This window comes from Anabrus simplex, chromosome 2 (genome assembly GCF_040414725.1).
Source record: "Anabrus simplex isolate iqAnaSimp1 chromosome 2, ASM4041472v1, whole genome shotgun sequence".
Classification (NCBI taxonomy): domain Eukaryota; kingdom Metazoa; phylum Arthropoda; class Insecta; order Orthoptera; family Tettigoniidae; genus Anabrus; species Anabrus simplex.
This window is the reverse complement of record NC_090266.1, coordinates 320,226,460-320,370,638: the sequence shown is the minus strand read 5'-3', so window position 1 is coordinate 320,370,638 and position 144,179 is coordinate 320,226,460. Positions and strand designations below refer to the sequence as shown.

The 144,179-nt window shown below is 39.4% G+C and overlaps 1 protein-coding gene across 3 annotated transcripts; it reads right to left on the bottom strand.

Moving 5' to 3' along the window:
* Positions 1–24,539: 24,539 nt before the first annotated feature.
* LOC136864097 (alpha-ketoglutarate-dependent dioxygenase alkB homolog 7, mitochondrial) lies at positions 24,540–138,444 on the bottom strand. Of its 3 annotated transcripts, none has more exons than XM_067140670.2 (5): positions 107,152–107,300; positions 99,892–100,076; positions 99,688–99,812; positions 60,833–60,960; positions 24,540–24,768 (listed from the first exon to the last, which is right to left on the bottom strand). In XM_067140670.2, exons 1-5 carry the CDS (start codon positions 107,162–107,164, stop codon positions 24,632–24,634), a joined length of 588 nt encoding a protein of 195 aa, XP_066996771.1. In that variant the 5' UTR covers positions 107,165–107,300; the 3' UTR covers positions 24,540–24,631. The 3 variants fall into 3 exon arrangements, with proteins under 3 accessions (XP_066996771.1, XP_066996769.1, XP_066996770.1); XM_067140668.2 differs by lacking the exon at positions 107,152–107,300 and adding an exon at positions 138,057–138,444 and having other exon boundaries at positions 24,543–24,768; positions 99,892–100,065; XM_067140669.2 differs by lacking the exons at positions 24,540–24,768; positions 107,152–107,300 and adding exons at positions 27,467–27,832; positions 138,057–138,444 and having other exon boundaries at positions 99,892–100,065.
* Between the last annotated feature and the right edge of the window lie 5,735 nt (positions 138,445–144,179).

The following is a 144,179-nucleotide window of genomic DNA, read 5'->3' as shown; positions in this document are numbered from 1 at the left end:
GGTCTAATGAAGGTGTTACAAAAATTCCACCTCCAGTTTTAAACATATTCACCTTATCCTGGCATCTTTTTTGCTTAGCCCTTCTTTTGAAGTTGTCATAAAACATTTTCAATTGTTTCACTGACCTTTTACAAATAAATTCATGAGAATTAAAACAATTTGCAAGGTCTATCCATGCTTTCCCTTTATCACGCAACGTTATGCCAGCGGTTTTCTTGTTTTCGATTGTCTCTTTCCTTTCGGCAACAAGACTCACGAACACATTTTTCTCGTCTTCAGAGAAATTGGATCTTCTCTTCTTTGACGAATTATTATGACAGAAAATTAAATTAAAAACCAAATCTATTTTCAACCACGGCTCAGTACTTCAATTATTAATCGAGAAATGGCAATCAGAACGTACGATAAAACTCGATATAACGCGATATAACGTTGCTTCGAAATGCGAGATCGTGTCAAAATAAACGGAGCGTCTATTCCAGCTCACTAGTGATGATGAAATATAAAAGGTTTTGACGAAGCGTCAAAAAGAAACGAGTCGTCATTTTTGACAGGCGTCAAGCATATTAGGACGAAGGTTGGTGAAACCGGCGGTAACTGCTTCCTAGTACTTCTCATCAGTCGGCCTATGTAATACAGAGTGTCCCAATAAAACACCAACAACGCTTAGTACGTTGTGCGGGAAGGCAAACTGATTGGTTTTCAAGAAGGTACCCATATCCAGAAGGAAGGTAAGAGAAGTAGAGGGACACCAAGGTTACAATGGTTAGACTCAGTTTCTAATGATTTAAAGATAACAGGTATAGAACTAAACACGGCCACAGCACTAGTTACATATAGAGAGTTGTGGCTGCGTTTAGTAATTTCACAAAGGCTTGTAGGCTGCATTGTGAAAGGTATAACAGTCTATAATGAAGATAGAGAGTGAGTCAGCTAAGTTGTTCACCTCAAATACTTTCTGTGTTTAATTCCCAAATTGTATTACGGGGCTCATGAAATGCTATCCTATTCCTCTCAATCACACACATAATTACAGACAAATTGGTAGCAACCCTGTTTTTAAACGGCACTATAGTAACTTTAACCAAAACAACAACTAAGAATTAAGCGACAAGTTCAGTGATGTGATTATTATTTTTCATATCCGACGTGTACTTTTGCAGGTATTAAAAGGAAGATAATGATGCTTGTTGCTTAAAGGGGCCTAACATCTAGGTCATCGGCCCCTAGTGGTACGAAATGAGATGAAATGAAATGACAAGTTAAAACACAAAAACACCCACTGACCACAATTCAAACCGTGAGGATGGATGGATGGATGGACGGACGGACGGACGGACGGATGGATGGATGGATGGATGGATGGATGGATGGATGGATGTGAATTCAAAACGATCATTGGAACCAACCGGCAGTACCTCACATGCACAGCAGCTGGCGTAGAAGAATATTATTACTGACCAAGGGAATGCTTCTAGAGCACAATACTGAACCGATGATACTTGTAGACGAAAGGGGTCCAAAATCCAAGTCAGCAGCTCCTCACAACGGTACTTATCGCTAGGAAAGTAGAACCATGGTATTTATCATGTTGCGGTACTAATCAAGAGTAGCGTAGACTCGTGGTATTCCACATTTTATGGTACTACTGACAAGTAATGAAATTCGCAGATGTATTACAGACCTACGCTGTTTCGCACATTACGGCGCCATTCACGGGCAACGCAAATCTATGGTATTCATCACGTAAGGGTACTAACCACAGTGACTCGTACTATCCCGTGGTGTTCCTCATATAGTGGGTACTAATCACAGGCAAGCCAGAACTATGGGTTCCCTCATCCCATGGTCTCGCTCATATAGTGCCACTCTCGTTTGCTACTAATCACAAACCTATTTGTTACCCAACATAGTGATACTACGCGCAAGTAATAGCGACTCATGGTGTTCCCCGCGTGGTGGTACTAATCACAAGTAGTTTCATGGTTCTAAGTTGATCATCCCTTGGTCGCCCCTTTTAGTCTCCTCTTACGACATGGGTGAATTCTTCGTCTGCGCCCCCACCCACAGGGGGTGGTATTAAAAGGTTTCAAATGTGTAGGCATTAGATATTTTTTTGCTATTTGCTTTACGTCGCACTGACACAGATAGTTCTTATGGCGACGATGGAATAGGAAAGGCCTAGGAGTTGGAAGGAAGCGGCCGTGGCCTTAATTATGGTACAGCCCCGGCATTTGTCTGGTGTAAAAAAGGGAAACCACGGAAAACCATCTTCAAGGCTGCCGACAGTGGGACTCGAACCCACGATCTCCCGATTACTGGATACTGGCCGCACTTAAGCGACTGCAGCTATCGAGCTCGGCCATTAACAAATGGAGATGCGCCACTCGCCTTGACGTTGGCCGCGTAGTTCTCGTGCTTGACTCACGCCTTGTTTGATAAAGGCACATAATTCGCCATTATCTCGATGAGGGCCGGAGAAAAAACAGTATGATGTAGGCCTATAGCATTCCGGAGCTTACATTCCGTTCCATTGTAGTTGAATCAGAAAAAAATCAATAACACAGTGAAATTGTAATAATGTAAGTGCTTCATTGTCCTTGTCATGAGTCAAAGACAAAGTCACCTCCGTACAGGCCACCAAGGCCCTTGGAGGAGTGGGAGGTAAAGGCTTCCACCATTGTTAACTGCGGCACGTGATGGGGTAGTGTGGTTAGCTCTACGCCCGGCCGCCTTTGCCCCCAGGAATTAACCTGGTACTCATTTTTTGTGTAGGTTGAGTGAACCTCAGGGCCATGTGCACCTCCAGAAGTGGAAATCTCGTTTCTTAAATTTTTACGACCTCCTGACGGGGATTCGAACGCACGTCCTTCCGGGCGAACCGAGCACGCCTTTTCCTCCTCGGCCAGGCAGCCCCTCCTCACTAGTAGGCCTACATAATACAGGATGTCCGAATAAAACACCGACAATGCTTAGTATGTTTGCGGGAAGGCAACCTGATCGGTTTTCAACAAGGTACCCATATTTAGAAACACACGGTTTGGACGCTGTAGCGCACCGAATTGTGAGATGGGTGTGCGTTCCACATGTCGTCAATAAACCCAATATGAGTAGCACATGGGGCTCATTACAAAAAGGGTTCGAACTGTGTACCTTCTACGCCATTGCAGAGCCTACATCGGCGGTGCCGAGCCTAACGCACATGACCCAATACGTGCGGTTGACTTTGAAGAATTTCAATCGCTCCGTAGACTCGAGCAACAAGGTCCTCCGCTGACTTTACAGGAGTGTCATACACCATACTCTTCACACTACCCAACAGAAAGTAGTTGAGAGGTGTCAAATCTGGCGACCGTGCTGGTCACGGAACTGGTCCATCTCTACTAATCCATCGATTTGGATATGCGACGTTAAGGTGATTCGGCACATTTACATCCACGTGTGCTGGAGCCCCAGCGTGTTTCGGCCACATTACCTGACGAACATTTAGTGGCACTTCATCCAATATGGTAGGCAAAATATCTCTAATAAATGTGAGGTAGATCTGTCTTGTCATTCTGTTTGGCAGTAGATATGGCCACCAATTATCCCAGCCCAGATGTTAATACCGAACCTGTGTTGGTGAGTCCGAATCACTTGCCCACGCGGAATTTCGTCTGCTCAAACATGCATGTTGTGCAAGTTTAATACGCCGTCTCTAGTAATAGTGCATTCATCCGTGAATAGCACCAAGCTCGGGAAATGGGGCTGGAGTATGCATTGATGTAAATACCACTGGGCAAACTGTACTCGTCGTGGGTAGTCCTCCTCTCGTAATACCTTGACTTTCTGCAGATTGTTTGGTTGGAGCTGCTGTTCATAGATAACACGCTACACAGCACTTAAACCTGTGTGCAATTCATGTGCCACTTGCCGAATGCTGGTGGATGGGTTCTCTTCGAACATTGTCAGCACGTCCTCCTCAAACTGTAGTGTTCGAGCCGAGCGTGGACGAGCCGCATCGCGTTTTGGCACCTAACCGAGGACGAACAGTAGAATGGGGATACTACGTATTCGCAAGTAACGAGCACAAAGTGCTACTACTTTACTGTGCAATGGACACACCTCCGGAAGAAAGTACCTACATGGAACTGTCCGGCTTCTCTTAGTCTTCTCTCGATGGCCGCCGACTTGGAATGATGTGAGGTGCCTCTGTTTGGAAAACGTTCCGCATACAATCTTGCATCAGTTCTACCATTGCAATACGATTTATCGTATGCAACGACCATGTCGGTCATTTCCACAGCTCTGTACTGGTACATATCACACAGCTGTTATCCAGGTTACTGCACTGGCAGACTACAGTACACAAGTAACGTAGTAGGATGCGCACCAAGGAGTGTGCGGAGGAATACAGCGCATACGCAGGAATGATATTAGGCTGAGGTCATCCATCCGCAGTACACAGATGGCTAAAGAGTTGTACACCTTCCGTATTAAGACACTAAATCGGAACAAACTGTCATAACCGTTCTCAGAATTCGACGATCTCCAGCGCCCAATCTGTGCATTTACGGACGAGGGGTCCTTCTTGAAAACCGATCAGTCCACCATCCCGTACAAGACACTAAGCCTTGTCGATCTTTTTGAGGACACTTTGTATAGGAAATTAAATCAACAACTTCAAAATTCAATGAATGACGTGGTCATTGGAAAGAATGGATGCAAATTTAGTGGACATCAGTATTGTTGGGCTCTTTGTTTCTCTCCTTAAAGCAAACATGTAAGATCGATGTACGTTGTCAATAATCAGCGGTCGAGGTGGGAATAAATTACAGTTGGTATGCTAGCATACGCCACTGTTCAGAAAAATGTTCAGGTATTTTTAAGAGCACTGTTTTATTCTGCCTCGTTTCAACTATTTGCATCACGCAGGGAAATGTCCAGTCGTTCAAAAAGTCGTTGAGTGTAGGGTATTATTCCTCTCTCAGGCACATCCACACTTGCATTAAGTCACCTTACATGGTTTACATGTTTCTGAAAAAAAACATATTGAATAAAGCGAGTGAGACGGTTTAACACAAGCGCAGATGTGCTGAGATCGATAAAATACCATGCTCAATCACTTTTTGAGGGACTGCACATTTCCCTGCGTGATGGAAGTGGTTGAAACGAGGCAGAATGAAACAATGCTCCTAAAAATAAAAAATACCCGAACTTTTTGCCTGAACAGTGGTGTATGCTAACGTACCAACTGTAATGTATTCCCATCTCGACCGCTGCCTATTGCTAACGTATATCTATCTTACATGTTTGCTTGAAGGAGGGAACCAAAGAGCCCCAGGGATAGAATATGGAAGTTACCAGCCGCTTGTAACAATAAAATACGTCAAAAGAGAGAAAATGGAGAGTTGGGAGCTAGAAAACGAAAGGTATCGATAAGGAAGCGAAAGGCCGTACAAAGGGGAAAAATGGAAGACAATGTATTCAATTCACGTTTTACAATTTGTGAGTTGTGGAGGGTAAATACCTTCTGAAGTAAGGAATACAGCGTCTTTGAAAGTATTTTTAAAAATTATTATTTATGTTGATATGCTTTTTGACGTCCTAATTTTCTATCTGTCTTTTATACCGGTATGCCATACCAGCCCAATTCGACCACAGCTACAGGTGAATTCTGAACACGTTCTGTTAACACGGACATTTTTGGTGGTAATAAATAGAAAAGGCTCCAGAAACGTGTTCGTGTAGTACTGTTGTTCCTGGAAATGGAAAGTTGATGTTCGTTTTGCACTTTCTCGTTCACTTACAGGCGATTCAAGTTGAAGTCACTAGTTTAGCATGTGCTCAAAAACATCATCATCAACCACAATACACATCTTCAATCGTTTGGTGCGAGAAGCACGCACGGACTGAAGTGTTTCCCTCGATATCATATGGCATACTGCAACGATGCAGTGCTTTACTGTAGATCATCTGGAATCGTTGGGGCTTGCTGATAGACATTGTCATTTTCTATACCCCAGAGAAAAATCTTCATGGGTCTGAGTGGGCGAACGTGATCGCCACCTAATTGTTCATACATGCCCAATCCACCGGTAGGGGAAATATCTTTTAATAGCAAATAATGTTATTTGCTTCAAGTCCCACTAACTACTTTTACGGTTTTCGGAGACCCCGGGGTGCCGGAATATAGTCTCACAGGAGTTCTTTTACGTGCCAGTAAATCTACCAATACGAAGCTGACGTATCTGAGCACCTTCAAATACCACCGGACTCTAGGGTTGGGCACTATGTCCCTGCTTCGGCACACTGTTCCGGTGCACAGTTATGTTCCGCTGTTCTGGAACACCGAGTGTCAATTGTTCCAAAACATTCTCAAGCGAGACGGTGACACTGACTCGCTGCCCCGTCAGAAGCGCCACTATATAGTGTCCTTCGCCTACTAGCTGACTGTGCAGTGGGCGCACGGTACACGGGACTGTAACTGCGCAGTAGAGAGAACTTCGAGAGGCAACATGACATGCTCCGTGCCAGCGGGAATATTTCTGCACCGAACGTGCTGTGTAGTGTGTGCCTGTGTGTAGTTACGGCCATGTCCAGCATAAAGCTGCACGGAACGTGAACGAACAGTCGGAACACTGAAATTCGCGCCCAATAATAACGTTTAAAGGCTGCTTTTAGGTTAAAATTTTTCTGGCCAATATGAAATACACATAACACGGTTAAAATGGCAGTACAGGTGTTTAAAAGTAACTAATTCAAGAATATTTTCACCAGTTGAATGTATCGGTCTGTATTGTAATTAGGGCCAGGATAAAACTTCACGGCACGTGAGAAAGCGGTCGGAACTCTGAATGAAATACGCACACAAAAAATCATATCTAAATTTTCTTTTTAGGGTAAGAATGTTTTCATTCATTCTGAAATACACCTGTCACAATTACACTGGCAGTACATGTGTTTAAAATGTCACAATGTTATTCTCACCAATTAAAAGTATACTCGCACAGTTGAAGAAACATTCGTCAGTACTCTATTCACGTACACAATATACAAGCGGAACACGAAAATAATAATTAACCCATACAAGCGAAACAAGAAGATAAAAATTAAACACTATATACAAAGATTAAAAATGAAACTCTACAAGCAGAACATGAAAATAAAACTTAAACACAATATACACGCAGAACACGAAAATAAAAACTGTGGGATGTTTACAGTAAGTTTGAAATGTCATGTCATTGTGCCGGTTGAAGATCCTTTTGCAGACAAAATAGAACATAAATTGCATTTCACTCTGTCCGGTTTTCTTCTAGTAAAAAGTCCTGAACAGGACTCCGATGCGACATTATGCAAAGTTTACCGCCTTCCGTACGGTTTAATTATTTTCGTGCTCTTATGCTCTCTGCACTTCGCCGTTCATTTCTCTCAGCTTCCATTTACCTTCTTTAATATCTCCAAAATTTCCCTCAACACTTTCTAGGGGATTGACGTTAAAATTAATTTGGACTTTAGGGAAACTTTTAAGCCCACGAAAAGTATAGGTCATCGCTCCGGAATTAAAAATATAACTCGATTTTTATTTTTATACTTTTTATACTTTCGTGGTGTTATGCTCTCTGCACTTCGCCTTTCATTTCTCTCAACTTCCATTTACATTCTTTAATATCTCGAAAATTTCCCGCAGTACTTTCTCGGGGATTGGTGTTAAAAATTAATTTGGACTTTAAGGAAAGTGTTAAGCCTAAGAAAATATATGTCATAGCTTTGGAATTAAAAACATAACCGGATGAAAATATTGTTGTACTTTCGTGGTGTTATGCTCTCTGCACTTCGCCGTTCATTTCTCTCAGCTTCCATTTACCTTCTTTAATATCTCGAAAATTTCCCTCAACACTTTCTCGGGGATTGGCGTTAAAATTAATTTGGCTTTCAGGATACTTTTAAGCCCACGAAAAATATAGGTCATCGCTTTGGAACTAAAGATGTAACTGGATGAAATGATATTTACACTCCAGCACAAGGCAGCACACAGCCGGTATCGACAGTCAGACACAGCCAAGGCCAACTAGTCTATCGGTACAGGTTCGGTACAGGCACATTCCAGCTAACGCGGAGCATGTCATGTTGCCTCTCGAAGTCCTCTTTACTACGCAGTTACAGTCCTGTGTCCTGTGTGCCGACACTCAGTAACAAAACAATGCGCCTTAAGTTCCTAAGGTTGCGGAAAAACTGAATGTTCCGGTCTGCCCAACCCTACCGGACTCAGCCAGCATCGAAACTGCCAAGTTGGGGCCAGAATGCCAGTGCCTCAACCCTCTGAGCCACTCAGCCCGGCTGAAATATCTGTTAAGGGCCTCTCTAACAACAAATGCGTAGTGAGCAGGACACACATTGTGTTGGGACCACATGCAATATATGTGTGTCGAGTGGAATATCTTCGATGAGAACGGAGGATAGTACGTCCAAAAGAAAATCTGCATATCTGTGACCTGTTATTGTACCTTCCATGAAGTATGGACCGATCACCAATTGACCCGGTATCACACACCACATATTAACACTCAACTGCCTCTTGTGTCACACCAGCCTCAGCCAGCTCGGGTTCTCCGTAGTCCAGTAGTGCATGTTCCTCAGGTTTACGTTGCCATGGATGTTAAATGTGACTTCGTCGATGAAAAGGACTCACTGGAGAAATTGTCTATTGTCTCGTACCTGCATAAGAGAAGACCGACAGAATTCCACCCTCCTCTTATAATCACGATCACGCAGTTGCTGGTGAAGTGATATGTGGTACGGATGGTACTTGTGCCACTGCAAAATACGAATTACACTTGGCTGGCTTATTCCTGCGTCGCTCGAAATGTCCCATGTGCTCGTCTGTGGATTGTGCGCAACTGGCACAAGAACGTCTATTGTCGCTGATTCGCATGTTGATTGTTTGTTTCCCTTGCGAGGCATCCAGTTTTCACCAGATAACAAATTCCTACACAATCTCCAAAGGGTAGTTCGTGATGGACGCTCTCGCAACGGATATCTCTCCACGTATAACGTTACCGCTAACGTCATATTTCTTTTACATTCGCCATAAATAAGAAGCATGCCAAATTTTTCCACGTTGCTGTTGTATATTTCCCTCCACTTCAGCAGTGGTCTACTCGGAACGTAATCGTACAATAGTGGCACGTGTGGAATGCAATCTCTTACGTCCGTACGCATTTCCCCCATTCCACCTCGTCCTGTACCCTAGAGGAAATATCTGAAACCACCTTACTGCATAGGATAAGTAATAAGTACAGTATTCTTTCAGAACTGGCAAACCTGAGAAAATTTAATTAATTTACAAATTCAAATTTAAAATCAAACAAAATTCGCCCATTTAGTTCATTGTGAACGTCTCTTCTAAATTTACTCTTACGAGTGTGGCTGACCATCAAACATTTGAACAATGCCCAATATATTATGTAAGGAATATGTTCGGTATGTGTGTTTATCAACAAAGCGTGTGTCATGCAGGAGGACTATACGCTGGACATCACAGCGACAGGCGCATCGCTTTCTGTCTAATACCCACATACAAAAAACTTTAATATCCCCAAACGTACTCGTCTGATTTGCAAAACAAGCACATCACTGAATTTGTCGCTCGAGTCTTAATTGTTCTATTAGGTGAAATTAGTGTAGTTTCGTTTTTAAAAAGTTGCTACCGGTTTCTCGGTAATTACGTATGTGATAAAGAGGAATAAGACAGTACTTTATGATCACCTTAATACAATTTAAAAATTTGAAAACAGAATATCTAAATCATTAACGGATCAGGAGATAATTAAATTGGACAACTTAGCTGAAACACACTGCATATGTTATTTATACTATTCCGAATTAGAAAATTATCTAAATATAAAATTATAAGCATTTAGATTGCGTTAGTGTGTAGAATATATGCTTTAACAACAACAATAATAATAATGTTATTGATTTACGGTATGTACATAAAATAATTTTACGATTTGAGTCACCGGAGTACGGAAAATTGTGTCTTGCAGGATTTCCTTTACATGCAGGTGAATACTGACATAGTTTACTAATCCCGGCCAAAGCAAGTGGAGTTTTAAAAATAAAAAATCACGTTCCTGTGGTCCGGATTCCATGAAAAACTCGAGTCCCACTGGCTATGGTCATGATATCAACAGTCGCATAAAACTACAAGCTTGCTTGCTTGCTCTCTACAATAAATTGAATATAATATAAATTCTATATGTTTGTATCTAAATGGAAATTCAGCTTTTTTTAAATGACACACAACACCTATAAATAATACACTTGTAATGGCATTCAGCTGAAGTCTTGGTTTACTTTGTAGCAGGTAAAATACTTCAGCAGAAATTTTTCAGATGAATCTCAAACTGTAAATGCATAAATGTACTGTATAGCGCTTAATGAAATCCTTGTTTCCAAAAAAATGCTGTAAACTCATTGCTTTTCTTAAAAAAATTACTTATTATGCTCCTAGAATTGGCAATGTCATGGAGAATAAAGGTGATAGGCAGAAATGCACCAACTACAGAAGTATAACTCTGCTGTCACATGGCCTAAACATCTACGAATCCATCCTTGAGAACAGGATTAGAAAATATGTTGAACCTACACTTGAGGATGAACAACATGGATTTAGACCTCATAGATCAACTATAGACCTCATTTTTGCCACCAGAATGCTCTATGAGAAGTATTGGGAGAAAGGTGAAACACTTATAACAGTTTTTCTGGACATCGAGAAAGCATATGACCATGTACCATGCAGGCATATTATGGGAATGTTTGAGACATAAAAAAGTGCCCGATGACATCATAGCACGATTGCAACGATTATATGATGAAACCAAGTGTTGTGTCCAGGTCCAGGATGGAAGGTCAGGTTGGTTTGAAACGAAGAGTGTAGTCCAGCAAGGAAGTTATCTTTCACCACTTCTCTTCATAATCATAATGGATGAAGTTTTAAAAGCGGTTAAGAGAAAGGATCCAACAACTAATGCCCTGATTTTTGCTGATGATGTAATGGTATGGGGAGAGACAGAAGCGGAAGTAGAAACTAGACTAGATCTCTGGCATGAAGCTTTTACAACCTTTGGTCTCAAAATCAGCAAAACGAAGAGAGTTGGCTTGGTGATGAGTAGAAACTCTCCAACTGTCCATCTAAGAATTGGAGATGAGGAGATAGACCTTGTAGACAACTTCCAGTATTTAGGTAATGTTCTGTCATCAGACAATACCATACATCATGAGATTAGTAACAGAATACAGAAAGCTTCCAAATTCTATCACACTGTACCTCAAATACTTTGGGATGAAACATTTCCGTTAGTTTCCAAGATCAGCTTGTACAAAATGTATCTAGTACCTATACTGACCCTGGAAGTAGCAAAACTTACTGGACCAACAAAGAGTCGTCTTCAGCCAACAGAAATGAAGTTTCTCCGTTCTTGCCTACAAAAAACAAAAATGAATAAAATAAGGAATGTGGATATCCGACGACAGCTTGGATTGGAAAGAAGCTTGCTGGAGACTCTAGAAGTGAAGAGATTGCAATGGTGTGGTCATATGAAAAGAATGAACCCTCACAGGACTCCTCGAACATACTTTGACCACAATGTTCCTGGGAAGAGACCAAGAGGAAGACCTCGTGATGTTTGGGAAAAGCAGATAATGAAGGGCCTTGAAATTAGAGATGCGAACTGGTGCCGCATATATGAGCAGCATCTGTGGATGGATAGAACAAACTGGAGGAGGCTCGTACACAACCGCACCCGGCTTGCTGGAGCGAAGAAATTATGATGATGATGGAGAATAATAATATACCGTAATCTCAATAAATAACAATAATAGTAATGTTACTTGCTTTACGTCCCACCAACTACTTTTACGGTTTTCGTAGATGCCGAAGTGCCGGAATTTAGTCCCACAGGAGATATTTTACGTCCCAGTAAATCTACCGACACAATGTTGATATATTTGAGCACCTCCAAATACAACCAGACTGAGCCAGGATCAAACCTGCCAAGTTGGGGTCAGAGGCCAGAGCCTCAACCGTCTGAGCTACTCAGCCCGGCTCTAAATAAAGTTTGTTGCGGCCTCATAACCCTGAAATCCACCAAAATACTGTATGTACACTACTTATGTAATACAGCAGGGTATTACAAACAAACTGGTTCGAATTTATTGCAGCTAAATTTAATTTAATTTCCAATTTCCTATAATTTATGCATGAATTTCAGATTTTGTTTCCAAAGTGCATTCATTCGCTTTGTTACAATTCTCAGTAAACTCAAATCATAACACATTTTTGTAATTACTATAAATGTGGCACATTGATCAATTATATACAATAACCAGTGTCCAATGTTCTCACTTAAGCGCTATGGCGACCACGCATGTCCGCTGCAGTGTTGCCAATGTAGCTTTTTCCCCAGTAAGTCTAGCTTACTTACTCCAATGTTTAGCAACAAAAAACAAACAATATTCCAACTTAGCAGGATTTGAGCTTTTTAAAATCATTTTGAGAGGCTACTATGTCAATCCACATCAACACAATGATGTTATGATAACTGAATATCATGTATATCATGACATGGCTTTCTAATTCCCCCAGTTATAAAAGAAACCTTACTATCTCTCTCCTTCTTTCTTGTATAATGTGGGAATAGTACAGCGTAACTGGCTGCCATCACTGTACTACATTCGAATGTGCCTTTATAATGTAAGATCAAGACACATGGCAGGGATTTCCCTTCCTTCAGTTTTATTTTTGATGACCTTGGTTAATTTCAAAATATATGACTTACTTATTTACAATTATTTTTAAAAATCCAGTATTACGAATTGAAGGACTCCCACGAAAAACGTTGTATAATCCATTTTAGTAATTTTTACTGGACATGCTAAAAACTAAATTATTCACCCAGTCACATTTCTGGATGATTTATTGAATCATTTACAATTACTGGTGAATAAAAACGTTAGGAGTGTGCCACTCAATTATTTTTCAAGTATTATGCGGTTACAGTGTATGTCCAATCGAGCAAAAACTTTGGATATCCATACTGTAACCATTTCGGTAACTGACAGAGAAATCAAGGCGTTTTCCAGCGTTGTTTGGTCGTATGAGAAGTTGTGTTGCATCCGATTGCGCAAAACGCTCGACTTGGTGGCCTCGTCTCAAGTACTTTGTGGCTTGAAAATCCCCGATGGGATAAAGCTAGCTCAGGAAAGAACAAAGAAGGAAGACAATATTCTAATCGCCCCGCCCAGCCGAAATACAGTAGTGCCAACTTGCTAATTTGATTTAAGACAGTATACTTCACGATGACTGCATTAATTAATGCGTCAAAGATCGCAAAGTCATGCGTGATCATTTTATACATCTGATGTTATAAAGGATTATTCAAATTCAGTAATATTCAAATTGCGACGCAGAGGATAAGGTACGGGTCAGTGGAGTAGCACCGCTAGCTACGGACCCGAAACAAGAAAAGGAAATCCCAGAAGACGCGTCCCTACTTTAACAAAGAAATTAATATACTTTAATATACACTGACTGACAGAGCAAATGCGACACCAAGAAGGAGTGGTCAGAACTTTATGCCAATTGCAGGGTAGACTGACGTCACTGAGGTATGCTCATGATGTGAAATGCGCCGCTGTGCTGCGCACGTAGCGAACGATAAATGGGACACGGCGTTGGCGAATGGCCCACTTTGTACCGTGATTTCTCAGCCGACAGTCATTTTAGAACGTGTTGTCGTGTGCCACAGGACACGTGTATAGCTAAGAATGCCAGATCGCCTTCAAGGGAGGCATTTCCAGCAGACAGACGACTTTACGAGGGGTATGGTGATCGGGCTGAGAAGGGCAGGTTGGTCGCTTCGTCAAATCGCAGCCGATACCCATAGGGATGTGTCCACGGTGCAGCGCCTGTGGCGAAGATGGTTGGCGCAGAGACATGTGGCACGTGCGAGGGGTCCAGGCGCAGCCCGAGTGACGTCAGCACGCGAGGATCGGCGCATCCGCCGCCAAGCGGTGGCAGCCCCGCACGCCACGTCAACCGCCATTCTTCAACATGTGCAAGACACCCTGGCTGTTCCAATATCGACCAGAACAATTTCCCGTCGATTGGTTGAAGGAGGCCTGCACTCCCGGCGTCCGCTCAGAAGACTACCATTGACTTCACAGCATAGACGTGCACGCCTGGCATGGTGCCGGGCTAGAGCGACTTGGATGAGGGAATGGCGGAACGTCGTGTTCTCCGATGAGTCACGCTTCTGTTCTGTCAGTGATAGTCACCGCAGACGAGTGTGGCGTCGGCGTGGAGAAAGGTCAAATCCGGCAGTAATTGTGGAGCGCCCTACCGCTAGACAACGCGGCATCATGGTTTCGGGCGCTATTGCGTATGATTCCACGTCACCTCTAGTGCGTATTCAAGGCACGTTAAATGCCCACCGCTACGTGCAGCATGTGCTGCGGCCGGTGGCACTCCCGTACCTTCAGGGCTGCCCAATGCTCTGTTTCAGCAGGATAATGCCCGCCCACACACTGCTCGCATCTCCCAACAGGCTCTACGAGGTGTACAGATGCTTCCGTGGCCAGCGTACTCTCCGGATCTCTCACCAATCGAACACGTGTGGGATCTCATTGGACGCCGTTTGCAAACTCTGCCCCAGCCTCGTACGGACGACCAACTGTGGCAAATGGTTGACAGAGAATGGAGAACCATCCCTCAGGATACCATCCGCACTCTTACTGACTCTGTACCTCGACGTGTTTCTGCGTGCATCGCCGCTCGCGGTGGTCCTACATCCTACTGAGTCGATGCCGTGCGCATTGTGTAACCTGCATATCGGTTTGAAATAAACATCAATTATTCGTCCGTGCCGTCTCTGTTTTTCCCCAACTTTCATCCCTTTCGAACCACTCCTTCTTGGTGTTGCATTTGCTCTGTCAGTCAGTGTATTAATACTTTCAGCATGTGGTAATCTGTCATGGAATTATAAGCTACATGTTTTGATCACATCACCAATGTCAGAAGACCATTAGAACACCAGACATGGAAATTAGAGTGGGGACTACTGAACCCTCGCATACCTAGTTGGGGGTAGTTTACTTAAGGAATCGTCCCGTAGCAGGAGCGGAGATTTGTTAACGAGTGTTCGAGGGAAGCAGACGTTCGACCGTGTCGCGAGTCTGCAGATACATACTACTTTTGTACGAGAGTAATGAGTTGTGTCGCGAGATAGTAAGAAGAAACAATTTGTATCTGAGATATATTGTGTGTGCATCAGTGGCGTGCGGTGGTTTTGAAAAGTGGGTATGCTGTCCAAAGTAGGACGTACCAATTACCGGTCGTAGGAAGTATAATTTAGCGTACATCATTATATAAAGGAGTGTAACCAAGCTGTAACCATACCGTATAGACTTACCTATGCGTAATCTCATGAAAATTGAAGGACTTCTAACCAGAACGTACGGTATCATGTCAAATCCTTTGGCTTTTCAGGAAACACAAAATAACTAGCGACATCAAATCTATAGTTTAAAAAAGTCGATATAACATTTAAAGCTTCAATTAACTTATTGAGATGTATAGAAATAGTTTATTTATTCCCAATAACAGTGCATAATCCGTAAAAAAGTAAGACATGCGTGTCGTTGTTGCGTTTTTGTCTAAAAATTGTTATTTTATTCAGTTTCTTACATCAAAGTGCATAGATTAGAACAAATCACGTCTATTTCATGTATCACCCCTCACTATTCAGTTAAAAAACTCTTTGATCTTTTATGTATGTATCAGAAAACTCTCTGTCCTGTTACAATTTTCACCCTTCAGCATAGAAGCCAACTGGAAATACCTCTGACACTAATGCATCAGCGTCATGCATATTACATTGCACATAGGCCTATCAAAAATGATAGTAACTTATTTGCTACGTTTTTGTGAGAATTTCTTCTATTGTCCACTGTATGCTTTACTACTAATAAATCTTTGCATTAAGTCCCTCCACGAGATTTTTGTTTGCCTTGAGTCTACTTGAAGGTGAAATCTGTTCGTCTCTCTTGTTTTGTGCATGCTGTGATGACATTATCATAAAATATGTATGTGCTTTTCAGTTGTAGCAGAACTTCCTTTTCTATGGACAGAACTGCCAAGCCTGAAAGCCGCTCTTGACCCTGTGTTGACCTCTGATAAGTCTTAATCCCCCTGAGAGCTGAAAACGATCTTTCAACTGACGCTGTTGAGCTTGGAACAGTTACTATAAGTACATCCAATTTGTACACTTCAGGCAGGGCTGTATCTAATTGTTTGCTTTCCAGGGAACACACTAACTGATGAGGGTGTTGACCATAAAGTTCATCAAACGAATACAGCACGGTAAGTTCATTCTTCAAACGGATAAAATCAAACAAGTCTTTACAGTATAGTTTAAGACTTTCAAAAGCAGAATGAGGAAAAGTAGCTTTGTACGCTACATACTTCAGAGGATACAACAAGGAAGCAAACTGTAATTGGTTTAATGACCCAAATCATTCGTCTAATTGTACAATAATGTTGTCAAAATAGAGTGGTAAAGTCATTTCCTTGATATTATTGGATCTTCTTCCCGACATTGTCGTTTAGTTGGTAGAGAGTCTTCGACACCATGATGGACGAGAATCTCGGCTCAAATTACGTCGTACTTATTCCTGAGGTTTAGTATCTCGCTTTTGATTTCCTGAACTTTCTGGTAGCAATATAGGATGTATAAATGCATGGACTGAAGGATATTGAAAAGGATATCAGTGAAGGTAGAAATGTTGCTAAAAATCAGTAACAAAAAGGAAGTTGCAGTGCTGGTTAGAAATTTCATGAAACCTTGTGTCGCTACTACTGTTTCACTGTCCCAGTTTGAGCTTTCATCTAAAACATACCGAAAGAATTCAAGGAATGAAGTGTGATGTTCTTTCACTGTGTGAACAAGACGAGATGAAAAATTCCACCGTGTTGGAGCATTTCTAGGCACTCTCTTTGAGGTTAATTCTTGAAGTTCACGAGATCGTTTAGAGGACTTGTGAAACAATGATCCTAATCCCGTTAATGTCTGAAAAAATATTCTACATTCCTTGATACAGGAAACTGACTATGACAAAATCAGATTAAGCTTGTGACTAAAGCAATAGATAAATATGGCCTTCGGAAAGAGTTCTTGTACTTTGGTTCTTAGTCCACTTGTGTGGCCGGCCATCACAGCTCCTCCGTCGGACGTTTGTGCAACCAACCTGTAGTTTAAGTCAAAGTCAGTAACAATGTTTTTCACATGTTCAAGCAAGCCACTGGCCGTTCGATCTGCGCTGATTTCAGTGAAAGAAATGAACTTTTCGTGAACTTTGCCACTTTCAGAATCAACGCATCTCAGAGTGGTTGATAGTTGAGACAAATTCATAATGTCTGAAGTCTCGTCAAGAAGAAGGGCAACAAAAATAGCGTGTTTTATTTCTGGCTTCACTTTTTCCAAAACTACATCACTGCCCTTATTAAGTCATTTTGTATCCTGTTTGAAGTTACGCGAAACACGGTCGATGTTTCTAGGTGTGTACTTAACGTCGCATCGTAAGTTCAAAGCACCCAAATATGCTCCCCTGCTCAAAGAAGTTTCACCCTCAGAATGTCCTCGGAATGGTAATATGTTAGTAGCTAAAAAGACGCACAACGTCAATCAACCGCTTGAGCACCTCTCCGTTTTTCCGAACGGTCTCAATATATTTTATAGTACTTGCACGCAATTGAACATCAAGCTGAATATCAATTCTAGATTTTCCAAACGTTCTCAGCTGCAATAGTGTAGACATGTGTGACTGCGATTTCTAATGCCTTTGAATGGCATTGTGCAAGTTACTCAGGTTATCATAACCAGTGTCAGCCCAAACAGTTCGGTCTCTTGCAAAGAGTAAACATGGCCAGCAAAACAGTTTATTAAATTTGGAACTTCCAGCAATTCATTCTGTTTTACTGTACTGTGAAGTTTGGAAATGACGAACGTACCCTTGACTTTTGTTTTTATGGGTCCCTTTAAGGTTGGGCATATCTGGAGAAGGTTTTCCAGATTGAACAATTTCTAGTTTCTTACATAAGCTCCTAAAACGAAACGGTTTGTCCAACAGTTGTTCAGTCACACAAATAGTCAGCCATCGCGAATATTACGATAGTTGAAACTAATAAGAAATTACAGTATATTTCACTAAATACTTCTACGTAAATACACAATTACGCACTCACAACACAGCACTGTCCACGTTGCATGTTATTATTATGAATATCATTAGAACGTACGCCCCTACAAACACGCCACATGGTCCACAACAACGCTGGTACCTACTAGTAGGCAAGTTTTTCTCACACTGTTACATTTAAGAAAAAAACTAATTTACTATTCTAAAACGAACTGGATATTCGTACTTTTAAAACGTTCTTCACTGTTGTCAGTTATCACTCGGAAGAGCTGTTTCAGCAATAAGCCAAATCACAATAAATAAACACATCATAAAACTGCACAAAGATGCTTCACACTGCTACACTATGCGATCAAGCCGGGCAGCATTGAGTTGTCGGCTTACCAAGCTCACTTACTGGCGCGGTTACTACGCATGAACACAAGGCTGGGCGAGCCAAGCCGTAGGTGTGTCGCGTACCCTCGCTAATGCAGAAATTCTTACTGCAGAATACACTTACTGCATAGTGCAGAAAACCATTCTGCAGAAATTGTGTTTGCTCTTATTTTAAAAATAGTACAGTATTGCCAACTGACAAGATAAAATTAATTGTTTCACTTACAGTTGTATTACTGCTTACTTTGCTTCTCAAGTCCAACGGGTAAGCCCGGCTTAGCCTGCATACCCACAATGCACGCTACTGGTGTGCATAGTATTCGCGAACGGTGAGTGTGGAAATCCCGGTGGTGATTTGAAAACAGTGTGTTAAATAAAGCAGTCATAAAAAGATTGCATTTCAGTATTACCCATAGAGGCTGTGTTTCGCGATGTTAAACGCGAGATAGAGAGATTCCTATAAACAGTGTTGGAGAGATAGATAGTTCTCTATACACAGTTTTGTTAGGTAGATCTGTATAAACAGTGTCAGAGGAATAATTTACTAGGTTCCGATAAACAGTACTGGAGAAATAGACACATTTCTACAAATAGTGTCGGAGAAATAATTGGATTGTTATAAGCAGTACAAGAGAAATGACTTATGTTCTATAAGCAATGTTGGAGAAAAATTTAATAAATTCAAATGTTAACTGTGCAGATGACGAAGGAAGACGCGGTTAATGGACCATTTGTTTGAACTAGCCAGCTCCAGTGGATACCAACTCAAGACCATGGATTTGCAGACGGGTGTCGGAAGAGGAAACGTCGAACCTCTGATCCGCGCTATTAACATGCAGTCCTAAACCATCCAACAGAGGCCTCATCGAGGCTCGAACCATGAACAACCTAATATTACGATATGTACACTGATTTGAAATATTATGTAGTGTTATAAATGCGGGATTTGATTTTTTGTAAAAAAAATGTAAATAATGCAGGATAGAATTGCAACATATATATATGGATGTTTGAAACTAGGGAGCTACTTTGAGTTGGTCATTGTATTTCATGTGTACAAATAATTTAGATAGGGAAGAAATTTGAGAGCATGATGTTATTTTAGGTTCTACGTAATTCCATTTGATAGTAATGCATGAGCACTGGTTAAGGAGTAAGACTTCCTTAAGTTTTACAGTGCTTTATGTAATGAGGGAAAGTTGTTATTTTGAGATCTCAACAGGTTTTCTTTTCTCTTCTCTGTATTTAGGGCATTTTACGTCAAGTCCGTAATGCATGAAGACAGGATCATCTATATGCCTACGCTGACAGTCGTGTAAATTCGTGGGATAGCAAAGCACTCTTATTTTGAACCAATTTTGCATGTTCGTAGAGTATAATTGGCTGTATGAACACTGTGTGATGGGGCGCCCGCATGGGGGGGGGGGGCACTTGTCCCCTGGAATTCTGAAAAGGTTGAAGTTCAATTGTTTAATATCATGCCAGATTATTTCATAAACTGAACTTACTGACAGTCATCTAGCATCTGTTATAACCGGAAATTTCTGTAAACAATTTAATGTTGTTGATGTCATATTGGTTTTTATATTCAAGAAAATTGTTAATGTCCCCCCCCCTGGAAAAGATCCTGCGGGCGCCAATGCTGTGTGATGTGAGACATGCCTGGGGCTCGATTACATGTATCCCCAAATTCAATCAAAATCAATCAATACTGATCTGCATTTAGGGCAGTCGCCCAGGTGGCAGATTCCATATCTGTTGTTTTCCTAGCCTATTCTTAAATGATTTCAATGAGACTGGAAATGTATTGAACATCTCCCTTGGTATGTTATTCCAATCCCTAACTCCCCTTCCTATAAATGAATATTTGCCCAAATTTCTCTCTTGAATTCCAACTTTACCTTCATATTGTGATCCTTCCTACTTTTAAAGACGCTACTCAAACGTATTCGTCTACTAATGTCAATCCACGCCATATCTCTGCTGATAGCTCGGAACATACCATTTAGTCGAGAAGCTCGTCTTCTTTCTCCCAATTTTTCCCAGCCCAAACTTTGCAACATTTTTGTAACGCCACTCTTTTGTCGGAAATCACACAGAACAAATCAAGCTGCTTTTCTTTGGATTTTTTCCAGCTTTTGAATCTCGTAATCCTGGGGAGTGTCCCATACACTGGAACCATACTCTAGTTGTGGTCTTACCAGAGACTTATATGCTCTCTCCTTTACATCCTTACTACAACTCCTAAACACCCTCAAAACCATGTGCAGAGATCTGTATCCTTTATTTACAATCCCATTTATGCGATTACCCCAATGAAGATCTTTCCTTATATTAACACCCAAATACAATGATCCCCAAAAGGAACTTTCATCCCATCAACGCAGTAATTACAATTGGGAGGACTTTTCCTGTTTGAGAACCTCAAAATCTGACTTTCAACCACGTTTATCATCATATTATTGCCTACTGTCCATCTCACAACCTTATCGAGGTCATTTTGCAGTTTCTCACAATCTTGTAACTTATTACTCTACACAGAATAACATCATCCGCAAAAAGCCTTACCTCTGATTCCCCTCCTTTACTCATATCATTTATATATAAGAAAACATAAAGGTCCAATAATACTGCCTTGAGGAATTCCCCCTGTTAATTATTACAGGGTCAGATAAAGCTTCGACTATTCTAATTCTCTGAGTTCTATTTTCTAGAAATATAGCAACCCGTTCAGCCAGTTTTTTGTCTAGTCCAATTGCACTCATTTTTGCCAGTAGTCTCCCATGACCCCCCCCCCCTATTAAATGCTTTAGACAGATCAATCGCGATACAGTCCATTTGACCTCCTGAATCCAAGATATCTGCTATATCTTGCTGGAATCCTACAAGTTGAGCTTCAGTGGAATAATCTTTTCTAAAACCGAACTGCCTTTTATCGAACCAGTTATTAATTTCGCAAACATGTCTAATATAATCCGAAAGAATGCCTTCTCAAAGCTTACATGCAATGCATGTCAAACTTACTGGCCTGTAATTTTCAGCTTTATGTCTATCACCCTTTCCTTTATACACAGGGGCTACTATAGCAACTCTCCATTCATTTGGTATAGCTCTTTCAACCACACAATAATCAAGTAAGTATTTCAGATATGGTACTATATCCCAACCCATTGTCTTTAGTACATCTCCAGAAATCTTATGAATTCCAGCCACTTTTCTATCTTTCAACTTTTGTATCTTATTGTAAATATCATTGTTAGATAGGGAATTTTCTTCTAGAGGATAATCATTTCGTATACCATTAATAATAGCCACCTTAAGAATCTTAATGATGTGTTGTTTATAGGTCAGACGAAAACCTTGTGTTTATTTTCTGTGCGTTCGGTAAGTTTTGATTACGGGTCCCTCACGATTAAAGCCTGTGGATTGTAAGGATAAATGAAGGTTTAACTTGATGAAAGGTAAGCGTATGAGTAAGGTACGTACGAATAACTGCATCAATTTTGTGGGGTTCGAACCGACTATCTCCAGATTACTGGATACTGGCCGCACTTAAGCGACTGCAGCTATCGAGCTCAGCAAGAAGCTTTAGAATGCTGTCGTTTTAAACAGGGGTTTGTGTTTATATATATATATAATTATTTTTTTTTGCTATTTGCTTTACGTCGCACCGACACAGATAGGTCTTATGGCGACGATGGGACAGGAACTTCCTAGGAATGGGAAGGAAGCGACCGCGACCCTAATTAAGAGTTTGTGTTTAAAAGAAATGTGTGGTTCGTTTTACAAGGAGCGAGGTTCTCCGAGTGACAGATGAAATATGCTGGGAGGGAGACCTCTCCGCTCGTTTCGTTTTAGGACAAGCTCCACAGAAAGAAACAAAGATGACAAATCTTACCGTGAAAAATAAGGAGCCCGTAGTTCACAGAATGAGATCTGTATTTGTATTCCCAATTAAATAATGTTCGATTCGGTAGGGGAATGAGATTTATGTGCACGCCAGATTAAAATATAGTTTGTTGTTCTATAAATGACTAGGTAGGGATTTCAGTGACCCGATCCTGGTGACGTGCAGAAGAGTATCGGTTCGAGTCCCCCTCGTCACACAGTTTTATATGAAATACAGCATCTACATTATTGTTTCCAGAGGAGTTGTGTATTGTGTACACACGTTTATTTTACGATATTATTTAATAAATATTTTATTCTTGTGTGTGTGTGTGTGTCATACTTTGAAAGCGGTTTCTGTCCCGTTATTTGGGCTCTTCTGCGCGATGTGGGTTCGAAAGCCGGACCCAACATTTGTTTATTTTTGTGTTGTCTATTGTGTCTTGTCCATATGTATTTGCATTATATGGCAATATTTAGGATTTTTAACATTTCGTTAGGCGACCACTCAATGTTGGTTCCAGAATTCGAGAGTAGAGAATATTTTCTTCCAATGTAGAAGAAATAGGTTAACGATAAATCATCGCATTTACAAATAAATACATCTATTACGGAATATTTCAAATTAGTGTTCTAGGAGTCGGTGTGCTTACCGTACGGTCCAGAAATAATAGGAAGATCATTCATCAAACCTGGATTGGAAAAATTGAGCGTAGTCATACCTCCGATTTTGTAGGTATTTTCGCCGACATGTATAGGATTATTATATTCAGGGTTACTATTTTGTGCGTGATTCACCGAGAGTGATTAAATATGTTCAAATATATATATATTTGCTATTCTCATTTGCGGTAGTCTTCATAGCATCCTTATTTCCCCCCCGTTCTGATATGCCTATAAGTTAGTATTAGAATTTTATTCTTGCCGCGAACGCGGCACGGCTCCGTGAGGCCGGATATTGTAACTACAGGAACGGAGGGGTGTGCGGCCGACCCTGGCACGCAGTGGCGGTTCGTGCATGAAGGGCTTTTGGGCGCCGCCCCGCCGCCTTTACTAAAACATGTAACATAATTTCACTCCGTAGCTGATTATATAAAGAGATGGACAATGTAGCAAAGTCTAACTTATGGTAGTGTGTTATTCAGTTATACAATGTTATCTTTATTGTTTTGGCTGTAAACGTTTCGCTTTTTTATTTTCAAGCACGATGTTTTCTCTTTAGTCCAGCACAATGTTTTCTCTTTAGACATTAGGCGGTCGGGTGCTGGCAGGAGAGCCCTCAGTAAGCTCCTAGAGTTTAACAAAGGTGAGGGGTGCGGGAGGAGCCTTGGAAGACGATAAGGGCTTGTCAGGGGAAGGAAGAGTGCAGGCGGGGTGTATGCTTAGAGCATTTAATACTTGGTCTGTCCGGCAGAGCCCGTAGCAACGTCGCCAACCACTTTACAATGTACCTAGGCCTTTTTTCACACATCTTACGTTAACTGTTGTTAGAGGTTAATTCTAAAACTGTTTACAAAACAATGGATTCCATTAGACTGGCTATTTAAACAATTCAGTTCTAAAAATAATCTAAAATAAAGATTTAAAATCTAATCATAAGGTGACGGCACTATTTGTACATTGATCACATTGCTTTGAGATTTGAGGAAGCCGAAAGGAATTCTGGCGTGCATTGTTTATTTGTTCTCGTGAATGTCATTGTCGTTTGTGATCAGTGAAACAGTGAAACAGGAGTAGCCGTGATTGCAGTAGCTGTTAGCCGGCTAATGTGTGTGTGTTTAACTGCCATTGTAGTGTAGTGTTACTGTGCAAGTGTTCAGTAGATAAAACTACGGTACCATAATAGTTTAAATAACATTGTAAATTCTACCTTCAGTTTTAAGTGTCGTTTTAATATCTTCATTCGTGTGTTTAGTACTTACCTGCCCATTTGAAAACTAAATGTTACAGTCTTAATTTAGGAAGACAAGGAAGATGAATTCTGTAAATAGTATTTTAAGTAGTGACGGAAATTTAAGTTTTGAACATAGGATAGAATTAAAGAAATTAGGGCCTCCTCGACCGAATTTAAATATTGCACAAGAACAGAAGGGTTACAAGAACAAAAATGCATATACTAGGAAATTCAGTCCGTCACTTTATAAGCAGGCTGATTGGCTGTGCGGATGTGAGATAAGGAATGCGTTCTTCTGTTACTCTTGTTCAGCAATGAATGTCGTTGACGTTCCATGGACATCAGCCGGGGTATCAGACATAAAACACCTAGGTGAAAAAGTGAAAAAGCATAAAATGAGCGAGAAACATATAAACGCTGGTATTGAATTTGCTATGCTTGGTAGAGTAGATATTCGATGCCAATTAGACAGTGCATACAGACTTAAAATTAAACAATCAAATGAACAGGTTTCAAAGAATCGATACATTCTTAGTAAATTAATTGATGCTATTAAGTTCTGTGGGAAGTTTGAACTAGCGCTTAGGGGCCACGATGAGACATACACGTCTGATAACCCAGGCATTTTTCGAGGTTTAGTCAATTTAATGTCAGAGCTAGACAGCACACTGAAAGAACATATCGAAAGAGCAAATAACAGAGTATTTGTTGGGTTATCTAATACCATACAGAACGAGCTTCTGAATTCAATCTATGCCGTGTGCCATCAAATGATTTCGGAAGAAATCTCTCAAACAAATTTTGTGGCAATTCAAGTTGATGAAACCACCCATTGTTCCACCTTATCTCAACTCGTTTTTGTTGTACGATACGAGCTGGGTAGCAAAATAAATGAAAGATTCATAAGTTTTGTGTCGCCTGATAATCACTCAGCAGAAGGCATTACCTCTGCAGTATTCCAGGAGTTGGAATAACTTAAGCTGGACCAAACTCCGGACAAAGTCATTGCGCAGACGTACGACGGCCATTCAGTAATGAGTGGAAGGCAGACTGGCGTTCAAGCAAGGGTCAAGGTCGTTTACAAAAACGCTCACTTTGTGCACTGCTACGCGCATCAATTAAATTTAATTGTTGAGCGATGTGCTACTCAGAATAAGCAGGTCAGGATCTTTTTTAGTAATTTAGAAGGGTTTTCATCATTTTTTTCAAAATCTGCGAAACGAACTGCTGTTTTGGACGAAGTGGTAAAAAGGCGCATCCCAAAAAATGCCGCCACAAGGTCGAACTTCAAGGCACGATGTGTAAGTACGGTTTTTATGTACAGAAATGAAATATCGGAGTGTCTCGAGAAGATCGCCGATGACAATAATGACTATTCGACAGTGAGAAAAGCTGTAGGCCTAAGGAATCTACTGAAGGATCCCGGTTTTCTATTCTGGCTAGAGTTATTCGCTAAAGTTATGCCTCACTGTGACTTTCTATTCAACGAGCTTCAGCACCGCGAAATTGATAGTATAAAAGCTCAAGAAAGTATATCTGATTTCAAGTTATCGGTGCAACGAGTCAGAAACTCTCTCGATTACGACCATCACTGGCTTAATGGCACAGACACCACCAATGGAAATCCAGCAGGCTCAAGTCAGAAACGCGCACGGTTTGAAGATAATAGAAAGATTGCAGCGAGAGAGGTGTGCGATGTTATTTTATCCGGGATAGAGGACCGTTTTTTGTTCAGTGACCATCTGTCTGTTGCCAAACTTTTCCAGCCTAGTTTATTTCCGAGGTATAGGATACTGTTCCCGCAAATTGAATTTGAAATTGCTGCTAGATTATTTCCTATTAACCAAATTGAACTAAGGCATGAACTCTCAGTTTTATACGGCAGAAGTGATTTTGCTAACGCTTCAGGTGCCCTAACTCTTCTGACATGCATTTGTGATAACAACCTGGAAGTACTTCTTCCCGAGTCAATTAAGTTATTACGAATTATTTGTACAATTCCCATGACAACGTCAGAAAATGAAAGGTGCTTCTCTACGCTGAAAAGGATTAAGTCGTTCACTAGGAATACCATGGAGGAAGACCGACTTAACGCGCTTGCTATGTGCTCCATCGAGAAACAGCTGTTGACAGTTCCTAACTTCAACGAACGTGTCATCAACCACTTCGCAGAGCAGAAGGAGAGGAGAATGGATTTTGTATACAAGCAAGTCAGCTAAGGTATCGTTACCTACTTTCTTGTATTATTTTCATGTATATCTTCATCCCGTCATTATCATCATCATCAAAGTACGAACTGTATACTTATGATAACAATTGACTGACATTTCGTAATCTACTAGAATTGTTTTTCGGATACAGTTGTTGAGTTTTCTTGTTAGTGGTGTTCGCTTAGATGTCTTCACACTTCACTTCACTTCACTTCACTTCCCTACATGTGTTGTAATATATTAGCCTATGTTTTTTTTGAACCTCAATCTGAGAAGTATATCGAGTCATGAATTTAGTGGTTTTGTGAACATAAGTATATGTTTATTGTCGATGATTTAAGGATATGTAGATTGTAATGCTTCCGGATTTGCGATGCTTTAAGTTTCTACATTTTTCCGCTTCACGATATTATCTGATTTTCGCTACGTGATCGTTCTGCCTCGGAAGAAGATACATACAGTATAGACAGTGTCATCGGATTATTATTATATTTCATCTACAATTATCGTGGTGCTGGACAGTGAAAACTGGGTCGTTGGAGGGGGGAGGGGGGAGGAGATGACGGCACAGCCCTGCCAGAGTAAAATGTCACGAACCGCCACTGCTGGCACGATCTGAAGGGCATTTGTTCACCCTTCAGTTTGGTATTACATATATATATATATATATATATAATTTTTTTCCAGATGAGGTGGCATTTGATACTTGACCAAAAGGGTCCCATACGCTATAGGAATATGGCGTACGGTCCCAATACATCAGTACTTTATTCCCTTATTCACAGCGTAAATTGCAGTAGAAGTCTCTGAACTGAGGTTCAAGCAATTCACACATGCTTAGTAAGTCCCTTTTCTTCTCTTTCTTAATCGGCAAAGGCTCCTGGTACACAAGGGTAAGGCTTGAAAATGGGACCGTAATACATTTTTCGTTCGCCTGTCTTTTCACACGTTGCCGCTTATACGGTACCCTACAATTGGGGGTGGACTTTTTGGAATAGTCTGTACATTGCAGCAACATTCAAGTCTGAACTAAGGCATGTTTTAGAGTTGTCTTTCCCGCTACAGTGACTTTCTTGGAAGTGGAAACTGTTGAAATGATCACGCACAGACTGTCTTCATCCGGAAAAGATTCGGTCTGTTTTTATGGGAACCCCAGCCATCCTTGAAGTCTGTTCTCCATTTTTAATCTGTACTCTAAGATCTGCACTCTTCTTTGTGTAATCTGAAACATATAACGAAATGATTTTTGGCAGACATGAAGAAGCTTCCCATTCACTGGAATATAGTACCTGAACGAACACGATTTACGTAAAACAGCCGCTTCAACTCGATGATGTTTAGGTTATGTCCATGAAATGAAAATCCACAGCCTGTTTCCAATCATTCGACGGGGTCAGGGATGGAATGAATGAAGGCCCCATCTAGCGGCGAGGATAGGAATTTTGCCGGCTGCCGCAGCCTGTCGCACTCCTCTGAGGTAATGATTAATAAATGACAGATGAAATGAAATATTGGAGTGTGTTGCTGGAATGAAACATGACAGGGAAAGCCGGAGTACCCGGAGAAAAACCTGTCCCGCCTCCGCTTCGTCCAGCACAAAACTCACATAGGTTATGTCCATATTTGAGGTTAAAAACTTAGACGGCCCATTGTAATTTAAAGCATAAAAATCACTGAATACATCAATCTTTATGTCCATGTAAGTTTTCTACAGTCACTTTGAAGATATGTAAAACACGGTCCTAAACAGAAAGAGAAACATACAGTCAGTCACTTTGTAAACATCCTGTATCTCAAATATCCGACTAAAAGTTTAGTACACACAACACATGAAATGCCACACTGAAAGCAACATACCTAACTTAACCTACACTATATGTGATATCCAACATTATTCTTTGCACCTTACTTGGAGGATATTTTCCAGGTTTTATCACACCTTTCCTTGTATACTCTTTACCACTATTCCTTTGACATTTTCTCGCATTATCCTTCCACTTGGTAATATTAATAGACCGTTTTCTGTCCATACTAACTCGTAATAACTGAGAAACAGACGGTAAACAGAATTCTTCCTCTGCCATGCTGAATGGAGGTACAACGTTTTTCCACGGAGCTCGTATTTCAAAGCTGGTTACCATGAATTCTAACTGCAGTAGCAACTCATTTACTCCTTTGTCTTATGAGGCATTGGATATCCAATGTTATTCAACCTAAAACTCAATTTCGTTAAAATTGGATTATCCAACGTTTTTCGGGGGTCTCCTTCAATTATGTTGCTTGGCAAAATGCAATGAATAAATTTCAATTAGAGGTTTAGTAAACTTCAATTTTGCAAATGGTGTTTTGTATTTACATAGAGTACTGAGAAAACTTTTCATGCAATCGTTATGAATTGTTGTCCATCCTTTCATGAAATATATTTCTTCTTTTATTTTCATACCAGTCTGACAAGATTAATTCAGCATACAAACTTAAATATTGTGCACGGCTTGTGGTTTGCTAATTACACAGAACAAAAACCAATTTAATTCCCTAGATGGTAAGCAGCGCAGTAAGTATTTGGTTTTTTTTACTTTTTCTAGTTCTGATTTTGCTTTTACTAGCTTGCTTTGTATGTTGACGTAGCTTATTAAATGAAAATAGGGTTTGCAACACTGGTCCTCTGGCTTCAATTCTAGCAGCACATTGGCAACTCCATATTATTCTGTGCTCAATGGATTGGATACTTCTCAACGTTGCACTGAAATTTAGGCATACATAGTTTGTATCACACCAAAAAATAAGCAAAGTACGATCAACATCAGAAACTAATTTACCTTCAACAAAGGATCATTAGATGACAATATGGATTGTCATTTATGCAATGCTCAATTTTGTATTTCACATGGAGAATTAATTATTTAAACCATAATGGTCAACTATCATACATTAATTTATTTAAACATGTTGTTCCACCTTGTCAGTACTATTATTAACAGTTTATTGTCATTAAAAGCTGTACATGGAGGTCGGTCAGATCTAGTCAACCATATACGGACGAAGAAACATTAAAGTGCTCTTCAGAATAAAGCCTTCAAGCGGTAGAGTACCCAAGTAATTCTTTCACTGCGAAGACTGAAAGTGGATTAGGTAAACAGTTACCACTTGCAGCACAGGATGCAATCTTCGCTTCTCATACAGCTGTGCAGTGGGTTTTTTTATCATGTGTAAATATCAATTGGAAATACATAAATGTTTTGTCATACAGGTGATGTCCAATTTTGTTTGGTTTTTACCTGAACTAACTTTTAATTTGAAATGTCTCAAAAATATTATCTGTAGCAATAAGTATAACAAGAGCTCCATATATTTTTAGAATTAAACTGGAGCTTCAGTTGTATTTATTTCGACAATTTAGTGAATAAATACAAAGTGAAATACGTCATGCTAATAAAAGTGCATAAATATAAAACAAATCAAATATATTAAATCCTCGTTAAGACGTTTCTGCAGGGGACAACATAAATGAACGTGTTAAACGAGAAAACGTACTATTGAAATAAGAATAAAAACTATCCAACAGGCATATGGAAACACTACTGTAGATACGATTTTTTCCGACATGAAGGCATTTTACGTTATGTATCCGCGGGTACAGTGAAAACTTTATCAATGCTAAAGACGAGAGGAAAGTATTAAAAGGTGTGAAAAACACGAGAGAACATGAAAACCTTTTTCTACTGGGGCTTAAGTGCACTGAACGGTGTGAAAAACACCAAACAACAAATATGAAAACATATGCAGGGGGCCAATAAAAATACCCAAGTATTATTGCAGATCACACTCTTTCTAAAACAAATGTTACTAGAAACCTTTTATTTCGGAACAGTGGATTATAAAACATTACTTTCTGATCACGCTCTTAGACTATGAATTGGAGGTTATATTCGGCCATGTGTGACTGCGACACAACAGAATGACTCTGGCCGTCATTTTGAAAACTTCGACCAAGTCGAAACGATTGAGTCGAAACTCGAAGGTGCGAGTTCAACATTCGCGACCTCTGCCGTTGCCTACGAGATATACAAGATTGGGAAGTGTGCGCTAAATCTGAGCATAAAAACCGTCCCCAACCAGGTTCGCAGTACTGCCGCCAGATGTCTCGACATCGTGCTATAGTTTGCATTTGATGTAGTGCATTAACATATGGAGAAAAGTGTTTAATACGTTTACGTATAGATTTCACTTATTGTTAGTGTTCAAATGAACTCAAAGTAGATTTCATATACACTATAAACTATGGTACCGGTACATCGTACTGTAAGTCTAATTCGTCAAAGAAAGGAGAACATTGGAGTTTTCAATCGTTTCCCGCCGATCCAGTTTTAAAGGAGAAGTGGAGAATTGCTATATCCAGACAGGGGGGCAAATTAGGTTCCGTTTGGTCGCCTGGGACGTCATCCAGAGTCTGTAATTTACATTTTAAATATTGAGACTTCAGTTTATGGGCTACAGATTCATTAGATCACTTCACTACCCCCGACTTCCGCATCAAAAGACACTTAAGAATTATGTCGGCTTTTCGAATGGAGAAACTGGAATAACATCCCTCATTAACGAAAGGCGCCATTACGAAGCCATGAATTAGACGTGCGTGGAGGAAACGTTAGGATCCCTTATCATAGATGAAATGGCTATCAAGCCCAGAGTACACTATAATCGTAATCTTGAGCAGTAACGGTTTTGGAATTACTTGATGAGACGCTCGAATGTAAGCTAACTAATCAATTTGCGATTATTGTATTGTTTTTCATATGTAGCCTACTATTTTTAATAGGCCTAAGATATCTGCAAGTTTTATATTGTCTTAGACGCTATTGATATTAAGAATGACACCATGCCTTTTCAGGGAAACCCGTCGCTCTGGAGTTATCTTCCTTGGCCATGATAGGTGGTTATCTTGTTTGAGTTGCGGAAGAATATTCCAATTGTGAATCATTCTTGGGACAGATATCCTCGGCTACTACTGACAGTCCGCTGTTGTGCCTCATTAAGATGAAAGATCGTGGAGCATTACGCTACCCCTCAAGAGAATTTGTTTACTTTCTGCAAAATATGTTGAATTTTACACGTCACTCCTTACGCTATCTGGGCAATACGATTTTGTAACGTTTTTGTTGTTCCAAAGTTCATTGAGGAATTATTCAAATGCGACGGGTGTGATCAGTGATCACTGACTGTAACTCTCATTTCCAAACTTTTAAAACCAATACACGACAATGAAGCTCATAATATAAAAAAATGCTCTTGACTTGGAAAAGAACTTCAGGCAGTGGTTTATACTGGTATCAAGACGTGGGCTACCATTACACTTAGGTTAACCCCTTTTCGATGGTTGGTTTAGTGAACGTCAAGCCTCCAGCGTTTTGAGCTGCAGCCAATAGCCAACTGAAAAGCTTGCTGTGTTGCCAAGGCTTCTTCACAAGCTACTGCCCAGGTTTCAGCTACTGCCAATACTCAACCCCTGATCGGTGGAGATGGTAGCCTAAGGTTTAGCAAATTAAAGTCCAGGTTTGTGGCTAAATGAATAGAATGCTTGCTTTCGGTCCGATGGCCCCGGTTCAATTTTCAGAATCAACCCTCTCATACTGTTTCGGGACTGGGTGTTTATGACGTCTTCGCCATTCATTTTATCTACATTAGGCCACCACCAAACCTATACAGATGCCATGCAGCATTAGTATTATTATAATAATATTATTATTAAATAATTAAATAAAAATGTTGAATTTCACAGTGGCTGTACCCGTCGTTCACTGGTTAATTAGCTTCCTCGGGGGATCAGTGGTGGTGTCCGACCCATGATTACGTGTCCGATTCCACCCAACAAAAGAGAACACTAGACTTGAAAGATTGCATTTCATTTTAACATATCTAATAATAAAAAGAAAACTATATTGCTCCTATAAGAGCAGGCCTGCAATGTCTTCCTACAAGGATGTAGAAATAAACGGAATTGAAATACCAGCACTGTGTCATGTATATAATTAAGCGACAAGTATGAGGTGTGGAAGTATATACGTTGAGTAACGCATGGTTGACAGACGTGGCGATCTAAAGGACCGAAGCCTAGCAAACCTATCCCCCCGGGCTCCGCTCCAACCCTATATACAGCAGCAAGCCGCGCGGGTTGAGTCGAGGGGAGAAGGACGAGAGTCTGGGTTGCAATATCAATCTCCGATGCCTTGCTCTCAGAAATACGTGCAACGTTTTCTCTCACTGCTTTCAAGTTTTGGAACAATGTGTCAGATGCTTACATTATAACGTGCTTTAGACTTCCATCATTCTCAATTGAGGTTTGGGCTTCACTGATAGCCTTGGTAGCCCTCAGTATACGCCACTGATTTCAGGACAAAGCATTTAAGTTGAAAAATCTTAAAAGTTTGAGTGATACGAGCAGTGATCATAAGTCATTTGCATGTATTGCTTTTATTATTTATTGCACTTGACTTCGCCTAAAATAATTCTAAGCATCACTTAAATATGCTTTACTTTACATCCAATAACTCTAAATCACATTCAGGTGGCCCTAACTTCATTATTTGTAATTTTTTTTACGTCTTTTAAAACAAACATGTACTATTAATTGAATGTATTTCGCGCGAACAGCATAGCACAATGTCGAGACCTCTTGCGGACGTTCGTAAAACTACTTGCGACCCGCATTTCTATCGGTCCACTTCCCGGCCTTGTATATCACGTAGGCAACGCCTCTGCGCACTTAAGGACGCGGATGCCAGTCCATTTTCTGAAATATATATATATTTTGCTAGTGGCTTTACGTCGCACCGACACATATAGGTCTTATGGCGACGATGGGATAGGAAAGGCCTAGAAGTTGGAAGGAAGCGGCCGTGGCCTTAAGGTACAGCCCCAGCATTTGCCTGGTGTGAAAATGGGAAACCACGGAAAACCATCTTCAGGGCTGCCGACAGTGGGATTCGAACCCACTATCAAATAGGCAATTATACTCCAAATAGTCACAAACCCCTGAAATAGGCATTTATAGGCACAATAAAACTAACTAAATTTAACTTAAAGGAACCTGAAACGGATTTATGTCTCAAAAGCCTACGTTTCTGAGCACATGAATAAAATGGGCAAATTCCCGTCTCTAGTAATCACTATTGCGTGTTTCTGTGGTGGTTGATAGTGTAGTGTGTTGTCTGTTGTTGGAACAAGCACAAACCGCCAGTCCCCGAGTCAGAAGAATACAAGCATAAATAGGCTCACTTTTTCCGTAATCACGCAACTGTGGCGACGGCTCTTACCCGAGTTGTAAATCACGTTTCTTTCACAAGGGATGGCAAATAACATTTTTACGGCTAGCAAAAATGTGATCGTACTCGTAGTAAGCGGTAATAGCGCAAATTCGTGATGCGATATGTCCTATGGTCCTAATCCTGATATAGGCTACCGTATCACGCGACAAACATTCGCAACACTTCACTCTACCACTCAACACAAAATAAATATCTAACTTCTGAATGGAATGCGAAATACAAGCACAAATAGACTCACGTTGTTATTCAGCAATCTTGCTGCTAAGTGGCAAGCAAAACTGAACATTCCTGAGGCTAACAGCTTGCTCCCCGAACGTGCAACTTATCCTGTGAAGTTCAGAGATTTTAAGGCCTTTTTCCGTAACCACGCAACTGTGGCGTCGGATCTTACCCGAGTTGGAAATCACGTTTGTTTCACAAGGGATGACAAATACAATTTTCAGGGGTAGGAAAAATGTGATCGTACTAAGCGGTAATAGCGAAACTTCGTGACGTGATAAGTGAGGTATTTTTATATAGATTTAATATGATGAGAATCGGGACTTCGAATTTATGACGTGCTAAGCGGGAAAACGTGTTGAGGCCATGGTCGCTTCCTTCCCACACCTACATTTATCCTATCACATTGTCACTATATGACCTATCTGTGTCAGGGCAACCAGTGCGACATGAAGCAAATTGCTGTTAAAGGGTAGGCTAGATGACAATATGAAGATAAAGTTGGAATTCAAGAGGACAATTTGGGGCAAACATTCGTTTACTGGGAGAGGAGTTACAAATTGGAATAATGTACCCAAGGAGAAGTTCAGTAAATTTACAAATTCTTTGCAATTATTTAAGAAAAGCCTAGGTAAACAGCATATAGGGAATCTGCCACCTAGCAAGTACCTTCAATTTCTCCTTACTTCCACAAACATTTCACACCCTATTTCTTTCTAAGCTGCACCTCCTTTTTAGTCTCTTTACTTCTCTGTTATAGCGGGTCTTTACCATTCCTTACCACCTTTAAAGGTACATCCCTGTTTTTACATTTGGTTAAGAAGGAAGCCATACTTTCTAGTGTCGAATCAGTTAAAAGTTACATTTGTTTTCACATTCCTCAACAATTGCTTTAAACCCATTCCACAGTTTGAAGCCTGAAAACCATGGGAAACTACACCTATAACTCACGAGGACATACAGCTCTCTTTATTTTATTGAATGATGTACTCATGGTGGTTTCCTCCCAGGTGAAACACTCCCCTATTCGGATCTCTTTTTTTTTTTTTTTTTTTTTTTTGCTAGGGGCTTTACGTCACACCGACACAGATAGGTCTTATGGCGACGATGGGATAGGAAAGGCCTAGGAGTTGGAAGGAAGCGGCCGTGGCCTTAATTAAGGTACAGCCCCAGCATTTGCCTGGTGTGAAAATGGGAAACCACGGAAAACCATCTTCAGGGCTGCCGATAATGGGATTCGAACCTGCTATCTCCCGGATGCAAGCTCACAGCCGCGCGCCTCTACGCGCACGGCCAACTCGCCCGGTATTCGGATCTCTAGGTGGGGACTAAACTAGAAGGGGCAATCATCATCAGGAATATGACTAGTGGTATTATGCGAGTGATATGTGACAAGTGGACGAGAAAAAAAAAAAAATACCTCTACCACTATAAGGTGTGCCTCATATATAGGACTCATGTTTGTAAAGGACATGTGAAAAGAATGCATACATGTGAGAAGTGTTATAAGAAATAAACTGACAAGAGGGTTCATCTTTTCAATACAATATATCAAGTAAATTATATTAGATCAGTCTTGGGACTAGTTTTAGCCTCTTAGTGGCCACCTTCAGCCAAATAAAAATTAAACAGATTATGTGATAACTAAAACATATGTATACAAGACAAATTTATAGCCTAGCTCATAATTAAGTGCCAAACAGTTCTCGAAAATGCACAAGACAATTAACTGTGCAGATCTAAAGAAATTTGTGATAAGTGATACTACTTAATTATTGATAGCTTATGTCATTTTATACTGTAATGAAAGTGTGTTGTGCAGTGTGTGCTTGTGAATAGCATTGAGCCAGATGAACATAAGTCAGCCATCAGTTGCGGCAACATAGTGATATAATTAAAGTTCCTTTTATTACCGGTGAGCCTCCGTGGCTCAGGCGGCAGCGCGCTGGCCTCTCACCACTGGGTTCCATGGTTCAAATCCCGCTCACTCCATGTGAGATTTGTGCTTGATAAAGTGGAGGCGGGACAGGTTTTTCTCTGGGTACTCCGGTTTTCCCTGTCATCATCTTTCATTCCATCATCACTCTCCACTATCACTTCATTTCATCTGTCAAACATTAATCATTGCCCCAGAGGAGTGCGACAGGCCTCGGCAGCCGGCACAATTCCTATCCTCACCGCAGGATGGGGGCTTCATTCGTTCCATCCCTGACCCGGTCACTGACTGGAAAACAGACTGTAGGTTTTCATTCATTTATTACCGGTATTGGTTAATTAAACGATTTGGCTCATATAATGTAAGTTTAGTTTGTTGTTGTTTATTTAAACTATGATTTAGCTCATAAATATTTACCTTGGTAACATAAAAGCAGCTATTCCTTATGTGTACAAAGTATGCCGAGAGCCTACTCGTGTTATGAAAAATGGCGCACCCACCCGAGAGTTAACATGGCTTAGGTAGGTTGATACTGCTACAAGCATAAAAACCATGGAAAACTACAGCCATAACTCATGAGGACATACAGCTCTCTCTACATTATTGAATGATGTACTCGTGGTGTTTTCCTCCCAGATGAAATACTCCCCTATTTGGATCTCTGGGTGGGGACTAAACTAGAAGGGGCAATCATCATCAGGAATATGAATACTGACATTATGTGAGTTGGAGCATGGAATATTAGAAGTTTGAAAGAAAAGGAATAGGATAGACTAAAGTCAGATGTAGTTGGTATGAGTGGAATACATTGGCAGAAAGAACAGGATTTCTGGTCAGGTGACTGCAAGATTATCAATGCTTTATCATTCATCTTCTAGGATTTGGGAGTACTGCGCTAATGAACGCAACATGAGTAACCAAGAGGTGGTAATCAATACACCTTCAGGCTTCAATCTAAGTATTTGCCACCATTCCTCTCCAGGCATTGTATATAAATCTTTCTTGAACTCTGCTACATCCATCTACACTATAATTCATGCTAAGGAAATGAAGGAAATAAAGTTTATACAGCAGCCAAGATCAGAGATACAGCTATTTTTTGTGTCCATCCTCAGGTAGGAGTGCTCTCAGTATTCAGATGAATTAGTAGAACTAATTTTTCCTTAAAAAACATCACATCATACGTTGAGATATACCAATTCAAGCATAGCAAGTACCAACTGGATGGCATTAGGCAGGAAGGAACCAACCCTAAAATTATTTACAAAATATGTTGCTGGCATTTTTGAGTGTGGTTTGCCACTGCCTATTTTCAGCATATGGAATGAAATGAAAATCCTGAGCCTCTTTCCAGTCATTTGACCGGGTCAGGAATGGAATGAATTAAGCCCCCCATCTAGCGGCGAAGATAGCAATTGTGCCAGCTGCTGAAACCTGTCGCACTCCTCTGGTGCAATGATTAATGACTGACAGATGAAATGAAATGATAATGGAGTGTGTTGCTGGAATTTCAGCATATGGAACCAGTCCTAAATCTATTCATTATTAAATAACATTCTCGTCAGAAAATGTTCTCGATATGAAATGATTACATTTCCGTTTCATGAAAAAGGAATCAGCTTTATAGAAAATGGACACCTTTATTTTCAACCACTTGCCATTGGTTCTTTTATATGATCTATCTTTATCCATTTAACTTCAGTAGAAAAGAGATTGGTTTAACTTTGACTTCAGCTTTCTGAGAATGTACTCCATGATAATCGATTCTTTTCTGATTAACGCCGTCCAAATGAAGGGTATTTCCATCATACAACTAATATGAATAATGAATACTAGCGAAGTGCGTATTACAGAACCAAACAGTTTTCCTCTGTGGGACTCATGGCTCAGAACAAGCAATAAATGAAGGAAATAAAGTTTATACAGCAGTCAAGATCAGAGATACAGCCAATTTTTGTGTCCATCCTCAGGAAGGAGTGCTCTCAGTATTCAGATGAATTAGTAGAATTAATTTTTCCTTAAAAAACATCACATCATACTTTGAGATATACCACTTCATAGCAGCGAGGAGATATAGCATGAGTATCAATGATATAGTTGCAAGAGGTGACATTACAGGGTGCTCCCTCAGTTCTCATACTTCACTAACTCATAATTCAACAATGATTGTCAATTGAACACACTTTCTTTCCATTCTGGTTTCCAGGTTATTACTCCTCTTGCCTACTTACGGATCTCCCAGGGGAGTGAAACCTCCTATATGCATTTTGGAAACAAACAAGAACTTCTTAAGCATCACACAAGATGCACGAAGGCTAGGGAGAAGCACACATTGTATTAATGATGAAAGCATTCTGTAATAATTGCCTCCATCATGTATGTGCCAAATGTACACATTTTCTGAAGTCAACTTATATACAGAGCATTTCAGGAAGAATAGTAAATACTTCAAGAGGCAATAGTTATTGAGTATTCCAAGAACAAAAGGTCATATAAACATGTGTCCAATCTACATATGTGGAATTATAACAATGTTATGCATGAGAATATTAAACAAATTATATACACAAATAATGATGTATTTATTGATGCAAAAACTCTACATAATAAGCAACAGTTCAACACAAATAACTTATTCATGCATTCATAACTGTCTGGGCAATAGTGGTTGTACATGGTAAGAGGTAATTTCGGTGTTTTATGAAGGCAGAATTATGCATAATGCCAACAATTAATTTGTCCCTAATGTTTATTATTATTTATTTAGATGGAGAAAGGGCAAGCCCCACATACACGGAAGTTCCTCCACCTCCACATATGTACATGAACTCTACTGAATATGTACAGTGGAACCTCGATTATCCGTTCCCGGAAAATACGTTTTCCCGGAATATGCGTTCAAATTACGTGGTCCCGCGAGCATCGTAATTAAATCACGTTGTAAAAGTCCCGCATTATCCGTTCCTCGAAGAAACGCTTTCCCGGATCAACCGTCTAGAAATTCCAGTCCCATCAATGCTAAATCCTCGATCAATCGTTTTTTAATAAACTGTATCTCACGAAAGGACGGCTATGGCATATTTATGGATCTTGGCGTTAACGCCCCGTCACTGCGATAATTAAAGCAACTACTGTACCGGTACTAGAAAAGCGATCGGCGGTGAACTTGCATAAGAGACCATCTTAGCATCGCATTCGGGTGGTATTGTTTAGAGAATCTCGGAAAATCATAAAGCAGAGGGTGCCCACAACATTTGCAAGGAGACACGGCGCATTTCGACAGCTCTGCTTGAAGACGGAACAAGTTTCGTCATATGTTCGCACTTATAAAACGTCCATATTATGTCCAGGGTTAGATGTTTATATTTTTACATTTTTTCGATCATACTGCCGAAGAGGTTTTCGGCACTTTGCTCAGGGCACTGCAGAGTAACTGGGCTTTCACGCAGGAATCGAAACTGCTCCTTCTTAATACAAATTCAGTACCTTTTGATATTATCGTACATGATATGTTAGCGAGACCAAAACAGATGTTGCACCGTACATAAAATAAAAATAAAATAAAAAAATAAAAAAAGACATGGGAGGTCTTGGGATAGCCTATTACTGTTTAGGTCCTGATGTAAGACTGGGAATGTTACGTTTTCGAGTTAAAATACCAAAAACTGCAGTCGTTTTATTTGCGCACGTTACATTTTAAATGGTTGGTATCATTTCAAACTCGTATTGACATGTGCAGCGAGCGCGCTTTCCAGATGACCTCAAGGTCATGAATAACCGTAATTTCTGAAGTTTTTACATTTCTTTTATCTTTCCCATTTGATTGGATTTGTGACGCGCAGAATTGAATATAATGCATTCGAGAACTTTTAAGAATCGATACTTACATTCGAAACCATGCTTTCGAGTTCAACATAACCTTTAAAAGTCGATGTAGGCCTAATTTGCGCGGTACGAGATTTCCAGAAACTGACTACGAACAGTATATCGGAGACCAAATTACAATGAAAGATTAAGAAATGAACGGATTTCGCCATCATTTTGGGTGCTTTTATATCTAATGTGCTTTATTTTATTAGATGAGAGAATTAAAAACTACCTGTGGTCGATTGTCGTTTGGCTTGGCGTTATTAGATTTTTCGAAGTTTGGCTAGCCTAATCAAAGTTGCTGAACTTAAAGAAGTTTTCACGGGAAACTGACGAAGATTCCCCTGTAAAATTGAATATAAAGTACCGAGATTTTGAACTCGCGTACCGGTAATTAATGCGGTTTCGCGGTCTAACATGCCCGCCTCTTATCCAGAGGACCCGGGTTCGATTGCGACCAGGTCAGGCAATTTTACCTGGATATAAGTCTGGTTCCAGGTCCATTCAGCCTACGTGAATACCTTTAATTGTGGAGCTATCTAATGGTGAGATGGCGACCCCGATCTACAGAGCCAGGAATATTTGCCGAGAGGATTCGTCGCACTGACCATGCGCCCCTCGTAATCTGCAGGCCTTCGAGCTGAGCAGTGGTCGCTTGGCAGGCAAAGTCCCACTGGGGCTGTAGTTTGGTTTGGTTTAGTGGTTTTTGTAAGATTATAATTATACATATTTAATTTTTGTGATGTTTAGCCAAATTGTTGATGGTTTTCATTCATTCCCGGATTTTCCGTTTTCCCGTGTTGTACGTTTTATTTTCATGGTCCCTCGAAAAACGGAGAATAGAGGTTTCACTGTACATACAAATTTATGTAGACAATTTTAAATTTACATATTTACACTACAAACACTGTACCCTTAGAATAATAATTATCTTGATTTATCCTGAAGATATTAGAGTAAGAACACCCAGCCATTTATACTCTCACTCAGACCCCTGTATACACACTCATTCACAACCACTCCCACACGCGCACGCATACACATTCGCCCACATACCGTACACCTGTACTTGCACCCATCCTTCTTGCAATTCTAATTTATACAAGTTATATACATCACATATAGGTTTATATTTACATATACATTTTCTTTACTTCGCGGAGGAAGTGAGGAAAAGGAAGTAGCTTTACCTCAGATGGTATAAGGTTCCAGGTACGAGCAGCCCTTGAGTAAAACCCATTTAAATATGAGGTTGTTCTAGCGAAGGGAGGGACAAGAGTAACTCCTTGGCCTCTTTTAACAGAGCGGTAATTGAGCTGCAGGCGGTGGAAAGGGGAGAGGGGTGTGTGATCTGTCAGGGATTTCCTAAGGAAGGCTACATCTATTTGTGTACATAACGAGTTCACTGGTGGCAATGACATGGCTGTGTTTAAGGGGATGTGTTTGTTAATTAAACGTTCTGCTCGTCGCTGGATACCTTCTTGTTTCCTCATATTTTCCGTTGTAGTTGGATGCCAGGAAGGAAGGCCATATAATAGTACGGGCCACACATGGGGAAATATAAGCCGTTCGTAGGGCTTTACTTCTTCCTCCCGACAGACATCTACGGACGAAACCTAGCGCCCGGTATGCCTTACACCTCACTTCCTCCGCGTGTTTATTCCATTTCAGATTGTCCGTAATGTGAATACCGAGCAGTCTGATGGAGTTAGAAGTCGGCAGTTGGATTCCACATAGAGTAGGTTGGTTCTGGAGTGGTTGTTTAGCTCTCCTTAGTCTTATATATTTACACTTCTTAATATTTATATACAATCTATCTACCTCACACCACAGAGCTATACTATACAGATCCGATTGGAATTGTACAATATCATCACTGTTTTTCATGGCTCTGTAAATGACTGTGTCAGCGGAATACTGCGCCATGGTCGAATTTACACAATCTGGTAATTACAAGTAATGAAAATCATTTTATTTTCCGTATTGAAAGAATCTCAATAATAATATAAGAGAATTTATTGGACTCCAACCTATTCAATACATTACAGGATGTTAACATTTTTAGTTAAACATCGTGAAAATGGAGACATGTTTCGCCCTCCATGTGGGGCATCATCAGTCATATCAAAGCACCTCAAAATTAAACCAGACGTCTGGTTGGAAATTATGAACATAATATGTAAGAAAGAATACATTAAAAAACACGTACAAGGTCCTATCCTAAACGAAATAACAATAGACTAGTTACACATAGTAAAATACGCTAGTGGTTTCTTAATATTAAAATGAGGCCATCATATGCACAGTATAAAAATGAAAGTAATCAAAGTCTATATGACATTGAGTTCGATGGTAGTTCTACGTAGTATATACAAATGTTGGCAAAATAAAACACCAATTTATAATTACAGTACAACTTATTTATAATTGTTAAAATTGATGAGGTAAAACATTCCAATTTGTCTATTTGTAATTTGGCTCCAACCAAAATAATTCGCCCTAGGATTCATGAGGTAGTCAACTCCGTTGGTCATTCTCTATATGAATGGAGTGCACAGTGCAAGTGAACAGCTTTTGTTGATTAGAAAATGAGGCTGTGCTAAGACAGAGTTAAAACAACACCGGCTTCAAATGAAGATAGTTAAAAACATCATTAGGTTCTTCCTAGTTGACTAAAGGTTTGCGTATATTTTGTTGTTGAAGTGTGGGAAAGTCAGTTGTTGGTTGAATGGGCAACGGTCGAAAATGTTGTGCAGTGCAATCGGTGTTTGAGCTGTCCTACATGTGAGGGAAATCTGAAAATGGAGGATTTGACTTAATTAGTTAAGTGAAATGACGGAAAAAGAGAAAAAAAAGGGGGAAATCATTGAGAAATGAAAGATGTGAAAGTTAAAACTTACCTTGAAAGCCGTTAAGCTGTTACCTAATTGCTAGGAGGTTTGTGGAGCACTGGCTGTCGCGAATGTCCTGCTCCTCGTGTTGTACGTGTGACGTCTTAGAGGAGGGGAGTGGATTTGAGAAGGCGGGGCTGTGGGTATGTGATTGGCGCTTGGGGAGGAGTTGTGTGTATTGGAGAGAGAATAGGGGCGTGATGAGTTAAGCGGCTTAGTGGGGGGTGCTTGGAGAGCTTGTTTTGAGGACGTTAACAAGTCTTTTGTCTTTCAGATTTAAGCTATTGAGCGAAAATATTAATTGTTCGTAAAGAGGGCTTCTGCTGCCTATTGGATCATTTAAATATTTATTCTTATTATATTTTTGGTTCAAAAAGTGTATAAATTTTCGAACTCTGTCATGAGCCTGCCTTTATCTAGTCTTTTTAAAATTTGGAGATCCTGTTCGATTGTGGTAAAACTACGTCCGGTGTCTTTCATATGGATGCTCATGACTGAGTGTTTATTGTGCTTTTGGGCATTGAAATGTTCTGCATATCTAATTGCAAAGCTTCTACCAGTTTGACCGATATATGAACTGTTACATTCAGCACGTTTCAGTCTATAAATGCCAGAGCCCGAAAATTTATTGTTGTCCGAGTTTATCTTATTGTGGTTGTTAAATAGCTTTTGATTAGAATTATGGGTCTTATAGACTATCCTAATATCATGTTTTTTTAAAGGGGTAGCGATCTGATGTATAATGGGGTTAATGTAGGTGAAAGATGCATATTTAGGCTTATTAATTTTTATTGGGGAGAGGTTCGTGGCCAATTTCAGTTTCACTTTATTGATTATTTTCTGTATGATTGAGGGATTGTATCCATTGAAAACAGCTATTTCTTTTATGGTACTTATTTCTTTTTTTAAATTGACGGTTGACATGGGAATTTTTAACGCTCTGTACACTACACTGTAAAACGAGGCTTGTTTGTGCGATTGTGGGTGAAGAGAATTTTGTTTTATGGTTGTGGGAGTGAATGAAGGTTTTCTGTGAATCTGGAAATCGAAATTGTTTAAGTTCCTGGTGATTGTAATGTCTAAAAAATTGATGAAATTATTGTCCTCATCTTCTTTAGTAAACTTGATGCAATTATCAACGCTGTGTAAGTAAGTTAGTATGTCTTCACTATTGTTGCAGCTTTTGTCTATTATTGCTAGTGTGTCATCGACATAGCGTAGCCAAAGACACAAACCATTAATGCTGTTTGTTATTTTACTATTTTCGAGGTTGTCCATATAAATTTCGGCGAGTATTCCCGAAATGGGATCACCCATGGCTAGACCTTCTTGTTTGTATATTTTATTATTGAACGTAAAATAAGTGTTATGAAGGACGAAAGTTAGTAATTTTAAGCATTCTTCTATTTCTAACTGACTTAAGGTGTTGTGTTTAGAAAGATTAGTTCGTATGATTTCGATAGTTTTTTTATCGGGAATGTTCGAGAACATATTGGTAATGTCAAATGAGCACATTATGTGGTTAGGCTGCAAATTAAATTTGTTTAAAGTTTCGCATAATTCTATTGAGTTTTTAATAGGGTGTTTATTGTGAAATGTGAAGTGTTTCTTAAGGAATTTTTGGAGGAACTGAGAAGTTTTGTACGTTGGGCTGTTTCGGCTATTTATGATGGGTCGAATGGGAACGTCATTTTTATGTATTTTTGGCAGTTATCTGACGGTGGGTAATTTGGGATTCATGTTGATGAGTTTTTGATGTTCGTGTTTATTAAATAAAAAAGGTGAATTTTTTAGGAGTGTTTTTAAATTACGCTGAGTTTTTAAGATAGGATCTTTTGAAATTATTGAGTAAGAATTATTGGAAAAGAAATCCTCCGTTTTTTGGATGTAGTCGTGTTTATTCATTAGGACTACGGTATTGCCTTTGTCGGCTTTCGTTACTATAACATTATTGGTGTCTACCTTATTTCTTAATTCGTGGGTTTGTTTGAGAACGGTGAAATTATTGATGTTGGAAACTTCTTTTACAAGGGTGGGTAATTTCTTTTTTAACTCATATCTCACGTCATTTTGTCTGTCGAAAGGAATTTGTTTATTTATGTTGGATTCAACTTCGGCTATTGTGGTAATTATGTCCTCGGCTTTATTTGGACTAGGCCAATTATATTTTAGGCCTTGGTCAAAGAAATTGATTTCATTATCCAAAAATGTGGTGTTAGATAAATTGATAGTGGTTGGAGTGTTTTTCCATGAGGGGGTGAAAGTATCTCTATTTTTGTTTTGGTTTATGGATTTAGGTTTCTCTTCCAATAGACATGTCAACTTGTGGTCTAAGGTTTTTTGTCTTTTGTCTAATATGTTCTGCAATTTACGTGCAATGTGTATTTGGTACGAGCTCTATTCGAGAGGTGATAATGATTGAGCAGTGATCAAATGTTCCCGGCAAAGCTGCAGGTTTAGTAGGGTTTTGTTCTATACATTAGTTTAATTTCATTTCTAAGCCAGATGGTGTTGACTTTATTTTGGACGTCTTTAGATTTGAGTGTTGGAATGAAAGATAAAAGACTTGTTAACGTCCTCAAAACAAGCTCTCCAAGCACCCCCACTAAGCCGCTCAACTCATCACGCCCCTATTCTCCCAATCACATACCCACAGCCCCGCCTTCTCAAATCCACTCCACTCCTCTAAGACGTCACACGTACAACACGAGGAGCAGGACATTAGGGACAGCCAGTCCTTCACAAACCTCCTAGCAATTAGGTAACAGCTTAACAGCTTTCAAGGTAAGTTTTAACTTTCACATCTTTCATTTCTCAATGATTTACCGCCTTTTTTTTTTTCTCTTTTTCCGTCATTTCACTTAACTAATTAAGACAAATCCTCCATTTTCAGATTTCCCTCACATGTAGCACAGCTCAAACACCGATTGCACTGCACAACATTTTCGACCGTTGCCCATTCAACCAACAACTGACTTTCCCACACTTCAACAACAAAATATACGCAAACCTTTAGTCAACTAGGAAGAACCTAATGAGGTTTTTAACTATCTTCATTTGAAGCCGGTGTTGTTTTAACTCTGTCTTAGTACAGCCTCACTTTATAATCAACCAAAGCTGTTCACTTGCACTGTGCACTCCATTCATATAGAGAGTGACCAACGGAGTTGACTACCTCATGAAACCTAGGGCAAATTATTTTGGTTGGAGCCAAATTACAAATAGACAAATTGGAATGTTTTACCTCATCAATTTTAACAATTATAAATAAGTGTACAGTAATTATAAATTGTGTTTTATTTTGCCAACATTTGTATATACTACGTAGAACTACCATCGAACTCAATATCATATAGACTTTGATTACTTTCATTTTTATACTGTGCATATGATGGCCTCATTTTAATATTAAGAAACCACTAGCGTATTTTACTATGTGTAACTAGTCTATTGTTATTTTGTTTAGGATAGGACCTTGTACGTGTTTTTTAATGTATTCTTTCTTACATATTATGTTCAAAATTTCCAACCAGACGTTTGGTTTAATTTTGAGGTGCTTTGATATGACTGATGATGCCCCACATGGAGGGCAAAACATGTCTCCATTTTAACAATGTTTAACTAAAAATGTTAACATCCTGTAATGTATTGAATAGGTTGGAGTCCAATAAATTCTCTTATATTATTATTGAGATTCTTTCAATACGGAAAATAAAATGATTTTCATTACATGTAATGATAAAGCCAACCAGGCTAATAAAAATAAAAACAGATATCAAAACCTCAAAATCAAATTTGGTAAAATTTCAAAAGATATTTTATTCTTAAAAGAATGTTTAAGAATAGGTCTGGTGCCGAATTTCTTAAAATCAACTCAAAGGAAAAACATTCCAACACTCAAATCTAAAGCCGTCCAAAATAAAGTCAACAAAATCTGGCTTAGAAATGAAATTAAACTAATGTATAGATAAAAATCCCTACTAAACCTGCAGCTTTACTGGGAACATTTGATCACTGCTCAATCATTATCACCTCTCGAATGGAGCTCATACCAAAGACACATTGCACATAAATTGCAGAACATATTAGACAAAAAACAAAATACCTTAGACCACAAGTTGACATGTCTATTAGAAGAGAAACCTAAATCCATAAACCAAAACAAAAAATAGAGAAACTATCACCCCCTCATGGAAAAACACTCCAACCACTATCAATTTATCTAACACCACATTTTCGGATAATGAAATCAATTTCTTTGACCAAGGCCTAAAATATAATTGGCCTAGTCCAAATAAAGCCGAGGACATAATTACCACAATAGCCGAAGTTGAATCCAACATAAATAAACAAATTCCTTTCGACAGACAAAATGACGTGAGATATGAGATAAAAAAGAAATTACCCACCCTTGTAAAAGAAGTTTCCAACATCAATAATTTCACCGTTCTCAAACAAACCCACGAATTAAGAAATAAGGTAGACACCAATAATGTTACAGTAACGAAAGCCGACAAAGGCAATACCGTAGTCCTAATGAATAGACACGACTACATCCAAAAAACGGAGGATTTCTTTTCCGATAATTCTTACTCAATAATTTCAAAAGATCCTATCTTAAAAACTCAGCGTAATTTAACAACACTCCTACAAAATTCACCTTTTTAATTTAATGAACACGAACATCAAAAACTCATCAACATGAATCCCAAATTACCCACCGTCAGATAACTGCCAAAAATACATAAAAATGACGTTCCCATTCGACCCATCATAAATAGCCGAAACAGCCCAACGTACAAAACTTCTCAGTTCCTCCAAAAATTCCTTAAGAAACACTTCACATTTCACAATAAACACCCTATTAAAAACTCAATAGAATTATGCGAAACTTTAAACAAATTTAATTTGCAGCCTAACCACATAATGTGCTCATTTGACATTACCAATATGTTCTCGAACATTCCCGATAAAAAAACTATCGAAATCATACGAACTAATCTTTCTAAACACAGCACCTTAAGTCAGTTAGAAATAGAAGAATGCTTAAAATTACTAACTTTCGTCCTTCATAACACTTATTTTACGTTCAATAATAAAATATACAAACAAGAAGGTCTAGCCATGGGTGATCCCATTTCGGGAATACTCGCTGAAATTTATATGGACAACCTCGAAAATAGTAAAATAACAAACAGCATTAATGGTTTGTGTCTTTGGCTACGCTATGTCGATGATACATTAGCAATAATAGACAAAAGCTGCAACAATAGTGAAGACATACTAACTTACTTAAACAGCGTTGATAAATGCATCAAGTTTACTAAAGAAGATGAGGACAATAATTTCATCAATTTTTTTAGACATTACAATCACCAGGACCTTAAACAATTTCGATTTCCAGATTCACAGAAAACCTTCATTCACTCCCACAACCATAAAACAAAATTCTCTTCACCCACAATCGCACAAACAAGCCTCGTTTTACAGTTTAGTGTACAGAGCGTTAAAAATTCCCATGTCAACCGTCAATTTAAAAAAAGAAATAAGTACCATAAAAGAAATAGCTGTTTTCAATGGATACAATCCCTCAATCATACAGAAAATAATCAATAAAGTGAAACTGAAATTGGCCACGAACCTCTCCCCAATAAAAATTAATAAGCCTAAATATGCATCTTTCACCTACATTAACCCCCATTATACATCAAATCGCTACCCCTTTAAAAAAACATGATATTAGGATAGCCTATAAGACCCATAATTCTAATCAAAAGCTATTTTTCAACCACAATAAGATAAACTCGGACAACAATAAATTTTCGGGCTCTGGCATTTATAGACTGAAATGTGCTGAATGTAACAATTCATGTATCGGTCAAACTGGTAGAAGCTTTGCAATTAGATATGCAGAACATTTCAATGCCCAAAAGCACAATAAACACTCAGCCATGAGCATCGATATGAAAGACACTGGACATAGTTTTACCACAATCGAACAGGATCTCCAAATTTTAAAAAGACTAGATAAAGGCAGGCTCATGACAGAGTTCGAAAATTTATACATTTTTTTTTTTGGACCAAAAATATAATACGAATAAAAATTTAAATGATCCAATAGACAACAGAAGCCCTCTTTACGAACAATTAATATTTTCGCTCAATAGTTTAAATCTGAAAGACAAAGGACTTGTTAACGTCCTCAAAACAAGCTCTCCAAGCACCCCCACTAAGCCGCTCAACTCATCACGCCCCTATTCTCCCTCCAATACACACAACTCCTCCCCAAGCGCCAATCACATACCCACAGCCCCCGCCTTCTCAAATCCACTCCCCTCCTCTAAAGACGTCACACGTACAACACGAGGAGCAGGACATTAGCGACAGCCAGTGCTCCACAAACCTCCTAGCAATTAGGTAACAGCTTAACAGCTTTCAAGGTAAGTTTTGACTTTCACATCTTTCATTTCTCAATGATTTCCCCCTTTTTTTTTCTCTTTTTCTGTCATTTCACTTAACTAATTAAGACAAATCCTCCATTTTCAGATTTCCCTCACATGTAGGACAGCTCAAACACCGATTGCACAGCACAACATTTTCGACCGTTGCCCATTCAACCAACAACTGACTTTCCCAAACTTCAACAACAAAATATACGCAAACCTTTAGTCAACTAGGAAGAACCTAATGATGTTTTTAACTATCTTCATTTGAAGCCAGTGTTGTTTTAACTCTGTCTTCGCACAGCCTCATTTTATAAACAACAAAAGCTGTTCACTTGCACTGTGCACTCCATTCATATAGAGTGACCAACGGAGTTGCCTACCTCATGAATCCTAGGGCGAATTATTTTGGTTGGAGCCAAATTACAAACAGACAAATTGGAATGTTTTACCTCATCAATTTTAACAATTATAAATAAGTGTACAGTAATCATAAATTGTGTTTTATTTTGCCAACATTTGTATATACTACGTAGAACTACCATCGAACTCAATATCATATAGACTTTGATTACTTTCATTTTTATACTGTGCATATGATGGCCTCATTTTAATATTAAGAAACCACTAGCGTATTTAACTATGTGTAACTAGTCTATTGTTATTTCGTTTAGGATAGGACCTTGTACGTGTTTTTTAATGTATTCTTTCTTACGTATTATGTTCATAATTTCCAACCAGACATCTGGTTAGTTTTGAGGTGCTTTGTGAGGCGAATGGAGGAGGATAGGTTACCTAGGAGAATAATGGACTCTGTTATGGAGGGTAAGAGAAGTAGAGGGAGACCAAGACTACGATGGTTAGACTCGGTTTCTAAGGATTTAAAGATAAGAGGTATAGAACTAAATGAAGCCACAACACTAGTTGCAAATCGAGGATTGTGGCGACGTTTAGTAAATTCTCAGAGGCTTGCAGACTGAACGGTGAAAGGCATAACAGTCTATAATGATAATGTATGTATGTATGTATGTATGTATGTATGTATGTATGTATGTATGCATGCATGTTGATATGACTGATGATGCCCCACATGGAGGGCGAAACATGTCTCCATTTTAACGATGTTTAACTAAAAATGTTAACATCCTGTAATGTATTGAATAGGTTGGAGTCCAATAAATTCTCTTATATTATTATTGACAATCTGTTAAGTCGAGAGCATAAATCGTGTACAGGAGGGGCCATATCACAATGCCCTGAATTACTCCAGAAGTAATTGTGGTTTGGTCTGATTTGGCTCCTCCGTTCACAACACATTGCGTTCGACCCACCAAAAATGACCTCAACCATGACAGCAGTTTACCCTGAATGCCGTAGTTGCTGAGTTTTAACAGAAGTCTTTGATGTGACACCTGGTCAAAAGCTTTGCTCCAGTCCAGAGTCACACAGTCTATTTGTGAGACATCAGTCTGCTCCAAAGAGAACTGCCAGTCATCAATGACTTTTGTTAGAAGTGTTGGGCAGGATTTTCCCGGAATGAAGCCATGCTGGTTTGAGTTTAGCAGGTTTCTCTCCTTGAGAAAATCCAACATACATTTAGCAACTAGACGTTCCATACATTTACAGACCCCTGATGTTATAGAAACTGGGCGGTAATCATCTACGTTTTCCTTATCTCCATCTTTGAAAACTGGCATTACGTTGGCTTCTTTCCACTCCAAACGTACAGACCCGGTATTAATGGAATAGTTGAAGAGAGCGCAAAGCGAGGGCGCCAAGGCGACTGCACAATTCTTGAGAATTCTTGCTGGCACTCGGTCCGGCCCGGTCGCGGCATGAGGTTTTGTTTTCAGAAGGCTCTCCTTTACTTCATTCGTTGAGAAATACAGGTTGGTTAGAGGGAAGAGAGGGGTATATGTTGTCCTTGAATATAGCATGTTCTCTTCCTCAGTAGGTACGGAGAAGTTACTTTTAAATTTCCTGTTGAAGGCGTCTGCAATTTCTTGTGGTGTGGAGACTGCCGTACCGTTATGTTTAAATACAGATGGAGCTCTGTTGCAACCTTTACTTCTGAGAAGAGCCCAGAGTTCCTTGGAGTTGGTGTTGAGACTGTGGATGTAAGAATCGTAGGAATCTCTGATAGATTGTTTAGCCTTGTTCCTAGCCAGCCTGTATTTCTCCCACACATAATCGTTTGGATTTCTTTTCCATTTCTGGTACAGGCGGTCCCTTCTTCGAATTTCTCGCACTATCTCCTTGGTAATCCATGGAGATTTTCGTCTGCTGGTTATATTTACTGTTGGTGTGGTTTCTTCTACGCATTGAAAGAAAATTTTCTTCCAGTCGTTCCATATCTTGTTTATGTCAGTACTGCTGGCGAAATCTGAGGTGAGAACGGGGAGGCGGTTGGATAGTAAAGTGGATAGATCGTTCCAGTTTGTTCGGGAAAAATTATAAACTGTTCTGGTATGGAGTTTGGGGGATGGTTTTATATGGGTCAGTGTTGCGAGAATTGCCTGATGGTCACAGAATCCAGGAATAGTATTAAGAGATTGGACGGACTGTGGTATATTACTTAAGGAAAAGATCAAGGGTTGAGCGTGTTGTTTGCGTAATACGCGTGGCTTCGAACATTAATTGATGAAGGAATAAATCATAGAAAGCGGAAAGGAATTTATTGGCGAGGGGGTTATTTGGAATGTTTACATTTTCTCTGTAGATTTTGCTTTTTGTCCAAAAAAAAAAACAAATTTATTAAGGTCTGTGGACCATGGTAGCATCAATAAATCATTTTTGTGTAACTTATTTTATACTTCGGCTAAGGTTGTTCCTCTGCATACCATACAAACAGCTGTAATATATACAGGGTGTCCCACCCAACTCTGCGACTCCAAATATCTCCGAAATGAAACAAAATATGAAAATTCCAATTGGCCAGGAACATACCCATGTCAAGGGCTCACACAATGAGAGAAGGCACGCGCAATCCACAAAGGCAAACAAGTAACACCTCCAACAACAAGTTGTGCTTTAAAAAGTGGAACATGTATGTTTATTCTAGCAAAATGACAACTGGAACTACAACTAGTGATAACACACTTGGTTCCGCTTTTCTAAACACACTTACTAGTGGCCTATAGCCCTCAGAAACTTCATTGTTGTGCAGTACATCTGGCACGGAAAATGCACCCACAAATCACCAGTAGCGTCTTGTCCGATGAACAGATGTTTGAAGTGCCCTTCGTTTGCATCAATACACTTTTGGAATCTGGTAACAAGAGAGTGTTGCACGGATTGCAGTGTTTGTACAGATATTGCCGCACACGCCGCAGTAATACTATGTTGCATATCCTCTACTGTCGTTGGCGGTTTTTGATACACGCTATTTTTCACTGTGCCCCAGAGAAAGAAGTCTAATGGCGTCAAGTCTGGGGACGAAGGTGGCCATCACACAGGACCTCCCCGTCCTATCCACCTATTTGAAAACGTCTCATCCACAACGTCTCTGGAAACTCGTGCAGAATGTGCGGGACACTCATCATGCTGGAACTAGGCTACATTGATAGATGCGATTCCAATCCCACATCCTCCATGAGGAGGGGTAGTGTGTGTTGCAGAAATGATGAATGTCGCTGTCCGTTTAATGTTCCCTGATAAAAATAGGGACCTAAAATACGGTTACCAATGATACCGCACCAAACATTGACACTCCACTGCCGTTGATGAGCAACTTGGCGAATCCAGTGGGGATTTTACTCGGACCAATAGTGCATGTTCCGCAGATTCACACGACCATGATTTGTAAATGAAGCTTCGTCCATAAACAACATATTACATAGGAATGCTGGATTACCTTGCAACTGCTGAAGTGCAAAACGACAGAATACAATGCGGGATTCAAAGTCCGTCCCGTACAGTTCCTGGTGCAGTGAGATATGGAACGGATGAAACCGATGCCTTTGCAAAATTCTGCTCACACTACTGCGGCTTATTCCAGAACCTTGTGCAATCCATCGGACACTCACCCGAGGATTGTGCGCTACAGCAGCCAGAACAGCAATTTCGTTTCCAGTGCCAGTCGCTGTCTTTGTACGTTGTCGCTTTGTGGGAGCCCAGCTTCCTGTTTCCCCGAGTTTCATGCCGATGTTCGCAATGGTACAAGGCAAAGGACACCGTCGATCTTGGTGGCGTTCAGCGTACAATGCCACAGCTGCAGTTGCATTTCTGCGACATTCGCCATAAATTAAAATAATATCCAGGTATTCTTCGTTACTGAAGGCCGGCATATTGACTAGATGACGGCAATTGTTACACACCACACGAAAACATGGTTTAATGTGTCAATATGGAAAGCAATATCCAAAACGTACGTGAATTACGGTACAGTATGACAGCAGACCAGACCAGGAGACACTAGTACACTGAAGCTAAAACGTGCCGAGCTGATATCGGTTTGTTTACAGCAGGCTACAGGCCAGTGCAAGCAACCCCTGCTCTGAGCACAGAAGTACGTGCGTTGCAGTACGTCATAAACGGTGGCGCCATTGCCATCCTCTAACAGCTATGTATTTCAGAACGTATGAGGTTTAGAAACGTGAAACCAAGAGTGTTATCACCAATTGCAGCTCTAGTTTTCATTTTGCTACAACAAGCATACATGTCCTATTTAAAAAATGCAACTTGGGGTTGGAAGTGCTACTTGTTCACCTTTATGGATTGTGCACACCTTCTCATTGTGTGAGCCCGACATGGGTAGTTCCTGGCCAATTGGAATTTTCATATTTTGTTTCATTTTGGGGATATTTGTGCTGATGCGGTGGGTTGATGTATGTATCAATGCTAACAGAGGCCATTTTGAACATTTTGTGTAAGAAAGCATTTCATATGTTATTCTGGTAGGTTCTGTTCCTGTGTGTTTCACATGATTAATGTACTCATCATACATTTATTGAACAATGAACATAGCAGCAGGCTTTTGCCCAAATACATGTTCACCATACCCATAAAAACCAAGTATACTATTCCTCCTACCATCTCCTGCTAAATGTGATTACTAATTTACATCTAACCCAATACATATAAGACTAATGAAAAAGAGAAATGTTTCGCTCCTATTCGGAGACCTTGGCAGAACAGCAACATTGATTAACGAAAGAAAAAAAAAATTAATAATGCCTTTCGGCAATAAAAAACAGTAAAATAAATAAAACACGTCGGCACTCTGAGGGGGTACATGACCTGCCCCCATCCTTAGTGTCAGCAACACACGTCTATTCACTTCCTCCTCACATGCAGACATCTTAGCAAGCAGGCACTGTCCTTGAACCCTGTTCCATATGGTTGGACCTGCATGCTTGCTCTTAGTCATCCTTTATTGTTCCACTAGCAAGTTACCCGTGCTTCGCTACGGTATTATACTGAAATTTATAATTGAATGCTTATTGTTTTAGATATATAATCCGCCGAAATTCGCGATCTGACCCGTTTTCTGCGAGAATCCGCGAAAATTCGCGATCTGACTCGTTTTCTAATAGATTACGGCAAGTTTCCTCCCATTTTTCAATCTTTCTTTCCAGCAAACGATTTCGTACTTTCCGGGCTAGGTCCAGGTATTCCACCCAGTTAGTTGGGCCCCTAAATCTTTGCCATTTTTTCCTATAAGCATTTTTAATATGGATCAAATCCTTCAGGGGATCTGTCGTGGTGTCGTCTTGGGTGCCTTGGAGGTAGCCCACTGAAACCGCGGCCGGACTGCATTCTTAGTCATTAGCCGTCCAGGACCCGTTTCCAGCGTGGTCCGCACATGTGACGACGGTCCAGAACATTATTATTATTATTATTATTATTATTATTATTATTATTATTATATGTTCTGGACCCCACAGCAATATGCAAGACCGCTACTTGGCGGTAAATTACATCTGCTGCCATTGTCATTGTTGACAATGTGACCAGCACCATTGTCGCGCGTAGGCAAGTGTGCGGGATTTCTGGCGATACGAATGACATACCTCCGTGTATTAGTGACCTTATTATAGAGGTGAACAATTTGACGGTCAATACCATTCCTATCGTTTATTTCAAATGTGTTTAAATTTTTATTTATATGCCAGGAGAATCTACTCTAATCTAAGAACGTTCTCCGAAGGAAAATATGGCTGTTGAAAAAGAACCCAGGAAAGATTAAAAATGATCGGTTTATGATCAGAATAAGTACATCGAAAGTCAACAGCCTGTTTCCTATCATTCGACAGGATCAGGGATGGAATGAATAAAGCCCCATCTAGCGGCGACAATATGAATTGTGCCGGCTGCCGAAGCTCCCCTCTGGGGCAATGATCGATGAGTGACAAATGAAATGAAATATTGGACAGTGTTGCTGGAATGAATGATGACAGGGAAAGCCGGAGTATCCGGAGAAAAACCTGTCCCACCGCCATTTTGTCCAGCACGAATGTCACATGGAGTGACCGGGATTTGAAACACGGAACCCAGCTGTGAGAGGCCGGCGCGCTGCCGACTGAGCAACGAAGGCTCCTTATAGGTACATTACGAACAGTAAAATCAATTGGTCTCACCTCCTTTTACACCCCACCGCCGTTAAGTTTATTTACCCCCAGCCCCCCAAAAATTAAAAGAAGGTGTGTTTCTTTTTGTTTAAAGGAGATTCCAAATACCAATGTTCACGTTTATTACCTTCAGTTTTGAGATATAAGTAACCCCTTAAAAATAATTCACTTTAACTTCCCTTCACACTCCCCCCCCCCTCACAAAGTGATATTAAGGCAAAAAATACTTGTTCCTTTAATAGTAAAGGATCTTCTAAATACCAATTATCACCACTCTAACCTCTTTAGTTTTTGATTTATGTGTCCTCATGAAAGGAATTCAGCTCCTTTTCACTCCCGCCCCCCGCCAAGATTGTCCCCCCAAAACGCGCTTTTCTTTGTGTTTAAATGAGATAAAAATACCAATTTTCACGTCTGTAACAACTTTAGTTTTTATTAGATGTATGTATTCTCATACAATTAAGTCAATTATTTTTTTCAATCCTTTAACCCCCCAAACCCCCTTCATTGGATTTTAAGAGAATACGTTTAAAGCAGATTCCAAAAATCAAATTTCACGTGTGTAACATCCTCATTTTTGAGATATCAGTAGCCTAATTAAAAGAATTCAACACCATTTTCAGTCACTTTTACCCCTCCCCCACACTTCCCAAGTGGTATTTCCGAAAACTAAAAATACACGTTTCTTTATTTTTAATAGAATTAAAAAATTACCATTTTTCACTTCTGTAACATGTTAAGTTTTTTGAGATATACTGTAGAAATTCTCATTTTAAAATTTCACCCCTTTTTAGTTCCCCTTAAGTGGAGTTTCCAAAGACAAATCACCTATGTTTCTTTACACTTACAGGAGATTCCAAATACCCACTTTTTACGTCTGTAACATTTTACGCTTCTCAGATATTCTGTAGACATAGTCTTTCAAAAAATTAACCCCAATTTGCCACTCCTGTTTAACCGCCATTAATTGCATTTTCCAAAAGCAAAAATATACGTGTTTCTTTATTTTTAAAGGAGATCCCATTTACAAATTTTCAGTTCTGTAATATCTTCAGTTTCTGAGATATATGTATCCTCATTAAAGGCATTCAACCCATTATTCACCCTTTTACACCCCTCCTATTGGGATTTAGAGAAAACAAAGAAATACGTGTTCCTTTATTTTTAAGGGAGATTCTAAACACCAATTTTTACATCCGTAAACGTTTAAAGTTTTAAGATGTAGACACACTCATTTTAAAAATTCACCCCCCTTTTCACCCCCCCATTATTTGGATTTTCCAAAAACGAAAAAATACCTGTTTCTTTATTTTTAAAATAGATCCCAAATACCAATTTTCAGGTCTGTAATATCTTCAGGTTCTGAAATATAAGTAGCCTCATTAAAGGCATTCAACCTCTTTTTCACCTTTTTCCATCCTTCCTATTAGGATTTTCCGAAAACAAAAATACGTGTTTCTTTATTTTTAAAGGAGATTCTAAATACCAAATTTTACATCTATAAACTTTAAAAGTTTTGAGATATAAATACACTCATTTTAAAAATTTCATCCCCCTTTTCACACCCCATTATTTGGATTTTCCCAAAACGAAAAAATACATGTTTCTTTATTTTTAAAGTGGATCCCAAATACCTATTTTCAGGTCTGTAATATATTCAGTTTCTAAGATATAAGTATTCTCTTTAAAGGCATTCAACCCAATTTTCACCCCCTTTTCACCCCTCCTATTGGGATTTTCCGAAAACAAAAACTACGTGTTCCTTGATTTATAATGAAGATTCTAAATACCAATTTTTACATCTCTAAACTTTAAAACTTTTGAGATATAGATGCACTCATTCTAAAAATTCACCCCCCTTTTCACCTTCGCATTAATTGGATTTTCCAAAAACAAAAAAATATGTGTTACTTTATTTTTGAAAGCGATCAAAAGTACCAATTTTGAGGTCTGTAATATCTTCAGTTTCTGAGATATAAGTACTCTCTTTAAAGGCATTCAACCCATTTTTCACCCCTTTTTACCCCTCCTATTGGGATTTTCAGAAAACAAAAAAATACGTGTTCCTTTATTTTTAATGAAGATTCTAAATACCAATTTTTACATCTCTAAACTTTAAAACTTTTGAGATATAGATGCACTCATTTTAAAAATTCACCCCCCTTTCACCCTCGCATTAAATGGATTTTCCAAAAACAAAAAAAATATGTGTTTCTTTATTTTTGACAGCGATCGAAAGTACCAATTTTGAGGTCTGTAATATCTTCAGTTTCTGAGATATAAGTAGCGGTATCCTGATTAAAGGCATTCAACCCCTTCTTCAACCTTTTTCACCGCTCCTATTGGGATTGTCTGGAAACAAAAAAATACGTGTTTCCTTATTTTTAAAGAAGATTCTAAATACCAATTTTCACATCTGTGAACTTTTAAAGTTTTGAGATATAGACACACTCATTTTAAAATTTTACCCCCCTTTTCACCCCCTTAGCGACGGAATATCCAAAAATCCTCTCTTAGCGAGCACCTACATGACCATATGAATATATCCACAAAATTTCATTTCTTTATGTCCAGTAGTTTTGGCTCGGCGATGATGAATCAGTCAGTCAGTCAGTCAGTCAGTCAGTCAGGACAAGCTACTTTATATATATATAGATTCCGCTGTACACACACAACTTTAGTCTGCTGAGTTATACACTATAACTTCTTCCAACTCGAAATCTCCCAAAACCCTGACTCATTATTTAAGAGCAGCATTTAAATCACACTCGCTAAGTCTTCTTTTAACATTTTTTTTTCTCTTTAAGATGTTTGACCAATTCGTTCTTCTATTTTGTCCACACATAACTTTTTAACAGCACATAAATATTTATTTAAGTTACCGGCCCTGGTCCATTCATTCGCTACCCATTTAATAATTTTCCGTTCATCCCCCTGCTTGAGTAGGGCTTGTTCCTCTGGATTCAATAATTTCCTTCTCACTTTTTCTAAAGCAACACATTCTTTCACCAAGTGCAAGTCATTGGACACTTTCTCACATAATCAACACCATGACTTATCTGCCCTTCTGGTCCATTCCTTATTCTTATACAGCCCCATTAACCACCTTAACATAGGTGCCTCTTCTCTCTGCTCTGTTTTACAACGATAATGCTTAATCTTGCAACTTTAGCGACTTCATTGTACAGACTAAGGGAACACTTCTCCCTACCTTCCTCTATCAGGTGCTGCCTTTGAATGTCTCTACCTCTCCCTACTATCTATCTCAGTCTACTGTTCTCCTTCCCGTACCACACTATCTTCCAAATATACCCCATACCAATCCTATCCAAATATGCTTTAACTTTCGTAAGCCAACACCCCTTATACATATGCTTCGACTGTTGAAGATACGCTGCTTGCAAAACAACAACCCCTGCTCCTGTTTTAAGTCTCATCCAATATTTTAGTACTCTTAACACAATCTGCTTCAATACACTCCCCACACATTAGTAATGCACCGGCATTAGCCGTGCATTGTGGTAATTGCATTATTATTTTGCTGAATCTGGATATAATGTTTCAAAATGTCTTTTTTATCCTCTAAACCCCATAGTTCCACCCCGTACAGCACTCTGCCCAGCACCAGCATTTTTAAAACCAGTCTCTGCAAGCTGTAATTTATAGCAGGGAATTTTGATTCTAGGATGTTGACCACCTAAAGTGCTGTGGCCCCCTTCCATTTGGCCATCTCAATTTGGTTGTCCCAGCCTCCTCTCCTGTTTATAATTACTCCCAAATATTCTAGTTTGCTTACCTCTTCAATCTTCACTCCCTGTACCACCCACATCCTTTCATTCTTCCTTCTCCTAATTTTACTTTCTACCATCACCTTTGACTTACTTCCATTAAATTTCAGGGACCATTTTCCTTGCAATCTCCTCAACCATGTTGAGGCTTTTCTGTAAACCTCCCCCTGTCAGGGCTAGAAGGATCACATCATCGGCAAATATTAAGCCTGGTACCTCTAGCCCATTTACCTCTGGCACTGCCCAGTTATTCACATGATTAATGTACTATGTTGAGTTGTAGAAAATATGAGTTCTAAGATGGAAATGAAGTGTTTCCAGATCCATCTAACACTTTTTCTTCTTTTACGTGTGAAGAATGTGTCCTGAAAGTTTGGCAGTATACAAGAAGTATCAGATCTTCAATGTCGCTGTTGATCAACAGATTCAAATCTTGCTCCAAGACTATGAAAGATTTCTAATCTCTAGAGGTAGTGTCTGTTTCAAAATGTAATTTTAAGCAAAATCTGCACTAGTTTCCAAAATGTAGCGTTATATCCAACAAACAAGGCTTCAATGAATTTATTGCAACTGCTGTTGTATTTATTATTTTGTTTTTTACAGCATGAAGTATGGACACCAAGATAAAACTGTGAAAACTGCAGAATTGGGTCTAAGTAGAAATCCTAATATTTCCAGTAGCAATGAAACTCACAGTAAAATAACATAACAATGATGGTCCCTAATAATAACTAAGGAAAACAGGTAACACAAAGCATATCTTAGACAAGTGATATGACATGTACATAAAACATTTCAGACTAAATTTAATTATTAGCAAGTGTGTCACTTTTCCTTGATATTTAGAAATTTCATGATCCGTATTGAAGAGGGATTACAATGATTGAAATGAGTAAGGGTCCTCCTATTCAGTACAAAGACATTTATTAATGTGAATTGATCACATGTCGTTCACAAGAGGTACTAGTTTCAGCACTTAACTCATGCCATCATCAGCCACCGAGTCAATTTTAATCATTGTGTCAGGTTTTCCCACAATTAAAATGACTTGGTTTAAACAAAACCTTTACATAACTCTGGGAACCTTATTCACATTGATGATACTTGTGTCTATACACTTGTCCATGAACATACGAAATCAAAACCAAAATCTAAAATTCACATTCCATTTTCAGTATTCTTACTCTGTTCTCCAGAAGGTTCATTCCGACAAATAACAGACACTCTTCGACCTTTGTGAATGATCCCATCTCTGAACTTGGAACAGTCATTGGGCAAGATCTCATGTGTAAAATCAAATCTGGCAATGCCTCTGAAAACGGAAAAATAATTAATATAAGTATAAAATACAAATTACATAATTACTGTACTAGAATTTTGTAATGTAAACATTTTTTCTCAAAATCTTGAAAACAGGAAAAACAAAAGAAAAAAATGATTCAATGGATTAAAGAAACATGCCAGTTCCTTCACTTCCAAACATAGTGTTGATGTTCTATTCAAAGTTACTTGTGAAGATCAGTCAAAAGAAGATTCTATATGTAATGCTAACAAACCACTCATGACAACAGTAAAAATCCTAGGCGTTACGTTAGTTAATTATATGCCAAGGACAACGCACGTTATGAAGATCACCCAGAAAACATTCCCCGCAATGCACGTGCTGCGCGAGTACACAGTAAACACCTGTTTCCTGAAAAACATTTTAAAATGCTGGCAGAAGCTTTCGTTTTCCCTCATTTTGACTATTGACTACTGACTTGGGCGCAAGTTATTGAGCAGATTGCAATGTGGTAAAAATGCATGTGTGAGATACGTCTGTAACCTATGGTACTATGACCATGTAACTCCTTCATAAAACCATCTATCTTGGCCCCAACTAGAAATCCGTCGCACTGTGCATACCCTATGCCATCTCCACGAAGTCCTTTGTTCTTCATAGCCATATTACATGACTTCATATTTCAAATACTCGCATCCTATCACAGTCTTAACACTAGATCTACTAATAATTCCAGCCTTGCTTTATCTACACATAGAACTGCCATTTTCGATCATTTATTCACAGTACTTGCCTGCCGTGAGTGGAGCCTCCTTTCTGAAAGTATCAAAGCGATAAGTGCTATTTGGACATTTAAAGAAGCTCTTTGGAGACATTTTATGCACCAATAAGGATCCTATGTAAACTTGATGCTGTTACAACCATTCTATTGTCACGGATGCCCTGGTAGAAGATTAATTTAAAATTCTTAATCCCTTTTATCAAATGTTATTAAATTTCATGCTCTAAGTATTTTTACATAAAGGATATTAGTTTCAAGCGATTTTTCCTCTTTCGCGAGCCAGCCCAGGGGTAACGTATGTGCCTCTTACCCAGAGGCCCCACATTCGACACCCAGCCAGGTCACGGATTTTTACCAGCATCTGAGGGCTGGTTCAAAGTCTACTCAGCCTACGTGATTACAACTGAGGAGCTATTCAATGGTGAGATAGCAGCCCCAGTCCAGAAAGCCAAGAATAACTGCCAAGAGGATTTTTTTGTACTGACCGCACGACACCTCATAATTTGCAGGCCTTCATGAGGTTTGCCTTGGTTTACCCCTTTCAAGACTGTTGTTATTATCCATATGTTAATACTCAGTCATCATACTGTACATATATTTAATTATTCCAATGTAATATGACTCAATAGTGGAAGATGATATAACGTTAGAGGTGGAAATCATCTTCTTCTTCTTTGCGTGCTTGTCCGACTCGGATACTGGCGATCAACATTGCTGTTCTGGCTTTATCCATTGCAATTCGGAACAATTCTGCAGATGTTTTGTTGAACTAGGTTTTAAGGTTGTCGAGCCAGGAAATTCTTCTTCGCCCAGATCTCTTTTCCTTCTATTTGACCTTGCAGGATAAGTTGAAGCAGTTCATATATTTTCTGATTCCTCATGATGTGTCCAAAATATTGTAGTTTACGACACTTGATGGTGTTGATCAGCTCTGGTCTCTTGTTAGCTCAGCGTAACCTCAACGTTTGTAACTTTCCGAGTCCATGATATTCTCAAAATTCTTCTGTATAGCCAGAGTTCAAATGCTTTCAGTCTAGCAGCGGTGGCTTTTGCAAGGGTCCATGTTTCCACACCATAAAAGGAACTGAAAACACATAGCACCTAAGGAGCCACATTTTGGTATCCATCGTAAGGTCGTGATTCTTGAGGGTTGAGCTCACTGGGTTGAAAACACTCCTCACTTTTCCAATGCGACACTTTATATCTTGCAAATTGTCCCATGTTCGTTAATTACCAGTCCACAAAATGAAAATGGGGAAGGCACCAGGGAAGGATGAAATTTGTGTGGAAATGCAGTTTGCTTTATGTTGCACTGAGAGATAGTTTTTATGGCGACAATGGGATAGGAAAGGTTTGGGAGTGGGAAGGAAACGGCCATGGCCCTAATTAAGGTACAGCCCCAGCATTTGCCTGGTGTGAAAATGGGAAAACACGGAAAACAATCTTCAGAGCTGCCGACAGTAGGGTTCGAACACACTATCTGCCGAATGTAAGCTCACAGCTGCGCGCCCCTAACTGCACGGCCAACTCATTTAGTCCTGTTGGAGCATGGTGTACAGATTGTTAAAGTGCAAATGGAAGCAGAAACATGCCAGGAGACTGAGGAAAGGGAATAATACCAGTCTTTAAGAAGGGAGAGAAAAAAGTATGTGGTAACTATAGAGGAATCACACTCTTATCACAAGTGGCAAAAGATATTGGAAAGGGTATTAGAGAGGAGAATGAGAAGAAAGGTAGGAGAGTTACAAGAGGAACAGTATGGCTTTAGAAGTGGAAGATCTACAGTGGACCCAATCTTCAGCATGAGACAATTAATGGAAAAGAATTGGGAATATGGAAAGGATCTGGTCATGACATTCATAGATAGGTATATGACAGTGTTCTCAGGGTGATGGTCAAAAAGAGACTGGCTACACAAACTGTACAAATGGTGCATGCAATATACAACTGTGTCAGCAGCATACAGACTCGAAATGGAAATAGAAATGGTTTAGAAATGACACTGGACTAAGACAGGGGAGTGTGCTGTCATCTCTTTTGTTTCTAATGGTTATGGATGAAATTGTAAAAGAGACAAGGGAAGCATATGGGAATAGGGAGAAGGAAGTTTTTAATATTTGCAGATGATAATGTCGTCTGGGGTCTCCCACAAGTCCAATCTCTCGCCCATGTCATGGGAGATGGGCAACGACATGAAGTAGGGAATTGCCTGTGGGGGTGATGTACAGCAGAGACTTTGTGTGCACCGTGACCGCTATGGTAGTTATGAAAGCCCTACAGGAATCCTGAAAAGTGATGGCTAATGGGGCTCTGGTGAAGTCATGACAGGCCCAGCAAGCCGGTGATGGATTAAAAGTCGCTTTCAAGAAAAGGAACATTAAGTCGGACAGATCCATCAGAAGACTACCTTCGCGAGACAATGGACTACAATTTGGAACACCGGACATTACAACACTAAGGCCCGGTTTCATCAACACATGTTAGTACTTAATAAGGTGTTAAATCATTTTAATATACGATTGAAGAAAATTTGCGTTTTATCAACAACTGTTAACATTAACAAATGTTAAACAGCGTATTAAAGTTAACATCAGCCATTTCCAATGTTAAATGGCTAACATTAGCAGTTAGCAACCTGTTCCAAAATGGCTGCTGTGAATCTCGCTTTCGATGCGGAATTGCTCTATTTAGATCTTTTACAAAACAATCCTGATCGAAGAAGAGTTCAGCGACGTAATGACTTTTGAAAATTTGACGGATGCGGAATTTCTTCATAGATACAGGTTATCGAAAATAGTCGTTGCCAAGGTTGTTGACGAAATTCGAGTGAGGTTAGAATATCCTACGAAGAGAAACTTAACCTCTTTCTCCAATGTTGCAGGTACTGATAATATTACGATTTTTTGCTACTGGTTATTTTCACATAATGGTCGGAGACAATGCTGGAATTTCTAAAGCCACTGTTAGTAGAGTTGTTTGACGAGTGTCTGCAGCAATAGCATCCATGAGGAAGAGGCATATAACATGACATTCCCTTCAGTAGAAGAGCGTCAGCAAATTATCCGCGACTTCTATGAAATAAGCCATTTTCCTAGTGTTTGTTCTAGGTGCAATAGATTACACACATGTAAGAATCCACTCACCTGGAGGCAATTGGGCCGAAATATATCGTAATCGGAAGGGATATTTCTCTGTTAATGTTCAGGTGATTAATGAGCCTAACCTCCAAATCAGGGATATACTTGCTAGGTGGTCTGGTTCTGCACACGACAATACAATATTTAATAACTCCCATATCGGAGCACAGTTTGAAGTTGGACAATTAACGAAGAGATTTTGTTAGGTGACAGTGGATAGCCGCTAAAAAATGTATGTGTTAACCCCATTGAAACCATCGCGGACTTTCTCCCATGCCTCATCCTTTTGTTTTATCGTCAAGCCATCCGTGCGCTTGCACTCAATAACTTATATACATTTACTAACCAATTCAATTAACAACTCTTTTTCGAAGGAGGAAAAATTAGAACTACGATTCCGTTTCACTTCTCGCACCATATTTTACAGCTGTCCGCAAACTAAAGCGCATCGGAGCGCGCTGCTTAACAGCATGTTCGTACCAGTTCGCAATATTGGGAGAGTTAACACTCGATTAGTTAACATTTCACAAGAAAAGTTTGATGAAACGCAAGAAACCTAGCAAGATGTTAAAATTTTTAACTCCGTATTAACTAACTACTCGTTAGTATATATATTACATGTGTTGATGAAACCGGGCCTAACAAACATACATATATTATCATTATAGACTGTTATGCCTTTCAGCGTTCAGTCTGCCTCTCAGAATTTACCAACAGCCGCCACAATCCTCTATTTGCAACTAGTGCTGTGACTTCATTTAGTTCTATACCTCTTATCTTTAAATCATTAGAAACTGAGCCTAACCATCATCGTCTTGGTCTCCCTCTACTTCTCTTGCTCTCCATAACAGAGTCCATTATTCTTCTGGTAACCTATCCTCCTCCATTCGCCTCACATGACCCCACCACCGAAGCCGGTTTATGCGTACAGCTTCATCAAACGAGTTCATTCCTAACTTACCCTTTATCTCCTCATTCCGAGTACCCTCCTGCTATTGTTCCCACTTGTTTGTACCAGCAATCATTCTCGCTACTTTCATATCTGTTACTTCTACCTTATGAATAACATATCCTGAGTCCACCCAGCTTTCGCTCCAGTAAAGCAAAGTTGGTCTGAAAACAGACCGATGTAAAGATAGTTTCGTCCGGGAGCTGACTACCTTCTTACAGAATACTGTTGATTGCAACTGCGAACTCACTGCATTAGCTTTACTACACCGTGATTCTATCTCACTTACTATATTACCATCCTGGGAGAACACACAACCTTAATACTTGAAATTATCTGCCTGTTCCAGCTTAGTATCACCAATCTGACATTCATATATGTTGAATTTCGTACCTACTGACATCAATTTAGTCTTCAAGAGGCTAATTTTCATACCATACTCACTGCACCTATTTCCAAGTTCCAAGATATTAGACTGCAGGCTTTCGGCACAATCTGCCATTAAAATCAAGTCGTCAGCATAGGCTAGACTGCTTACTACATTTCCACCTAACTGAATCCCTCCCTGCCACTTTATACCTTCCAGCAGATGATCCATGTAAACTACGAGCAGCAAAGGTGAAAGATTACAGCCTTGTCTAACCTCTGTAAGTACCATGAACCAAGAACTCATTCTACCATCAATTCTCACTGAAGCCCAAGTGTCAACATAAATGCCTTTGATTGATTTTAATAATCTACCTTTAATTCCATAGTCCCCCAGTATAGTGAACATCTTTTCCCTCAGTAGCCTGTCAAATGCTTTCTCTAGATCTACAAAACAAAACACAACTGCCTATTCCTCTCATAGCATTTTTCAATTACCTGGCGCGTACTGAAAATCTGATCCTGACAGCCCCTCTGTGATCTGAAACCACACTGGTTTTCATCCAACTTCTTCTCAACCACTGATCGCACCCTCCCTTCCAAGATGCCAGTGAATACTTTGCCTGGTGTACTAATCAATGAGATACCTCGATAGTTGTTGCAATTCTTCCTGTTCCCTTGCTTGTAGATAGGTGCAATTACTGCTTTTGTCCAATACGAAGGTACCCTACCAACACTCAATGCTGATCTTACTACTCTATGAAGCCATTTCATCTCTGCCTTCCCACTATACTTCACCATTTCAGGTCTAATTTCATCTATTCCTGCTGCTTTATGACAATGGAGTTTATTTACCAACCTTTCACTTCCTCACGTGTAATTTCACCAACATCATTTTCCTCCTCCCCATGAACTAGGCTGTTCGCAACACCACCAGGGAGATTTCCTTTTATGTTGAGATGATGTTCACTAACAAACTAAGTGGAGGAAATTGTAGACGTGATTGAGGAAAGGAAATCAGATATACTGGGTTTGTCAGAGACAAGGCGGAAAGGAGAAGGTAAGTAAGAACTGACGAATGGTTTCCAGCTTTACTTGAGTGGAAAGGAAGAAGGAATGGATAGTGGAGTGTGATAAGTTGTGAGAAAGGGACTGAAAGTAGAAGTAAAGGAATAAGTGACCAAATTATGAAAATAGAAATATTTGTAAAAGGAAAGAGTTTGGAAGTACTTCATGTGTTTGTCCCTCATGTAGCCTGCACTCAGCAAGACAAGGAATATTTTGAGGATCAGTTGCAGAAACAGCTAATTGGCCAGCACATTATAGTCGTGGGAGATTTAAATGCCCACATAGGTACGGACAGGAGAGAATGTGCTGGGACCAGAAGGTTTGGGAAAAAGGAATGAGGAAGGGAAAAAAAAAAAATGCCTGAGTTTTGCAAGATGATGGTTGGAAACTCATGGTTAAAGAAGAAGGAGAGCTGCAAGATAACACTGTATAGCAGGGATTGGTCACTGAAATCAGTTGTGGACTATATGCTCTTTGACTGTGAGATGAAGAGGAGCAACATATATGCGAAGGTAATACCATCAGTAGTGTTAGAAAGTGACCACCGGCTGCTGGTAATAAAGCTCCAAATAGTGAAAGAAAGAAAAATTACAGAAGACCAGGAAAGGAAATAAAAGTATGGAAAATGAAAGAGAAGAAAACCAAGGAAGAGTACCAGAAACTAATAAAGAAGAAATTACCAACATATGAATTAAGGAAAAGAGTGGAGGAATGCGAAAGATTCAAAAGCACATTGGTAAAAGTTGAGCAAACAACATGTGGAAGGACCTGCGGAAGGAAGAAATGGAAGGAGACACCATGGTGGAACGACAAAGTGAAACTAATAAATCAAGGTAAAACTTATAAATCAAGAAAGTGAAAGGAGCAATAGGGAAGAAAAACAACGCCTTTTTGGTGTGATTCCAATAAAGAACACCAGAGACAAGAGAAGACTATTCGAACAAATGGATGGAAGCCAAAAGTGTGGTTACAGAGGAGAGGAATAAGTGGATGGAGAAGTGGACACAGATGATGGAGGAAGATAGCAAAGGCAATTGGAAAGTATTGTATGGAATGGTGAGAAACAAAAGGAAGGGTAGGCAGAGTAACGTGGGAAAAAAAAGCGATAAAAACTGTAATATAATGGAGGAAAAAGAGGAAATTAAACTAATCTGGAAGGAATATTTTAATGACCTCCTGAATGTGGCTGAATCAAGTGAAGAAGAAGATCGTGTAGAGGAAATTGATGACAGGTGTGAGGAGAAAATGGAGGAGTTAACCTGAGTAGAAATGGAGGAAGCTATGAAGAGGATGAAACTGGGAGAAGCACCAGCAGTGGATGAGATAAGTGTTGAGATGATAAGAGTTGCAGGGGTTGTGGGTACACACTGGCTATACAGGATGATGCGGGTAGTGTGGAATGTGAAAAAAGTACCAGAAGACTGGAAGAAGTGTGTGATGGTACCCACCTTTAACAAAAGAGACAGAAGAAAAATGTCAGAATGACCGTGGTATAATCCTGATCTGTCACTGTGCCAAGATCTATGGAAAAGTACCAGAAAAGCGGATAAGTAAGTCAGTGGAAAAAGAATCCAGAGAAAAACAGTACGACTTTAGACAGGGAAGGTCAACTATTGACTTCATGTTTGCAGTAAGGCAGGTACAAGAGCAGCACTATGAGTATGGGGAAGATTTGGTGATGGCCTTCATGGACGTAGAGAAGGAATATGACCGTGTCTGTAGAAACAAGATCTGGGAAGCTATGAGAACAAGCGCAGTAAATGAGCAGACAGTGACAAGAATGAGAAATATGTATGATGGAAGTGAAAGTTGTGTCCAAGTCTGAACTGGAAGAACTGGATAGTTTCAGTTAACAAATGGTGTAAAGCAAGGAAGTACCCTCTCACATTTTTATTTTTTATAAGATGCTTTATATTGCACCGACACAGATAAGTCTTATGGCGATGATGGGACAGTAAAGAGCTAGGAGTGTGAAGAAAGTGGCGATGGCCTCAATTAAGGTGTGCTGGTGTGAAAATGGGAAACCACGGAAAACCATTTTCAGGGCTGCCGGCAGTAGGGTTCGAAACCACTATGGGGAAAGAGTGAGAGTGAAGTGTAGGAACAGCTAAATGCATGGGAGGAAGATGTTTTATCTTATGGAATCAAGTTCTGGTAAAAACACAAAACTAGAACCAAACATACAATGGCATGACATTAGAAGGGGGGCAGTTGAAAAGAGCTGAAAGCTTTAAAAACTGGTACTTGGGAAGAGTAATTTAAGAAAATGGAGGAAACAGGATGGAAATCAGTGAAAGAGGAAGATGTGCAAATGGATTCTTTAAGAACATGGGAGGACTGTTACGGAACAGGGATGTACCACAGAGATGTAAAGGAATATTTTTTTACAAGTTGCTTTACGTCGCACCGACACAGATAGGCCTTATGTCGGCGATGGGACAGGAAGGGGCTGTAAGTGGGAAGGAAGCGGCCGTGGCCTTAATTAACGTACAGCCTCAGCATTTGCCTGGTGTGAAAATGGGAAACCACGGAAAACCATCTTCAGGGCTGCCGACAGTGGGGTTCAAACCGACTATCTCCCGAATACTGGATACTGTCCGCACTTAAGCAACTGCAGCTATCGAGCTCGGTGTAAAGGAATTATGTACAAGATTTATTTTGTGCCGATTTTGATGTATGGATCGGAAACATGGGTGATAAAAGTAGAATACAAGCAGTGGAAATGAAGTTTCAAAGGTGTCAAGTAGGTTTAACGAGAATGAACAGAGCAAGAAATGAGAGTTCAGGAAATGGTAAATGAGGTACCCCTACAGGAAAAGATAGAAAAATCACGGTTGTAGTGGTATGGACATGATAACAGAATGAGTGAAGAGAGAATACCAATGATGATGTTAGAAATAGAGCTGAAGGGAAGGAGACCTAGAGGAAGACCGAGGGACAGATGGCTGAAAGGTGTAAAGAAGAGCATCGAGGCAAGAGGGAACTGGACGACAGTGACAGAAGAGAGGTGGTGGATGGACAGAAAACAATGGAGAGGCTTATGTTCCAAGCAGACAGAAAATGATGGAGAGGCTTATGTTTCAAAAAGACCCAGCCTATGGTTAGAAACTGCTCCAGATGATGATGATGATGATGATGATTATTGTGGTTTGGGGAATGAAAAGCAAAGAAGTACAAGAACAAGCTGATGCACTGAATGAGAAAACTGAAAAGTATGGTATGTAAATCAGCGCAGAGAACCTTAAGACTATGGCCATATCAAGAGGAGAAAGACAAAGGAAAGGCATTGTGAAAATTGGTGGTCAAAGCCTTGAAAGTTTCAAATACAGTCAAATCTTGTTAATTTGTTTCTGCAGGGGACAAGGAAAAAGAATGTGTTAAGCGAGAAAATAAACGAATAAAAACTACCCAACAGGGTGTGTATTACACCTGTTAGTACACTTGTTATTTTGTAAGTGCCAGCAGAAAAGGTTTTCATATTTGTTCTCTCATATGTTTTCACACCTTTTAATACTTTCCTCTCATCTTTAGAAACTGTAGATATAATTTGTACTGTACCTGCGGATACATGACGTAAAATGCCATGTTAGATATGATTTTTTCCAACCTTTTCTGCTGGCACTTACAAAATAACAAGTGTACTGAAAGGTGTAATGAACACTCATAATATGCACGTCTGGGAATCAGCAAATTCCCACGAGATTGCAAAGTTGCAACGTAACCCCCCCGTAAACTTAATTTTTTTGGTGCCAAATCCCAGCGGAAAGTTTGTGGGTCTTTTTTTTACGCTGAAACAACTGTGACTGGTGTTTCTTATCTTGATGTGATTGAATAATGGCTCTTTCCTCAATTACAAGAATAGGAACCAGAGAACTTCATTTGGCAGCAAGATAGTGCGCCACCTCATTGGCAAAACTCAGCACGCGACTGGTTAAACGACATTGTACCCAACCACTGGATTGGCCATAAGGAGCAGGATGAGAGAGCTTGTTTCGCATGGCCTCGACATTCTCCCGATTTGATGCCATGTGACTATCGCGATGCATTTAAGCATCGCTTTTTCCACAGACTAGATTTTTATGAGTGTTTTAGCTTGTATTGAAGCATGTATTATACTTTAATGAGGAACCCAAGTTATTAAGACATGTCACCAAAGATTCTGGATTTTATGATACTCTAGTAAATTAAGTTTGAGTTTATGAAATAATTGTTTAATAGTTCTTGAGTCATTGTTTACAAACGTAACCATTCTTCGAGATTCAGATTTGGTTGATACAGTCACCTGTTCAATATCAAATCGACGAGATCTTTGAATCTTTATAGACTGTTATCCTTAAAGGATAAAAACTTTTTTACCAAATCTCATTACAAAGAAACTTACAAATTTAGTTCTTAAGATTGAATTTCACCTACTGTATTTCAAAGATGTTAAACATGCCACTTGTTTTAAGTATTTTAGAATAACTCATTCTACCACAATTTTAATGTATATCTCCTACTAAGCCTATGTTACTAAGACATGATCTAGGTTTATGTATTTTATGATATTCTAATAGAGTAGATTTAAGTTTCTGAAAAAATGTTTCAATAGTTCTGGAGTCATTGTTTTCGAACATAACCATTCTTCGAGATTCAGATCTGGCTGATGAAGCTCTGTAAGAGAGCGAAACATGTCCCACAAATAACTTGTCAATTAATGAAGATATTTTTAATGTGACAACATTATAATATACTGAACAGGTGGATTAGAATAAAAACTTTGTTATTACAAATACTTCTACAGTTCAACACTAACATTTTTATGTCATCCCTACTTGACTTCCAGATCTCTGTACCCTTATCACCGCTCCCTAGACAACCCCGTTTCGCTGAATGTACCCCCTATTACCCTTCCAAACAAATTTCCTAACTTATATGTACCACTGTGATTTAAGTGAAGGCCATCTGAGCGCAGATCCCTATCTCCTACCCACCCATTAGGATCTAGAAATTTCACTCCCAGTTTCCCACATACCCACTCCATAGTCTCATTTAAATCCCCAATCACCATCCAGTCAGTATCCCTCCTACACAGAATTCCACTGATAACAATCTCCGCTTCCCTAAACTTCACCTGTGCTGCATTTACTAGATCCCACACATCCCCAACTATGTTGGTACTTATATCAGCTTGCCTTACACTGTTGGTACCAACGTGAAACACTACCACCTTCTCCTTCCCCTCCTCCCTCTCTTCTACTTTCCTCAACATCTGCCTCAACCTAATTCCTGGACAACACTCTACTCTGGTTCCCTTTCCTTCACACACTTTCCCCACATGTCTAACGATGGAATCCCCATGACCAGAGCCTCAACCCTACCTAACTCCTTTGATCCCCTCCCCTCCTGGTCAGCCCTATCTTTCCTGATAGCTGCAGAAGTTACTTCCTACTCCCTTTTCTCCTTCCCATGACCTTGTCCCCCCTGTCTTTTCCTATCCTCTACTCTACATTTCCCTTCCTCCTATTTCCACACATCTCAGCAACAGTTCCCTGCTCTCATCTTTCCTCTGTTGCTCTACCTGGAGTGGCTCGTACCGATTTCGCACAGACACCTGTCCTGAATTCTGATCCTGAATAGAGCCCTTTCCTCTGTCTATCAGATGTTCTGCTTCAATTCTTCATGAAAGCCCTTGAAATTGTTGATCTGTATCACGTTCGATCTGAGATGTCTTCCTGCCAAGACTAATCCTGCTGAAGTCTTTTCTGACTACCTGAAACCACCTACGTCTATTGTCCACTAATTTTAAGATCTGCTTTGTTAGCCACTTTTCATATGTTCTGAATAGACGTCATTAGAACTTAAGTCTTTCTTTTCTTACAGACTATCAGTTGTTCCGGCTATAATTCTTCACTTCCTCTTAATATGGTGCAGAATTATGTGAAATGTAGCAGATTTCTTATTCAGCATGTTGGCAAAGCTGATCTTAACCCCATCTTGCCAACTGTCCAATACCACAGGTACATATAGCCTTATCAAGATACTTCTCCACATAAATGCAATTGAAATTAAGTTAAAGTAACAAAAGCGACAAACCACAGAGGTGCGAATTTAAAATTAAAAAAAATACATATTGTTTCTAAAGAAAGGCAAGGGGATGAACTCTACATAGGGTCAATGCAGAACATGGTTCAGGCAGTATTGTTTGAGCATAAAACTGAAAACAATTTTTCACATATTTTACGTTAGGTTATGTATTTAGGTTTAATCATGTTTATTTAGTTCATGTATTATATTTAAAGTTAAAAACTTCATGGTTGGTCCACACTGAAATGAGAATCACAATAAGATAAGGTAAAATTAAGGGTTCCACATTTTCAATACAATACAATACAATACAATACAATTAATTATACTTTAAAAGTTTGTGGTTCATGTTTGTGGGTTACTGTAGTCACGTTCTAGTTCGTGAACCATGGGCAATGGCTGAGTGGCCTAGTAAGTGGTCCTGAGATTCGGGATACCAGTTGCTATGGAATGGGAGTGGGCATCTCGGACATATTCTGAGTCATGGCCCTCCTTGTGCTCAGGCGGCTAGGACTATACAATTCACCGGTGGTCCATAACCCGTTAGAGGAGAGATCCTCACTTGGACTATGTGCAAGTAGGGCAGAACCCTGCTGGTCCATAACCCGTTAGAGGAGAGATCCTCACTTGGACTATGTGCAAGTGAGGAGAGATCCTCACTTGGACTATGTGCAAGTAGGGTAGCATCCTGCTTCATGAATTTACTGAGCTCAGAACATTTTAAGCAAGCCTCGGACCTATGGGAGTAACGGAGTCCTACTCCCATTTGACAGGCGAGGGACTCCTTGGAAACAACTTGGCGAACGAAATGGAATTCGATGGGGAGCTATCAATGTTAATGGGGCTTATGGAAGAAAGAAGGTAGAACTGGCTGAGTCAGCAAAGAGGATGCATCTGGATGTGCTAGGAGTAAGTGATATTCGGGTAAGGGGGGATAATGTGGAAGAGATCGGAGATTATAAAGTGTACTTGACGGGTGTTAGAAAGGGAAGGGCAGAGTCTGGGGTAGGGCTCTTTATCAGGAATACAATTGCACGCAACTTAGTTTCTGTTAGGCAGCGAATGATGTGGGTAGCTTTATCAGTTGGAGGAATTAGGACAAGAATTGTGTCCATGTATTCACCATGTGAGGGTGCAGATGAGGATGAAGTTGACAAGTTTTATGAAGCATTGAGTAACATCGTGGTCAGGGTCAACAGCAAGGATAGAATAGCGCTAATGGGCGATTTCAATGCGAGAGTTGGGAATACAACTGAAGGGTACGAAAGGGTGATTGGTAAATGTGGGGAAGATATGGAAGCTAAGGGGAATGGGAAGCGTTTGATGGATTTCTGTGCTAGTATGGGCTTAGCAGTTACGAATACAATCTTCAAGCATAAGGCTATTCACCGCTACACATGGGAGGCTAGGGGTACCAGATCCATAATAGACTATATCTTAACAGACTTTGAATTCAGGAAATCTGTTAGGAATGTATGAGTTTTTCGCAGATTTTTCGATGATACAGACCACTATCTTATCTGTAGTGAACTAAGTATCTCTAGGCCTAGGGTAGAGAAAGTGAAATCTGTCTGCAAACAAATAAGGGTAGAAAATCTCCAGGACGAGGAAATTAGACAGAAGTACATGGATATGATTAGTGAGAAGTTTTGAACAGTAGAGAGTAAGCTGGTTCAGGATATAGAAAGTGAATGGGTGGCATACAGGGATGCTGCAGTAGAAACAGCAAAGGAATGCCTACTAACAACTGTGTGTTAAGATGGGAAAAGGCGAACATCTTGGTGGAATGATGAAGTGGGAGCAGACTGTAAATGTAAAAAGAAGGCTTATCAGAAATGGCTCAAAACAAGGGCCGAGGCAGACAGGGATTTGTACGTAGATGAAAGAAACAGAGCGAAACAAATAGTGGTTGAATCCAAAAAGAAGTCATGGGAAAATTTTGGTAATAACCTGGAAAGGCTAGGTCAAGCAGCAGGGAAACCTTTCTGGACAGTAATAAAGAATCTTAGGAAGGGAGGGAAAAAGGAAATGAACAGTGTTTTGAGTTATTCAGGTGAACTCATAATAGATCCCAGGGAATCACTGGAGAGGTGGAGGCAATATTTTGAACATCTTCTCAATGTAAAAGGAAATCATCCTGGTGGTGTTGCAAACAGCCAAGCTCATGGAGAGGAGGAAAATGATGATGGTGAAATTATGCTTGAGGAAGTGGAAAGAATGGTAAATAAACTCCGTTGTCATAAGGCAGCAGGAATAGATGAAATTAGACCTGAAATGGTGAAGTATAGTGGGAAGGAAGGGATGAAATGGCTTCATAGAGTAGTAAAATTAGCGTGGAGTGTTGGTAAGGTACCTTCAGATTCGACAAAAGCAGTATCTATAAGCAAGGGAACAGGAAGGATTGCAACAACTATCGAGGTATCTCATTGATTAGTATACCAGGCAAAGTATTCACTGGCATCTTGGAAGGGAGGGTGCGATCAGTTGTTGAGAGGAAATTGGATGAAAACCAGTGTGGTTTCAGACCACAGAGAGGCTATCAGGATCAGATTTTCACTATGCGCCAGGTACTTGAAAAATTCTACGAGAGGAATAGGCAGTTGTGTTTATGTTTCGTAGATCTAGAGAAAGCATATGACAGGGTACTGAGGGAAAAGATGTTCACTATACTGGGGGACTACGGAATTAAAGGCAGATTATTAAAATCAATCAAAGGCATTTATGTTGACAACTGGGCTTCAGTGAGAATTGATGGTAGAATGAGTTCTTGGTTCAGGGTACTTTCAGGGGTTAAACAAGGCTGTAATCTTTCACCTTTGCTGTGCGTAGTTTACATGGATCATCTGCTGAAAGGTATAAAATGGCAGGGAGGGATTCAGTTAGGTGGAAATGTAGTAAGCAGTTTGGCCTATGCTGACGACTTGGTCTAAATGGCAGACTGTGCCGAAAGCCTGCTGTCTAATATCTTGGAACTTGAAAATAGGTGCAATGAGTATGGTATGAAAATTAGCCTCTCGAAGACTAAATTGATGTCAGTAGGTAAGAAATTCAACAGAATTGAATGTCAGATTGGTGATACAACACTAGAACAGGTCAATAATTTCAAGTATTTAGGCTGTGTGTTCTCCCAGGATGGTAATATAGTTAGACCGAATCAAGGTGTAGTAAAGCTAATGCAGTGAGCTCGCAGTAGCGATCAGCAGTATTCTGTAAGAAGGAAGTCAGCTCCCAGACAATACTCTTTACATCGGACTGTTTTCAGACCAACTTTGCTTTACAGGAGCGAAAGCTGGGTGGACTCAGGATATCTTATTCATAAGTTAGAAGTAAAAGACATGAAAGTAACAAGAATGATTGCTGGTACAAACAGGTGGGAACAATGGCAGGAGGTACTCGGAATGAGGAGATAAATGCTAATTCAGGAATGAACTCGATGGATGAAGCTGTACGCATAAACCGGCTTCGGTGGTGGGGTCATGTGAGGCGAATGGAGGAGGATAGGTTACCTAGGAGAATAATTTACTCTGCTATGGAGGGTAAGAGAAGTAGAGGGAGACCAAGGCAATGATGGTTAGACTTGCTTTCTAACGATTTAAAGATAAGAGGTATAGAACTAAATGAGGCCACAACACTAGTAGCAAATCGAGGATTGTGGCGACGTTTAGTAAATTCTGAGAGGCTTGCAGACTGAACGCTTAAAGGCATAACAGTCTATAATGATAATGACTGTGTGTATGCAATGTATTACAACATGTTTAAAATGGTTCCGGTTTTGACACTATGTTTATGTCGTCATCAGCCGATCATTTTCCTCTCCACACATCAGGCTCCACGGCACGCTGAGCAAGGTTGTTTACGCTCCACATCGAACTGAGAAGCCTAGGTCTTATAAAGAAAAAAGGGCCTTCACCTTTATAACTTTCCACTGCTCGACGTACCGCAACACTTAAAACTTTAAAGTCGCTGTTATACATCAAATGTATTTAAAAGTTGTTTCTCTATTTAGAGATCCATTTTACTCTGTCACAACAAGACAACAACTTCAAGATTTTAATGTGTATAATCAAGATTTTAAACACATACCCAATAAAGACTCAACATTAAAGCTTGGTTTCCTCTTCACATCGAGATTAATCAAGACTATCATGTCTTAAATATGTTACAACAATCTGGTTATTTTACTCAAGACTGTCAACAAAATTCTATACTTTATCTTTTTGCAATATTTTAATGTTCATTTTCAAGCATCATCGTAACAATTGATGCAAAGTATAATAGAACTATTATTCACAGAATTAACTGACAACATATGTACATTGAACTCAGACATTTTAATGACATTGTATAATTTTAATGTAACGAATCTGTATTACGAAATATTTTAATATCCAATTCATGTATCTAACCATATATCATAATGTATGTTTTTATACTGTACATATAGCTCATAACACTAGTTTTATTACTTTACAGAATGGAATTGTTCAAGGACTCGACAATTAATGCATACTTATTTAAGGCTGATGATGACCCCAAGTAGGGTCAAAACTAGTACCCGGTAATTGCTTTATGATGTAAATATATGCATTGCAAGTACTGTAATGTAAAATATTGAATAGGTGGAATAAAACAATTTTTGTGAAATCAAATTAGATGTAATCTCGGTTCAATACGGAACCGAAAATGAGATTTATAACCTTTGACGTTACAACAAGAATCGTCTTTTTAAACTAATGTGGATTTTTCGTCAAGGACTATCTTACTTTTAAGTGTTACACTTGTCATATGTGTGAATACTGTCTCGTATATTTTGTTCTTTTGCTCTTTTTAATGATCAGCTGATGATGACACAAACATAGTGTCGAAACCGGTACCATATTAAACATGCTGTGATACATTGCACCATATAATTGTATTGTAGTGAAAAGGTGGAACCTTTAAATTGACCTTATCTTATTGTAGTCATTTATTATAGGCAAGGTTATGTTTACTGCTTATAAATAAACTTTCATTTGTTCAAAGTCATTAATTGGATGAGCTGAAATTATGATATAAGGTGTGCCTTGAGTATTGAATTTGTCTGAAAGACGAGCTGTTAGTGTATTTACTGATGTCCTCGATTATGAACGAATATGGAAAACTGTTGGAAAATGACAGTGCTGTAACCTAAAATTACAGTTATGTTAATGGTGATGAAGGTAAAGATCAACAATTAACTGAAAGCAGTGATGACACTTCAAATCCAAAGAGAGAAAACTGATGCAGCCAAAGAGAATATGAACTTTCACCTGTAAACAAAGTTCAAAGTGTCAAGTGCAGATATTATGTTTGATGATAAAACAGTAGACACTATGTTTTATGATTATAACGTCTGAGATTATAACAAATAAATATGAGAAGCTGATGAAGAGATACATCAAATTAAAACTAATACTTAAGTCATGCTGAAGTACGCAGCAAAGAAAAGACAAGATTTAATTGCTTTCAAAGGAAACCGCACACACTACAAATAAATGTTGTTAACATACAACGGCCAATTTCAGCTAGCCACGAGATCTGAAGTATAGTGTACAATACAGGTATTTACAACACTGAGCAATTGAAGCGGCAAGGAATATCAGGCATTTAAACTTCAAGCTTCATAAATTTTACTGATAATCTGAAAAGACACTTTGGAATAATGTCTCAACACACAATTATTCTACAAACAAAGAAAGATGATCAAGAAGGAAAAGAAATAAAAAAAAGAGCAGAAGCATTCATTACGGAAGTTAATGAACATATTGAAAACATATAGTTATAATTTTGTGTGGCTATTAATAGCCTAGCACAGTCCTTGTAAGGCAGACCCTCCGACGAGGGTGGGCGGCACCTGCCATGTATGGGAAACTCATGTTCAGCGAACGGATTTATATGTACTAATAATTATTGAAATATGTACATATATATTTAGTTATTTTTATTGAAATATGGAATTATATATTGTACCGAGAACGCCGCTACGAGAGAAGTCCGAAGTATGTATGTTGAACTTCGCACGAGGAGGAAGGTAGGCAGCCTGCCGAACGCAGTGACGTACCCAGCGAGTGACGTGGCTGCCGTAAGCCAGCTATTCGTGCCATATATGGTAATGTTCCAGCTCACCCTCAAAAGAACATTTTGAGCTACTTTATCGCTATTTTGACACTGCCATCTTAAAAACCTTTTTCAAGAAAATCCACCGAGTATTATAGAAGTTATAAGGGTAGATAGTACCCGAGTTCTAGACACTTCCATGCGAACGTGTATAAGAGGAGGACCGCCCGACCTACGAATTCAGTGTTTGTCACTCCGCCGTCTCTGTGACACGGGTGACAGGAGAAGTATTGTGTGTGTCGAACTTCTGGTTGACAGTCTGCGAAATCCAAGTATTGGAACTTCGGTATTTTCTCTAAGTGTTGTGTCGGGACTTTATCATACTCTTGAAGTGCCTGATTGGGACTTTGTTATTTTCTACGAGCATCGTTTTGGAACTTTGTCATATTGACACATTGGAACTTTGTTATTTTTCGTGTGTCGTGATTGGACTTTGATATTTTCTTAAAGTGCCATATAGGAACTTCGTTATTTTTCTGAAGCGTTTCATTGGAACCTTGCTATTTTCACCAAGTGTCGCGATAAGACTTTATTATTTTCTTAAGGTGACATATTGGAACATTGTCATCGGAACTTTATTTTCTTCGGGTGTCGTGTTGGGACTTTAATATTTTGACACCACGGAACTTTATTTTCTTCGAGTGTCGTGTTGGGACTTTAATATTTTGACATATCGGAACTTTGTTATTTCTACACATTGGAACGTTGTTATTTTTTTGAAGAGCCACATAGGGACTTACTTATTTGATGACGATTGAAAGGACTTTGAATTTTCACGAGTGTTGTGTACCGCATTGAACTTACGTTTCGAACTTATTCGAACTTGTATTTTTTGAATCAATTTCTGGAACATTGAAATTTTCCGAGCGTGTAGGATGAACTTGTGCCCTACCAACATAAACTTTCGTGTGAACGATATGACTTGTTTTCTCAAGTGCGTCATTGAATTTACGCCTTGTAAAGAATATGAAACTTAGGGGACGTTCAACATTACGTCTAATTGTGAAATATGCAATACTTTCCAAGTGCTGCACAGGGACTTATGTTTTGATTCTTAAGAGACTGTGACAATTCAGAATACGCATATCGCGTTCCCAGAAAGCCTAGAACTTTCCAGTATTTTGAGTGATCCATAATTTATGAAGTCAGACTTTTTCTTTCAAATATTATTTTCTTTAATGGCTATTCACTTCGCCTATTGACGGAACAGAACAGTTTCCGAGTGCTACTTATTCAGTTCAATGCCAATATGTTTTAAATCTTCAGAACTATGCGTTTAGGACTGCAGTGACAGTAATCCTCTAGAACATTCTGACTTACAGTGAGCTTGCATTATGAACTTGCATTTCTACCAGTACTTGTTCTTCGAGTAATTATTCCAGAACGTTTTTATTTAATATCTAGAGTGCAGTAATCATAATTAAAAGGTCATATCTGTTCAGACAGTGCCATGAATGTGTGGAGTGCCGTGCAGGAAATTCAAGTGTGAATTACGTCTCGATTCCAGAACCTCGAGACATTCCAGAACTCCTCATCCGAGCAGGTGTGGTCCCTGCCCAGTCGATGTCCAGCGCCATCCCAGGACTTGGAGGTACCAACCAGCCACGACACTTCCACGCTGCTGTACGAAGGTGATATGAACTTGCTTTTGATGATCAATAAACTCAATTTATCAAAAGAATCTCAAAAATTGATAACTATACCTCTCTCTGTACCAGCTCCAATGATAAAGCCACTCCCTAGGTTAAGAATCATGCTCGTTAATCTAATATCAAGCGCCTTAAAGATATGAACACATTTTTACGGGTACAATATGGACTTAAAATTACACATATAACATTAATTCCTATTTAACCCCTTACTGCATGACTTTTTTTTTTCTTCCTGAAAAAATTCCTACTGCTTAAACATAGTGTCCTGACTTACGGAAAAATAGTTTTAAAAATCTTAACTTCATTTGGCAGATCTTTGTTGTTGGTTTATGGTTTGTGCCATATATGGGACAGCATGCAATAAAGGTTATCATTCGATGGTATCAGTGGTAACTTGGAAACAGAAAATAGCATACCGGTATATTCAGAGAGGGTTATACATATCCAGTTAAAAGTACTACACTTAGAAGTTTAATCTATGAAAATCACAAAAGGTTTCAGAAATTACACTAATTTAACAAGTCCTCACAAACCATGGGGCAATAATAGTGAGTTCTTATAACACTTGTACACAAATAGAGCTAGTTCTTACAACATGACACTAATCTAGCTAGTCCTCATGAAACTTCATGAAGCAGTTCTGCATTGCACTTCTGACAGGTTACAAAAGATTTTCCTGGGTACTTGCAACGACCACGTTTTTCCAGCCAGATTGGTATGTGATTTACTCCGTCCTGTCATACAACGCGCTGTAGGACTTCTGTTGCAGATCCCCTCTTCGTTTTAATATCCAGTTGTTTTTGGACTTTGTTGCTTGACCTACCTCATTTTCTTGATACCGTTTTCCCTGCTCTACAGAGGGCATTCGCAACAGCTACCTTAAAATCAACCAGGGGCATGTAGTAGGAGTTATTTCTTCTCCAGAGCAACCAGCTATTTACACAAACTGAGTCTATGAATTGAAAGAATATCTTCAGATACCACTTCTTTGAACTGATTTGAATCCTGTAATATGTCATATATCTTTCCTTCTATACGTAATGCACTAACATCATCTGATAGATCAGGGTCGTCACTAATATTCCCGTCGGGTATAATTAGTATGCGAGTTGAAGAGGCACAAAACTTTCCTACATCCATTGCAGTAAACCAACTGAAAGGAAAGAGACTGGACTGTTATACTTCCAGTAGCAAGAAATAGGTTATGTCACAACTGCATGTTGTGCCATATCTGTCACAAACCTAATTTGAAAGATTATAATTACTCCAGTAGACAAATGCTCAAATTTACCTCTTTACACAGCTGTCCTGACATATCAATGCTTCCACAGTAATTTTATAAAAAACACAAATCGAACTATTACTGTAAAAAATACAACTCTCTTGTGGTCAGATATCTAGTCCAACTGCTTACAACACAAACAAGGAAAGAATATCAAATAGTTCCTCAATCCCTCAGCAGATGGCACATACTGCTTGCATCCAGTTATTGTTGATAGTGTACCATATCTGTCATTCTATGCAGTAATGAAATAAACACTTCAATATAGGCTGTATAAAAATAAAACCGGTGTGTGCCATATCTGTCACAGCATGCAGTAAGGAGTTAATATCAAAGTTCACAGAAGCTACAACAAAGTAGATCTACATGCAATACTAGCAAGATACCATTACTTTGCTACGGTATTATAATGAAAATTGTAATTGAATGTTTAACTTTTTATACATAATCCGCCAAAATTCGAGATCTGACTCGTTTTCTGAGAGAATCCGCCAAAATTCGTGATCTGACTCCTTTTCTGAGAGATTAAGGCAAAGTTTCTCCCATGTTCAATCTTTCTTTCCAGCAATCGATTTTGTACTTCCCGGGATAGGTCCAGGTATTCCACCCGGTCAGTTGGGTCCCTAAATCTTTGCCATCTTTTCCTATAAGCATTTTTAATATGGATCAAATCCTTGAGGAGATCCGGCATGGTGTCGTCTTGGGAGACTTGGCTGCACTGAACCCGCGGCCGGACTGCAATCGTAGTCATTACCTGGCCAAGAACCGTTTCCAGCGGGGTCCGCACATTTTGACAACGGTCCAGAAAATTATTATTATTATTATTATTCTTTCTTAATCTGTTTACCCTCCAGGGTTGGTTTTTCCCTCGGACTCAGAGAGGGATCCCACCTCTACCGCCTCAAGGGCAATGTCCTGGAGCTTCAGACTCTGGGTCTGGGGATACAACTGGGGAGGATGACCAGTACCTCGTCCAGGCGGCCTCACCTGCTATGCTCAACAGGGGCCTTGCAGGGGGATGGGAAGATTGAAAGCGATAGCCAAGGAAGAGGGAAGGAAGCGGCCGTGGCCTTAAGATAGGTACCATCCCAGCATTTGCATGGAGAAGTGGAAAACCACTTCAAGGATGGCTGAGGTGGGAATCAAACCCACCTCTACTCAGTTGACCTTCCGAGGCTGAGTGGACCACGTTCCAGCCCTCGCACCACTTCTAAAATTTTGTGGCAGAGCCGGAAATCGAATCCGGGCCTCCGGGGGTGGCAGCTAATCACACTAACCACTAAACCACACAGGCGGACATTATTATTATTATTATTATTATTATTATTATTATTATTATTGATGTTCTGGACCCCACAACAAGATGCAAGTCTGCTACTTGGCAGTAAATGACATCTGCTGCCATTGTCACTGCTGACATTGTGACCAGCACCATCGTCGCACATAGGCAGGTACGCGAGATTTCTGGCGGCACGAATGATATACTTCTGAGCATTACTGACATCATTATAGACCTGAACATTTACATGGTCAATATCATTCCTATTGTTTATTTCAAATGTGTTTACATTTTTATTTATATGCCAGGAGAAACTACTCTAATCTAACTTTAAGTCCTCCAACGGAAAAGATGGTTCTTGAAAACGAACCCAGGAAAGATTAAAAATGATCGGTTTATGATCAGAATAAGTACATTATGAACAGTAAAATAAATTGGTCTCAACTCCTTTTTCACCCCAACGCCGTTAAGTTGATTTAACCCCACCCCGCAAAAAAAAAGGAAGGCGTGTATCTTTACGTTTGTGCCGGCCTCGTGGTGTAGGGGTAGCGTGCCTGCCTCTTACCCGGAGGCCCCGGGTTCGATTCACGGCCAGGTCAGGGATTTTTACCTGGACCTGAGGGCTGGTTCGAGGTCCACTCAGCCTTCGTGATTAGAATTGAGGAGCTATCTGACTGTGAGATAGCTGCCCCGGTCTAGAAAGCCAAGAATAACGGCCGAGAGGATTCATCGTGCTTACCACACAACACCTCGTAATCTGCAGGCTTTCAAGTTGAGCAGCGGTCGCTAGGTAGGCCAAGGCCCTTCAAGGGCTGTACTGCCATGGTTTTTTTTTTAATCTTTACGTTTAAAGGAGATTCTAAATACCAATGTTCACGTCTGTTACCGTCAGTTCTGAGATAAGAGTATCCCCATAAAAGTAATTCACTTATTTCACTTCCTTTCACACTCCCCCCCTCCTTACGTGAATTTTCCGGCAAAATATACTTGTTTCTTTAATAGTAAATGATCTAAATACCAATTATCACGACTCTAACATCTTCAGTTTATAAGATATGTGGTCTCATAAAAGGATTTCAACTCCTTTTCACCCCCGCTCCCCAAGATGATTTCCCCCCCAAAAACGCTTTTTTCTTTGTTTTTTAAAGCAGATCCAAATACCAATTCTCGCGTATGTAACAACTTTAGTTTTTATTAGATGTAAGTGTCCTCATACAATTAATTCAATTAATTCTTCAATTCTTTCACCTCCCCCCCTTCATTAGATTTTCGAAGAATATGTGTTCCTTTAATTTTAAAGCAGAATCCAAATAATAATTTTCAAGTCTGCAAAATCTTTCGTTTTTGAGATAATAGTATCATCATGCAAATAATTCAACTATTTTTTCAATTTCCTTCCCCCTTTAGGTGGATTTCCGAAAATAAAAAAAACGTATTTTTATTTTTAAAGGAGATTCCAAATACCAAATTTCACGTCTGTAACACCTGTAACGTCTGTAACACCTGTAACGTCTGTAACTTTTGAGATATCAGTATCCTAATTAAAAGAATCCAACCCCAATATCAGTCACTTTTACGCCTCCAACCAAGTGTTTTTTTAAGAAAACAAAAAATACGTTTATTTTGAATAGAGATAAAGATATTATTTCCACTTCAGTAACATGTTAAGTTTTTGAGATATACTGTAGAAATGCTCATTTTAAAATTTCACCCCCTTTTTAGTTCCCCTTAAGTGGAGTTTCCAGAAACAAATCACCTATGTTTCTTTACTTTTACAGGAGATTCCAATTACCAATATGTACGTCTGTAACATTTTACGTTTCTGAGATATACTGTAGATTTCGTCTTTCTAAAAATTCACCCCAATTTGTCACTCCTGTTTAACCCCATTAATTGGATTTTCCAAAAGAAAAAACTGCATGTTTCTTTATTTTCAAAGGAGATCCCAAATACCACTTTTCAGGTCTGTAATATATTCTGTTTCTGAGATATAAATATCCTCATTTGAGTCATTCAACTCATTTTTCACCCTTTTTCACCCCTCCTATTATGATTTTCCAAAAATAAAAAACGTTTCTTTATTATTAAAGGGGATTCTAAATATTAATTTTTACGTTGTAAACTTTAAAAGGTTTGAGATATAGATACACTCATTTTAAAATTCACCCCCCTTTTCACCCCCGCCCATTAATTGGATTTTCCATAAACAAAAGTATGTGTTTATTATTAAAGAGATCACAAATACCAAATTTCAGGTCTGTAATATCTTCAGTTTCTAAGATATAAGTATCCTCATTAAAGGCATTCAAAGCCATTTTTCACCCTTTTTCACCCTTCCTATTGGGATTTTCCCAAAACAGAAAATACGTGTTTGTTTATTTTTGAAGGAGTTTCTAAATACCAATTCCTACATCCGTAAATTATAAACGTTTTGAGATATAGATACACTCATTTTATAAATTCACCCCGCTTTTCACCCCCCCCCCGCCGCCAATTGGATTTTCCAAAAGATAATACACGTTTATTTTTAAAGGAAATCCCAAATATCAGTTTTCAGGTCTGCAATATCTTCAGATTCCGAGATATAAGTGTCCTCATTAAAGGCATTCAACCCATTTTTCACCCCTTCAATTGTGATTTTCCGAAAACAAAACATACGTGTTAATTTTCAAAGAAGATCCCAAATACCAATTTTCAGGTCAGTAATATCTTCTGTTTCTGAAATACAAGTAACCTCATTAAATTCATTCAACCGCTTTTTCACCCTTCCAATTGGGATTTTTGAAAACAAAAAATGTGTGTTTCTTTATTTTTAAAGGAGATTCTAAATACCAATCCTTACATCTCTAAACTTTAAAAGTTTTGAGATATAGATACACTTTTTTTATAAATTCACCCCCCCCCCCCATTATTTGGATTTTCCGAAAGCAAAAAAGTACATGTTTGTTTATTTATAAAGAAGATCCTAAATACCAATTCTCAGGTCCGTAATATCTTCAGTTTCTGAGATATAAGTGTCCTCATTAAAGGCATTCAACCCCCTTTTCACCCCTTTACACCTCCTATCGGGATTTTCCAAAAACAAAAAAATACGTCCCTTTATTCTTAAAGGAGATTCTAAATACCAATTTTTACATCTGTAAACTTTTAAAGTATTGAGATATAGATACACTCATTTGAAAAATTCACCCCCCTTAATTTGATTTTCTAAGAACAAAAAAATACACGTTTATTTTTAAAGGATATCCAAAATACCAATTTTCAGGTCTGTAATGTCTTCAGTTTCTGAGATATGTATCCTCATTAAAGTTATTCAAGCATTATTTTCACCCTTTTTCACCCCTGCTATTGGGATTTTATGAAAACAAAAAAAAAAAATATGTGTTTCCTTATTTTTAAGGGAGATTCTAAATACCAATTTTTTCATCTGTGAACTTTTAAAGTTTTGAGATATAGATACACTCATTTTAAAATTTCACCCCCCTTTTCACCCACTTAGCGACGGAATATACAAAAATCCTCCCTTAGCGAGCACCTACATTGTACTATAAATGTATCCTCAAAATTTCATTTCAATATGTCCAGTAGTTTTGGCACGGCGATGATGAATCAGTCAGTCAGTCAGTCAGTCAGTCAGTCAGTCAGTCAGTACATGTTACTTTATATATATAGATAATGTTGCATTTCTCATTTTAATATATTTGAAGAACACACAATCTTTTATTCCCTGTTACAAAAACAATGGATTACAAAATGTTCTTGTAAGTGCTGGAAAGTGAATCTTCTCCTATTATCTCTCAGGACAGTTTATATTGATTAAACTGCGTTCAACATCGGAAGAGGTAATGGGGGCATAATTCAACTTCACAATATCTGCTGGGGTTAAATAAAATGTTAATTTTACACTTAAATCTCCACACAGCATTGCTGCAACCTTCGTCATTTCTTCATATCAAGGATTCTTTGAAAGTACAGTGGCCACCTTCATGTTTGCTACAACTGCAACTTTACCTGTACCACGATTTAGTCGTTCCACAGTTTTATTCACAATTTCACAACTTTCAAAAAGTGAGAGATGCAAGTTTTGGAACCTTTTCAGTGTTTTTGTGATGCATGAAAAATTATGCTGAATGTAACAAAAGTCATTTCTCACACTTGTATCGCAGACAACTGTTTTTGGGGATTAAATTGAGGCTGCATCTTCAGAGTTCATGGCATGCAGAACGTTCTTAATACAGTCTATATGTTGTTGTTTGAGTCATCAGTCCATAGACTGGTTTGATGCAGCCCTCCATGCCACCCTATCCTGTGCTAACCTTTTCATTTCTACGTAACTACTGCATCCTACATCTGCTCTAATCTGCTTGTCATATTCAAACCTTGGGCTACCCCTACTGCTCTTACCACCTACAATTCCTGCAACAAGTCCTGGATGTCTTAAGATGTGTCCTATCACTCTATCTCTTCTTCTCGTCAAATTTAGCCAAATCGATCTCCTTTCACCAATTCGATTCAGTATCTCTTCATTCATGATTCGATCTATCCATCTCACCTTCAGCATTCTTCTGTAGCACCACATTTCAAAAGCTTCTATTCTCTTTCTTTCTGAGCTAGTTATTGTCCATGTTTCACTTCCATACAATGCCACGCTCCACACGAAAGTCTTCAAAAACATCTTTCTAATGCCTATATCAATGTTTGAAGTGAGCAAATTTCTTTTCTTAAGAAAGCTCTTCCTTGCTTGTGCTAGTCTGCATTTTATGTCCTTCTTACTTCTGCCATCGTTTGCTATTTTACTACCCAGTAACAATATTCATCTACTTCCTTTAAGACTTCATTTCCTAACCTAATATTTCCTGCATCACCTGCCTTCGTTCGACTGCACTCCATTACTTTTGTTTTGGACTTATTTATTTTCATCTTGTACTCCTTACCCAAGACTTCGTCCATACCATTCGGCAGCTTCTCGAGATCATCTGCAGTCTCAGATAAAATAACAATATCATCGGCAAATCTCAAGGTTTGGATTTCCTCTCCTTGGATTGTGATTCCCTTTCCAAATTCCTCATTGATTTCCTTTACTGCCTGTTCTATGTAAACATTGAAGAGGAGGGGGGACAAACTGCAGCCTTGCCTCACTCCTTTCTGGATTGCTGCTTCTTTTTCAAAGCCTCGATTCTTATCACTGCAGACAGATTTTTATACAGATAGTAGATAATTCTTCGTTCTCGGTATCTGATCCCAATCACCTTCAGAATCGTAAATAGCTTGGTCCAATCAACATTATCGAATGCCTTTTCTAGATCTACGAATGCCATGTACGTGGGCTTGTCCTTCTTGATTCAATCCTCTAAGATCAGACGTAAAGTCAGGATTGCTTCACGTGTTCCTACATTTTTTCTGAAGCCAAACTGATCTTCTCCCACCTCAGCTTCAACTTGTTTTTCCATTCTTCTGTAAATAATACGTGTTAAAATTTTGCAGGCATGAGATACCAAACTAATGGTGCAGTTGTTTTCACACCTGTCAGCACCGGCTTTCTGGGGAATAGGTAAAACAACATTATGCCGAAAATCGGATGGGACTTCTCCTGTCTCATACATCTTACACACTAAATGGAATAACCTTGCCATGCTGCATTCTTCTAAGGCAGTCAGTAATTCAGAAGGAATGTCATCAATTCCAGGTGCCTTGTTCCTATTTAGGTCTCTCACAGCTCTGTCAAACTCTGACCTCAAAATTGGATCTCCCATTTCATCAGCGTCAACAGCCTCTTCTTGTTCCAGAACCAAATTATCTACATCTTTACCTTGATACAACTGTTGGATATGTTCTTGCCATCTTTCTGCTTTGTCTTCTTTCCCTAGAAGTGGCTTTCCATCTGAGCTCTTATTATTCATACACCTAGATTTCCTTTCTCCAAAGGTTTCCTTGATTTTCCTGTATGCAGCATCTACCTTTCCCAGGACCATACAACCTTCGACATCCTTGCACTTCTCCTTCAGCCATTCTTCCTTAGCTACCTTGCACTTTCTATCCACTTGATTCTTTAATCGCCTGTATTCTTTTCTGCCCTCTTCATTTCTAACATTCTTGTATTTTCGTTGTTCATCAATCAGGTCTAGTATCTCCTGAGTTATCCACTGATTTTTACTTGATCTTTTCTTCTTTCCTAAAAACTCTTCAGCAGCCCTACTGACTTCATTTTTCATGACTATCCACTCTTCCTCTATTGTTTCCTTCAGCCTTTTCATTTAGCCCTTGTATCACATGTTCCTTGAAACAATCCCTCACACTCTTTTCTTTCAATTTGTCTAGATCCCATCTTTTTGCATTCTTTCCTTTCTTCAATTTCTTCAACTTCAGATGGCATTTCATGACCAACAAGTTGTGGTCAGAGTCCACGTCTGCTCCTGGGAAAGTTTTGCAATCCAACACCTGGTTTCTGAATCTCTACCTAATCATAATGAAGTCTATTTGATATCTTCCAGTGTCTCCAGGTCTCGTCCACGTATACAGCCGTCGTTTGTGGTATTTGAACCAAGTATTGGCAAGGACTAAATTAGGATCAGTGCAGAATTCAACCAGCCGAGTTCCTCTTTCGTTCCTTTGTCCCAATCCGAATTCTCCTACTGTATTACTTTCCCCTCCTTGGCCTACCACTGCATTCCAGTCTCCCATCACAATTACATTCTCGTCACCTTTTACATATTGTACTAATTCTTCTATCTCTTCATATATTCTTTCAATTTCCTCGTCATCCGCTGAACTAGTAGGCATATAGAACTGCACTATTGTGGTGGGCATTGGTTTGGTGTCTCAATAATTTTTTCACTATGCTGGTCGTAGTAGCTTACCCGCTGCCCTATTTTCTTATTCATTATTAAACCAACTCCTGCATTTCCCTTGTTTGATTTCGTGTTGATAATTCGGTAGTCACCTGACCAAAAATCCTGTTCTTGCCAACGTACTTCCCTTATACCAACTACATCCAACTTTAGTCCATCCATCTCCCTTTTCAGATTCTCTAACCTACCACAACGATTCAAACTTCTAACATTCCACGCTCCGACTCGCAGAATGTCAGCATCCATCTTCCTGACGATTGCCCCCTCTCGTGTAATCCTCACCCGGAGATCTGAATGGGGGACTAGTTTACCTCCGGAATATTTTACCCGGGAGGAAGCCATCATCAGTATATCATTCATACAGAGAGAGCTGCATATCCTCGGGAGTTAGTTACGGCTGTAGTTTCCCGTTGCTTTCAGCCGTGTAGCAGTATCAACACAGCTAAGCAATGTTGAGTATTATTACAAGGCCATATCAGTCAATCATCCAGACTGCCGCCCTTGCAACTTCCGAAAAGCTGTTACCCCCCTTTCGATGAACCATTCGTTAGTCTGGTCTCTCAACAGATACCCATCCGATATGGTTGCACCTGTGGCTCGGCTATCTGCGTCATTGGGACACGCAAGCCTCCCCACCGCGGCAAGGTCACATGGTTCATAGAGGAGGACAGTCTATATATTCAACATAATATTCAACCGCTTGCCACCACATACCCCACCTAGTTAGAATCGGCTTAGGCGGCAATGGAATCTCTGGGTACATTTCTTTCAAAAGATGAACTCTTCTATGGGCTTTGAGAAAAAAAATTTTCACTGAAGAAATCAATAAATCTACTTTGGGGTAACTACCACTTCTGCCACACGATGAAAGGCATGTGCTATACATGTTAAATGAGTCATCTTAGGATATACAACACATACTGCTTCTCCGGCTTTTATCATATAAAGTGCGGCATCGCTAATAAAAAGTAACACTTTATTATACTTATACCCATAGCCTCATTGAACAGTTTTGCTACAGTTTTGTTATCGCACTTTTCTAGAACATCACAGTGTAAGAGAATCCGTCTACAACAATCTTCGCTTAACAAACCAATGATTACGTTGCCAATTAGCCTGCTTTCTGTGTTGTCTCATCAATGGAAACCCAAATTGGACCGTCTTTAATCTCTTGCCTTATCTTCCGAACAGTTTCATCGTATATGGCTGAACAGTACGTTTTTCTGAACGTTGACTCATCCGGGATGGATCATTTAGTATATTTCTCGAGGAATTCCCTGAAGCACTGATTATTCAGTTTGAAGAGAGGTATGTCAGCAGAGATGAGAGCACAGCAGAGATGAGAGCACGACAGAGATCGGTGTTGAACTCGGACGTTACACTGGAAGTTGCTGGTTGTGTCAGAAACAACTGTCTCTGCTTGGAATCTCGTTGTTTGTTAGCCTGGTGTTTAATGGTTGAAACGTGCTGTTGCACAAGGAACCTTTGAGTAGATGTCACTGTACAATGACAGAAATTACAAAAAATATCTTATTGTCAGTTGATACACCATCTTCTTTAAATTCTGATACGTAACTTTTCAATTTTAAACTGGTTGACTGAGCTACTTTAGGCATATTGTAACAACGTTAATGTCTTCAATGAATATCAATATACAACTAAACACACTGAACGTACAAGAACGCTATGATCCGTCTCACTGCTAATTCAAACTGTGAATGACTGGTAGTGAACTACATGGAGTTATTAAGCAATCAAAGGGAATGCCCAAATTACGAACTAATCCGGAAACCACTAGCACAATGTCGATGAATGAGATTTCCCTAGTTATGAAATTATGGCACAGACACAGTCGATGTTATATAATGCAGCTTATCAGTGCTGCAAGTGTGATTCAGATAGTCACGGTACTGACCGGCTGATCTCCACCACTTCCCACCTCAACCTCTCTCACTCTTCGCACTGCTTATCAGTTTATTTTATCAGCCCAGATGTGGACAGGTGTGATAATGTCCTGCACACCAGTAAAATATTAATTTTTCAAATATAGATTTTTAATTTATTTCTCCATTATTGAGAGGACTGCTAATTTAATATAATTTAATACTTCTTAGCCGAAATATGGACTATATTGATTTTAATGACGAAGAATATGGAACATATGTGCTAAACTCCAAAATAGGGAAAAATATGGAAAATGAATACTCCATTTTTCAACTCCACACGACATGATTCGTAAAGATAATGCAAAATATAATTCACTAGCTGATGTACCCGTGCTTCGCTATGGAATTCTACATTGTATACAGAATTGTAAGTTAGGTTGAGTACACGTTGTGAGCAAGACTGTATTAAATTGCATAGCTCTTAACGTTGCCCTGGAAACGCGACAGAGAAATCACCAAACGTCTTTTCTCATATGAAGACTGCGTTAGGGAATTTTCATTGTAATCGTAGGCCTGCTTGCCTACCATCAGTCACAATCAGGTTGGGAATTGCATTATAATGGTAGACACTCACTCTCCAACTGCCTTTTACATCCTCAGAAAGACTGTCTTAGTGGTTTTCCCAACTGAAATGAACATAGGTCAATACAATGACGTCAGTAGGAATGGCGCGAGTAATAGCAATGATCTGTCAGATGAAATACTCGATCAAATGAAAAACCACACACTTTCTCACTTTTAACGGACAGTACTACGCTGCCGATCTAAGAGTCCAAAGTTCCAGAACTGGAATGACCAGACCGCAGACAGCCGTGATCCGTGAACACCCTTAGTCATTTTTCGTAGGGGTGGGTGTGTGTGTGTGTGTTTGAATAGTAGAGAGTCCCAGCGCAAAAGCTATGCCCTTTTACTAACCTGTTTCCTAGGAGTACCCAATGAGTCGGAAAAATCTCAATTCACTACACTGGCGGCGGAAAAATCTATCTGATGCAATTTTTCCTCCAAGCCAGAGGGGAAACCCCCTCTTCACTGCTAATTTTGAATAAAATGGATGTAGAATTTAATAAAAGTGAAGAGGAAGAAGCTCTTTTTAAGAAACGGCTCTTTTCAGGGTTGAATTGAGTTATTTAGTGAATTGTGGTGCTGTAATTTGGAATATGCCTAAATTGTAATTCTAGACCAGGTCATACTACTACTACTACTACTACTAAGTGAGCCTCTGCCTTAAGAGTGCACACTGCTCATTCAAAACAGCGCATTAGAGTAGGGCTGGAATAGCTGGAATACTATGATGAACCAGTGAGTTACGTACTAACAGTACGATATCAGATCACCACAAACAATGGTCAATGTAATGTTATTTTTGATCAATGTTATGCGCTTTCAATATTGTAGGCCTTCATATTTACTTTTATTCCGACTCTGAAATACCACTCTTATCATAGTACGGTAAAATTTATTAAAACATAAATGATCGGAAATTGTATTCTCTATAAATTTGTTATGTAGTACGTTTCAATAGGACCAATAACGTAGGTATTTAAAAATTAAATTTTAGGCACCTTCCGCTAAACTACAATTTCATACAGGGCGAATAAAATTGTTTATAACTTAGACTGTAGTTTCTTATTCACCGACTCTACATACCGACTTTCATTAAATTCTGTTAAACCATTTTCTCGTGGCTCGGTGTTGATATGGACTTGGCGACAAAAATACAAATTCATGAATATCTGTGTTATCAAAGCCGGTACGGTAACAATGTATGACATAAATGATCGGAAATTTAATTCTATATAACTTTAGTTATGTAGTATTTATCGATAGGACCACTAATAATATAAATATTTTAGAATTTAAATTTAGGCCTTCCCCTAAACTACTATTTCACTCGGCACGAGTAAAATGATTTATAGCCTAGATTGTAGTGGCTCATACCCCAACTTCACATACTGATTTTCATTAAATTCTCTTCAGCCGTTTTCTCGTGATGCATGTACATACATACATACATACATACATACATACATACATACATACATACATACATACACAGACAGACAGAAATTACAGAAAAGTAAAAAGTGCATTTCCTTGTTACTATGGTCATGACCAATACAGAAATACCATTCTTTTCAAATTCTGAGCAATGTAAGACAAAACTCTTATTTTATATATATAGATTTTAGCTTCCTAAAGGGATAGAGTATTTACACATAAATCAGTTCCCTGCTCATGTTATTATAGTGGAGGATAGTGCTGTGTGTGGTATGTGTTGCACGGATGTCGGAGACAGCACAAACACATGTCCCTAAGCCACAGGAATTAATCATTTAAGGTTAAAATTGCCGACCAGCCGGGAATTGAACCCGGGGCCCTCTGAACCGAAGGCAACTACGCTGACCATTCAGCCAAGGAGCCAGACAACATACTGAAGTTTAAAATATTCAGACAGGATGCATCTAGAACTGTGATCAGAATCAGTTTAACTATGGGATTTCATGCAAAATAACACTGTCCAAAAAGGGAGACAATGATTCCAAAGGGATGATTCAACCACTTGATAGCAAAACATACCGCTTCACAATAAATATTAAAATGTCAATGGATGATTGTTTAGCAAACAAACTTTGTACCATATATGCTTCCAAGGACAAAATTGAAAATTAAGCATAATGTGGCAAGAGAAAATGAACAAGTGTCCATCAAACAATTTTGTGGGAGTGAGTGTGGGAGGGAAGATGACAAAAAAGACGTTTCTTGTGTCAGTTTTGAATATACATCTGACAAATTACTCTTAATTTGTGATTTCTGGTTTGCACACTAAGACAAAAAACTTACTTCAGGAGGCCTTCAGGAAGATAATTTAAAAATTATTCCACTAAAAACTATGAAATATGTTCCACCCCTACATATTTACTACTTTCGGACAATGTAAAGTTGATACAAGGAAGGTGATAAGACTACATAAAAGTGCATTCCAACATACCCCAGCCAAAACTACATGACAATATTCATTCTGAAAATGCATTTCTTGATCAAAGAAATCAACTATCTGCAGAGACCTACAGATCGATACTTCATTACACATGGCAGAAAAGCTTATTATCATAATCGTAAACTTGTGCAGAAGTTCAAAAGTATCACTGACATACCTTTCAACACTAATGTTTTTTGCGAGTCTGCATTCTGTTAGAGTACTAATGTTGCATTTATTAAGTGTGAATTCTGCGGTAATTTCATGGCTTTGATCATTTTACAGAACATGCATTAATTTTAGGCACTTGCACATCCTGACCATTCATAATGGAATTAGACAAGCCAACAGACCAGTGTACATAATTCTTTTCTTGCAGATCTCTTCAAAAGCTTAATACTGGCCCTTGTCACCAGAGACCTCTACTGGTCAACTGTGGAGTTTTACTGAAAAAACAAGCACTCAAAAAGTATATAAATGACTTGTAACTGAAGTTTGCTGCAGGTTCATCTAAATCATCAGTGTATTCATTTTAAAATTTTAATTATCATATCATGTCGTCTATCTTGTACCATTAGGGGCTGATGACCTTAGATGTTAGGCCCCTTTAAACAACAAGCATCATCATCAAATCATCTAAATCAGCATCATCCTTCAATTAAATTCACTATAGAGATGGAGTTGGACGGATGCCTTCCTTTCTTGGATGTTCTAGTGAGAAAGAAACAGGGCGGCTCCTTAGGGCACACCGTCTATCGTAAGCCTACCCATACAAATCGCTATCTCCATGCAGATTCTCACCACCATACAGCACAAAAACAGGACATTCTCACGACATTCACCACAAAGGCGAAATGAATTTGTGAGCCATCAAATATCCAGAATAAGATGGACACATTCAAAGTTACATTCAAGGGTAATGGTTACAACAATGTACAGATTCATAGAGCCCTGCATCCCAGATGGACGACTAAGCAAGATTCACAATACGAAGAACACAACAAGGTTCAAGACACAGAAGTGAAAAGACGTAACAGGTGTATACAGATTATGAAAGTGTGATCCATAGCACATAGCCTCGAGTGAATCATCTAGTGATGAGGAGAGTCCTACCTTCCTTTCATCCACAATACCACAGCTTAAACTGCCCAGGTCCTCCTCAAGCATAATATAAAAACCATGTTTGGCACCATTATAAAAATTGTTCACAGTTTAGGTAAAAGCAAGGACAAATGTCCCCACTATTACCCTCTGGTGTGTACAAAATTCCCTGTACTTGGTCAAACATGCCAGTCCACTGGTAATCGCATCAAGAACACCAAAGAAATATCTGTCCCAACCAGCCAGAAAAGTCAGCAATAGCTGAGCAGGCCCTATTAACAGGTCACGATGTCTTGTTCCAAGATCATGATGATGATGATGATGCTTCTTGTTGTTTAAAGGGGCCTATCATCGAAGGTCATCGGCCCCTGTTCCAAGATGTTCGAGCTCTTACCTACACTAAACATTACAGTTCTATGATTATATTGGAAGCTCTGGAAATATGTGGTTGCCAGCCATTAAGGATTTACGTAGGTAGTTCTGTTACCTGTGCTTTCATTATTGTTATTTTGTTTCAGTGTTTTCCAAATTGGACTCTCCTCATCACTAGATGGTTCACTCGAGGCTATGTGCTATGGGTCATGCTGTCATAACCTGTATACACCTGTTACGTCTTTTCACTCCCGTGTCTTCATCCTCGTTATATTACGTCCTTCCCCCCACCTCTGCCGCCTAACTCTCACTCATTTTTCTTGTTTATCTGCTACACACTTTTCTTTCCATCTTCAGCTCTATTTGATTTTTCTTATCCTGTCAATCTTTTGTTGCCCCTTTTTCAATTTTATTTATTTCTTCTACCACATTCGTCCCTGATTTGTCTGATGACCTTGCCATTCACTTCGCACGCACATACAATTAAACAAGAAACATCTTAATTGGAGATAGGATGGTGTCGCCACCTCCCACTCGGGAGGCTAGTGCACAGTGAGCCAGCCATCTAGTGACGAACGAGAGTACCACTTCCTATACAACAACGGTAAAGCATTCTTAAATTCAAACCTTTGTTATTAGTGAAGTCTTGCTCGTGAACAGACAAGATTTTCTTCAGAAGATGCGAAGCAAAGTTCTCTACGAAACATAAAGAATTTCACCTTGTTTTCTGATATAGCAAAATCCCAAAAGCTTATTATCACGTCTTCATCTGTTTCGTTTGTGACTGACACTGTTACTTCAGACCTGCAACAAGACTGTTCTAAAAGCTGACAAAATCAAACCACCACTCCGTATTGCAGGAAAAAGAAAGCAGGAAACCCCACTGTTAAGGACATATTCAGTCATCAGGCTCATATAATATTGATAGTGGTAACTGTGTGATAATTACTCAATAACAAATGTTATACCTCATATTTTTGTGGATGTGAAGAAGTGTGTTACATATAATTATTTCAGGCAAGAACTGGGGCACAGGCTCAGAGATTTGAAAGAGAAAAATGGTTCTATTCCAGCATTAAGCTAACAAACTGAGGGAAAACAATAATTTGGACTATCAGTGAAATTAGCTATGGTCTACATATGAATCATTTTTACTTCCCAGTCCTATCATATACTCAACTATAAAAGTGAGTAAAAAAGAGAATACCAGGCGAGTTGGCTGTGTGGTTAGGGGCGTGCAGCTGTGAGCTTGCATCTGGGAGATAGTGGGTTCAAATCCCACTGTCAGCAGCCCTGAAGATGGTTTTCCGTTGTTTCCCATTTTCACACCAGGCAAATGCTGGGGCTGTACCTTAATTTTTTTTTTGCTAGTTGCTTTATGTCGCACCGACACAGATAGGTCTTATGGCGACGATAGGACAGGAAAGGGCTAGGAGTGGGAAGGAAGCGGCCGTGGCCTTAATTAAGGTACAGCCCCAGCATTTGCCTGGTGTGAAAATGGGAAACCACGGAAAACCATTTTCAGGGCTGCCGACAGTGGGGTTCGAACCTACTATCTCCCGAATACTGGCCGCACTTAAGCGACTGCAGCTATCGTGCTCGGTGTACCTTAATTAAGGCCACGGCTGCTTCCTTCCAACTCCTAGGCCTTTCCTCTCCCATCGTCGCCATAAGACCTATCTGTGTCAGTGCAACGTAAAGAAAAAAAAAGAGTATGTAGTCCATAGGAAAAACTCGTGCCATAAAGGACTTCAGGTAAAAATCGTCGCAGAATAAGCAGTTCTCCTTGATCCATAATAAGCGAGAGCAATGATAAAATTATAGTTATTTAATTTACTGAAAACATACTTATTTCTTGTTCATACTGAGTGGTAAATTCAACAGCAAAACACTGCTACCGTATTTTTCTGTTCCATTTTTTTAAAGTTATAATGAAGGAATCTTCTTACAGCGTCTGACCCAGCTATTTCACTATCTGAAATACTTTAGTGTATCCAAAGGCATTCTAAAAATATGCAATGAAACTCCTCTCTTTCATTTTCAGATAGATAGATACACTTTTCTTATAACCAATGGTATTGTATACTGTCATTAGTTTTGTGAATGACTTCAATTATATGGGTCTAAGACTGGGATTAGTGCCAACCTATCACATGCCAGCAATATGTATGTGGAATATCTGGGATTAAAATCTTACATTCCAAAATTGTAAAGCTCCTGAATCTACAGCTCCTCCTGTGTTACAGCAGTGGCCACATAAAATGACAAGTGATATTAGTGAAGTGGTTACTTGAACACAAGATGGAAAACTAAGTACATTTCAACTGCTAAAAGTATCTTCATATTATCTTCAGCACAATTCAATGACAAAGTTTTCAGACATTTCTCTTAAACAGACATAGGCTACAAACATGTTTTTGGCAAACATAACATTATTTTAGATATGATAATAAGCTATTGGGGTTTTGCTGTGTCATAAAACCAAGGTGAATTTCTTTACATTTAGCTAATAAGTCTTTGTTGTGAACAGACAAGACTTTCTTCCGAAGACGCAAAGAAAAGTTCTCTGCAAAACGTACAGAATTTCACCTTGTTTTCTTGACATGGCAAAAGCCCAAAAGCTTATTATCATGTCTATAAGTACGTGCTGTGAAAACATAAATCTAAATAGTAAAATTATTTATATCTGCATATCTACACTAGAAAATATTATAACTAAATTAATATCAAATCAAAACTATAGTATTGATTGCTAAGAGAAATATGATATTCTTCCATAAGATATATGACAAACTTACTTCATTATATAAAGTGACTTTCGCTTCAATAGGACATTAGCAGTTATTTCTTTCTGCTTGTGATGTGCAAGACGCATAACACAGTCAGTCAGAAGACTCAAACCAGCTATTGTGTTACCACAGAACTAGAAAGAAAAGAAATTCTTACAATACACGTATAAGACTGATATTCAAAAAGAGAATAAATAAAAAATAAATATATACCCTAACACTATCGATGTGTGGCTTGATGTAGCCCTCTTCAGTTAGGTCCAACACGTGAACAAGTTTAAGTTGAGGAGTCCCAGGCGGGAAAGCTATGTTTCGTACACGGTCTAATATTATTGTATTGCTCTTATTCCACTGGAGACGCTCAGTTTCTCGATATCCATGTATAGCCTGAAAAATTACTAATGCTACAATAACAAAGTAGTTTAATAGCCAAAACTGTAACCTACAATACTACATCAACTTATCCTAGAACAAACTGCAGACACTATACTTTCATGTACTCAGGTAGTTGGTCATACCATCTGAACTACTGGCAACAAGTTTTGATATTTTTAAAACAAAATGTGTCATTAAATACCCTCAACACTTGAAACTTTGGAGTAAAATTTTAAAATTATAAAATTTAACTCTGGATTGCTATAGCAAATTTCTAGACATTCCATTGTTACAGTCGGAATAATCACAACATCAGAGCCAATTTTAAGAATGCATACATACATACATTACATGAGTTGGGAAACAACTGAGTAAAAGTTATTAAATTACTTGTAACAAATACATTTTTAGTCCTTTTTTATTTTAATCATTACTTTTCACAAAATGTTATTTCTCCTCATAATATTTTCCTCAAAATAAAATTGTAATTGTTGCATTCCATTAACCAATATACTGTATATCACAACAAGAGTTTGACAACTGTGGAACAGTTTGGAGCCCCAGCACTCACATGGCTTCATGTCAAGGGTATAAAGCCAAGGATACGGTGTGCACTCAATCATTTATTCATAGCTTGCTGTCGTTACTGGTTGAGATTTAGATAATTGTGTACCACGACACTGTGAGTTTGCACATTGTCAATATGGAATCTCCATTCCCCAATTTGAATAAATATTTTGAATTAGCTGGCTCTGAAAAATAATGAAAACATGAGAGCGAAATGCAGGCTTTGACTGAGAGCAATCATTTTGAATGGTCAAAGGCATCAAATTTAGTCTCTGTTAGTGATGATAGCCACTAAATATCTCTATGCTAAAAGACAAAATGAAGTAATATCATCTTCCTTGCAAATTTCCAATCATTCCAGCCCCATATAAAATGAAGTGGCAGCGATTTCCTAATGACTGGCATACTGTGACATAACTAATTTTAATTTTACTGATTACTTGTTGAAAAAGTAATTTTTAATTGTAATGAGTAAAATCATTCTCAAGTAACTGTAATTCAGCCCAGTTACTTTTATTTTATACCCATAACTGCACACATACATACCAGGCAAACCCATAAAGTCAGATTGGATAAGCCATTAAACAGGAATGAAATCACACACAATGGATTCTACACACATTCCATTAACTTTCTAAATAGCTTCCATTATTATACACAAGTTGTGAAGGTAGTGTGCAGGCAGGTACATTCATGAAGAAACACAGCACTGATAGCCAGCGTCACAACTTGTGTTTTCGACTGCACAATGCAGTTCTTTAAATACCCCACACTACAGAAGGTCCTTTGGGAACCCTAGGGACGATGTTTGAAGGGTAATTAGCTTATGAATAGCCATGTCTCCACCAACGATCATGCTCAATTGGAAAGCCAGCCAGACAACATAATTTCCATTGCAATAGACCTTATTGCATGTCTATCTTGTCCCACTCCTCCTGACAGGCTTTCCAGAGGTCACTGATAGTAACTAAGGTACACATATGCTTCATCTAATGTCACCAAATTTTTCCACCTGTCCCCTGTCATACAGTTTTCTTGCGTTAGTGCGACGTTCCAAAATGTGACGAGGCAACAGCTTGTGAACTAAGCGCTTATGCCACTCTTCTAATTGCAGGTCCTTATTGATTACGGTGTTAACTGTTCGAAACTGACATCCCCAACCTATGTGCGAGTCTTTTGGGGGGCAGGGGTACCATGTGAGACAAGGGCCTTCATTTTCCTCACCACTTCTGGTGTACGGTTGGTGACTGGTCGTGGATTTGCCTGTTATTTCCTTTCTGGAATTAAGCCAAGTCAGCCTTTGACTTTTTTATTCAATACAGCACTGATCCTGTTCTTTGATATCAAGAAATCACGCTTCTTGCACATTCCTTGGATTGCAGAATAGCTACATTTAGCATCGGAAAGAGCTGTTATGTAGCCCTCCCAGGAAGGTTCAATCCACTTTGGCATTGTTGCAGCTAATGTCACGAAACTACACACATACGCGCGCGCGCGTTCTCAGTTCTAACGTGAATCATCGCTCCCTGTGAAATAAAACTACAGAATTTCATCTTTTTGGTGGTGATCTGCACCTATATTCTGTGGACTCCTGTGTCATTTCAGTGTTTCTATTACATCTATATCTAACCACCTGTAATGATATTGTTCATTATTTCATCTATCTCAATGTACTGTCAGAAAGGTTAATTCAGTCAAGCAATCATTCATTGATCTGTATTTATGGCTGTCACCCAGGTAGCTGATTCCCTATCAATTGTTTAACAATACTCTTCTTAAAGGATTTCAAAAAAACTTGGAATTTATTTAATAATTCCATTTATGAATTATAACAATCTCCAATTCCTCTTCCTGTAAATGAATATTTACCCCAGTTTGTCTTTTTGAATTCAAACTTTATCTTCATATTATGAGCTTTCCTACCTTTAAGAGCCCCACCCAAGCTCATTCATCTACTAATGTCGTTCCATGCCATCTCTTCACTGACAGCTCAGAACAGACCAATTAGGGTGGCGTGCACCATCTTGGAGTAAATTACTACGGAAGTAGCATTTACTAAAGAAGTCCATACTACAGAAGTAAATTACTATGGGAGTTATTTACTCCGGAAGTAACGTCGAAGAGTTGAAGTACAATTTACTCTTTTAGTTACTACTATAGAAGTAGCGTTCATTACTCGCAGAGTAGTTGTGTTCATGTATCTTCTTTAAAGAAATGTAAATGGATAAGGTTATGGTGCGATAGGAAATGGGGGAAAAACTTAAGCGAAAAAGATAAATGCTTGTTAATAGAGATAATTACAGTCTATGCAAAGGATATAGGTTGTAAGAAACACAACATAAAGATGCTGGATAAGAAAATAAATTCATGGAAAACCGTGACAGAAGAATTCAATGCTTCGAGTGACAGAAAATGCAGTGAAGAGCAAGTTAAGATTCTGTGGAAGTGGGAAGGACTTAAAAGCGAAGGCGGAAGCAAAACAGAAAGTCATGGACACGCGGGAAAAATTAAAACTGATGGTGGTTTCTTCATACAGATCGCCTACATCCACAGCGAAATTTTCCCATTTTTCACAACAGGCAAATGCTGGGTCCGTAATTTAAGACCACAGCCGCTTTCCAATCTCTAGGCCTTTCCTACCCTATCGTTGCCAAAAGACCTATCTGTGCCGGTGCGACGTGAAGCAATTTGAAAAAAAAGATAAATACTTTTTTCGATTTCTGAAAATTTCACCGTTGTCACCGAGAGGGCAAAAAATGGGAATATGCATGCAGTCACAGTCAATTGCACCCACGGTGTGTGGAAACCTGCCAACGCGAAGAATATCCTTTCATTTTCCGAACAACAATCATCATTTGCAGGCGTACCTACCTCTCACCCTCAACTACTGCTTTAACCACGCGATGAAATATACGGCCAGCAATTGTGCGGTAAACGTTGATCAGATCACCGGCAACTGTACTGAAATGTTCCGGTACAAAACACTCGTAGGGCACACAGCAACTGTAATTTAAGAGATACAAGAAGATTAAGACAGGAATTCAGCTGTAGGTGATCTCCAAGTTGATTTAGAAGGGAAGTAAAGGATTCCTTCCCAAGACCAAAAACGTTCCTGAAACTCTCCGCGTGCACATCATACGGCTCTCGCCTTTCACGCACTGTAGGCCTATGCACTATTACATTTCCCATCGTTTTCTGCGTTGAGATAGTCAATGTAATCTAAGTAATCCATAAACACGTCTGAAACGTCTTTCCTCTCATATACGGCAAGATATTATCATTAGTCAACCAGTCTAAACTTAGCTTACTCCATGCACGACGTGAAAGTAAATTCTAACCTATATTCGTGCGTTATTTACTTCTTTAGTAATATACTACAAGATGGTGCTCTCAACATTTTACTCTTGTAGTAATTTAGTCCAGGAGTATCTGAAAGGACTAAAATACTTCGGAAGTAATTTACTCTCGCATGGAAGTCGCCGAATGCTGACTTCAGGAGTACTTTACTACAGAATTAGAACTTAGTCTTGGCTGGCGCATGCCACCCTTAGTTGAGTAGCTTGTCTCCTTACTCCCAAATCTTCCCAACCCAAGGTTTGTAACACTACTCCTTTGTTGGAAGTCACCCAGAACAAATCGTGCAGCTTTCCTTTGGATATTTCCAAGTTCTTGTACAAAGTAATCCTGGTGTGCACTCCATACACAGGAACCAAATATTAAATGGGGTCTTATCAGAGACTTATACATTTTCTCTTTACATCCTTACCATAACCCCTACATACCTTCGTAACAGAGATCTGTAACCTTTATTTACAATCTCGTTAATACGGTTACCCCAATCGTGATCTGCCTAATAACAACACCAAGGTAATTACAGTGATCCCCGTGAGGTACATTTACCCCATCAACACAGCAATTGAAACTGAAAGGACTTTTTCTCTTGTTGAAGCTTACAACTCGACTTTACATCCTGTTTACCATCATACCATTGTCTGCTGACCACCTCACATTGCCAAGGTCCTTTCATAGTTGCTCACAACTCTATATAGTACAACAACAAGTGCAAAAAGCTTTATCAGTGATTCCAGTTTTTTACTCATATGATTTGAACACATGAGAAAACATAAAGTTCCAATAATACTGCCTTGTGAGGCACCCCGCTCCACCCCCACCTCTTAAACATTACAGGATCAGATAATGGTTCACAACACTCTAATTCTCCGAGTTATCAATTCTAGAAATATAAACACCCATTCATCCACACTTTTGTCTAGTACAAAACCCCTCATTTTTATCAGTAGTCTCCCAGGATCTATCCTACCAAAAGCATTAGATGGGTCAACAGCGATACAGTCCACTTGACATCCTGAATCTAAAATATCTGCTATATCTTGCTGGAATCCTACAAGTTGAGCCTCGCTGGATAACATTTCGTAAACACAAAATCCCTTCTATCAAATCAGTTAGTAATTTTGCAAAGGTCTCTAATATAAATAGAAAGAATGCTTTTCGAGAGCTTACAAGCAAGCAACACAGGTCAAATTGTCTGGCCTGCAACTATCTGGTTTATGTTTAGTAACCTTTCCTTTGTACACAGAAGCTAGTATAGCAACTCTCTTTCATTTGGTATAGCTCCTTCAAGCAAACTCTAATTGAATAACTATTTCAGATACTGCACTATATCACATCCCATTGCCTTTAGTATATCTCCAGAAATCTTATCAATCCCAGATGCTTTTCTAGCTTCCAATTTCTGTACCTGTTTGGAAATGTCTTTTATATCCTAGACAAATTTAAATATTTTGCCAGTATTAGTAACCTCCTCTACCTGGACATTATTCTTATATCCATTTGTTTAACGTTGCACCGACGCAGATAAGTCTTATGGCGATGATGGGATAGATAAGGCCTAGGAGTGGGAATGAAGCGGCCATGGCCTTAATTAAGGTACAGCCTGGTGTGAAAATGGGAAACCACGGAAAACCATCTCCAGGGCTGCCGACAGCGGGGCTCGAACCCACTATCTCCCGGATGCAAGCTCACAGTTGCGCGCCCCTAACTCTATGGCCAACTCGCCCGGTTTACATACTGCTGACTGAATGCTTCTGCCTTCTGAAAGTCCTCATATATTCAGTACACCCCCCTTGTTCGTTAATGATCCCTGGAATATACTTCCTGGAAACTGTTTCTTCCTTAAAGTACCTATACATACCCTTCCAATTTTTCCCTAAAATTCATAAGACTGCCAATTATATTTGCCATTATGTCATCCTTAGCTGACTTATTTTACTAAATTTGATTTCCTAGCAAGTTCCCTCAATCTCTTCTTACTTCCACTAGCATTCCTTACTCCACTTCTTTCTAACCTGGCACTCCTTTATCTCTTCCTTTCTCTGTTATAATATAGCAGGCCTTTACCATTCCATACCACCTTTAAAAGGTACACACCAGATTTCGCACTCGTCAAGTGCCCTAAATCCATCCCATAGGATGTTTATATTTTTATTTAACATTTTCATCAAAATTACTTTTTTTTAAAACTTACTTATCCCTACCTTATCAACCATATGGTACTGCCTAAAAGTCCTACTTTTACAACCTTCCCTTCTATCTCATTTATTTTAAACTACAAGAAAAACAGTTTTGTGCTCACTTATACAGTTTATCACTTCAGTTTCTTTATAGAGCTCACCATCAAGTCTAGAATATTTTTCTCACTAGTTGGTTTCATTACTTTCTGATTCAGATGTCCTCAGATTAACTTATTTACCATTTTTTTTGGTCATTTCTGTCATTCGCATTACCTTCCCAGCTGACATTTGGTAGACTGAGATCACCCACTACAATAATGTTCCTTTCTGCATCTTTCCCCACATAGCTCATTATTTTACAACATAATTTTGCATCAGCGTCACCCCTTCCAGTTCTGTACACCTGAAGAACATCAAGAAATATCAAGTTGCCTATCATCTTTAGAGATGAGCCTTACACCTAGATTTTCAATCTTTTCATCATTAACTTTTTCATAGCTTACAAATTCTTCATTCACCAGGATGAATATTGTATCCTGCCTATGATAAACACTCCAGTTCCGTGAAAAAATTTCCACATCCATAATATCATTTCTCAGCCATGATTCTACTACTACTTCTATGGGTTTTACCAAACCTGTGGGGTCACAAGTGCGAACTGTATCAAACATGTGGATATGGCCTTGTTTTACGGCCAGATGCCTTTCCTGACACCAACCCTCTATGGAGTGATGTAATCACAATTGTGTGTTCCTGTGGTAGTTGGTAGTGTGGTGTGTTGTCTGAATATGAAAAGGAGAGTGTTGGAACAAACACAAACAGCCAGTTCCTGAGCCAGAGGAATTAATCAGAACGTAATTAATATCCCTGACTTGGCTGGGAATCGAACCCGGGACCCTTTGAACCGCAAGCCTCAACAATGATCATTCAGTCAAGGAGTTGGACTTAGTCAAGATTCAACTCCTGTTACAATATCTGGTAATTATATATGTATTCCTACCTGTTAGTCCCATTTCCTAATATGGGGTCAGAGATGAGATGAGTTGAAACTTTTATGGCACATTTATATGGCCAGATGCCCTTCCAGACACTGTTCTCCGCTGAAGTGCTATTGAAGATGTAGTGAATAATGGTGAATAAAACTGGGTACAGAGGTGGAAGGAATCGGCTGTGGCCTATGAAATGTCCCAGCATTTGCCTGGAAGTGAAAAAGGGAAACCACAGAAATATCTGTTAATTACTTAATTCTATTCCTTTCTTTATAGTCATTCTACAGTTTTACACTAACAACTTGTTATCCTTACTTAATTTCCAGCTCCCTGCACTCTCATAACTGCTTCCTAGTCCAGCCCATTTCCCCAAACATTCCTTCCTTCTAAACAAACCCACTAACGTAATTGTACCATTGCAGTTCAAGTGAAGGCCATCTGAGTGCAGATCCCTATCTCCTACGATCTATAAATCTCACTCCCTATTTCCTACATACCCACTTGATAGTCTCATATAATCCCTGATCACCCTCCAGTCAATATTCCTCCTACACTGTATCTCTGCTTCCTCAAACTTCTCCATCACTGTCATAACCAGATCTGACACATCCCCAGCTATGTACCTATTCCCGTTTGACTTGTATTGGTGTTACCAACATGGAAATTTATCACCTTCGCTTTATCCTTCTACTTTCCTCACTATCTGCCTTAGCCTAATTCCTGGATAACACTCTACCCTACTTCCTTTCCTTCCGCACACTTCCCCTACATGACTAACAATAGTCACTGATGACCAGAGCCTCAATCCCACTCATGTCATTAAATCCCCTCACCTCTTGGTCTTCCTTAACTTTCCTGATGGCTGCAAAACCTACTTCCTCCTCTCTTCTCTCTCACAACCCTGTTCAACCTCCCTCTTCCTATCCTCTACTCTACCTTTCCCTTTCTCCTTGCCTCACCTGTCATCTGTAATATTTCCCTGCTCCCCATCTTCCCTCTGTTGTTCTACCTGCAGTGATTCATTCTGATTCCTCACCAATACTTCTTCTGAACTCACTCCCTGATGAGAACCCTTAGACTCATTTTTCTTCACCTTCAAACATTAGTTTACCTGTCTTCCAACTCTTCACCCCTTTCCTCCCCTCCCTCTTGCCTACCTACCATGCCCTGTACCTTGATTAACCTTAATGCCTGTCATCTGCTTAAATCCTAATTATCTCCTCTTCCTTCATACTCCTTTATGGTCACTCACACTCACAGTCCCTACACCTGATTCCCTCAGCCATTCTTTTATTTTCTTCACAGAAATATGAAATAATATAAAAATATCAACAGAAATAAAATAGCATATTCTATGATTAAATATACTGTACAGGCAGAAAGAAATTTGGTACATTACACAAGGATTTCATGACAACAAAGCAAGCAAGATATTAACTGATAAAACAACTACACTACAACTCTACTGAGGCATACCGTATTTCACGGCATAATCGTCGCACTTTTTATACCAAAATTTTCGAAAAAAATTGTAGGGTGCGACCATTATAGATGAATATTTAATACCAGTATTTGTATTACTCAAAAAATGTATTTATAACTAAATTGTATTTGATACAAATTTAAGATGCATGTAATACTCGCGTTTATACATCAAAATAATTAAAATAGTCTAAAACAAAATTCATAATTTTTCGCAACAATTCGGCGAACGTTTTTCCAACCTGAAAATAAAAATGAACGTATTAAGTTAATTTGTTATTAATTTGAGTATTAAAGTTAAAATATTAATTACTCTTGCAAAAAATTATCGCTTTGTTGTGAAATGCGGACTTACCGGTACGCAATTTATTCCAAATCTTCGGTGTCGCTATCGCAGGTTTCGCTATCTGATGCGCCATCCTCACCTCTGTTAATACCAGTATCAGATTCTTCGTCTCCCTGCCACACTGTGTCATCTTCGGAACCGTCTAGTGCATTCGAAATCCCAGTCCTTTTGAAGCTCTTGGAGACTAGTTCAGGTGGTATAAGATCCCAACTCTTCTTCACCCACGAGCATAACAAGTCCAAGGGTGGACGCCTGATATTTTCGGCGGGCGTCAATTGCTGATCGCCGCTCATCATCCACTCGTTGTAAAATCGACGTAAGTGGTCTTTAAAGGGTTTATTAACACATACGTCTAGTGGCTGCAAAGCAGATGTTAGGCCACCAGGAATGACTATCTGTCGTGTCTTATTTGTAGTGAGAATTTGCTTCACTTCGTTCACGAGGTGACCTCGGAAACTATCTAAAACAAGCAGAGCTGGTTGTTTTAGTAGTGCACCAGGTCTTCTATTCCACACAGTTTTAACCCAGTCCAGCATGAGTTCTACGTCCATCCAACCCTTTGGTTGCACTCGTACATGAATTCCACGGGGAAACTGTATATTCTTAGGCATCGTTTTCCTCTTGAAAATGATGTAAGGCGGCAACTTTCTCCCGTCAGCTGTAATGGCTAGCATTGCCGTGCATCGCAACTTCTCACTACCGCTGGTTTTCATTAATACACTCCGTGATCCTTTTAGCGCAATAGTGCTGTTGCGAGGCATATCAAAAAAGATTAGAGTCTGATCGGCATTACCGATTTGAGAAAGCAAGTACGAAGTTTCCTTGCGCAAACGTATGACAAATCGGTGAAAATTTACAATCTTGTCCGTGTAATCAGCAGGCAACTTTTGGCTTAGTGTTGTTCTCCTTCGCACTGACAGATTGTGTCGTCGCATGAACCCCTTAATCCACCCACGAGTCGCCTTAAACTGAGTTACCGGTATGTTGTGTTTGCGCGCTACCTCCTGTCCCTTAATGTGTAACATTTCATATGATACACTGCAGCCATTGTTACGTATTTCACTGACGTACCTAAACACTTCTTCGTCAATTATAGAAAACATCCCTGTTTTAGGACCTCTAAACGCGCGTCTAGAAGGGTTTGTGCTTTTTAGCTTGTTTTTTTACTTTCTGCCAGTCACGCACCAACTTTTCACTCACAGAAAATTTTCTTTCTGCAGCTCTGTTCCCGTGCTGTTCAGCGAAGGCAATTACGCTTAGCTTGAAGCCTGCAGAATAGTTTCTATATTTACCCATAATCGCTTATAAATGCTTCACACGTTAATGTTTTGCGATATAAATGACTTTTCGTAATTGTTCACTATTAAAACAAATTATTTCTGCAAACACCCAAAACACAAATTGAAAACTTAAATTCTCACGCACACATGTCTACAGTAATCACGTAAATCTGAAACAAATAAATGCATCTGTGATCTGTCCATTCCAGAGCAGCCAATACTGTTAGGCAGCAAGGAAGCATGCAACAATTTATCAGTTTAGCTCGTTGGTTGCGACACACTACTGCGCTTGCGCAAAGCTCGCAAACCGGAGCTAGCGCGGTGTAAATCTACTGTATAGTTGACTGTATTCCGAGACGTCAGTAACAAACATTCATTTTTTTCAATTTCTTTTAAACATACGGTAATTAGGTTAATATTTCTTCCCAGTTATTGATGATTTTACATTACATTACTGTCGAGTTTATAAAATAAAACTTTAATAGCATTGGATAATAATTATCTTGACTGCTTGGATAAAAGTTTTCATCCCATGCCCGGACACTTATGACGTAGTAGTAAGATAAGAGTCTAGCGATGACAACTGAGACATCGTAAATAATTCGGCTGAATAATTCCGTGGAAATCTGCGTTATCGTCTTGGATTTCACTTCGTGCGCAATAACACAGGAGCCGGCCCCATGGTGTAGGGGTAGCGTGCTGGCCTCTTACACGGAGGCCTCGGGTTCAATTCACGGCCGGGTCAGGGAATTTTACCTGTATCTGAGGGCTGGTTCGAGGTCCATTCAACCTACCTAGCTGGTATTTCCTGGCGACGTTGCCGATAAGCGATAACTTACAGCCTTACGTATTTCAAATGGGAACTCATAATATGTAGGTGGTGAATAAATAGTACACTGTCTCGCGACCACGTTGTCAAACTGCCGATAGCCTACCGGTAAGCATAATATGTAGGCGGTGAATAAATAGTACACTGTCTCGCGACCATGTTGTCAAACTGCCGATAGTCTACCGGTAAGCCATGCGTCGTACATATACCGGTATTATTTATTTATACGTTGTGCAACATGTCGCAAACGTGACTGTGTTGCCAAATTGCCCATAAACCATACACGTATTTAAATTGCGCATTCATGTGCAACTTACGTTGCAGTTCCATTTACCTTTCAACCAGATTAGTGAACAAAATTTGGACGTGCGACGATTATGTAATTAAAGGTTTAAAGTCCGATTTTTGTATTGAAAATAAAGGATGCGACGATTACGCGGTGGCGACGATTATTCAACAATGATAAAGGTGTTTTAATTTATTCCACCTATTCAATACTTATATTATCACGTATAGTTGTTACATAATTAAATTCTTAGTAGAATTTACAATACAATAACTATATATAAACACGGTCTGCAGATTATAATAACTATATATAAACACGGTCTGCAGATTATAATAGTATTTTTTTAACATTGTAATTTTAAGTGGGAATGGAGGCACTTTCGTATATGCCCTCGCTCCATTCACCATCTCTGAATTGTATCTATCTAGAATTTAATTATGTAACAACTATACGTGATAATATAAGTATTGAATAGGTGGAATAAATTAAAACACCTTTATCATTGTTGAACTGTTAAATTTTCAATACGGACCTAAAATGAGGTTTATAACATGTAAGGCGACGATTATGCCGTGAAATACGGTATCCTAATTATAAAATAGGAACAACTGGCTAACGGAAACTATAGAAATGTGTAGTTACACTAAATATGTAAATGCATATATAGTTACTATTATTATGACTATGCACAAACAGAAATGAAAACTGCTGTTAAATGCTGAAATATTTGAAGGATTACACAAAAATAAAGGAATCAAGATCGCAAACTGTGGCACAAAACCATTTCCTGGATATCATGAGGTTTCTTCGATTCGATGAAAAATCTACCAGCAGGGATCACCTGAAAATTGATAAATTGTCGCGTATATCCATTGTGCGGGACAAATTTATATCTAATTTTACTATTTGCTTCAGATCAAGTGAGAACATTACCGTGGATGAACAGCTCTTTCCATCGAAAGCTAGATGCCCATTTATGTACTATATGGCCAATAAACCAGAAATGTTTGGTATGAAATTTTGTTTGGCTGTCGATGTAGAAGCCAAGTATGTTGTAAACGGTTTTCCCTATCTTGGAAAAGATGAAACGCGACCCACCGATCAGACCCCAAGTGAACACGTAGTAATTCGTCTTGCTGAGTTTTTCATGAATTAAAGAAGAAGTGTGCAAAGGGAGCAAACAATTGAAAGGTGTGCAATCTGTATAAAACTGGTCTGTGGTTAAGTTCACTTCAAAGGGGACCGAGCAAAGTGTGTGTGCACAGTGCGACAAATAAGTTGAAAAGCAGAAAGTGACATTCATGCAGATATGTAGGCTACAGTATATAATATAAACTAAAGTGTGTAAGAGGAACATTTTGTCTTACTAGTGTACTTATTTCTTTATTTATTCATAATAGTGTTTACAAGTCATGCATGATAATTAAATTATGGTCTATGATGTTTTTATACTCAATTCAAACCTTTTTTCTGGCACAAATATCCTCAAGAAACTAATACGTGCCACTATCGGTCAAAATGACCGCTTCGGTAAAAGTAGGTAGGAAGAATGTTTGGTAATCCTAGTGTTAAGACTAGCATTCTGTAAAGTAATTGTAATTTTATGGATTACTTCTTGAAAAAGTAATTTGTAATGTTAATTGAGTAATGTATTTCTCAGCTAACTGTAAATTAGTCCAATTTCTCTTTTCTTGTACCCTTCCCATCACTGAGAACAACACAGCACAGAAGCAACTACTTCTTACTCAGATAAAACGCAAATTTGAGATTAACACATTTTCAACTGACCTTTGTAAAGCTTTGGTAAGTAATTCCTGGCACCCCTCTACGGTAGAGAACATGACGAAACTAGAGGGAGTTCAACGCCGAGCAGAACAAATAATTACGCAACAAGGTCATTTAAATACAACTAGGTCACTGCCCCCCAAAACAGCTCTCTGTAAACAAATAGAAATTGTTTTTCTGAGAAAATCCCTTGCAGGTAACATTCAAATCAACCCTTTCAGCGCTTGCAGCTGAACTACTGTTCCGTTCAAAGAGGTTGAGGTGTGTCCCTTTTACCTCCACTTGAAGAACAGCATCATATCAAAGTGGCTTCTCTATTCATTCTACTCGGCTATGGAATGAACTCTCACCACAGACAAAAGAACTACCAGCTAAAGAGTTTTGTAAACAGCTAAAAAGAATGTATATATAACAAAACCTTCTGTACATAACATAATTTTCTACTATGTGAATGTTCAGTATGCATGAGAGAGAGAGAGAGAGAGACACACACACACACACACACACACACACACACACACACACACACACACACACACACACACACACACACACACACACACAGAGTCGAATTACTTGAATGATGAACAGGCCTTGTGAATATTATGTAAATAATATGTCTACGTAAATACAATAACTATATATAAACACGGTCTGCAGATTATAATAGTATTTTTTTAACATTGTAATTTTAAGTGGGAATGGAGGCACTTTCGTATATGCCCTCGCTCCATTCACCATCTCTGAATTGTATCTACAATTTGTGGAAAATTAATAATAATAATAATAATAATAATAATAATAATAATAATAATAATAATAATAATAATAATATTCCATTATATAAATTGTAATATCTTTGTCACCGTCAAATGGTAAGTGCATACGATTCTACTTCAATATTTTTCAAATATCTTTTCACACAATTAACTCTACGTTTCTTGCTTCCATTTACAGATTCCATCTTTTATATGCTTTTTCAACTAGAATATCTACAAACTCACAATTTACAACATTTGAACATCACTTCAAATTTTGAGATGGTCCATAGTGATCCTATTTGAAACTGTTCTTCAACTTCTATTCACCTACTTCATATCCTCCACGTGTTCTACAACTTCACCATATGCATCTGACTTTCGTCTTTTATCTTCAAGATCATGATGAACTTTGGATCTCTCGACTAACTTTGACTTTTATTCTCTCCTCTTTACTTTGATTATATAAGATTTTTCGCCATCCTCTAATTATAACCGCCATGACTATCAACTTTACTTTTATGCAATCTTACTACTTGTTGTATAACAATCTGTTGTTTTATCCATTGTACTTATTTTAGCAGCCTTCTAATGTTAATTTTGTTAATACTTCCACTATTGTATCTCATCACATTGTATTTTCAAACCATCATTGTTATTTTTAATGTTATTTTACTTCAAATCTCTTCAAGATTTTTAAAATTCATTTCATTACTACATGTTATTTAGACGCTTATTTTTAATTTAAGGTTAAGACTATTGCTGATGATGCCTTCAGGGAAGGCGAAACATGTCCCACTATTAGCTAACAAATTTATGTAAATCATCCAAGACGATTTTGTATTGATTAGGTGGTCTAATAAATAACTTAATGTTATTATTTCAATTGTCACACACTTCCGCTATATACGTCACACCTTCTCTGTTCATTGTCAGCTCACTACCTTCCCTCTTCTTTTTCTTTTCTTGCCGTGCAGACATGCTAAAGCCTAGCTTCTTTGGGTTGGGTCAAGCCCCAACCCCTCCCTCTTCCCTTGATACGCCACCTACTCCTCTCTCGCACTATTCCCGCCCACTACATCTCACCTTCTTGAACTTAAGACTTAAACAACAATTTTTTTTCTCACTTACACACAAACAGACAGTTTCCATTCCAAGTCCATCAGTTCACTCAGTCTTCACAATCTACAACACCACACTTGCTTCAAACTGTTAGACTTAATTTTTATACTGCCAACATTTTCTCCTTAACTACAGTCCCCCTTAATCTATCTAAATTACTATTACACACACCATCTTTATCCCCCCTCCTCACACAAATACTAGTTTTTTTTTACGCCTCATATACACACAAACAAATAGTACTCCATTCCAAGTTCATTAGTTCGCTCAGCCATCTCACTATTTTTTTTTTTTTTTTTTTACCTAAGCTTCATTACAACCATCCACGGTAAACTTAAACTATATAACAGCTTCTTAAATTTACACCACCCTCAAGCCAACTCAACCTCCCCTATTCTCGACTCTTACCTAATTTTCTCAGTCTTTCCCTTATTACCAACTCTTCTCTTAAAACACCTCTGCTCTCATATTCCTCAAGTCATTAATCTATCACCTCCTCCCATCCTACTACTTCCCAACACCCTGCCCCAGGCGAATCACCTTTTCCACAGGGCAAGGTGCTCACCCCCTTTCCCCTAACACTACAGCCCCCTTTTCTGATATCATCCCCTTCCCGCATCTGCTCAGGGCGGATATCCATTCCTCTGAGCAGAATGCCCTCCCCCTTCCTCCCTCGGCAAGAACCACATTATCTGCACATCCCCTGTTACTCCCTCAATTTCTTTCTAAATCTAGCTCTGGCCACATTTAAGAATTTTGCTATATTCGTTCCTTTCTCCCACTCTCTACATAACCAAGATGTCATCTTATAACTTTCCCCTATCAAATCCAGCTCCTTCTTACTTAGTAGTTTAATCTTTATCTCCTCCAAAGCTCGGCATTGATTAAAAATATGCAGATCCTCCCACATCCCTCCACATAACACACATCTATCACTATTCTCACTGCCTACCCATCCCCTGTTCCTCGGAACCCCCAATACCCACCAATACAAACCTCTCTTATCCCTTCTACCCTCAAACTCCGTTTTCGGGTTTATTACTTCCACCAATTTATTTAATACTGATAAAGAGACTCTCTCTCTACATTCCCCTATTAAGCTCTGTCTTTCAATATCTAGTAGTCTTCCCTTTATCCTTTCCCATACCCATTTATTCCTACCCCCCCCCCCCACCAGGCCTCACAAATATACCCATTCCGCTACATCATTTCTTATTAAAACTACTATGCCCCCTGGGTTTTGGCCTCTCTTCCCTACTCTACTCTACTCTATAACACATCGGACAAAGTCAAAATGAGAAAAAGATCCCAACAGTCCAATGAGACAAAGATCCCAACAGGATAGAGTATAAGTATTGGAAAGGAACCAACAACTGCCAAACCAAGTCATCAGTAGATGAAACAAGTGATGCATGTCGTCGTATCATAGTAAACTTCATAGCTGGTAAGCTCTGCCTACTGTGCCAAATGAACCCAAGAATAATTTTTGGTTATATTATATAGGGCTGGTTCTACCATCTACTGGTAAACTAAACTATATCTCCACTGGAGATATACTACCCGAAGGTGTAAATACCTTGTCACGATACCTTGCATCCTACCACCAACCTGTAAGCGTTAGGTAGCCACCAAAAGTTACACATGATTCACAGATGTTGGCTAAAGCAATTTTCAACAAATTATCCCTTTCAACAGGGGTACTGTCTATTTAAGAAGTATGATGCTCATGCTGATATATAATTTTTGGTTACCTGCATCAGCTGAGTATTATCTGCACTAAATGGCTAAGCAAGAGCATGGTGTAACTGGTAGCAATCAGAAAAGCAAATTTAGTGGGAAGTCTAATGTTAAATCACAAGGACGTAATCAACAATAAAGGAACAGATTCTGTAATATGATGACTAGGGAAGATAAGCCAGGAATTCCAGGGAATACAATAAAGTTCCTGAAGATGCATTCAGTTTCCAAACTGTAAATAGATTAAGATACCTAAAAAATAAAGTACCCAAGAAAACTTGCAAGGTCCACATAAAAAGGGTGTTCAGAAACTAACACCACGTATGCTCCACTGGGCCTGGCCTCTGCTGCCTGGTCGACAGCACTAGGCTGGACTGGACCTGGCATCTAGCAGTCGACCAACTAAGTGGGCAGTCTCAAGGTGAAGCTGCACCATAACATCTGTTAGTTGACGTTGAGTGGGATTACTGGAATGTGTCAGAGATGTGATAGCAGTGATGCGATACACTAGAGAACAGGGGAGTACTGTAATGCAGTTGTTTTGACAGGAAGAAGCGGTGTCCTAAATTTACTCTCACCGAGGAACGGCTTCAGGATATCTGAGCGAGGATGGAACTGAGTTTGAAAATATCGATTCGTGGGCCCTCCCAAGAATGTGGCATGTAAAACCTTAAAATGATCAAGTTTCAGCCATACAAAATACCTGCGGTTCATAAATTAAATTGTACTATTGACCTGGATATGTGCTCTACTAAGCGAATTGCAACTGAATTTTACAATCCATACACAATGAAACTGTAGATCCCATATTTCTTTTCATGAGTGATGAAGCTTGTTTTCATCTCAGTGGTTATGTGAATGGTCAGAACAGTCTGTACTGGGACAGTGACAATCCTCACACAGTTAAAGTTCCACTACATGACAAAAATGTCAGGGTGTGGTGCGCGATTAGTGCAAAAGAGATAATGGGTCCTATATTTTTTCAAAAAAGTGAATTTGGAGCACTATGGAATAACATTTTGTGGCCAATCGCTCATATACTTATGGCATATTCACTGCAAGATGTTTGTGATGTGGGCTTTGGGCCCCTCGTTCCCCCAGCTTAGCGGTTTGTGCCTTTTATCTTTGGGGTAACCTTGAATGGAAAATGCACAGGAATAACCTGCTTAGTCTTTGGACTTTCAAGAAAGAGTACAACCAAAGACGAAATGCAACGTGTTTTGCTGAACCTTCTACACCGCTGCAACTTATGCCTGGGAAAGATGGTGACCACTTTCAACATATCCTCTGAAAGCAGGAAAGAATAAACTTCCAATACAATAGCTTTCAGTCAGGTAGCTATAGCTGCCAGTTCCCTCTTACGTACTCCCTTGGTGAGGCCACCCACATTTTCCACCAGACAGCGGAGACCAGGCCCAATGAAGTATGTGTGGCACTAGGTTGTGAACGCCCGGTAATAGGTAAATCTGAGTTATCCATACATAAGGTAATGATAAAAACTGCTCGAATTTGACAACAGTAATAATAATACACTCACCAGGCGAGTTGGCCATTCGGTTAGAGCCGCGCAGCTGTGAGCTTTCATCCGGGAGATAATGGGTCAAATGCCGGGGCTGCACCTTAATTAAGGCCACGGCTGCTTCCTTCCTACTCCTAAGCCTTCCACATCCCATCGTCGCCATATAACCTATCTGTGTCCGTGCGGCGTAAAGCAAATTGTAAAAAAAAATTAAAAATAATAATACACTCATATTCATGCAAATTACCGTATTTCACGGCATAATCGTCGCCACCGCGTAATCGTCGCATCCTTTATTTTCAATACAAAAATCGGACTTTAAACCTTTAATTACATAATCGTCGCACGTCCAAATTTTGTTCACTAATCTGGTTAAAAGGTAAATGGAACTGCAACGTAAGTTGCACATGAATGCGCAATTTAAATACGTGTATGGTTTATGGGCAATTTGGCAACACAGTCACGTTTGCGACATGTTGCACAACGTATAAATAAATAATACCGGTATATGTACGACGCATGGCTTACCGGTAGACTATCGGCAGTTTGACAACGTGGTCGCGAGACAGTGTACTATTTATTCACCACCTACATATTATGAGTTCTCATTTGAAATACGTAAGGCTGTAAGTCAACGTCGCCAGGAAATACCGGCTAGGTAGGTTGAATGGACCTCGAACCAGCCCTCAGATACAGGTAAAATTCCCTGACCCGGCCGTGAATTGAACCCGAGGCCTCCGTGTAAGAGGCAAGCACGCTACCCCTACACCATGGGGCCGGCTCCTGTGTTATTGCGCACGAAGTGAAATCCAAGACGATAACGCAATTTCCACGGAATTATTCAGCCGAATTATTTACGATGTCTCAGTTGTCATCGCTAGACTCTTATCTTACTACTACGTCATGAGTGTCCGGGCATGGGGTGAAAACTTTTATCCAAGCAGTCAAGATAATTATTATCCAATGCTATTAAAGTTTTATTTTATAAACTCGTCAGTAATGTAATGTAAAATCATCAATAACTGGGAAGAAATATTAACCTAATTACCGTATGTTTAAAAGAAATTGAAAAAAATGAATGTTTGTTACTGACGTCTCGGAATACAGTCAACTATACAGTAGATTTACACCGCGCTAGCTCCGGTTTGCGAGCTTTGCGCAAGCGCAGTAGTGTGTCGCAACCAACGAGCTAAACTGATAAATTGTTGCATGCTTCCTTGCTGCCTAACAGTATTGGCTGCTCTGGAATGGACAGATCACAGATGCATTTATTTGTTTCAGATTTACGTGATTACTGTAGACATGTGTGCGTGAGAATTTAAGTTTTTAATTTGTGTTTTGGGTGTTTGCAGAAATAATTTGTTTTAATAGTGAACAATTACGGAAAGTCATTTATATCGCAAAACATTAACGTGTGAAGCATTTATAAGCGATTATGGGTAAATATAGAAACTATTCTGCGGGCTTCAAGCTAAGCGTAATTGCCTTCGCTGAACAGCACGGGAACAGAGCTGCAGAAAGAAAATTTTCTGTGAGTGAAAAGTTGGTGCGTGACTGGCGGAAAGTAAAAAAACAAGCTAAAAAGCACAAACCCTTCTAGACGCGCGTTTAGAGGTCCTAAAACAGGGAAGTTTCCTATAATTGACGAAGAAGTGTTTAGGTACGTCAGTGAAATACGTAACAATGGCTGCAGTGTATCATATGAAATGTTACAAATTAAGGGACAGGGGGTCGCAAACACAACATACCGGTAACTCAGTTTAAGGCGACTCGTGGGTGGATTAAGGGGTTCATGCGACGACACAATCTGTCAGTGCGAAGGAGAACAACACTAAGCCAAAAGTTGCCTGCTGATTACACGGACAAGATTGTAAATTTTCACCGATTTGTCATACGTTTGCGCAAGGAAACTTCGTACTTGCTTTCTCAAATCGGTAATGCCGATCGGACTCCAATCTTTTTTGATATGCCTCGCAACAGCACTATTGCGCTAAAAGGATCACGGAGTGTATTAATGAAAACCAGCGGTAGTGAGAAGTTGCGATGCACGGCAATGCTAGCCATTACAGCTGACGGGAGAAAGTTGCCGCCTTACATCATTTTCAAGAGGAAAACGATACCTAAGAATATACAGTTTCCCCGTGGAATTCATGTACGAGTGCAACCAAAGGGTTGGATGGACGGAGAACTCATGCTGGACTGGGTTAAAACTGTGCGGAATAGAAGACCTGGTGCACTACTAAAACAACCAGCTCTGCTTGTTTTAGATAGTTTTCGAGGTCACCTCGTGAACGAAGTGAAGCAAATTCTCACTACAAGTAAGACACGACAGATAGTCATTCCTGGTGGCCTAACATCTGCTTTGCAGCCACTAGACGTATGTGTTAATAAACCCTTTAAAGACCACTTACGTCGATTTTACGAGTGGATGATGAGCGGCGATCAGCAATTGACGCCCGCCGGCAATATCAGGCGTCCACCCTTGGACTTGTTATGCTCGTGGGTGAAGAAGAGTTGGGATCTTATACCACCTGAACTAGTCTCCAAGAGCTTCAAAAGGACTGGGATTTCGAATGCACTAGACGGTTCCGAAGATGACGCAGTGTGGTAGGGAGACGAAGAATCTGATACTGGTATTAGCAGAGGCGAGGACGGCGCATCAGATAGCGAAACCGAAGATTTGGAATAAATTGCGTACCGGTAAGTCCGCATTTCACAACAAAGCGATAATTTTTTGCAAGTGTAATATTTTAACTTTAATACTCAAATTAATGACAAATTAACTTAATACGTTCATTTTTATTTTCAGGTTGGAAAAACGTTCGCCGAATTGTTGCGAAAAATTATGAATTTTGTTTTAGACTATTTTAATTATTTTGATGTATAAACGCGAGTATTACGTGCATCTTACATTTGTATCAAATACAATTTAGTTATAAATACATTTTTTGAGTAATACAAATACTGGTATTAAATATTCATCGTATAATGGTCGCACCCTACAATTTTTTTCGAAAATTTTGGTATAAAAAGTGCGACGATTATGCCGTGAAATACGGTACATTATCATGAAGGAGTCATGAGAAAAGAATGAAATTTATATTTCATACACCACTAACACATTATGATTGATTAAAGTTCCAACTAACATACAAGAAAACATTTGTATTTTGTGAAACCTCTACGAGCTGCAGCATGTCATGGCTTAGCATCAAAAAAGGCCTCGCACCATCACGCCTGGCATTTGGCTAGTACGACACTGGAAAATCCATGCCAGACAGTATCGCTCACCATGATATTGTCTACTATGTATATTGTCGGTTTGGAAGATATATTATATCTTCCTGAGAAATAGCCTGTAGGGCTGCTGGGATGTGAATCCACAGTTCCCTGATGCTGACTGCTGGGGGACTGTGATGGGCTAGTTGTTGACCAACCGTAACACGTACATGTTCGACTGGCACATGAGCAGGCCATGGAAGAAGTCTATCTGCTGTGGTTCGAAGAAAGTAAGGACATTCCTGGCAACTCATACTCGGGTGTTGTCTTGCTGGAATATAACATCAGGTGCCTGTTGATGGAAGGTTATGACTTCTGCCTCTACAATTTCCCTGAAGTAATGGATGCTGATGAGATTACCCTGAGTACAGTATGTATCAACAGAGATCGTGAACAATAACTAATGGTGCCCCACACCATCACGCCTGGCATTTGGCCAGTACGACACTGGAAAATGCATGCCGGACAATACCACTCACCATGATGTCATCTAATGTGTATATCGCCGTTTTGGAAGAAGCCCCTCATAACTCAAAAAATCGTATTTCTTTTTTTAATTTTTGTTGGGAAATAACTAGAAAAGGTGAAAATTTGTATGAGGATAAGTGTTGCATGTTAAACTCGCATCGTACCTGCTAGGTAGCATTTGTGTCAGTTTGCCTTTGTTCACAGGAGAAGACAGTCACAAGTTCGTTGTGTCTCCACTCTCGTCGTGGACATCCCCCATTTTTTTGAGAAGAGTGACACAATCTGTGATGTGCATTTGTTGTTCATTTCTTTTAGAGAATAATGTCACATTTTGAGTTTGAAGTCTTCTTCGTAAGGTATTATTGGATTATTTTCTCTCTCCAATATATAATTTTGAGATATGCCAATTTTCTTCTCAAAGTTATTTCAAATCAATTGACCTCCACATGTGATATTTCGAGATATACCAGTTTTCTTCAGATGTAGATTTTAAAATGTTAACCATGTAACAGTATTCTGGAATCAAAAACCTGAAGAACTGGTTATTGCTATAATACTTGGCATCATGTGGCATGAGGGGTAAGCTCACAGAGGGTCTAACAAAGTTGGTTCTTGCGTGTTGGAATTACTTGAATAAATTGCAAGATGAACCTGACAGGTCAACAGAAGAGAATTCAATAATAGATATGATTTTCTACGCAGACAACTGTCCAGGACAAATAAGTATAGGTTTATCGTTGCCTTGTACATCAATAAACCTTTGTTGTTAGTTCATCTGGTTCATTTCTGATGCCTTTCTTGCTGTATTACTGTGTTCTATTTGTTCCATAATTTATTGACAAAAAATAATGACCACTTTTGGGAAGGACTGTCACAAATTGAAAATAGGGGTGATTTAGGGCGAAAATCATGATTTTGGGTAAACTATTATATGTAAACATTGAGGATAATAGCTAAATTTCACTCAGTAAGTTCCTCAGATCTTGAATGTAAAATCTTTTGAGATATCTAGATTTTAAATATACACTAATTTCAAATACTTCTGAAAATAAATGGGTTTTGAGTTGTGATGGTCTTCTTCTAAGCCAATGATATGGCCACCATTGCAGTCCAAGTTAAAACGGGACTCATCCGAAAACATGATGTGTTGCCAATCTACACGTCACCGTGTGTTCATGAGCCTCTTGTAATCTGAGATATTGATGTAAACGAGAGTTATGTCATCCCATGGTGTCCTCACAGTTGGTGATTCAATGCCAATTTTTAATGTGTCTGGTTCACTGTGGTCCACTCCTTTCAAACTCACATCAATATCATGGGATACCAATAACGTCATAGTATGAGAATCTACCGATAATCTGGCTGAAAACTCATCCTCGTTGTAACTCTGTTGTTTGTTTATACTGCAGCCTTGTAACGCAATGAAGCATAGCTCCTTTTGGAGGAAGGTTTACATCCTATTGAATCTGATACACTAATTGTTTGGCTTCCACTTATTCACCTTACATTACAGTCCAGAGAGCACTGCAGAGCCCAGGAATGCACAATAACTTTGACACCCTGCTTTGAATTGACTGTAAGATTCACAGGTGTTCGAAACTTCCTTCATGTAGCTGCCATTTTTAAAAACATGAGTGCATGAATAATAATAATAATAATAATAATAATAACAATAATAATAATAGAGCCTCCGTGGCTCAGGCGGCAACGCACCGACCTCTCACCACTGGGTTCCGCGGTTCAAATCTCGGTCACTCCATGTGAGATTTGTGCTGGACAAAGTGGAGGCGGGATAGGTTTTTCTCCCGGTACTCCGGTTTTCCCCGTCATATTTCATTCCAGCAACACTCTCCAATATCATTTCATCTGTCATTCATTAATCATCGTCCCAGAGGAGTACGACAGGCTTTGGCAGCCGGAACAATTTCATTCCTGACCCGGTTGAATGACTGGAAACAGGATGTGAATTTTCAATAATAATAATAATAATAATAATAATAATAATAATAATAATAATAATAATATAACATCCTGACACCACACATCACCATGATAATCACAGAAATAATGTCAATTAAGTTATTCATGAATACAAACACAAAACATTAATTTGTTCAGTACAATATGAGTCAGTGTTACTGTGCCATGCTTTTACCTACACATTATGACCTAAGTTGTGGGCAACATAGAAAGTGGCAAAGAAGTTTCAGCTCTCAAGAAATACCAGGCAAGTAAAATTTTATCAGACCCTCAAAAGTGCCTGATAATTCTTCCTTTAGACAACTGGTATTTATGCTGCTGTTTGCATTACCCAGAATTTGTTGAACAGGAATAACTTATTACACAGTGGGTAAGTTGCCTTTGCATGAAATGAATTTCATGTTTAGAGCTCATATTGACAATAAATTCTTATATTAAGTGAAACTTTGAAAGGAGTCCATCTTTTCAATACAAATCAATATATTGTCATAAGAGAATACAATTGCATCCCTAACAGTACATGCTTCATCCTGATATAGATCTTAAATTATTTTTGAAAACTGTACCTAATTTTCGTATAGCTAAAGATACCCTAAATCAGGACGAACATGTACTATTAGGGACGCAATTGTATTCTCTTATGACAATATATTGATTTGTATTGAGAAGGTGGACTCCTTTGAAAGTTTCACTTAACATAAGGGTAAGTTACCTGGCGCTTTACCAGTACATGAAAGAACTGTCCCTCTGAAGAAAATTATTTCTTCTTTTGCAATCTCTTTAATACCACAGTAACAAAGAAATGTTTTTGACAATGCTGGGATAGGAACAGCCTAAAACTGAGAAGATATCAGCCATGGTGCTAGTTTACACGTTTACAGCTAAATGATTTGTACTCCATACCCATCTTACTCAGTAAAAGTAGAAGTAATCAAGAGATGAACATATTACAGCTTCACAAATCGTGTTCCCCATAGCCAACTCATTCCGTATACACAAGAAAAGTTAACAGAATAATAACAGAATAAACAGATGTGCATTTCTGGACCTTACTGAAGGAGTTCAGCAAACGTTACATAGGAATTAGTGCTTCTATACCTCTGTACAAGTCTATGCTCCACAGGTAGGATGCTCAAAAGAGGAAAAGGCCAACTTCCTTAATAACTTGGAAGAACACACTGAGTATGACAATCTAACTGTAATGGGTGATTTTAATTCACAAGTTGGCTCCCAACGAACAGGATATGAATCCTTACTGGGCCCTCATGGAATGGGAAACAGAAATGAAGAGGGAGAATGTATGCTAGATCTATGCATGAGAAACAACCTGATAGTGAGCAACACTTGGTTCAAGAAAAGGGACTCCCATAAAATCACAAGATATAGCTGGGATGATAAAATAGGTACAGTAATAGATTATATTCTGATAGATCAAAATGTATGGAAAAATGTCAATGATGTTAAGGTCATTCCAAGTGAAGACCTTGGTGGAGACCATAGACTGTTGGTTGCAGTTATTGCAGAGGAAATACCTCTCAAGGTCTGTAACAAAAGAGTCCCAAAAATAAAAACTTGGCAACTAACCAAGCCAAGTGTGAAGGAAGAAATCAGGGAAGGTGTCTGCAGCTTGCTGCCGAGAGAAGAACTGAAATTGGTACAAGAAGAATGGGATACTCTAAAGAAGGTTGTGGTTGGTACAGCAGAAAAAGTATGTGGACGACAGAGTCAAATAAGAAAACCTAAAGAAACTGCCTGGTGGAATGATGATATTAAAAAGGCTATCAATGACAGAAACCATGCAAGAAGATCCTTATATCAAGCAAGAACACGGGGAGATCAACATGAAATAGAGGAGAAGCTGTCACTTTACAGAAAGAAAAAATTACAGGTCAAACAGTTGGTTGTAGCTGAAAAGCAGAAATGCAAGGAAGATCTGGCTACCAAAGTAACGCAGGATGGAAATAAAAAACTGTTATACAGTATTGTTAAGAATACAAGAACTCAAAATGAATCTATCCAATCTGTAGAACTTCCTAATGGTGAGGTGACTAGGGATAAGACCAAAATATTACAGGAGTTCCAAAGGCACTTTGAAACTTTGCTGAACTGTTATGAAAATGTCACTCCATTAGACGACGAACCTTATGATTTTGGCAGCACAAATACCACTAATCTGACATGGTTGGAAGTAGAGACAGCAATATCTAAGCCAAAAAACAACACATCAACTGAATCAGATGAATTAAGTGTTGAGATGATCAAAACACTAGGAGAGGTGACAACAGTGGATGTACAGGGTACTAAATAGAATCTGGAAAGAAAATGTAACACCCAATGACTGGAAGCAAGGAGTCATAATCCCATTGTTGAAAAAAGGTGATAGAAAGAAATGTACCAACTACAGAGGTATAACTCTGCTGTCACATGGCCTCAAAATCTATGAATCCATCCTTGAGAGCAGGATTAGAAAATCTGTTGAACCTACACTTGAGGAGGAACAACACGGATTTAGACCTCAAAGATCAACTATAGAGCTCATTTCTGCCACCAGAATGCTCTATGAGAAGTATTGGGAAAAAGGTAAAACAGTTATGACTGTTTTTCTGGACATCGAGAAAGCATATGACCTGTACCACGCAGGCATATATGGGAATGTTTGAGACATAAGAAAGTGACCAATGACATCATAGCGTGAGTACAACGATTATATGATGAAACCAAGTGTTGTGTCCAGGTCCAGGATGGAAGATCACGTTGGAGGCCAGCAAGGAAGTTGTCTTTCACCTCTTCTCTTCATAATCATAATGGATGAAGTTTTAAAAGCGATTAAGAGAAAGGATCCAACAACTAATGCCCTGGTTTTTGCTGATGATGTAATGGTATGGGGTGAGACAGAAGCTGAAGTACAAACTAGACTAGATCTCTGGCATGAAGCTTTTACAACCTTAGGTCCCAAAATCAGCAAAACGAAGACAGTTGGCTTGGTGATGAGTAGAAACTCTCCAACTGTTCATCTAAGAATTGAAGATAAGGAGATGGATATTGTAGAAAACCTCCAGTATTTAGGTAGTGTTCTGTCATCAGACAATACCATATATCAAGAGATTAGTAACAGAATACAGAAAGCTTCCAAATTCTATCACGCTGTACGTCAAATACTTTGGGATGAAACATTTCCATTAGCTTTCAAGATCAGCTTGTACAAAATATATCTAGTACTTATATTGACGTATGGCCTGGAAGCAGCAACATTTACTGGACCAACAAAGAGTCGTCTTCAGGCAACAGAAATTAAGTTCCTCCGTTCTTGTCTACAAAAAGTAAAAATGGATAAAATAAGGAATGTGGATATCCGACAGCAGCTTGGATTGGAAAGAAGCTTGCTGGAGACTCTAGAAGTGAAGAGATTACAATGGTATGATCACATGAAAAGAATAAACCCTCACAGGACTCCTCGAACATACTTTGAACACAATGAGCCGATTGCAGAAACGATGACTAGTTTTAAGCCTTAGACATCGTCTACCTAAACAACGTCTAAATCAATCACGATCTTCCATTGCATAAACAATGTTCAGTCGATGTTTAACTAGACATCCCTTAAAGTTTCAATTTTGGTTTGAAAATGGAAACAGAAGTATCTTTCATGCAACTCTTTGCTTGTCGCAACCAATGAAATTCGTCGGTGCGCACGCCGAACGCCAGTCAGCTGTTTGTCTTACTCAAATATGGCTGAGCATGACTTGCCCACAGATACGAGTATCGCTTTGGGTGCAAATTAAATCTCATAATATTATCGACACTAAAGCGACACGCCACCGTACGGGGAAGTGTAGCTTTCATTATGATGTTACAGTGAGTGTAATCTACTCATAAATACGGTAGCTTCGACGAAGGGAAGATGAAGCAATAGTAATGTGTAACCGAGTGTGTTGTACGGGCCATATAGATGTAGCTTGCATTCTGGAGATCGTAGATTCGAAATGCATCATCGGCAGCCGTGAAGATTGTTTTCCATGGTTTCCCTATTTTACACCAAGCAAATACTAGGGCTGTTATTATGGCCACGGCTCTTCTTCCCCAGTCCTCTTTAAACGATAATCACCACCACTTGCCTTTTTCTATCTAATAGTTGCCGAAAACCTATGCGATTATATATATAAAAATCCCATATAACCTACTTTTTAGTTTTCACCATTGTGTGTGTTTACTTGGCAGTAAATATAAGTGAATCTCTCCCGGTTGATGTATGTGACAGCCCTCGGACGATCGGGACACGTAATTGTGATATGTATGTTGTCGAAGTGACCTATAATTCCATGGAAATTACCCCGCGTATATAATAAAATATATCCATTGCCAAGAATTTATTCAAGTTGACAGTTACCGGACTGTCACTTAGTCACTCTCAAGAAACAAGTCTCTCGTAAAGCGAAACCTTATTTTATGATTATCTCCTCGTGCATGTCAAACAAATTGCTGCGATTTAGCAGCGGGCGACCCACAGAGAGGCCCGTCGGACTAACCTTTCTTCCCGGAATCGTCTCAACATCACGATACAAATTACATATTTCACGGTACATAACCTCTGATTGTGAATTCACTCCTGTCATTTGAGGTTAAACAGTGCTCTCGGCAGTGTTTAAACATGACCGATTGAACATCGGTTTTAGACAGTGTCTAAGTGATAAATAACGTCTCTGCAATGTGGCAGCCATACTTAGGCATTGTTTAACCGTAGACATCGTCTAAATGCTGTTTCTGCAATCGGCCCAATGTTCCTGGGAAGAGACCAAGAGGAAGACCTCGGGATGTTTGAGAAAAACAGATAATGAAGGACCTTGAAATTAGAGATGTGAACTGGTCATGTATATGAGCAGCATCTGTGGATGGATAGAACAAACTGGAGGAGGCTCGTACACAACCGCACCTGGCTTGCTGGAGCGAAGAAATGATGATGATGCCTCTGTACAACATGCAAGTGGTTTAATGTCGCACTAACACATACAGGAGTTTTGGGATGCTACACTGAAAAGGGGCTAGGACTGGCAAGGTAGTAGTCATGTCCTAAATTAAAGTACGGACCAGGCATTAGCACGCTGTGAAAATTGGAAAGCATGAAAAACTAACTTTAGGGTTGTAGACAGTGGGATTAAATCTCACCATTTCCTGAATACAAGCTTAAAGTTATATGACCCGTACCATGTATCCAACTTAATCGGTTGTACAATATGCTAACTGATGATTTATATATGCTTGATAATAATAATAAGAAGTGAAACAAAAAGAAGAAGCTGGACTGAAGTTGCTCATAAGGTAGAAGCACTGGCCTCTTGCACCTAAGTTGGCAGGTTCAAATCTGGCTCAGTCTGGTGGTCAAGGTGCCCTCCTAAAGGCAGATTTACTGGCACGTAAAAGAACTCAAGTGGGACAGAATTCTGTCACCTTGGTGTCTCCAAACATCATAAAAGTAGTTAGTGAGACATACAACTTTACTATTATTAAATTTGATTTATTCTAACTGCAAACTGCCTTCCAGATTCTCAGGTGACAATACTGTCCTGCAGGATCCTGCAACGACAGACAGACCCCCCTCAAATCAAAGATCTATACATTGGCATCCACCCTGTTGCACTCAGTAGTACAAAATATACTAGCTAGAGCTGGAGCTGGAAGTGGAGCAAGTTATACTGAGTAATTCAGTTGTAATGATAGAACACACCACTGATCCCCTAGACTTCCATCTGTCAGAACTCACAGAGGACCAGGCCACAGTGTAGTGCACGACATGCGTTTGAAAGTATTTGATCTGTTCTTATCAAATTGGCATCTACATTTCCTCTACCTATTGCATTGGCATCTACATTTCCTCTACCTATTGTGTTTTGTAGATTATGTAATGTATAAAATATCATATTTGCAATGTTAATTTGATATTTATTCCCATCGTCAGATAGTATGTATAATTTTAGATTAAAAGGTAATTCTTTTAAAGAAATTTTACAGTACCACAAATGCCATGAAAACCATCTTGAGGCATGGCAATTCTTTGAAATTACTGATGAAAAAGAAATTGGTGAAATGAAATGTTTGCAGCCTCATTTACAGGACAGGCTGTGGAACATCGAATTTGTGGGATAACATGGAGACATCATACGGATGAAAAGAGCCGATCAGCTTCTCAAGCAGAAAATAACACCACTGTATTCAGCAAAATGAGTGTCTGTAAAGGAAAATTGCATAGAAATTTGGCCATATTTGGGGTGCAAGATATGCAGCCTCAACAAACTGTGGAAGCTTGAGGCTTCAAAAAGTTTGCCCCCGATTATTATTGTCACATAACTTTAAACTTCCATCACATCGTACATTATCGGGCGTACATAAACATAAATTTTGTTTTGGTAAAATTAGTACATAACATACAAAATGAAGTTTGCTTTTCAGATACTTATATCAACACTATACAGGAAAATGTATAACAAAGTGAAGACTGACAAAGGGTGCTAAACACGTTGCACTCACAACAGACTATTGGATGCCCAGGTTGGAGGATAGCTACCTCAATGTCACGAAGCATTCTGTATGAAATGGGGTACTCAAGTTTGCATGTTTGCAGAGACGGCCAAGCTTCGAAGGAACAAGAATGCAGACACAATCTATGAATGGTTTTCCAGTATCATTAACAAATGGGGATTAACAGGAAATGTTTCTGGAGTTACCATAAACAATGCTACAAATATGGTGACTGCTATAAAACAACTCAACCTCCGGCATGTAGCATGTGTGGCCCACAACTAGCATCTTGTGATAAATGCTGCAATCCACAACACGTGGAACATCTTTTCATTCTGTGTTCCAACACAGTCACATTCTTTGGTAAGTTATTACATCCTGGTACTTTCATTGAACAAGATTTTACATTCTAATATTGGCGATAGTTCATAAAATTAGTTGTGTAATATGCTGACATTCCAGACAAAGTAACACTGCAAATAAACTCCAGAGTTTGCAAAACATCAGCAAGCACATCTGTATTGCACCTTCTACAGTGTTGTCCTACTTGGTGGAATATCATAGTGCACCTCGGCTACTGGACGTAAAATTCAGCTAACTGGAGCTTAAATGGAGCTTGTTAATTCCCTAAAAACCCTGTCAGGTAAACTCAAACCATTAATTTGTTCAGTACAATATGAGTCAGTGTTACTGTGCCATGCTTTTACCTACACAATATACCTAAGTTGTGTGCAACATTGAAATAATAATAAGAACAACATTACAGCTTCACAAATCATATTCCCCATAACCAACTCATTTTGTATACACAAGAAAAGTTAACGTCGCACTGACACAGATATGTTTATTTTGGGAACAGTGTATTAGAACACTGACTACCGTGTTTTACAAGTTTTTTTTTTTACAAATTGTTTTACATCGCACCGACACAGATAGGTCTTTCGGCGACGATGGGGTAGGGAAGGCCTTGGAGAGGGAAGGAAGCAGCCGTGGCCTTAATTAAGGTACAATTCCCAGCATTTGCCTGGTGTGAAAATGGGAAACCACAGAAAACCATCTTCAGGGCTGCCGACCGTGGGGCTCGAACCCACTATCTCTCGGATGCAAGCTCACAGTTGCGCGCCCCTAACAGCATGGCCAATGAATTGCTGCCAAAGAATGGCACCTTCTAAAAGACGTAGCAGAACTTTTGAACCCACTTGAGAAAACTACGATGATACTTTCAGGAAGTGAGTACGTCACATCCTCTATAGTGGTACCCTTGGTCCTAGGACTAGTTCTACAGATCACAGGACAAAAGCCCCATAGTAAAATTTCTGTAGTATTTCAATATCAATTGAAGGAATCTGTCTACAAGAGGCTGTTCAAACATGAAGACTGATTGGTGTCCAGAGCTGCTAACTTTTGGACCTGAGGTAAAAAAAAAAAAAAAAAATGTTGGGTAACAGGAAACGCCGAAGGGGCATGCCAACAGGCAAGTCATTGACGAGCTCAGTTATTTCAACTAGATTACTTCAGAGAAGTCTGTTGAAATAAGAAACGGTCTAAATATATGCTGAAGTTGAACTGAAGAGCACATTGGAATGCCGGAAGGATAGATCTTCACAGGAACATAAACCCGCATTTTCACAACACAACGATGAAACCTCAGCAACGGATGAATTGTGTTTCATGTACGATACGGGAGCACAATGCAAACAAGTGTCTACTCCAGTCTTTGATGCAGTTATGCATATGGAGACGCCACAGTCAACAGATCCAACCGAACATCGGTAAGAATGTTCCACAAATCAACTGAGCAATATAGCTCTAGGTTATCTCCGTGTGGCGGCAAAGTGTGTTACAGCAGAGGAAGTATTCTCCACAGCAGGGCAAATAATATCCAAAGGAAGATCGTCCTGTCACCGAAAATGATCAAAACCCAGATATGTTTTACAAAGAAATGCATCATATAGGTTACATCGCATCAATAGAAAAGTGCACCACCCTTTCATTAATTTGTTCTCTTTTTCGTTGTGACATCATTAAAATTGTATTTATGCATGCATTCTAATTATAACGATTCGGCATCAGGACGTGCAGTCCTGTGTTGTAAAATATGTTCTTTAATCGAATTTACCAAAAGCTTTCGTTGACGTAAATAATTCCTTTTGCCATTTTGTAGCTGAAAGTATTTAATTTTTATTAATTATTTTCTGTTAAATATCCAGTTAAATATCCAGGGGTATGGTCTCTAAGTTGCAACATACAGAAAAATAGAAATTAGGTATATACCTTATTATATAATTTGTATTTTCTATCAAAATCTAAATCCACCAGATCCCCATAACACTTCTCAAGAATTAAAATGATATATAGTAGGCCTACTGCTCACACACAAAACGTCTTCAATGTCTCTGATTTACTGCACATGTTGCCTGCAGTGCTTCAATGGCAAATTCACCAAGCCTGGGTGTCAGTGACCTTCAGTACCATGGTGAAAGTTTGTCAAGCTTAGTACTGTGCATTTATTTTCCAATTAGACACAAAGACAAACCGTGTTTTCCTTCCTTTCCCTACACTCCCCAAGCATGGCTTCTAAATCGAATGGTGAAGTATTCTATGATTGTGACTGTGATATAGCGGGCCATTTAGACCGTTCCTTCGGATCATGTTCATTTAGTGACAAAAGTAACACCACTGTAAATATCAGATTTTTCATATTTACTGTCAGTGTATCACTCTCAGTGTATCATATGAAATTACAGAACATTCATTAATAAATTAACTGTCTATTAAATTTCGAGCTGTATTGTTTACAAACCTGTTCTTTCACCCATGCACTATAGCAGGGCCTCTCAAACGCCCAAAATCTCACGCGTGCAGATAGAGGCGCAAGAGCTCCGTGCACTGTGCATCGCTGCCGCTCGGCATGGCTCGGATCAACGCTTCGTCTCTGGGCTACTCGGCTAAGCTCGGCTCAAGTCAGCCTGGATTTGGAGCGCTACGGCGCAAGTGGGGTAGAGGGAGACAGGCGGAGCGAGCGAGACAGGCGTGAGGAAAGAGAGAGTAAGCGCTATTGCTCCAAATCGAGGAGTGGGGGGTCTGCACTCTGTTCGACCAAGCCAAATTGTCTCTTGCACCGTGCACAGTGCATGCACCACGCGCATGCACCCTGAGAGGCCCTGCACTATAGTCTGTTTCATTATTAGAATGGGTTAACCATTAGAGTGCACTTGATAACGCCTGGTGGCCAAAATTTTTTTATCAACTAAAGGAAAAGCAATGCCTACGTAATCTTTACAAAATCACTCAAGCGTACTTCAGCAACAGAAAATTGAAACTTCAAGTTGCAATAGCAATTTCAACTCAATACATCAACAAAGGATGTCCCCAGAGAACTACCTGCAGCCCAGGATTTTGAAATATATTGTATGATGACATCCTCAAAGTACCTCTTTCCACGGACTGAAAGATTGTTGCTTACACTGACAACGCACTTTTGTTAATCGAAGCTGACAATGACGCTATCTTGAACACTCGAGTGAACACAGCATTACATATTCTGTTCGATTGGGGTTCAAAAAATAAGCTGCAATTTGATCTACTGAAAACTAAGGCTATGGTTGTCACGAGATGAAGGAACCTGATAAAGCTACAACTCAAGATGAACGGACAGGAAATCACACTAGAAGATCACCTTTTATACCTGGAGGTCTTACTGCACAAACAATTAACTTTTAGGCCACATCTCAATAAACTAAAGCTTAAATCAGATAAATTTCTTCAAGCCACTGCTACCGCATGCAGGCCATCATGGGGAATAAACTCAGAAGTACTCCGCATTATATACTACATAACCTTTGTTCCACTAATACTTCATTGTGCTTCATCGTTTCGTTCTACACTTGAAAAGCAGTGGGCTAAGGAAAAACTTCTGCAGATTCAAAGAGGAATCGTACTTCGCATTTCTCGTGCGTATCACACATCATCATAAGCAGCCCTTGTCATCGCTGGAATAGAACCCCTGTTCTTTACTACCATCGGAACGGCCGAACTCACTTTAATGAAGAAAAATGTAACATCACCTGCACCAATTCTTGAAACTACAGTGGAGATGAACTGTCACTTCCAGGAATCCGGTTACCCTAGTAACTTCAAGACTTATGTTTGCAATAGCTATCCGCTCAACCATGAATACTATATATACACAGGTGGCTCTCGCACACCTAATTACACTGAATATGACAAAGTTGGACGTGCATTCGTTGTCTACAAGAATAGCAGGGAAGAGTTCTAAGCCCAATACAAATCATCATCGAGCTGCTCAGTATTTCAAACCAAGCTATGGGCCATCAAGTCTGCTGTGGAGTGGTGTGAATGCAACAGTAGCAGGGATCAGATACTAAGTGACTCGCAAGTTACATTGAACACAATCAAAGACAAGCACAATCTCAATCCAATAGCTGCTATTATAAGATCTAGGGCACAGCAGTTTCCCCACATCTGTCTTTCCTGGATCCGAGGACACATCAGTTCTCCTGGAAATGAAAAGCCAGACATCCTCGCACAAGCAGCCCCCTCATCCAACATAGAAATCACCTACAACAAATCACCCCCAAGCTAAGCAAAAGCCCAAATCAAAACATACGGGGCCTATCTAATAAAACAGTGGAACAACCTCTGGACATCAAGAACAAAAGGGTGTCACAAGAGAATTATTTTTTCCAGACATACATAGCCGACTCCAGTGCAAAACATTAGTGCCCGAATTAATTCTAACTAAGTTTCTCTCCAGCCACAGAAAGTTTAGATGCTACTTTGAACGCTTCAAAATTAACATTGCAGGTGATTACTTCTGTGGTACTAAGGCAGAACCCGATACGTCAAAGAATTTGATTTTTCAGGAAGCGCTTTTGAAAGTTGGCGAGCTCAATGAAATTCATTATTGTATTTCAATGATCTACAAACGGAAGTGGCATACATTTGTGAATGTAATAAAAAGAAGGAACAAGATTTATTCGTATTTATTCAGCAAGTTCTAGGAACAAATATCTCGGTTGTCTCAAATCTATGTACTCAATATACTGGAATCTTTACTTTGGGAATAGTGTATTAGAATCATATCGGGCTTTGCCATCATACTCTTTGTTGCAAAATGTACTATATGTGCATTAAAACCGAAAATTCAATTTTTTTTACACATCGGGTTCTGCCTTAGCAGCACAGACTTGTGCTTTTGTGGATCTTCATAAATGGTGGACTATTTACTGTCCGACTGTGCCATGTTCGGAAGGACAAGATTCAAACTTGAGTATCACCTAAACAATTGTAATGTGGAACTTTCAAAGCCATTATACCATCTGTTTAGGAAATCCTGCTGCTACAAACAGTTTCTCGAGTTCATTCACTACATCTTCAACAATACAGATTCCTAACTGTGTGTCAAGGACCAATAATTTAAAAAAAAACTGATCAAAACTATAACCTTAATATACTCATGAACCATAGGGTTCAAGCTATCAGGATATTTAATAAATAACCATTAGATTTCGTAACAGTCATGCCACTTACTTCCTCTTACTTTCGGCACTTACATATGTAGGCCTAACAGTTTTATCGAATATATGCCGTGAATTACTGTTATACAGAGGTGTCCAGAAAAACTGTAGACACTCTTTGATGGTTAATATCTTTTTGAACAAAATGACATATCATTGCAATTCTTGCACAGTAGCATAGTCCATTGTTTTCTCAACAGATGATGGTCACGTGAATGGCGCGACAATCTTGGCACGCATTTTCCAGCAGATGACAGTGCAGCAATGAATTAAGTAAGATTGTCGTTTGAGCAATGCAAGGCCATATTGAAGTGGTCGTGGAAGTATGAAAAGTGGAAAGTTTGCATTCCAAGATCGCTGTGCGCTATGAATGAGGATGAACCAGATCGAAGGATAGAGTACTGCGAGTGGTTTGAAGGCATGCTTCACGAGGATGAACGGTCGCAGGGATGGTTATCTGGTCTGAAGAGACGCAATTCAAACTCAACGGTACTCTAAACCAGCCATAACTGCGTGTACTGAGCTCCTGAAAATCCTCATGTTCACATGAACAAACATGTTAATCTACCCGGTGTTAATGTGTGGTGTGGTCTGTAATCACGCGGTGTGATTGGTCCATTCTTCTTTGAAGCTTAAGCCGGCCCCGTGGTGTAGGGGTAGCGTGCCTGCCTCTCACCCGGAGGCCCCGGGTTCGATTCCCGGCCAGGTCAGGGATTTTTACCTGGACCTGAGGGCTGGTTCGAGGTCCACTCAGCCTACGTGATTAGAATTGAGGAGCTATCTGACGGTGAGATAGCGGCCCCGGTCTAGAAAGCCAAGAATAACGACCGAGAGGATTCGTCGTGCTGACCACACGACACCTCGTAATCTGCAGGCCTCCGGGCTGAGCAGCGGTCGCTTGGTAGGCCAAGGCCCTTCAAGGGCTGTAGTGCCATGGGGTTTGGTTCTTTGAAGCTTAACTAGCGAGGTGTATCTTCATATGCTGCAAACATAAATTTTACCTGCCATCCGAGAGGTTTATGGTAATGAAAGATTTTTTATTTCTTTTCTTGCAAGTTGCTTTACGTCACACCGAAACAGATAGGTTTATGGTGATAATGGTATAGGAAAGGTCTAGGAGTGGAAGGAAAGAGGCTATGACCCTAATTAAGGTACAGCCCCAGCATTTGCCTGGTGTGAAAATGGGAAACCACAGAAACCAGATTCAGGGCTGCCAGCAGTGGGGCTCGTATCCACTATCTCCCGAATGCAAGCTTACAGCTGCGTGCCCCTAACTGCATGGCCAACTCACTTGGTATGAAAGATTTTACCTACAACAAGATGGTGCTCCACCTCACTACCACAGAGATGTCAGAGCCTACTTGGATGAAAATCTGCCTGGACGATGGATAGGTCACAGATGAGCTGTCGAGTACCCACCATGGTCTCGACCTTACACCTCTTGACTTCTACCTATGAGGGACCTTGAAATATGAAGCTTATCAACAGAAACCAGCTACAATGAATGAGCTACGAGAAACCATCGAGGCGTCCTGTGCGGCTATCACACCGGCAACACTGACAGCTGTACTTCGGTCAGTTCAGTGGCATCGACGTTATTTGGCTGCTTTGAACACATAAAATAACCTTCCCTCGCGCAAGAATTGTAACAGTATGTCATTTTGTTCCATTAATATTAACTATCAAAGAGTGTCTACATTCTTCTGGACCCCTATGTACTGAGAAAATGGCAATGAATAGGAATACCTTTATGTACTGCAGTCATACCAATGTGTTTGAACGTGCCGCTATATTCACTCGGTACAAACGGGTGATGCAGTCAGAACAACTGCACCGCTCCGTCCCAAACACTAGTACCAGCCTGGATAACAACGTCACAAAATATACTCAACGCTCACCTCCTTTCCAGAGGTTGAGCATATAACCTTAAATTCGTGAAACTCTTACGGAGTCTTCAACTTCAGAAGCTAGATCATCGTGGGCACTTACATCATCCCAATGATCAAATTCGTAGTGCAATTTTTTCATGTATGGTTCCAGTTCTTGAAATAACGAATTTTCTTCATCATCACTTAAAAATTCCTCAATGACAGTCATATCTTTGACTAAGGTGCGCTGTAATTCTTCATCACAACTCTCACTAATATCTAAATACTCCTTCCACCGCTCTCGATTAACCTCCAAAGAATGTGAAAGTCTACAGATAATCCGCATTTTAGGGACAGTGTTAGAAGCCAAAATTTTAGCGAAACTTATCATATTGATTTAAGAATACAATATTAAATTAATTCAGGTCTAATGGCTAAATCCAATAAAAACCACATCTTCTCGTTCCGCTTTCCAGTATTTTCATACGCTTCGCTGGTGCGCTGGTGCAGTTTACCTGGCTACTTCTTCTTATTATTATCATCAAAAGCTGACGCCAAGAACGCGTTCAACAACCTAAAAGCGCACAAACGTGCAAAGAGATTCATAGTTACTTGGTTTCTTGTCTTTAGAGTACTCGTTGATTGGTCTTGTTCTCCTTTTTTTTTTTTCTTTCTTTTTGCACTTATGAGGTAGCGATCACACACTTCCTCACATAAAGAGCACACACACTCATCGTTCACGTCATGGAATCACTTAGTCGTACATAGCTTATGATGGAAGCTATGGACTGCCATCCTTCCCTAACTACATGTCGCTGTTCGTAGTCGGTTTCTGTCCATTTCCGCTCCAACATAGCGTCTGTGGCATTGAATTCCAGCCCGTTTCACTATTTTCTCTTCAACTATCTTTGCGCTTTGTCTTGTGAATGGCATCACTAGATTGATTCTTAGGCCCAATTCACAATGCAAACGTAACCGTAAACTTAACGACGTAACGTAACCGTAAAATAAACGTAAAATGTGTGGTGTTCACAATGGAGGAACGTAACATGAACGTAAAGAGTACACAACAGCCAATCAAAATACTGCCGTGTTATTTAGAACGGAAGTCGAGTTTTAGGCCATCTCGCAGTTTTATATTTTAATATCTCGATGCAATCAAATAACGTGGTAGCGGAATTCATATTACTTCAGACATCTCTTGCTTTACTCTTGGGAGCTACTATATGTACATGAAAAGGCGAACTAAACAACGGTGCAGAAAATGGGTTCATCCCTTGAATCAAAAAAGGTATTTCAGGGCGATTTCGGTAATCTATTGTAAGAAATTACCCTCATCAGTTCGTTTTGTACATGTGGATGAAACCTGAACTGTTTGTCACTATCTTACGTTTTGATTCCCCTTTCCTAATAAAAAGAAGTGTAAGGTCTCCTTTACCGACATCTATGCGCCTAGTTATCACACTCCGATGATATTTTTGGATGATATCGTTTTCGTAAACTAGTAGTCTGTCATAATGTTAAGAAATATACACTGACTTAGCAAATGTCATGGGATAGTCACCTAATAGCGTGTGGGGCCTCCTCTGGCCCTGCGAACTGCAGTGAGACGCCGTGGAAGTGAGTCGACAAGTCCCTGGTAGTCCTACGGACTCAGCTGACATGAAATCGTTTGCAGAGCGGCCGCCAATGCTGGTCTGTTCGTGGGTGCAGGATCCATGGCACGGAGCCTGCGTTCCAGGACATCCCAGATATGCTCGATAGGGTTCATATCGGGGCTCCTGCGTGGCCATGGCAGTCGTTGGACCTCCGCTGCATGTTCCTGGAACCATTCCCGGGAGACGTGGGAGCGATGTGGCGGCGCGTTATCATCTTGAAACATCGCAGAACCGTCTGGGCGCTGGAAGGTCAAAAATGGGTGGAGATGGTATCCGAGCAACTCAAAATACCGAGTACCATTCGAAGTCTCTTCCAGAACAACTAGGGGGCCCATTCCATACCAGGAAAATGCACCCCAGACCATAACAGAGACACCAGCGCCCTGGACCACACCTTCGAGGCAGGCGGGATCCATCGCTTCATGTGGACTGCGCCATACCCGGTGCCTCCTATCGGCATGGTGCAGTTGAAATCATGATTCGTTCGACCATATCACGTTACGCCATTGTGCCAGTGTCCATCCCTGGTGACTGGCGACAAATGCGCATCGTTGTGCCCGATGACGTTGAGTTAACAGTGGCACCCGTGTGCAGCACCGGTTCCCATACACTATAGAACCCATGTTCCTACGGATTGTCCACTGAGAGACGTGTCTAGTACAGCCTGTGTTGAACTGAGCCGTGATATGTTGCACGGTTGCCCGTCTGTCACTATTGACAATCCGTCTCAGATGTCGCCGGTCACAGTCATCGAGGGTGGCTGGACGACCGGTCGTTCGTCTGTTGCGGACGGTGACACCCGCCTTCAGTCATTCACGATACACCCTGGACATGGTTGATCGTGTGAAGCCGAATTCCCGCATCACTTCCGAAATCGCACTTCCCATCCGTCGGGCTGGAACCGTTCGAACGGTGTCAGCTCACGACGACGTTCCACGTTACAACTGTCACATGCACAGCCACTGCTCTCAAGGTCTCCTATACAACTGCCGCCAGCACAGGGGGCGTGTGGTGCGCGGACAATACACCTGCGCGTCAGTGCTCCGCTATCCCATGACATTTGCTCAGTCAGTATATATACAGGAATACTGTTTTATCTATGACAGGAATTGTCTCTCGTCCGGTCGCCAGCGCTGCGAGCTTGTCTCCCGCCATTTACCGTCAGATTTCATTGCTACAGCATATTTCCACGTATTCTTTTTCGGTACAGCGTCTTTGTAATTCTTTTTCCTTTTGTCATACATACACGCAAAGAATATTTTGAAAGAGAATTACAAGTGTTTCGTCGAAAGAAGTCATTATATCGCGCACAAAATACAATGTTTAGTCTGCTCTGATCGGCTGGGTCTTAAACCTAACGTAAAATTAACCGCAAGAGCTTGGAGTTTGCAATCCCTTAATTTTACGGACCCGCGGGTAAATTTACGTCAGCGCATTGTGAATGGTTCTATTAGATAACATGGCCGCTAACTTCTAAGCTAACGTTAATTTTAAATTTACGTTACGTTACATTTGCATGGAGAATGGGGCTTTATAGATCTTCCATATAAAATGGCTCTTTACAAAGCTCGTACACTAATCTGGACTTCGTGTTCGTAGGTACATCTAATACAGTAGGGGTTACTCGCTTTAAAAATCTGGCTTTTAGTTCCTCTAGAGTCGTATTCTATTTCAAGAGAGGAACGTACAACTTAAAATAACAATTAAAATATTCTCTATAAGTCGTTTTACAGAAACAATAGCTCACTTACGCAGCAGTTTGCTTCCCAGGGAGCTGACTGGTTCGATTCTTGGTTAATAATTATGAGATTTCCGAAAAAGTCGAATAGGCCTACCTCTGGTTCGGGCAGCAAGTAAAACTTCACCTTCCGCGGATTACCTATAACACGACAGCTAGGTGTCCTGCTGCCGCAACTCCACATTTGAACAGGTTAGGATATAAAATAAATATAAGTCATTGTGTTAATATGACGTAATTTCCAGTATCAAGGATACGAAAATAATTAATTTGTTAAAAAGTAGTCAACATGACATATAAAGTCACTGAAGTGTAATACCTCAATAACTGGAAATCGTCATCATCACCATAAATATTTTCTTCTTCTTCTTCTTCTTCTTCTTCTTCTTCTTCTTCTTCCTCTTCTTCTCTACTTCTGAAGTACCGGTACTTGAGCCCGCTGGTTGATTATACAACTGTGTTTTAGTAATCCTTCTCAGCATGAGCTCCGACGGTTTGAAATCTTTACACGTACCACTGACTGGCCAGCAATCATTCATTCGTCGTTGAAGTTATTCGCCTATTCCTGTTTATGAACTTAATGAGATTAATGCTGCTGAACATTCTTTCACTATCAGCATTCGAGTGAGGGAGTGACAAACCAGAGAGTGAAAATTCTGGAAGTGCGGGAAACTCTCATTCACCAAACGTGTTTTTTACCTACAGTAACTTAGCCGTAAAATTCATTACTTATGAGCAGGTGCCCTGCTGCCGAAACTCCACATTTAAATAGGTTAGGATATTTACAAAAATATAAGCCATTGTGTTAATATGACGTAATATTCAGTATCAAGGATAGGAAAATATATAACTTGTAAAAAAGTAGTCAGCATGACATATAAAGTCACTGAAGTGCCATACCTCAATATCATCGTTGATGTTGACAAAAGGTAATTTCCTTCAGTCATCGTCAATTTGCTATAGGCGAATGCTATGATCTACAGCCGCGAGACCCTGAAATAACTCAGAATGGAAAGAGCCCTCTCATAGCAAAATCTCTTTGGGAATCTCAATATTCGAAAAGCCTCTTCCTCTCCTTCCAACTTGTCAGAACATAACATAACAGAACATAACTAGCACGAATAAAAGAAGGAACAAAAATCTACGCATTTTAAAGAAAAAGCAATACATAATTTACGATACATTATAGGATCGTACAATAGGCGTAAGATAGTATACAGTGTCCACTATCGTACATGTCCGATCCAGATCGTACGATTAGGATCGCTGCGCCATACTACCCAATAGTCACTACATTCAGCTGCGCGCGTAATTACTGTTTCTTTTTCTCGCCGTCTTCACGCTAGGGACGTGAGCATAGCGGTAGCACTGGCGCTGGAGTCGCGTGCGAAGTTGAGCGAGCGCGCTGTTTGGTAAAAGCTGGATTGCTCGGCACTGTCACTACCGGAGAGTCCCGATAAATTGAAGTATATACTTCTCTGAAGGAATATACCAGTCTCCTGTACAGCTTATGACTGCATAGAGAGGTTCATAATGGACACTGTCTTAAAGGGCATTTCAAAGGTATGTTTCCTTGAAATTCATTTCCGTGCATATAAAATCATATTTTGTGTGACACTCATTGTCCTGTCTACTTGAGCTGACTTCGCGACTGATTCCCCTGTTGAGGCGAATGAGATTCTTTGGATCTTACCTTGAAGACTGAAAATATTGTTTAGGAAATATAAGGATGATATCTTTCTTTCACTGAATGGGTATGCCTTTGAAAGCGAATATCCAGAAAAATCATGTGCATGATACTGAGCGAGGGGCTACAGGCTTTACGTCACATAGCTGTCAGCTTGCAATCACGAGATAATGAATTTGAATCCCACTGTCAGCATCCCAGAAGTTGGTTTCCAATTTCTACAACAGGCCAATGCTGGGGTTGTACCTTCATTAAGGCCACAGTCGTTTGCATCCCAGCCCAGCCTTTTGCTGTCCCATAGTCACCGTAAGACCTATCTGTGTTGGTGCGACGTAAAGCAAATTGGTACCAAAAAAGGAAAATAAGGAAATATGTGTATGGCAGCCTGGAATTATGCTCCGTTTTCACTTTTTGTTTGTATATATAGTACTGAAAGCTACTGGAATATATTTTCTGTTGCTTTCCCTTCGTACAATACGTGTAGCAGTCCCCACTCACACCTTGCCAAATTTTACAATTTAGAGACTAGATGTGCAACTCCGTATGAACATCTGAGACTTTTCCTTTCGTTAATATAATTATTCCTTTAAATGTCATATAGAACTACATACAAGCATAATAAATTATTGACCGAACGAGTTGGCCGTGCGGTTAGGGCCGCTTCCTTCCCACTCCTAGTCCCTTCCTATCCCATTCTCGCCATAAGGCCCATCTGCATCGGTGCGATGTAAAGCAACTTGTAAAAAAACATTGTATTTTTTAGTTCTCTTCAATCATATAATTTACCACTTTCCCTTTCCATTAACGGAAATCATTTTGCAAGTTTAAATCTCAAAGCAAATCATACATTTCAGGAAAACTAAATAAAACTCCATAATAGGCTGAAACCACAACCGAGTGTCATATTTCCCCTTGTAATCACCTTTAGAAAACATCGACAATAATAATAATAATAATAATAATAATAATAATAATAATAATAATAATAATAATAATAATAATAATAATAACTGTAGCGGCAATTTGACCGGTAGCTCTTTGAAAAGAGGCAGTGGCACTTAGGAGCTGGACAGAAAGGCACGATAAGATAGTGCCCGAAATATATTTCATTAAAGGGACTACTTGCTTTACTTCGCTAACAATATGCCTTAAGGATCAAGA

Bases quoted from the DNA above. Each gene is read 5' to 3' on its own strand.
- LOC136864097 (XM_067140668.2), bottom strand. From the start codon at position 138,326: ATGATAAGTTTCGCTAAAATTTTGGCTTCTAACACTGTCCCTAAAATG. The intron at 100,066-138,056 runs GTAAGTGCCCAC...GTAATTTTTCAG, and splicing joins AATTTGATCATTGGGATGAT to GCTATACATGGATATCGAGA. The intron at 24,769-60,832 runs GTAAGAATACTG...TTTTTCACCTAG, and splicing joins TGAACCTTCTGGAGAACAGA to GTGTTTTATGTCTGATACCC.